The sequence below is a fragment of the Canis lupus genome, chromosome 12, assembly GCF_011100685.1.
Source record: "Canis lupus familiaris isolate Mischka breed German Shepherd chromosome 12, alternate assembly UU_Cfam_GSD_1.0, whole genome shotgun sequence".
Lineage (NCBI taxonomy): Eukaryota > Metazoa > Chordata > Mammalia > Carnivora > Canidae > Canis > Canis lupus.
Window position 1 is genome coordinate 72,748,045 of NC_049233.1, and position 140,182 is coordinate 72,888,226.

General features: G+C 52.5%; 2 protein-coding genes, 2 long non-coding RNA genes and 1 pseudogene across 17 annotated transcripts; 3 read left to right on the forward strand and 2 right to left on the reverse strand.

Moving 5' to 3' along the window:
• Positions 1–3,768: 3,768 nt before the first annotated feature.
• Positions 3,769–10,546, reverse strand: LOC119874240. Of its 2 annotated transcripts, none has more exons than XR_005368192.1 (3): positions 10,490–10,546; positions 9,648–9,901; positions 3,769–4,154 (listed from the first exon to the last, which is right to left on the reverse strand). It is a non-coding gene; the product is annotated as an uncharacterized LOC119874240 (long non-coding RNA). The 2 variants fall into 2 exon arrangements; XR_005368191.1 differs by lacking the exon at positions 10,490–10,546 and adding an exon at positions 9,998–10,337.
• A 197-nt stretch (positions 10,547–10,743) lies between these two features.
• Positions 10,744–101,146, forward strand: FAM120B (family with sequence similarity 120B). Of its 11 annotated transcripts, XR_005368189.1 has the most exons (15): positions 10,769–10,846; positions 16,689–16,852; positions 16,975–17,240; positions 29,558–31,408; positions 36,445–36,625; positions 46,147–46,248; positions 50,436–50,608; positions 54,191–54,283; positions 72,420–72,626; positions 73,722–73,830; positions 75,757–75,849; positions 80,742–80,793; positions 99,111–99,212; positions 99,677–99,845; positions 100,195–100,303. XR_005368189.1 is itself a non-coding variant. In XM_038555033.1 (13 exons), the coding sequence occupies exons 3-13, from the start codon at positions 17,088–17,090 to the stop codon at positions 100,205–100,207; spliced, it is 3,027 nt and encodes a 1,008-aa protein (XP_038410961.1). In that variant the 5' UTR covers positions 10,769–10,846; positions 16,689–16,852; positions 16,975–17,087; the 3' UTR covers positions 100,208–100,344. The 11 variants fall into 11 exon arrangements, 9 of the variants coding, with proteins under 9 accessions (XP_038410959.1, XP_038410958.1, XP_038410961.1 ...); XR_005368188.1 differs by lacking the exon at positions 99,677–99,845 and having other exon boundaries at positions 100,195–100,316; XM_038555033.1 differs by lacking the exons at positions 99,111–99,212; positions 99,677–99,845 and having other exon boundaries at positions 100,195–100,344.
• LOC111098415 lies at positions 13,599–15,246 on the reverse strand. Its single transcript, XR_005368190.1, has 2 exons — positions 15,081–15,246; positions 13,599–14,348 (listed from the first exon to the last, which is right to left on the reverse strand). It is a non-coding gene; the product is annotated as an uncharacterized LOC111098415 (long non-coding RNA).
• Positions 85,467–92,658, forward strand: LOC102156176 (annotated as a pseudogene).
• A 4,006-nt stretch (positions 101,147–105,152) lies between the features above and the next one.
• Positions 105,153–110,905, forward strand: LOC111098416 (collagen alpha-2(I) chain-like). 3 transcript variants are annotated; one of them, XR_005367512.1, is made up of 5 exons: positions 105,153–105,977; positions 106,283–106,447; positions 107,421–108,187; positions 109,045–109,184; positions 109,678–110,905. XR_005367512.1 is itself a non-coding variant. In XM_038553367.1 (2 exons), exons 1-2 carry the CDS (start codon positions 109,066–109,068, stop codon positions 110,220–110,222), a joined length of 891 nt encoding a protein of 296 aa, XP_038409295.1. In that variant the 5' UTR covers positions 108,935–109,065; the 3' UTR covers positions 110,223–110,905. The 3 variants fall into 3 exon arrangements, 1 of the variants encoding a protein (XP_038409295.1); XR_005367511.1 differs by lacking the exons at positions 109,045–109,184; positions 109,678–110,905 and adding an exon at positions 108,437–108,879; XM_038553367.1 differs by lacking the exons at positions 105,153–105,977; positions 106,283–106,447; positions 107,421–108,187 and having other exon boundaries at positions 108,935–109,184; positions 109,451–110,905.
• The last annotated feature ends 29,277 nt before the right edge of the window (positions 110,906–140,182 follow it).

Below are 140,182 nucleotides of genomic sequence, written 5' to 3' on the forward strand. Positions count from 1 at the left end.
TTGACGTGGCACAGATTTCTCGATTACAGCGGCAAAGCGGAACTGAAAGGCATCGTAAAATCCATCAGAATCCTGCCCAAAGCGTTCATTCTTTTCCAACTTAATTTATGCCACGCGATTCTGTATTGGGGAAATCAAGCAGAAAGCCCTTTTCTTCTCCTTCCTCCTCCTCCTGTTCTTTCCTCTTTTTTCTTCTTCCTCCTCTCTCCTCCTCCTCCCTCCTCCTCCTCCTCATCTTCTCCTCCTCTCCTCCTCCTCCTTCCCTCTCTCCCTCTCTCCCTCTCCCCCACCTCACGCTGGTCCCTCTCCCCCTCTCCCTTTCAAAGCTGAGCTAACGGGAGACTGTTTAACTTCTGTGTTTCTGTGGGGGCCTGTTGTAGTTTAACTCCTGCACACCAGTAGCTGAGATGAACAAAGGCGAGACTCGAGGTCCAACTATTCATCCTTTCTTTGCACTTTAATTTTCATTGATTGGGAAGACAAGGGGAGCCCTTAGGGATTCAGGCTGAAGGGGGATGACACGCCTTTAGACGCCATCAGCCCCCTAGCCAGCCATCTGCTCCGAACCAAATGGCGTTTTTTCACTCCCTAACTGCATGTCTCTATACTCCCGCAACCAAGCGCTCTGAACCCCCTAAATGCAGGAGGGAGCTTAAGCTAGAGTATGTTAAAAGGCTTGCCTCCACGTTGGCCCTAGCAGCCAGATTCCCTCCTCCCTGCACACCATAAATCCTCACCTTGCTCATTAGGAAAAAGGAGGAAACTTTCTTTTAAATACTTTTTGATTTCTCAGCAAATTTACTGTACAAAGTGAGGCTCATTAGGGCTTAGAAGGTGCCCAATCCATCAGGCGCAGGAGAGGACAGAGAGATTTGCCGCCTGGTGGTGGTGGTTTGTTTTTGCCAGGCACGCTCAGCTCGTAGCAGGAAGAACGCCAGTGGCCCAGGTAGGCTCAGGTTGTGTGATTGGGACCAGGGCCACGACAGCCACAGCTGAGCGCTGTTTACTGGGGACCCTGCCTATCTTCCCCGCCATTTCATTAGGCCACTTGGGAGTTAAAGCTCACAGCCATCAGTTTATAAAATTAAACACCCCAGTCCTCAGTGGTGGTGTGACCAAATACTGCGGTCACCCAAGCCTGTTTCAGTCCCCTTTCGCCCAGAGAAAGGTTCTGTGCCCAAGGTGTGAGTGTGCCCGTGGCGGTGGGTCGAGGGAGGAGGGTCTGGGCAGATTGCAAAACACAATGCCCAGAATAGGCTCCAGACTCCCAGCTAGCCACGGGTTCAGTTTTCTGTGTAAACAAGTCTGGAGACTGGAGTGGTGTTTGTGTTTTCTTAGACCCACTGAATACTGTATACCCAACAGAGAGGTTCCCTTATTGCTGAGAAGAATTAAGGTCCTTGTTCTGAACAACAAAATAAAAAATAAAAAAAAAAAAAACCTTCCAGGCAGCAAATCTGGTGTTGATCAAACATGCCAGGTTACCTGAAGAACAAGGGGCGGAGGCCGAAACCAGGGCGCCTAGTCAGTACCACGCCCCCACCTGCACATCCTACCTAGCACCCTGCTCCATAAGCCTCACTTGGGAAGCTTATTCTCGGTGCCCAGCAGGGCGATGAGGGCACCGCTGACTGTGCCCCTGGCCCCGGGCCCCTGTGCGAGTGGCTGCCCGCACCTCCCCGGGCAGTTCTGGAATCCTGGAGTGGCTAAGATGGGGGGGCTGGAGCAGCTGGCTGGGAGTCCCCGAGGCCCCTCGGGTGGAACCTCTGTGCCCGGGGTGGCTCCCACAGATGTTCCCGTCTTGGGTGACCGCACCCCGGAGGCGCCCGCAGGCCGCCCCGGCTCTGCAGACTGGTGGAGACCTTGGAGACCTGACGCAGCCATGGTGGGTGTCTAGCGGGGAGACACCTGTGACCCGAGCCAGCCTCCCGCCGCGGGCAAGCGGGCAGAGCCCACACCCAGAGCCGGGGCGCTGGCCTGTGGCCGCAGGGAAGCGACCCCGGGAGGCCCCCCGCGGCCTCCTCCCACCTCCTTGGCCGCGGCGCCCTCACCGGAGCTGGCCCCGGCCGGCGCGGGGCGCGGGGGGCGCGGGGGGCGCGCTCTGGCAGCTTCCCGAGGCCTCCCCTGCAGGCGCAGGCCCCGCCGCCCAGAGCGCACCCGCCGGACGGGCCCGGCCTTCCCGCGGGGCAGGGTCACGGCGTGTCGCGTGACCTTTGTGTCCTAACGGGGGCTGCGGCCGGGCGCGGAAGCGAGGGCTGCCCGGGCCCACGTGGCTGGTTGTCGGGGTGCGGCGCCCGGGGGACACCCCACCTCCGGGGCGGGGGCGGCGGCGGGGCGGGGGCGGCGGCGGAGGCCGCAGGTCTGCAGCGAGTTGCAAAGGCATGTGCTGATTTGCATGAGAAAGGGCGAGTCGCGTGCTCAGCTGGCGGCCCCGGCGCAGATGACGGGTCCCCACCCCCCGCGCGCGCCCCTCCCCCGGCCGGCCGCGGCCGCCGCGCCCGGACCCGCGGATCATCTGCTCGGCCGCCCCGCGCTCATCTCCATGACAAAGCGCGTGTTTACCTGGCGCGGCACCGGCGGGCGCGCCTTTGTCCGGGATCGGATGACCGCGCAGCTGCTCCGCCGCCGCGCGCCCGCCCCAGCCGCCCCTCGGAGCTCGGCCGCCGCTGAGCGCGCGGGGACCGGGCGGGGCGCAGCGCCCGAGGGCTTCCCGGAGGCGGCGGCGGCGGCGGCGGCGCGCGCGCGCGGGCCCGGACCTCACGGGGCCCAGGTGGGCGGCGGGGACGCGCCGGGGGCTGGGGGGGGCCCTGCGCGCCCTCGCACCCGGCGGCTCCGTCACCTGCACGAGCGCCCGCACCTGCACGCCGCGGCCCGGGGCTTCGCAGACAATGAGGAGGGAAGAAGAGGCGTCGAGGGGCGCCCCTCGGCCGGCCCCCCCGGACCTGCTCTCCAGGACGCGCCCCGCCCGGGGGAGGTCTCGGGCACCTGTCGCCGCGTGCCCGGGGCGGCCCGTCGATCACGCGCCGGCGGGGGCGGGGCCGGGGGCTTTGGGCTCCCCCCCCCCCGAAACCGAGTCCCCCGGAACCGCGGCCGCGCCCGCCCCACGGAGTCCCCGCCGGACCGCGCAGCCCTGGGCCAGCCGAGGCCTTCGAGGCCGCTGTCCTTCCCCGGCCTCCCACCTCCCCTTTTCTGTGAGCATCTGCCCGGGGAAGAACAGATGTGGGCACCTGCGGTGACAGGCCGCATATGTTCCATCCTATTCACAGGCATTCAGACGTGGCCACAATGAGCAGCCTTTGTGCGCACAGTCACTAAATATATTAATCTGCACTCCCCAGAGCACCGGGCTGTTTAATTTTTCACTAGCAATAACATCTGATCTAATCCTTAAATCGGCTCCCAAAAGCCTGCCCTCCCGCCCTCCCTTTTTTTCTCTCTTTCTCCCCACCCCCTCTCCCGAAAAACGTGTGAAGCTATTCAACCTTCCACCTGTTGCCTGCTGAACTGGGCGTGGGTTCTCGCAACATCTGATGTTGGTTCGGGCAGGGGGCGGGGGGTGGGTGGGAGCCACTGTGTGGGGGACGCTGTTGGGCCACATGGGCATAGCTCGGGCATGTTGATCAGGAGGAAAATAAACACAGAGTGCGGAGTGTGGCTCCCCAAATGTTGTGCAAACAAAGAACGATAATTATTAAACAGCGTCCAACCCAACCCAGCAAACCCACCCTTTCTGTGGAAGCGCCCTTAAAAATGTACATGAAGTCCCCATTTATCTTTTTGTTTATTAAACTCTAGTGGTTATTATAAACACCGGTCAATAGGCCACACAGCCAAAAGGTAACATAAATCTCAGATGTAAGACTTAGATTTTTTAAGCAATTTTGCTGCATGACTCTTTTATCTTAGCGTCCCTTATTCTGTTTTGATTTGTTTTCGGCCACAATGAGTCCTTTAGTGCCATTGTGGGTGTCACAATGCAGGCGGACATCAGGCTGTGAATGAAGACAGAGGCAGTTTAAACAGACCAGGCTCTTTCTTTCCTTCCCGTCCATTGTAATACGAATGGGCCTTCTGCACTCGGCTGCTAGGAGACCGGCTTTGCAAAGCCCTACTCCAGCAAATGGGCTGGAGAGAAAGGGACCCCAATAAACAGCCTAAGTATTGGAGGAAAAAAAGAGGGGACAAATTTAGGCAAATGTCTTTTCACCTTCAAATCAGCACATTTCTTAATTCAAAATGTAAGGCATGCTTTCTTGAGAGCATTCCTTGCTTTTCAACGCTTTCCCCCCTGCACACCATTAAATCATTAGTGGTTCTCCTGTGCCACCTTCCCAGGGCACAGAACGGGGACGGCACTGGCAGGCCATCAAGGTTCGCCTGAAAAATACAGTCTTCGTTTAGGCAAATGGGAACAGGGCCGTGGCTGTGTTTATCAGTCATTGTCACTAATATCTAATGGCTGGAGTGTTTTCAAAATGTACGCTGGTCACCGCTGGAAGGGATGTAGGGGCGTGTTGGTGAGTCTGGATTTTTTTAGGAACAGTCAAAACCTGGTGCTTCCTTTTAATGGTAATTGGAACTGTTCCTGTTTATGTTAGTGGGTTCCTTGAGGCAAGGAATACGGCTGATTGCAGGGCCCGGTGTGAGTGTGTTAGGAATGACCCACCACCACCTTCACTTCTCGGTGGCTCCAGCGAGGTGATAGGGTCACCACTGAGCCAGCCACAGTCAAGGCAAATGGGAAAACCGTGACTGGCTTATGGAAATCCCTGTTCACAGCTGGGGCCACCATCAGACCCACTTGCCCGAAGCACACAGCGGGCGTTTACTCCCTGATTCGTTCACGCACTCACCTGTCTTTGGGGCTGGAGGTCCAAAGTCAAGTTAGACCGGCCTCAGTGAGCAGAAAAGTCTATTATTTTCAGAAAGGGTTTGTATAGGATTCATAGGTCTTCCCTGAATGTTTGACAGAATTCACCGCTGAGGCTACGTGGGTCTGGAATTTTCTTTGTTGGAAGGTTTTCACTTGGACATTCAATTTAACAAATAAATATATGACTTAATAAATAGGGTTACTCAGATTTTCTATGTCTTCTCCAGTCAGCCCCGGTAATTTCTTTGGCTCAAGGAATCTGTCCGCGTCCTCTACCGTTGCTCGTTGCTCGGACAGTCTCCGGTTAACCCTCGAGCGTAAGTAAATCTGTGGTGGCACCTTCCGTCCAGGCTGGGTGATCTCTGCCTTTATTGTGGTCAATATGGCTACAGGCTCATCAGCTTCTTTGATCTTTTGTCTCACTGATTTTCTTTGCTGATCTCGGCAGAAAATCAGGGCAGTCACTGGGCTTGTTTTCCTTCCTTCAGGAACCTCCATCCTCCACTTCCTGCTGTCCACTGTCTGAAAATAGTCATTGCAAGTATTTTGTCTAGTTTTCTAGTTGTTTAAAGTGGAAGGACAAGTTCTGTAGGAATTACCCCTTCATGGGCAGGAGCTGAAACAGGATACTTCCAGCAGCAAGTAACAGGAAATCCGAATTCAGCCCTCTTGCCCACAAGGCAGGGACGTCATCCGAGTCGGGAGGTGGAGCAGCCCCGTTAGTAGGTTCTGGCTCAACCACGTTGTCCAGGCACCAGGTGCCCCGTCCTTCTGCTCCACTGTCCCCACACTGGTGGCTGAGACGTTGGGCTAGCGCCCTTCCACGACGGCATGGGGGCTGCCAGGCCCCGGAGTCGCCCCTAACCCCACGGCGGCCAGTGCAGGAAGAGGCACGTTCTCTTCCTATGGCCATTTGGTGTCTGCAGTAAACCCTCAGGTAGTATTTAGGGTGATCAACCACGCGGAGGTCAGCGTGTCGTTAGGGTTGTGGCTTTTTTCTTTCCCAATTTTTGGGTGGTGAACTCTTATTCAAATGGAACTGCACCAACCCATGTGGTCGTTGCATTCGAAGAAATTACAAATAGAATTAAAAGTAACTTCAAATAAATTTTGAAGGCTGTTTGTTATCAAGACCAAGGGGCCCTAATCCCATCATTCCCATACTCATCTCATGCTCCATGTTTCTTCTCTTTCTCACAGTTGATGTGAATGAAGTCTTTCTCTTCAACGTTTTACTCTCCCCCCTTCACTCCCTTCTCTGTATGTTCAGTTTTTTTTCTTCCTTCCCTTCCTGTTTTTCTCTTTTACCTAAATCTGCCCTCCCAGTTTTAGATTCTCCCCCAAACTGTTTTCTTCTTTCTCTTTTCCTCCCTCCCTTCCTTCCTTCCTTCCTTCCTTCCTTCCTTCCTTCCTTCCTTTTCTTTCTTTCTTCTTCTTTTCTTTCCTTCCTTTCTTTCTTTTTCTTTCTTTCTTTCTTTCTTTCTTTCTTTCTTTCTTTCTTTCTTTCTTTCTTTCTTTCTTTCTTTCTTTCTTTCTCTTTCTTTCTTCTTTCTTTCCCCTCTTTCTTTCCTTCTTCCATTACGGAGAGGGGCAGGACGGAGAGAGAATCTGGGCACTCAGCACCGAGCCCTACGCGGCTCCATCTCACAGGACCCTGAGAGCAGGACCTGAACCTAAACCAAGAGTTGGGTGCTTACTGACTGCACCCCCAGGCACCTCTGAAGCTGACGTGTGATGTGCACAATAGGGCAATAGGGCCTAGGAAAAGTGTGGTGTCAAGCAGGAGGTGGGGGAAAGGCCGCGAATAGTCCCACACAGCTCCTTCTCTGTACTCCGCTGGTATCTCCGCACGCCTTCTCTTCTAGTGTCCTGGGAAAGAGGCCTGCAGAGGAATCTTTGATTTCTCCTTCCCTTCACTTCGTGCGCTATAGTTGTAAAAAAAATTTTTTAGAGGCTTATAGAATTTAGACAGGTGTGAATTTGGGCAATAATTGTGCCACTTACTACCACTTGTACAGGTTACTTAACTTTTTAAAACTTGAAGTTAAAATTTTTTCCTTTTATCAAAGGAATACAGATTTTAAAATTCAAATGGTATTTCTAGATTTGTAAAAAGAAAAAAAAAAAAAAAAACAATTGCCCACACCAAACATTCCCACTTTTAATTCCTTCCTCTAACTTAACTCTTAGCTATTTTTTTGAAATTTACTCTCATATTTCTTTTTTTTTTAATTTTTATTTATTTATGATAGTCACAGAGAGAGAGAGAGGCAGAGACACAGGCAGAGGGAGAAGCAGGCTCCATGCACCGGGAGCCCGACGTGGGATTCGATCCTGGGTCTCCAGGATCGCGCCCTGGGCCAAAGGCAGGCGCCAAACCGCTGCGCCACCCAGGGATCCTCTCATATTTCTTTTTAAAGACTTTATTTATTTGACAGAAGAGAGAGAGAGAGAGAGAGAGAGAGAGATGGCAGGAGAAAGCACCAGTGGGGTGGGGACAGGTAGGGGGAGATGGAGAAGCCGAACTCCCCACTGAGCAGGGAGCCCAATCCCAGGACCATGGGATTAGGCCCTGAGCTGAAGGTGGATGCTTAACTGACTGAGCCACCCAGGCATCCTTACTCGTCTATTTATTTAAAAAGTCTCTAATGCTATGTCTCTTTTTCACTTGTGTATATTGTCTATGGACGTCCCAGATCCAGCGGATGAAGATTTAGCTCTTTCACTGGATTTCTATGAACTCATAGAAGTTCACCGCCCAGCCCCTTTTTTTTCCAAAAAGTAATTATGGCATCCTTTTATATTAAATTATCATTCCTTATTTACCTTATTAAAATATGTAATTATTCATTGCTGAGGCATATGCTGTGATTACATTTTCTTTTTTGTATAGTTTTTTTGTCTTTACTGGATTCAATAATTGCCTAATTTATTTGCTTATTGACTTTTCAGTGTACCTATTGCTTACCATCACCGAACTCCAAAGATCTTTTAAAATATTCAGACACATCAGGTGTTCCAAGGGCTCACCCTCCTGGCACTGCGTCTCTGGGAGGCCGGCCGCCTGCTCCAACATACACGGTCTCTAGCTAGGACTCTGCTCCTCTCTTCATGTGGGTTCTCCGCTACCCAAGTCCTAAATGTTACTCTTTCTTGACTTCTTAATTTTGAAGAGTATCCCTCAGCAGGTTTCTGAATAAAGTATTTGGGAGATAGTATTTTTAAGTCACATACCTCAATATGTCTTTATTCTATCCTCACACTTAATATTTTGATTGAGATTAGAATTCCATGTTAGAATTATTTTCTTCAGAATTTTGAAGTTAAATCTCCATTGAATTTCAGCTTCCTAAATTCCTTGAGGATTCCTATGCCCTTCTGATTTCCTAAACTTTACATGTGACCTTTTCATTTTTCCCAATGGAAATGTTTAAAGATCTTTTCTTTATCCCTGCTGTCTTGAAATTTCGTGATGTGCCTTGGTGTAGATCATTGCAGGTTCGTTGTGCTGGGAGAACATGTCTCTTAGGTACAGGAAGTTTTCTTGAATTACCTCTTGAGGAATTTCCTCTTCATTTTCTCTGTTCCTTTTCCTGTAATTGCCATTTTTCACATGTCAAATTTTTTCCCCAGATTTTATTTTTTCAAAGATTTTATTTACTTATTCATGAGAGACACAGAGAGAGAGGCAGAGACACAGGCAGAGTGAGAAGCAGGCTCCATGCAGGGAGCCCGACGCGGGACTCGATCCCAAGACCCCCCGGGGTCACGCCCTGGGCTGAAGACAGCGCTAAACCGCTGAGCCCCTCAGGTGTCCCCATGTCAAACTTTAATCTTCTAATTTTCTTGTTTTCTCTTTCTCCACTTCTTATTCTTTTTGTTCTAATATATGAGAGATATCAGATTTATATTCTAACTTTAAATATTGTAAATTTATCATTTCTTGTATAATTTTCAAGGGCTCTTCTGTTTGGGATGTTCTTTCATATACTCCTCTGTGTCTCTTTCATGGATCTATTATCTTCAGAGACTGCAGACAATAATGTTTCTTGTATTTTTCTTCTTCCTACTTTGTTTTCTCCTTTTTTTCTGTCTGTCTTTCTCAGATGCCTGTTGACCCTTGGTCATATGTGTACATTTAGGAAGGAGGCAGAGAAGCTTATTAGAAGCTCTATGAGGTGGATAAGACTGCCAAGCGGTGGGCCTTGCAGGAGCGCCCAGTGAGGGCTTTTGTTGGCCGCTGCCCCCTGCGTCCTGTCTGGCTCTGCACATGGAGAGGAGTCCCTGCTTGCCCTCTGCACCCCCTCAAATCCGACCCCGTCCCTTTCTGGGGTGCACCTCTGCCTGCAAGACCTTTCTCTTCCAGTTCTGAGATCCCACTTCCTTCCAGCTGTTTACATGTTAGCTCCTAGCTGCCTTCTTCATCCACATTACAGACCTTCACTGTCTCACTTGTTTCCTAGTATTAAATGTTGGTTTTCCTTCCCTGCCGCAATGTGTGCTCCTTGACTAGAGACTGTACCTCCTTCTTGGTGTGCCACCCAACCAGTAGCGGGTGCTGAGCACTGTTCATTTTACCTTTTTTTTTTTTTTTAAGATTTATTTATTTATTCATGATAGACATAGAGAGAGAGAGAGGCAGAGACACAGGAGGGAGAAGCAGGCTCCATGCAGGGAGCCCGACGTGGGATTCCATCCCGGGTCTCCGGGATCGCGCCCTGGGCCAAAGGCAGGCGCTAAACCACTGAGCCACCCAGGGATCCCCTCATTTTACCTTTTTTGAGAAAAGATCAACAGGAGAGGAAAGCTTTGTAGGCTGAGTGGAGAGACTCCTTCCGAAACTTCGTACGCGGATGTGCTGTCACTTCGGCTGGGTAATGGTTCTTGATGGCTTGATCTGTCCTGTTCTGTAAGGGATTCTGACGGGAACAGCGTTGGGTCGGTTCCCTTCAACGGAAGCCTCTGGGTCCGCAGGGCTTGCAGCAGCTCTGCTGAGATAGGCTACGTGGGGCAGGTCCTGAGATGCAGCTTAGATAAATTGGCATCATTAATAATTTTAGTTTGTCAGTGATTTACTTAAAAATAAGTTAGATTGGTTTAAAGGCTATTCTCCTGCCATCATACCTGGCTACCAAGACAGTGTCTCCACTGTAGGTAGAGCAAAGGGTGGCCCCCAGCTCGGGGAGGGGCTGCTGACATCGGGGCCTAAGGGTGCGTGTCCCGAGCGTGAGCCTTCCTGGTCTTATTATTATTATTTTTTAAGATTTTATTTATTTATTCATGAGACACAGAGGGAGAGAGAGAGGCAGAGACACAGGCCGAGGGAGAAGCAGGCCCATGCAGGGAGCCCGATGCTGACCCGGGGTCACGCCCTGAGCCCCCGGGCGCCCCCTTGCTGGTCCTAAGGTGGTCGCAGAGGTCAGGGCGGCGCGTGCAGGCAGGTGACCTGCTCGCCGGGCACTCGGGGCTGCAGGGCACCGGCCGGGCCCCCCTCCGCGCCCCCTGCGTCCGCAGGGCTGCAGCCCGAGCGCTCGGCGGTGCAGCCCGGGAGGCGGAGGGCGACACGCCCGGCCGGGGAGCAGGCCCAGGGGAGGCCGGGGGCGGGGGGGCTCGCACCAGAAGAGCCGCGGGCGCCGGGGGCTCCGGGGGCTCCGGGGGCTCCGGGGGCGCGGGGGCTCCGGGGGGCGGGCCCGGGCAGCCGGCCTCCAGCCGCCCGCCAGCAGGCAGCGCTGCCCCGCCGACGCCCGCGGGAGGCCCCGGGCCCGCGCGACCCCGACCTCGGAAGCACGCGCTGTTGCCGAGGCAACGGGCGCGGCGCCTGCGCAGCTCGCTGCCCCGCCCCCCGCGCAGGCCCCGCCCCCGCGGGGGCGGTCCCGCGAGCGGAAGCTGCCGGGCGGAAGCGGAAGTGCGCGGCGGGCTGCGGCTGGCCGAGGGCGGAGCGGCGCGTCCGTGGCTGTGCTGGCGCATCTCTAGGTAGGCCTGCGCCGCCCGCCCGGCTCCGCGACCCCGGGGCGCGCCGCGCTGTCCCTCCCGCCCCTTCCGCCCCTGTCCTCGCCTCGCTCCCCGGCCGCCCGGCCCCCCGCGGCGGCGCCCTCCCCTCCCCCGCCCCTCCCCCTCCGGGGCCGCGCCCCGGGCTGCCCCGCCGCGCAGCTGACCTCTGACCCCTGCGCCCGCGGCTCCGGCTCCGGCTTGGGCGCCTCCCCCCAGCCTCCCCTGGGCTTTCCTGAGAGAGGACGGGTTCGCTGGCGGCGTTGAGCTTGGACCAGGCGACGGTGGGGAGGGGGGAGTCGGCGTGCACGAGGGGCCCGAGCGGAATTGCAGAGAGGTGAGAGGTGAAGGCTGGAGGGGGGGAGGGGAGAGGCGGGGGGAGGGGGAGTCGGGGTGCAGGAGGGGCCTGAGCGGAATTGCAGAGAGGTGAGAGGTGAAGGCTGGAGGTGGGGGACGGGAGAGGCGCGGGGAGGGGGGAGTCGGGGTGCAGGAGGGGCCTGAGCGGAATTGCAGAGAGGTGAAGGCTGGAGGTGGGGGAGGGGAGAGGCGGGGGGAGGGGGGAGTCGGGGTGCACGAGGGGCCCGAGCGGAATTGCAGAGAGGTGAGAGGTGAAGGCTGGAGGTGGGGGACGGGAGAGGCGCGGGGAGGGGGGAGTCGGGGTGCAGGAGGGGCCTGAGCGGAATTGCAGAGAGGTGAGAGGTGAAGGCTGGAGGGGGGGGAGGGGAGAGGCGGGGGGAGGGGGAGGCGGGGTGCAGGAGGGGCCTGAGCGGAATTGCAGAGAGGTGAAGGCTGGAGGTGGGGGAGGGGAGAGGCAGGGGGAGGGGGGAGTCGGGGTGCAGGAGGGGCCTGAGCGGAATTGCAGAGAGGTGAGAGGTGAAGGCTGGAGGTGGGGGAGGGGAGAGGCAGGGGGAGGGGGGAGTCGGTGTGTAGGAGGGGCCTGAGCGGAATTGCAGAGAGGTGAGAGGTGAAGGCTGGAGGTGGGGGGAGGGGAGAGGCGGGGAGGGGGGAGTCGGGGTGCAGGTGGAGGCTTGGGTGCAGTTGTAGAGAGGCCCCTCGTTCCTGTGGGGTGTGGGGGGAGCTGGGAGAAGACATTGCTTGGAGATAGGACATGGCAGGAACCGTGGGGAATTTGGGAACAGGGTGATGTGGTCGGATCTCAGGGTTAGGGCCCATCTGGGGGGATGACGAGTGCTGAAGCTGTGGGTCAGGATAGTGGGGCTTTTGCAGTCGCGTGGGAAGAGGTTTTGGAGCTGAATACCTGGAAATGGTAGTGGAGAGAACTTGGGGGGAGTTTGATGGGAAAGACACAGGGGTCTGGAATTGGGAGGGTGGGAGATGCTTGGGAAGCGGCCTCGCCTGCAGCTGCATCCCACGGGGCAGCCTGCTGTTTGGTCTTTGCTCTCTGCCCGCCTCTGATCCGTGACCTGTCTCCTGGCACCCCTGCCACCCCAGGCTCCCCGACCTTGTCATTCCTGCGCTGTCACAACTCCACCTGTGCTGGGCCAGTGCTGGCGAGACGCGCTGACAGCACGGCAGCTGGCCAAGCCCGTCCAGGCCCCTCGCGAGGCCTCTCCGTACAGACTTTCTGGACCGTCTGACAGCTCACTCCTCCGTGTAGCCTCCACAGACACGCGGAGCTCTCTAATCGTCTTGCCCCGTGTTTTCTCCTCTGCAGACTGACAGGACTGCAGTAGGTGACACCTGAGCTCCTACCCTGTCCCTGAACTTCACTCTGAGCGTCATTTATGGGGTAGATTGACCATAAAGCTAACGAAGATCAGGCGTTGGGGTCCCTCCCTCTCCGGCCCCTTGCAGGGCCCTGGGAGAGACCTCAGGTCTGATGCGGAGGATTTTGTATTCTTCCTAAGGGCGTGGGTTGGAGGCCCCCCAGCTCGGACCACCTTTCCATCTTGACTCGTGTCCTTTGTGTGTGTGCTTGTGGTCAAGGCTCGGAGAGAAAGCCGGCGTGAGTGGGGCCGACCCCGTTCCCACTTAGCCTGGCTTTACTTCGCCCTCTGAGAGCATTTGGGGGGACCTTTGCCACAGGCGTGTATTGATTTATCCCACTGCTGGGCTGGAAAAAGTTAACGGTGAGAAGGAAAGCCTACTTAATTGAGGTCATGAAAGCAACTCCTATCTCCACAGAAGCTAGAGCCGAGCGTAGGAAGAGCATGCTTGCTTTATTAGTCTGAGGACGCGGCAACCCTGATACTGCCAATTACTTTTATGACTCTTTAGAAGTACGAATAACTTTTTACTTTAATTTGCTTTCAGATGTTTGTTTCTTTATAAGATGTTCTTTTGGAAAAATTTTCAGAGACTAAAAACATGTTATTTAAGGTCTAAGTTATTTAGATAAAGTATTTTTGAGGATTTCATAGTAGCAGTTTAAAATCTACCAAACCGAGAGGTAAATCATTATCTACATTTTGCCAGAAAGGGGATCAATGATATACAAAGGGATGAAATGATTTGTCTTCAGACAGTATATCAGAGCCGTTGGCAACCAAAAAAACTAGCTCCTGAGCACCCTTTTCCTTATAAACAGATATTACTCAGTAAGTGGGAACCCACTACTTTTACTGTAGCACGTGGACTTAGTGTGGACTAAGTTACCACACCCTTCGGCCTGCCTGGCTGCAGTGGCTACGTGGGCACGTGAGGTTCCCATCGTGCTTTAGCACATGGTAGTAAGTGATCGGACAGTCATTTGTAATAAAACCACTGCTCACCAGAATTAGAGGAAGTAAGTGTTTTTTGAAACAGCGGAGTTTTCTGGATAGTTTAGTTTTGGGTTTTTGCCCGTTAAGCACCAAAAATCTCCCTCCTCGACAGCAGTCTTTCTACAATATATTACTTCCACGCTTAATAGAACGTGCAGGATGTAGTGTACACATTCTTTAACGATTTCAGGTAAACATTTTAAACATAGTTTGTCATGTTGTGATGTAAACCATAGGACTTGTTGAGGCCTGGACAGCTGTTGCCCTGTTATCCGTTTAGATATTTCGTGTCTTTTGCTATCTCCTGGTCAGCCCTGGGCAGTTCCTACTGCTGTGGGCATACGTGTGCTGGCCTCAGATGGCCTTCCCATATTTTTCTCTATCGTAGATGTAGGAGCTCATTGTTAGTACTGAATAAAAAATAGTCCTATAGATGATAAATAAAAGCCCGAAGAAGCCTCTTATGAATGATCTGTGGTAGCTTAACTCATCATGAATGTATGTGGGATTCGGGATAAATGAAGCGTACATTTTTGCAGGCACACATACATCGTTGTCTCCGGTGGGTGACACTGGTTTTCAACTTTGTGCACTTGTCCTTGAAGGGTTCTGTCGAGCTGCCGTGGGTCCCGGGGTGGCCCTTCAATCCTCACGATTCTGGCCGTACTTTTGGGACCAGGAGAACCTTCAGGAAGGCCAGTCTTCCTGGCACTGGAGCCGGCAGGCGGATCACTCAGATGCAGCCGTTAGGTGGGGGTGTGGCCCTAGTGAAAGAGAGGCAGGTGGGGTCCAGTCCCGGCTTTGCTGTCCCTGTGTGACCTCACGCAGGTGCCGAGGGTAGCACACACGCGGGTGCTGCCCGGCGCCAGCTCTCTGGCTTCCCTTGCTGGCGCAGCAGGCATGCCTTCCATGAGTCTGAGCAAGCTCTCATGGCCCATGGGCCCGGAGAGGCTGCCGCGGGGTGTGTGCAGTATGGTGCGTTTTGACACGTGTACACACAGCCAGGCTTTCCTCCCTGACACACTCCGTGCCTTTCACGCCCGCTCTCAGGCGCATGTCTCAGCAGGACTTGGTCTTGGTGGTGGCTGTGTCCACAGCTGCCAGCACAGGGCCTGGAGCATGGAAGACGCTCGAGGAGTATTTACAGAGCAAAAATAGGCATTTTGAACTCTCCCCTTGGGTGGGTGGGTGGCGGCCACAAGAGGGTCCCTGCCTCCCTTGTCTTTGCTATGGGATTAGGTCTCCGCCCCCCTGGGGTTTTCCAGAGTAGTGCTGGCCAAGGTGCAGCCAGGACGAGCCAGGCCCCCCCAGCTGCACCCCCGAGCCGCCGCCCCCTCCAGTCCTGACACCATCCACCCTCCACGCGCAGTCAGGGCACCCTTCAGAGACGGCCGTGCGTGGGGCCTGGGCCCGACACGCTTCCCCGGGGTGAGGTGCATCGCGTGTGCGTGGCCCAGCCCTTCGCTCCTGGCCCTCCTGCAGCTTCCTCTCCTCACCCCTCTTCCCTGCGGCCGCCTTCCTGGCCGGACTGGGAGCTGGGCGGTTGCTCTGTCCCAGCTTGCGGGCGCGAGGAGCCCACTCCGGACGTAAATATGCTGCAGGTTAAAGGCCTTCGCGGAACAGGTGTCAAGCGCCTTCAAAACATCCGTTTACTGATGACGTCGGCACCTCCGCGCCTGAAGGAGCCTTCCTTCCCCGCGAGCCCTGTGCCCCCTCGTGGCCGCCGTCTCTCCGCCCTCCGCTGCGCCCACTCGGGACGCCCGCCGGCTCCTGGATCTGGCTGCACCCCGCGGCCTTGCCTCGGCCACGCTCCGCCCGAGGGGTCCCCGTGGGCTGGGTTCCGAGCTGGGCCCCTGCGAGAGGAGACCTCAGCACTCGGGGATGGTAGCTATAGGCCACACACGTCCTGTTGAAGGAAAAAGGACCGCCGTATGCTTTTGCTCTGACTCGGCAGCTTCCTCTCTGAGATTTGTCCCAAGGAAGAGCTCAGGACGTACTTAGAGATTTATGTACGCAGCTATGACACACGTTTATGGCGTTATGCATCCATGACAAATAACACCACAAGAGAGGATTAACACACATAAATTAAGACACAAAAGTATATTTCAAAAAAGTATCCTAACTTGATAAAGCGCTGAATCATAGTAAAGGCTAGAAATATATACTCTAAAATTGTAGATGTTTTATTTGGAAGATGAGACTATGGGTAGTTTTTTTTTTTTTTTTTTTCCATTTGTGTTGTCTCTGAATTTTCTGCAGAGTATGGCTACTTTTAAAATTAGAAACAAATTTTTACAAATAAATATATTCCTTATACTAAAGCAAACTAGCTTGTAAAAATCGTAATTACCATAAAACCTCACTAAAACTTATATGGCTTTGTTTTAGATTTTGAGGTAATCTAAGAATTTTGATTGGTCCTGGACTGATTTTACCAAACTCCAGGCAACCGATGGTATGTTTTATGAATAAATTTGTAATGTAAATGAAATTGTATCACAATTTATGAAGTAGGTCTTATAAACCTCATTTTACGGGTACAAAAAATGAAGTTTATAGAATAACTTGCTCACTATTTTACTGCTATTAAGTGGAGATTAGAATTTGACCTCCCTCAAGCCTTTCCTTTTATTAACAGTGTTGTACTGCCTAGCATTGTGTCCCTTCTCCCTAGGACACAGCTAAGAGATGTCCCCCTACTAACTACAGCGTGTCTGCACCAGCCAGGCACCAGTTTTCTGAATCTCGGTGCCAATGTCACGGCCTGACTGCTGGGGGGCCCTCCAGGACATCCCGAGTCGGGGCATCCGTACCTACACAACATCCATCACCACAGCTATAGGCTTTCCGTTTCTCACTTGAATAAGCCTAGAGCTGTAGTGTTGAAGAAGAAGTGTTCCCACGCTCGCTGAAACAGTAAGGAGACTTAAGTCTGTGGCACGAGGGGAGAGCACCAGGGCTCAGCTCTGAACACAGCAGACACTGCATGCGTAGCCTGCCAGCAGAAGCAAGGGGTCCATGAGAAACAAGGGGACGAGGCATTTGATCAGATCTTGAGGGGGAGGGAACATCCATCAGGAGTTGGGGTTTTCTCCAAACAGACTCAGCCAGGACGTACGTGGAAGCCCGAGGTTGGGCCTAGTCGAGAGGAGGGCCCAGAAGAGCCTGGTTGAAATCTGGTCCAGGAGAGCATCGTGGGTGGAGGTCCTCTGAAGCCTGGAGACCGAGCCAGGGGGCAGCCATGCCTGCTTCACATATTCACCTGGTGTGTGCATTCATACTCAGTACACACTGGGCCAACCCTGTCCTGTGTGCTGGGGTGGGGTCCGTATTCATTTCGTGGGGTTTGCTGTGTTGAAGGGGTTCCCGTATGTTTGTGTTTTGTAGGAAGGTGCGTGGGGAGGCAGAGATGCCGTGGAGGAGGCCACGGGAGGACCTCGCTGAGGGCCCAGGCCCCGCCAGCATGTTCCAGTGGAAGAGACATTATCTAAGATTTGGACATGAAGCCAGGGAAAAAGAGGACTGCATGTTTTTGTTTTGTCGCTGTCACATGGGCCACTGTTCAACAGAGTCACCACCAGCTGTTCAGTCTTCTCACCAAGTTAGCTCGCTGCCTTTGCTGGTTCCTCTTGATTAGAGCGCAGACGCTGATGGTACATGTTAATTTGTAGGTTTTTGTCTTGTAGAGATACAAATTATTTCTGTCTGATGAAAATAAACCCAAAGGTTTTAATTTCATTGCTCTGTAGGACTTTTTTTTTTTTTTTTTAAGATTTTATTTATTCATGAGACAGAGAGAGGCAGAGACACAGGCAGAGGGAGAAGCAGGCTCCCTGCAGGGAGCCCGAAGTGGGACTCGATCCCAGGACCCCAGGATCACACCCTGAGCTGAAGGCAGTCAGTCAACCACTGAGCCCTACAGCCACAGGGGCCCCTGCTCTGTAGGACTTTAATCTGATTTGTCTGCAACTGGAAATAGCTTATGTGAGTCAGCTTCAGCTCTTGAGTGCCCTTTGCCAGCTTCCCATCCTGGGGGTGCCCGCGTTCATTTACATTGCGTGGGTTGTCTGTTAGCCTTTGGAAATGAGGCTTTGACACTGTTGCGTGCTGGGCGTGCTTTCAGGGGGCCAGTGCTGTTGCTCCTGATTGTCCTGCGAACACTGCTCTCTGCCCAGGAACTGCCCTCCCCACGCCATCCGTGGGCTGTGAGTCCATTTGTCCCTGTCTCCAGAGGGACTGTGGCCCCTTCCCTAGGTGGCAGACAAGTTGAAATGTCTGTGCTGAGGCACAGCACTCTTCATCTCTCTGAGTGTTCATCAGGTGAAAGATTGTGAACCAAGGAACTTCTGGACTTCTCTTCCTCTTTTCTCTACTTTCTCATTTTCCGGTAGCCCAGTGTGTTGGGGTTGGTCCAGCTGTGCAGAGGAAGCTGTTCCTGGAGTCAGGGCCCTGGATGCTTTGTTTCCCAAGCCAGTCTGTCAGCTACCTGAGGGCAGTGACCCTCCTTCCTGCTCTTTCTTTGCTGCAATCAGAGTCTGTAAACTTGTTAGTTCCTGATTTTTCCTTATACCCCTGCCCATCAATGCCTTCGTGTATTCATTCATTCATTCATTCATTCATTCATTCATTCATTCATTCACAAGTACTTGCTGGGCCCCTGGCGTGCCCTACAGAGTGCTGGGTATTGGGGATGTGACGGATGGTGCCATTTGCCCCGAGGAGGCCCACACTAATGGAAGCCATTCCCACACTCCTCCCTAAGGGACATCTGTTTTCTTTCTATAAGCAACAACTATCTAAATAATGAAAATTGCATATATGCATTTATATGTATCTACATATTTGCAGTCATCTTTGAAACTACCTCTAAAGAATGAAAAACCTCAGTAAGGTTGACCCTTCAACAGCACAGAGGTTAGGAGACGCAGCCAGAAATCCACTAATAACTTCTGACCCCTCGAGAACTAACGGACTCCTAGCCTCCTGTTGACTGAAAGCATTACTGGTAACAGTCGGTTAAGTCCGTGTGTTACGTGTATTGTGTACCGTGTTCTTACGATAGAGTCAGCGGGGGAAAGGAAAACGCTGCCACCTCACAAGGAGGGGATAATACGCTGACAGTACTATACCCTGTGGAGGGAAATCCACATGTGAGGGGACCCAGAGTTCAAACCATCTTGTTTGAGGGTTAACTGTATATGTTCTTAGCAGTATTTTGGAGACCTTAAAATGATTCAAAAAGTTAATATCCACAGAACTTATTTTTTTAGGCGTTTCCTTTCACACCACACTGGGTGCATTGAGGGGTGGGTGCCGCGCGGGAGCGCCGGAAGGGGGAGGAAGGCGTCCCCCGGTGTCACAAGTTCCCAGGTCTTTGCTTATCCAAATTTTTCTTTGTAAATGCCATAGAAGAGCACATTGTAACGTAACATTCCTGAGGTAATTTGTGATTCAAAATGTGAGAAATTGGCAGTGTGAAAGAGGAAAAACCAGTACATGTTTAATTACAATAGTGAGCTTTTCACTGCTGGGTGGGAAAGGAGGAAAACATTTGAATAAAATCAAAGCAGAGGCTGAGCCTGACTTCTCCCAAAATAAAGAGGAGAGTGTTTTGAGCAACTCAATGTTGTCACTTGCAGTTTTAGTAGAAAAATGCTTGAAACAAAAATCCCTTTTTATCGGTGAGGGAAGGCAGCCAACCCAAATGTGGCGGAGCTGCCGCACAAATGGGAGCCCACGTCTGGGGGAGCTGCGGCTGGAGGCAGGTTTGTTTCGCTCCAGCTTTATCTTCACGTGTGACTCACCAGGAGGTCGCGCTGGCCAGGCGCTGGCACCCACGGGGCACCCCACGAAAGCCGCGGGGTCTCCTCCCCAGAGAGCTAGAGCCCAAGTCTGTAAGGTTTGCCTCTGGTCCGTTGGTCCGTGAAGCGCGAAGGCCGCGTGGGAGTGGCGGCCTGGAGTTGTGAAGCCTGAGCGGGGCTGCCTTTGCCGGTTGGACCCACCCTCGTTTGCGCCCCCGCGTCCTGTTTCCCGGCCTGTGCCACAGAAAACCCACCCGGCTTCAAACACAGTAACGTAGGGTCCACGCCGAGGCCCGGGCTGTAAAGCCACGTTGTGGTTGGGACGATCATGTTAGGAAGTCCAGTTTCTGCTTCAAAAACTCCTACTTGGTAGTGGTGCCAGGCTAAACGCTCTGCTCGTGATGCTCTACGGTGCTTTGGGGAATCTGGATTGTGTGTTCCCTTGTACTTAGTAACTTACCGACCAGGAGTTCTCTAAAGTTCAACATAAATGTGTGAAATTTATGTCCACTCCATGTTTATATATTTTTTAATATTAATGGCTATTAAACAGATAACTTCAGGTTTTTCAGGGGCCAGTTGTCCATTAACAGAGAGTCCTGTGTAAGGGTACCCTTCCTCAACAGTGTCTGCATTTGTGAGGTGGAGCTTATAGTTTTTGCCTGTCAAAGTTGTTTTAAAGACTGGAGACCAGGTGTTGAGTGCTGTATCGTAGGAAGCGAGCGCACCACGAAGCAGGAGCCCTCTGTGACGGATGCGTCCCCCGTCCCGAGCCTGGAGAGGCGTCCTGGGTTCTCCTGTAGCTGTCTAAGAGGGACTTTTTTGTTTGTTTTATCACTGGAAGCGAAGCCTGATGTGTCTTTCTGATTATTTACTCATTCATTCATTCATTCGAGACAGAGAGAGGCAGAGACCCAGGCAGAAGGAGAAGCAGGCTCCCTGCAGGGAGCCCGATGTGGGGACTCGATCCCAGGACCCGGGGTCATGCCCCGGGCCAAAGGCAAACACTCAACCACTGAGCCACCCAGGCGTCCCAAGCCTGATGAGTCTTACAGAAAACCAAAGGGAAAATCATAGGCCGTTAAGATCAAAGATGTCATCATGGAATTTTTTCTGACCAACAACAGATGTTATCAGCGACTAGAAAAATGTCTTGTATTACGCCTTTTATTATATATAGGATATCTTACTTATTGTATAAAGTACTTTGCTTAGGTTTCCCCCAGATTTTGAGTTCTCTTTCAACTATTTTGTATTTGCATTTCAGAGTGGGCAGTTATCCATTCAAAGTCAGTTACCAACTCACATGTCATAAAAATATGGCATTGTGAATGTTTATGTATTTTTCTTCTTGACACCTTTATTCAGGTGTACTTGATATACAGTAAACTGCAGTTTTTACAGTGTACCGTTTGACAAGGTTTTGCATATGTTCACCTGTCAGACTGCTGTAGGAAAGAGCATTACAGTTCAAAGCCAAGGACCAAGAAAGAATTCTTGAGATGTCTTTGGTGCAAAAAGGTAGTTTTATTAAGGCACGGGGGACAGGACTGTGGGCAGAAAGAGCTGCACTGGGGTCGTGAGGGGTGGCCCATTATTTATATACTTTCAAGTTGGGAGGGGTTAGGGAGAGCGTGAATCTCTAAGGAATTTGGAAGCAAGGTTTCCAGGACCATGGGGGGCTACTGTCTAATAAAACCTGAGTCATGAGACCCTTCAGATGTCTATCAGTGGGTCATATGCTTGGGGGGGGGGGTAGAGATAAAAGAAGTTTCTAAAGGAATTTATTTTTTATTTTTTTATTTTTTTTAAAGATTTTATTTATTCATGATAGACACACACACACACACACACACACACAGAGAGAGAGAGAGAGAGGGGCAGAGACATAGGCAGAGGGAAAAGCAGGCTCCATGCAGGGAGCCCAACGTGGGACTCGATCCCTGGTCTCCAGGATCACGCCCTGGGCCAAAGGCAGGCGCTAAACCGCTGCGCCACCCAGGGATCCCCTTCGAAAGGAATTTTTGTATGTTAGAGTAGACTCACAGGATCCTGGGGATCGGGCTAAGATTGCCAGTTGCCCTCAGCAGAGTACTAACATCCGGGCACCTGAGCTCCTAGAGGAAGGTCCCTCTGCCTGTTTCAAGGACGTGTCAATGGGCTGTGGTGGTAAGGACGTTTAATAATTTCTCTTCTACCTTTGTTTCCCTCATCATTCCCCTGTGAACAATTTTGACCCTTAAATCTTTAAGGTTGCTGAAGGGTGGAAGTTCTCATCTTTTGTAACCTCCTCCTGCTGAGTAGGGGTGTAGAGATGTCCCTGCCTGTGGGTCACCTTGGGTCAGTTGGGGCTTACCTACATAGGAGTTAGGACAGCAGAGGCAGCTGAGTCCACGGGAGACCGCACGTGTGGATCTTCCCCAGTGGAAAAGATCATTCTTTGGCTTGAAGTTAGGGCAGTGAAGGTGTCTTGGCACCAAGTGGAGACATGGAGAAAAGAGCAAAACGTGATTAGAATAACAAAGAGAAAAAGCAGCCCAAATAAGAGTCCTTTGATAGTTGACAAAAATCCTTTACCAGTCCAGGAGTTTAACCAATCATTAAAGGAAAGAAAGAGATTGTTTAAAGCACGAATTTGAGAATTCATGTCAGAAACCCAGAAATCTTTTGTGGTAATCTGGACCGTATATACAGCGCTCTGTTGTTAGGCCAGCACACACTCCACCTTGTGTAGCAGTTAACACATCTAATGCCATGCTGTTTTGTAGAGGATCACTTAGGGCCTTGACCATGGCCTCCTTGAACTGCAGTCAAGGTATTAAGGACAATTTGGTTTTGGAGGGCCATCTTTTGAATTTATGTAATAAAAGATGGTCTGTTGTCACTTTGTAGGGACCAAGAGAGTCCAAATCTAGGGACAATTTCTCTTAGCAAAGTTTTTTGTCACCTCCTGTGGCCTTTTTACCCAAATCACTACCCTGGTATAAACCCTGTATTACCTTCCATTGGGTACAGAGTTTTTTTCTCATTACTAACAAGCCAGTCTTGTGCATTTCTTGGTCCGACTAAACTGGACTTAGGGACTTCATTGGAGTTAAGACTGATAAAATACTTAATATTTGTTTATTTTGCTCTGACTGCTTGGCTGCACAGTCTACTGAATGGTTTCCTTTAGGTTCTAAGGTCTTATCCTCTGATGTCCTTTGAATTACAGCTACCTCCTTAGATAGGTATTGGGCCTCAAGAAGAGTAGTAATCTGGCTCATATTTGATTGGAGAGCTATGGCTTGATGTTAATTCCCTTTCTTCCAAATTGCTCTGTGGGCATGTAGGACTAGGAAAGCATATTTGGAGTCAGTACAAATATTAATTTTTAAGGCTTTGGCAATTGGCAAAGCACGAGTGAGCTCTATAGCATACCCAGCTTTTCTCGCTCCCTTTTCCATGACAACACTGTTGCCATCAGTAAACCAGCTGTCATCTGCAGTTTTGATAGGGGAAGCTTTTACATCTGGTCGACTAGAATGCACAAGATTAATAGAGCACTCTGAACAGTTGTGTTCTATGGAAGTATGATGCTCAGGTCCACACAGAAGGGTAGCTGGGTTAAAGTTTGACAGTTTTTTTTTTTTTTTTTTTTTTAAGATTTTATTTATTGAGTCATGACAGACACACACAGAGAGAGGCAGAGACACAGGCAGAGGGAGAAATAGGCTCCCTGCTGGGAGCCCGATGTGGGACCCAATCCCGGGACTCCAGGATCACGCCCTGGGCCAAAGGCAGATGCTCAACCGCTGAGCCACCCAGGAGTCCCTAAAGTTTGACAGATTTTAAGTATATTTCAGGCATATCTATAAGTATAGCCTGTTATTTAATAAGTCGGCCTCCTGTCATCTGTCATCTGTTGGTGGTCTTTGGTCTCTAAGACATGACACTTTGGACCTGATGTGAAGTCATTACAGTCAGGGATTGTTCCGGAGTGAGCTTTGAGGCTCTTTTTACCTGGAGGGCTGCTATGTGCTTGGCTAAATCCTTTGCCTGGAATTGTACATTAATAGAGGTGGCTTCTGGGATAAATAATCACTTTGAGGGCTGAAACCATCAGGAAGCCCTCTTTGTTTGAGGTCCAGCCATAACAATGTCCTAATTATAAGGAATCGCTGGCAAGTGAGAGATGACTGAGATGACTTGACTCAGGAGATAAGGACACTTGTCCCAAGTGCATCATCCAGTCCAATCATAAAGAAAGTGGGACCATCTGCTATCTCCATAAGCCCATAGTTTACCCCATAGACTGAAGTACGCCCTGGCTTTTTAGGAGTGATGGTGTCACCCCAGCCACAGGGAATCAGTTGGGGTGCTAGCTGGGTTATAGAATTGTGGGGGAATCAATCCCACTTTTCAGCTGTTCAAATAAGCCCGTGGGGTCCTCTTAGGATCCCAAAAGAATAACAAGCAGGGAGATTGTCTATATGAGCTATTGTAGCAGTTTTTCTGAAGTTTACCTCCAGTTGTGTGGCTCAGGCAAACATCATTCAAAGACAACTAGGATTTGATATCCACAAAGATGGGCTATTGAAACATAATTTTTCTCTCTAAAATAACCCTAATTTCCAGAGATAGCCAAATCAGGACTACTTTATTTGAAAAATAAATCCAGTTTTAACAAATTTGGCCTAATTATTTACATAAAGCTCAGCAAGAATAATGATTGATCATATAGATCCTTTAGAATCTGCTTTGCTGGAACTTTCATAAGGAATCTGTAGGCTGAACTTTTAGTAGCTTCTCCACGCCAGAAGCCAAGCCCAGTACTTGCCACCAGACCCTGCAGTACCTGCAGACGTGAGCAGATTGCTCTTCACGAGGTCCCCAAGGTATCCTGGGGTTCCTGTACCTGCCGGGAAGTGACATTCTCTACTCACCTGATGAGGCTTCAGGGAACTCTGTAACCAGGTATCAGGCCAATAGTTCCATGCGGCTTTATGGCTCCAGGTTTCATAAAGTCCACCTCAGTTCCTGATGGCCGTCTGGTCATATCCGAGTCTATGCTTGTCTCTCTCAGATACGATATTCCAGTCAAAGCCTTGGTAAAATAACCAGTGTTTCCGAGGGTGTCCTGTTACAAGGAGAACAGGTTCTTAGTAAAGTTATGCAGCTGACCATGGTCGCCATGGAAGAAGGAATGCTCACCGAGACCTGTTGAATTTCAGGGGGTCCAGGTAGAGAGAAAAGTTAAATGCTTCAATTTGTTCATAAATGCATGCTTTATCACATTTCTATAGTCATAGTAATCTTAAGAGAAGGTTTCCTTAACCCAGGAGAGCAAACATGAGAAAACCAGCGGTGTTTCAAATAAGAGTCATAACTCTTAATCATCTTTTAGGTCATTTAGTCCCATGTTATTGATTCTTGTTCAGGCTTTTGTTTTAATATTTTATTTATTTATTCATGAAAGACACAGAGGCAGAGACACAGGCAGAGGGAGAAGCAGGCTCCCTGCGGGGAGCCCTATGGACTCGATCCTAGGACCCTGGGGTCACGCCCTGAGCCAAAGGCAGATGCTCAACCATCCTGAGCACCCTGAGCACCCTGAGCCACCCGGGAGTCCCTGTTGTTCAGTTTGAATGCAGCTTTACTTAGTTCTGGAAATTCTTACCCATTTCAGTTTTATGATCTTAAAGATATTGAATACCTGTAATTTGTCCTAAAAATCCTTTTAGTGGATCTTCTTGAAGATGAAACTCATTTTGCAAGAGAATAAGAACAATTAGAAATGACAAAAACTCAGAAATGGGCCTTGTTAATGATCTGAGCTCATTATGATGCCGCTGACTAGGAAACAGTTATTTCTGTGACCCCTAACACTTCAATAGCCAGCCTATCAAGTGATCACCTTATACCTGAAGGTAGCATACCAAACACACAAGCCTGATTAGTAAACTGAAACTTTGTTTACGATTTAAATCTTGGAGAAGTCTGTTAAAACCTTGGAAAGTTTTAAAGCACATGCCTAAATAGGGTTAGTGATGTTAAAGACCCGATAAAGGCAAAATGTAGAAACTGGTTTTTCTGGGCAGGCAAAGAGAAAACAACTATTTACGTTTTCTTATCAAGAGTAGACCAACAATTCAAGAGAACTTGTCTTTTTGAGCAGAGAGAAAGCTGACTTTCAGTCTTCTAACCCTTATACTTTAAAATCCATTCACTTCAGCCTTAGCCCATCCTGACCACACCTAAAATTCCTTTCCACGGATTTCCCTTCACAAACCTTCCTCAACTTTCCTTTGCATTCAGAATTTATCCCACACCATCCCATACCCATTTCTTTCCAGTCAGTCTGATTTAGGACAAAATTGCTTTCTTTTACTTCAACAAAAATACATTCCCATTTCTTATATCTTTCTTATACACAGAGCTGCTTCCCTTATTCCCATCAGTCTTAATTACATTTAGCAGAATTTTAACTCTTAGAAACTTTGGTCTAGGGGATCCCTGGGTGGCTCAGCGGTTTAGTGCCTGTCTTGAGCCCAGGGCCTGATCCTGGAGACCCGGGATCGAGTCCCACATCGGGCTCCCTGCATGGAGCCTGCTTCTCCCTCTGCCTGTGTCTCTGCCCCCCTCTCTCTTTTTCTCTTTGTGTCTTTCATGAATAAATAAATAAAATCTTAAAAAAAAAAAAAAGAAAAAAGAAACCTTGGTCTCCAGTGAAAACTAAATAGTAACCAGTTGTGACCTGTTGTGAACTGTCACACCAGAACTCTCAGGCGCCAAATTTTATGAACAGGTTAAGCACAAAGCATGTTTACCAGCAGATTCCAGCATCCTTAGTTCCTTTGCAGTAAGACGTCAAAAGCACAAACTGACGTCCAGTAATCAATGCTCCAGCACCTTATCCCATTTGGAAAAGACCTAGATGTCCAAAGACTTTAATCCCACTTACCATCTAAGCAAAACTTTAAGGTTTCAGGTTACCAAAGACTTTGAAAGGTATCTTAATAATTACCCATGAAGACTTTGAGACAATTAACCATATTTTTAGTCATCTTTTTACTAACAAAATGCAACAGAGATCACATGAGCTTATTTGATCTTCAGCAAACCTCAGTAGAATAAGTTTCACATTTAGTGCTGATAACTTTAAAGACACGTCTATCTTGATTAAACCAACAGTTAGTTTAAAGACCAAATTATTTCCACCTGAATCCTCCCCATTGTCAGTTTTTACCTGAGACACTGGTGGGGAATTCTGACATGGGCAGTGTTAAGTCCGGGGGGTGCTCTTCTTGCTGCTGGACAGTGAGGGGCGAAGGACCGAGGATGGACTAGAAGCCAGCTATGCAGGCCACACCGGGGGCTGCTGCGGGAACGGGGGGTGAGGGGGAGGCAGAGGAGGCCCGGTGCTGCCAGAAGGCAGAGAAAGGGTTCCTGGTTCTAGAGCTCCTCAGCTCCGTACTTTCCTGCCGATAAGGGGGAGTAGGCAGTCCATGCCAGGCCAGAGAAGACCGGGAGTTTGGGCAGCTGCCGGAATATTCCTTACAGCCCCCATCCCGAGGTAGACCAACCACAGTTGGCTCCAGTTACAGCCCTGAACCTGGGACGTGAATGAGGGAGCAGCCCCCACATCTGTTAGGAGGAGAGACAGTGTGGGAGTCCCCTTCATCTGGAATGGAAACAGGATGGCCTGTTGCCTCCAGGAGTTTACTGGGAGGAGGCCTCCTGAGATAATTATCCAGTGTGTCGGGAGGGAGTTTAGCCAGACACGTTTGGGCAAACCCATTCTGCCCTGTTGCCCACAGAGATCTGACGACAGATCCTCCCGAGGCCAAGTCGTGTTACAGGTCATCGGTCCTTTCCTAAACTTGGCAATCCTAATTGTTTCCAGTGGTTAAAAGGCATCCCAAGGAAGAGTCCTGCTGAGGCCAAGCCCCCAGAGAAGGAGGGGGGGTCTATCACCACAATCCCTCGACTCCCAGGTGGCGTCCCTTGCAGGATATGTCAGAGTTTCCATGTGTCCAGAGTGACTGGAGCATCCCTCAGAATCCCAACGATCACCATCCTGCCTACCATGAAGGAGGATGTCGGCATCCCTCTCCCTCCCTGTCGCATCCTAGGCTGCCATGGTGCCTGGGGGATGGACTGACACACTGCTGTGTCGTCCCATGCCCTGAAGGCTGCGTTATTGCCCGTTTTAACCATGGAAAACACTAGGGAAGTTTTAAGACGGGAAATTACCCAATTTTGTAGCTTACGTAGTTAGCAGAGGACATCAACAGAAAACGGTAGAGAGAAATCCGTCATGGTCTAAGCGACATTCCAACACATGTAGTCTTTATAGCCAACTTCCCTAAGAATTGGTCCCTGGCTGGGTTTTAATTCCATCGGGTACTGGTTTCGGCTGGCTCCCAGTGGAGGTCCCGCGGCCTGAAGGAGCTAAACCGAGCATGTGGAGGGGGTCGCATTAGATCCGTCAGGAGGGAACCTCACACCATCCTGCTGGCTTGGTGGCTGTCCCGTGCCCAAGACAGACTACTCTGTAGAAGGACAGGAGTACAGAGAGAGCATCAAGTTTCTGGGTCTTATTACCATCCCGGCCGGGGAACTAACTTCTAGCCCAAAGGCAGGCTTTGTCCCCATAGAGGAGCCATGGCTAGAGGATCGCCGCACCATCAGCGTGAAAGTGTTCCAGTAAGACCATACTCCTCCTCGGGCCCCTGGTATGAGAGTAAAGGAAGAGGAGAGGAAGTACCCAGTTTGCACCACGGTGCAGAGTCCGGATGTGACTCTGGACTCAAAGCCCCACCTTGGGCGCCATATAGATTTAGTTAAGAACATTAGGGTTTGAAGCCAACAGCCAAGAAAGAATTCTTGAGACATCGTTGGTACAAAAAGGTGGTTTTATTAAAGCGCAGGGACAGGACCGTGGGCAGAAAGAGCTGTAGTGGGGCCATGAGAGGTGGCCCATTATACTTGAGAGGCGGTTAGGGAGAGTGTAAGTCTCTCAGTTTTGGAAGCAAGGTTTCCAGGACCTTGAGGGGCTAGCTGTTGTTGGGAAGAGGTCATTTATTACCACCTAATAAAACCTGAGTCCTGAGACCCTTCAAATCTTGGGGGGTTTAGAGATAAAGGAAGTTTCTTTTTTTTTTTTTAATTTTTTAAAATTTTTATTTATTTATGATAGTCACAGAGAGAGAGAGAGAGAGAGAGGCAGAGACATAGGCAGAGGGAAAAGCAGGCTCCATGCACCGGGAGCCTGATGTGGGACTTGATCCCGGGTCTCCAGGATCGCGCCCTGGGCCAAAGGCAGGCGCTAAACCGCTGCGCCACCCAGGGTTCCCATAAAGGAAGTTTCTAAAGGAATTTTTTTATGTTAGAGTAGACTCACCAGGGTCCTGGGGGTCGGGCTAGATTGCCAGTTGCCCTCAGCAGAGTATTAACATCCAGGCAGCTGAGCTCCGAGAGGAAGGTCCCTCTGCCTGTTTCAAGGACGTGTCCGTGGGCTGTAGGTGGTAAGGACGTTTAATAATTTCTCTTCTGCCTTTGTTTCCTCCATCAAAATCATTATCACAATTAAGTAGTGAACATATACATCACCCCAGAAGTTTCCATTGTGTAAGTCCCTCCTGCTGCCTGCCCCGCACCAGATCTCACTGCCCGCTCTCTGCTGCTACAGATTAGCCCTCCTCCGTGAACCAGAATTTCATACAAATGGGCTCTTTGGTGTGTATGCCTGTTTGGTCTGGCTTCTTTCACTCAGCAAAATTATTTTGAGAAACATAGACATTGCATGTATCTATATGGGTTTTAGGTTTTCAAAATTAATCCTACCTGAGTTCCTAGATGGGAAATATTACTTCTTTGAAAACTATTAGCCTTGTTTTTTAATTTGGTTGAGAAATCCTTGAATAATAGTCTAAATACAAATCTTAGCAGATTACTACACTGAGCGGCCCTCGTGAAGGCGGGCTCCAGTGACTCGCACTTTGGTAAAGTACCTCTTCGTCTTCAACACTGTTCAGGCTCCTAACCAGTAGGCCATGCTCCGTATCTTAGTTACCGGAGTGTTTTGAAAGTAGAGAGTGAATGTTGAATCTTGTCTTGTGTCTTCTTTAAGAGGTGTTGTATATCTAGTGGTCCTGCCATAATTACTAATTTATTTTTCTTTCCAGATCCTTTCCAGGAGTTCAGTTATGGGCGTGAGAGGTTTGCAGGGGTTCGTGGGCAGCACCTGCCCACATATATGTACAGTAGTGAACTTCAAAGAATTGGCGGAGCACCACCGAAACCAGCACCCCGGCTGTACGCCGACCATAGTGGTTGATGCCATGTGTTGTCTCAGATACTGGTATACTCCTGAATCTTGGATCTGCGGTGGCCAGTGGCGGGAATATTTTTCTTCTTTGCGGGATTTTGTTAAGACTTTTACCACTGTTGGCATCAAGTTGATATTCTTCTTTGATGGCATGGTAGAGCAGGAGAAGAGAGATGAATGGGTAAAACGAAGACTCAAGAACAATAGGGAAATTTCCAGGATTTTCCATTATATCAAATCGCACAAGGAGCAACCGGGCAGAAACATGTTCTTCATCCCATCGGGGCTGGCCATCTTTACACGATTTGCTTTGAAGGCCTTGGGTCAGGAAACTCTGTGTTCCTTACAGGAGGCCGACTATGAGGTGGCATCTTACGGCTTCCAGAATAACTGTCTTGGGATTCTTGGAGAAGACACTGACTACTTGATTTATGATACTTGTCCCTACTTTTCAATTGGTGATCTCTGCCTGGAGAGTCTCAGTACTGTCATGCTCTGTAGAAAGAAGCTCTGTGAGAGTCTGAATATCAACGTGGCAGACCTTCCTCTTCTGGCCTGCCTACTTGGCAATGACATAATCCCAGAGGGCATGTTTGAGAGCTTTCGGTACAAGTGCTTGTCTTCCTATACCTCTGTAAAGGAGAATTTTGACAAAAAAGGTAACATTATCTTAGCTGTTGCAGACCATATATCTAAAGTTCTTCACTCGCATCAAGGTGAGAAAAAGCTAGAAGACATGTTACCTTTGGGACCAAACAAAGCTCTTTTTTATAAGGGTGTGGCATCATATCTTTTGCCAGGACAGAAATCTCCATGGTTTTTCCAAAAACCCAAGAGTTTAATATCTTTGGGCAAGCAGGTGGTATCGATGAGTTCAGACCCTGAATGCAAGCAAGGAGTTCCAATGTGTATAGACTATGGATCCCAGCAAGGACTTCCCATGTGTACAGATCCTGAATCCAACCAGGGATTTACAGATCCTGAATCCAACCAGGGATTTCCCATGTGTACACCTCCTAAATCCAATCAAGGAATTCCCATGTGTACCCCTCCTGAATCCAAGCAAGCAGTTCCCATGTGCACCGACCCTGAATCCAAGCAAGAAGTTCCCATGTGCACAGACCCTGAATCCAAGCAAGAAGTTCCCATGTGCACAGACCCTGAATCCAAGCAAGAAGTTCCCATGTGCACAGAACCTGAATCCAAGCAAGAAGTCCCCATGTGTACACCTCCTGAATCCAGGCAAGGAGTTCCTATGTGCACAGACCCTGAATCTAGGCAAGGAGTTCCTGTGTGCACAGACCCTGAATCCAGGCAAGGAGTTCCTATGTGCACAGACCCTGAATCCAGGCAAGGAGTCTCCATGTGCACAGACCCTGAATCCAAGCAAGGAGTCCCCATGTATACAGACCCTGAATTTAAGCAAGGAATCCCCATGTATACAGATCCTGAATTTAAGCAAGGAGTCCCCATGTGTACAGATTCTAAATCCAAGCAAGGAATTCCCATTTATATAGATCCTGAATCCAAGCAAGGAGTTCCCATGTGCACAGACCCTGAAATCAAGCAAAAATTACCTCCAGGGGCAGACCCTGAATTTAAGCTAGAAGCACTCATGTGTACAAACCCTGCAATTAAAGAAGACCTCGTGAATATGGAGCCTGAAGTCAAACAAGTAACCCTGGTTTCAGACCCTGACATACTAAAGGTATGTAGATGTGCCCACCCCAACCTGGGTATCATGATTGAAAATCTACCCATTATGGATTTGCCAGTGAATATTTATTGACTGTCGCAGTTAAGGCACCGTGGGGACACAATAGGACCCCTGGCAGTGTGTTAGGAAGTATGACCTAGTGCCCTGGGAGTTCACATTATAAAGTGTGTTTGATACTCTGCATGCCTGTTGTGGAAGAGAGCTCTCAGAATTGGAAGAGAGTGAGCAGTGAGGGTTACACACAGGGAGGAGTTCCTGGAGAGCTAAAGTCCGCCAGACCTTCACGGGAGCTGCAGTTTGTAACAGGCAAATTGTTGTTGCTTGGGGCTTGTGGTAGAGCAGGAGGCTGAAGCATGGGGTCTGAGGGGAGACCTGGGAGAGAGGTTGGAAAATGTGGAGTGAGGCAGACTGCAAAGATTTCTGTGCCCCAGCAGCAGGGGGGCCTTCATCCTGAAAGAGATGCAGAGCCTTGGGAGGTTTTTATGGAGGGCTCCTGTTTATAAGCCCCGTTACGTGTGAGGTTCTGTGCTGGGTGGGTCCCCACACGCCTCAGGTGCTCCTGACAGTGTCCCCATCTTCCATCCAGTCATGCAAGGTACAAACCTGGGAATTCTCTCTCCGTGTTTTATGACTGTCCTCTCCTTGTCTTATTATTTGTACCTGTTCAGTTAGTCCCACCGCCCTAGTGTAAGCTCTTTTCTGGATTACTCAGGAATCTCTGACCACTCTTCTGCATAGACTTTTTGCCCCTTCCAATCCACTTGTCATGTTGCGTGCAGAACTAATGCCCTTTGTTGTGTTCCATAGCTCTCCCAGGAATAGAGACAGTCGCCTTAGGCAGGCTGTGGCCTGCCATGCCCTCACCACTGCCACCTCTCCAGGTGGCCAGTCCCTTGTCTGTCATGGCCCCAGAGGTACTCTCCTGCCCCCTGGAAGCCTCCCCTGCCCCTATGCGAGTCTTTTCTGTCACAGTTGGCTGGTCACCCGCTCAGAGATGGCCCCTGACCATCCATGGTGTAGTGCCTGTGGTGGCGCACGTCTCACGGGGATGTCCTGCTGGGGACGGTGCTGTGAGGACACAATCTTATTTGTTTTGGTCACTGCTGAGCCCCTTTTTCCTGCACACTGTGTCTCACAATAGTTGCTCACCGAATCTTGAAGGTGGTATTCCCTTTCTCGTGTATCTTTGGGGCCTCTTCTTTAGCGACTTCTTCCTCCCTCCTGCACGATGACATGGGTTCTCCTGTCTTGAAAAGTCTTTCGCCTCTTTCTCTATTGCATACATGATAACAGATAAGCTAATTTACTAACATAAGAAATTACAGTTAAAAGTAGGATGTGATATATAGATTAAGAGAGTTACAGGTGAAAAAATATTAAGGGGTTAAAATTATCCTACCTGGAAGCATCTTTAAGTGCTTCATAGAAGAAAAAGAACATGAGCTTGGAGGAATTTGTCAGGAGCCACCCCACTCCCAGACCGTGTGCCTGGCTCCAGAGGTGGTGCGTGATGTGGACCCTGGAGGCCCCGTAACAGCTTGCTGAGGGACAGGACGGGGAAAGGCGCACAGAGCAAAAGTGGAGCATGCAGGGTGCCTCACTGCCTCCGGGGGGCGGGGGGGGGGAGGTTCTGCTTTCAGCTGCCTAGGACTGCTGATAAGCACCAGGCAGCATCAGCCACCACCGTGCACAGCACCACTCTGGGCCCTCTGCTTTTTCTGTCGTGACCTGGCCCCTGCCGGTTCCCAGCTCACACCCATTTCCCGGCTGTGTGTGGCCTTGCCCACGTCCACTCTGGGCTTGGGCCCTTCACAGCCCTGACTTGCATTCGCCACACCAACAGGGCCCGTCCTTGGCCTTCCCTCCTGTGCTGGACACCCTGACCATCTCCTCCAGTTTCCTGCAGAGGTTCTGACAGATTGGTCAGGTCACAGAGGGCAGCAGCGTGTGTATCATGAAAGAATTTAGGACTTAGTTTTTATTATTTATTTTTAATTTTTAAATTTTTAAAAAAGTTATTTATTTATTTGACAGAGAGAGGGCACAAGAAAACAGAGTTGTAGGCAGAGGGAGAGGGAGAAGCAGACTCCTCGCTGAGCAGGGAGCCTGATGTGGGACTCAGTCCCTGGACCCTGAGACCATGGCCTGAACCAGAGGCAGATGCCCAACCAACTGAGCCCCCCAGGTGGCCAGGACTTGGTTTTTATACACAGTGAGGAGGTATTGGATATCTTTAAGCAGGGGTGGGATGTGATCAGGTATTTCTTGAACATTGGTTATCCTGCAGAGAATGGACTCATGTGGCTGTTGCAGGAGCCAAGGTGGGGGGACAAAAGAGCTAGAATTAGGACAGTGGCAGTGCAAGTGGGGAGGAAGAAACGTCCAAAAGTAAGTCTTGCTACGGAGGTAAAGGTCCTGCTATCTGGGGTGGATGTTGCCTTGACCTAAGGATGGGCGGGGAATGGTTTGACAGCAGATAGCTAGGGAAGACCCATGTGATGCTTAGAAAATGAGCCTTGGTTTCCATTACTGGGCAGGAGACCGTCCTCTGGAAGTCATCCTACTGTACGTGGTGATGGAAACCCTCCAAGGAGAAGACTGTGTAGGAGGGAGCTTTAGGAAAAATGCACTGAGAGGGAGGGGAATGAGGCACCGTGACCCCCCGCAGAAACCCAAGGAGGCAAGTTTCAAGAATGAGGAGAGTAATAACCAGGAGTGTCAGGTGCTGCAGAGTAAAGTAGAATTGGGGCTAGGAGGCACTTAGTAGGGTTTGGTTCCTGAGAGAGCCATTGTCCACAGGGGCCTGGTGGAGGTCAGATGGCCAGGGTTTGAGGAGTACCTCAGGGGCAAAGGCCGGAGTGGGGAGTGATTGCTCCTTCAGGGAGTTTGGCAGTGGAAGAGCCATGGGTGAGGAAGAGGGAGGAGTGTGGTGGGAGGCCTGTCTGCAGGGGAGGTCGGCCATCTGGAAGGGGTAGATCGCATGTCGTCTACACGACAGCTCTCCCGTTGACTAGAGTTGATGATGGCTCTGAAAACAATTGTGAAGTGTCTTCAGTTCCCTTTCCATTTTTCCTTAAAATTTGTTTGCAGTGAAGTCTTCTAGTCCTATCAGATGGGTAACCCCAATTCCAACATGTATTTCAACCCCACACCGTCCCAGAAACCCTTAGGTAGAAGGCTGTAGTGCACAGCAGTTATCCTGGGCACATACCACAGCCAGATATCTATGTTTTGTCCATAGCAGGATATTTTAGAAAATCAGTTACATTTTGAGAGTAAATTCTATATGGTTTCCATAATGTTGAATAAGCAGAATTATTACATTAGAATGTTTGGATGAGGTGACTGTGTTAAGGTTTTCCAAGTGTGGAGTGCTGTATAGATCTGCAGTTAAGGGCAGAGGTAGAAGGTACTTATTAGATGATTCTGATCTAATTAGTGAATTAAAATTGCAATTGTAGAAAACTTATCTGAAAAACCCCATATACACCCAGGAAGGAATGTTACATCTTAAATTCTGTACAGTTGCCAGAACTGAAGTTTTCTTGGTAGGGTGAATATAATTTATTACAACTTCCTAGATATATTTGTTAAAACACCATCTCTCTTAAAATGAAAAAAAGACTCAGAAATGGAAGAGGGAATAGGAAAATAAGTCAGAAGCTATTTTGGCTCAAAAGGATCATAGAAGTTGTAACTATAGTGTTTCTGATAGATTTAGTATCAAAAGGGGCACATGGAGAAGTAGGTCGTTGCCAGTGGTCTTCCATTAGAGTATCAAATGACAACCCTTTAAGATCTTTTTACAAGTATTTTTTAACCTTCCTGACCTTAAAGTTGCCGGCTTGTCTGCCAGCTTGATTTCAAGAAATTTCAGCAAGGAGATAGACAACTTATATGTGTGTAGCCTCGTGACAGTGGTGACCCTGGATCATGTGCCGAGCTCTCGTTAACCATTTGCATCGACCCATGTAGTCCTCAGGATAGTTCTGTGAGGGTAGACCTGGTGTATATCTGGAGAGAGGGAGGAATGGAGACAGGAAGACTCAATTCTACAAAAATGAGTCAAAGTAACTAGAACTACTTAAAAGTAAACACAAATAGAACAACGGTTCTCAGAGTTTTCGGCATTCCAGGTTGTCCTAACACCACATTTTAATATATGCCTTTTGTGCAGACTGTTTGGATTTGAATTTTGAGTGGTGATCTAGGTAAATCGATTCCTGCAGTAATAAGAATGTTCAGGGAAAAGACTTGTATGTAGGCTGTTACAGGCCTTCTGATCTTAGCTCCTTTTTTAATGGGAAAGTGGGATGCAGCTGAGTCTCATCGGGGGGTGTGCAGCACACAGTTTTGGTCCGATAGGAATTACTGAACAGGTGAGTGACTGTGACACAGTTTCTGATCCCAGGGAGTTTGGCTTACTGGGGGAGATGAGACAAGAGAACTGCTATAGGGTAGATGAGGGATGAGCCCCATAGGCCGGGGGAGGTGAGTGGGATTGGGAGCAGAAGACAGGGTGACACTTGAAGTGGAGCCCACGTGAGGATGGAGAAGAGTCAGGTGTTCTTGAGAAAGCACGAAGGTGCTCCACTGTGACTGGTTTCTAGGAGGTGGACTGGTGTAATGGGAGGAGGCCACTGGAGCCTTGAATGTTAGGGTCGTCATTCAGGTGGTCTGAGGAGGGTAGTGACCTGACGGGATGTCAGGGAGAGGGCAGACTCGGGCTAGATTCAGTTAGAGCCTTTGCTAGTGGTGCTTGTCATCCGTTGGCAAGAGGCTGAGATGCCGTGGAGGTCCACACGGTAAGTCTGGGCGAGGTGGCGGCGGAGGAATGGATGGGGTGGCGCCTGGAAGCGAGGAGAGGGGGCAGATGCCAACCCAGTGTCGGGAGTCTGAGGGGCAGTCACCCCATTTCTGAGAGCCTGGAAACACTGGCTTGGGAGAGAAAGGTGTTGATTTTTTTCTCTTTGAAGGTAACTGTTTTGTTGTCACGGAGAAAGCATCTGTGTTTGAATTTTGAACAGGTTGCTAGAGCAGATCACGTCCAGGCCGAGAGCTACCTGGTGTACAACATCATGAGCAGCGGGGAGATTGAATGCAGTAACACGCTGGAGGACGCCCTCGACCAAGCCCTGCCCAGCCAGGCTTTCGTCTACCGCCCGGTGCGGCAGCGCGTTTACTCCCTCCTGCTGGGGGACGGCGGAGGTGAGCGGGCTGCTCTCTCAGCAGCAGTGCTGTTTGGACTGGGATTCTGAGAAACAGGCCAAATGAAGGAGAATGCATTCTTTTAGGACATGGATACAATTAAAAAGGGTTGTGTTTCTCCGTAAAATCTGTAATTGAGAAGACCACTCACATCTGTAGGACGTTAAGGGTAAACGCCGTGGGACATCTCTAATTAGCAAACAGTTGATCAGTATTCATTACAAGAAGAGTGCATTGTTTTTATAAAATGTTATATTTTATTCCCTAAAAGGATTTGTGTTTTTAAAAAATTTGAAAATGCTTTCCTCCTGCAGGGGTGTAGGGCATGTTTATTATTAGAAGACAATGTCTACTTATTCTTCAAAATGTGATTTTCATAAAATAATTCCATAAAATCTAGTACATCGTATTTTAAAGTATAAACAGTTTTCCTTTAGAGTATTTAGGTTTTTCCCATCTCTGTTTTACTGGTACAGTAGTAGCAAGAGTGTAGGGAGAGGACTGTCAGTGGTGAGAGCAGGACAGTTGCGGCGGCCTTGGTGCCAGGTAGACAATTAATTAGCCCCCTATTGCTTCTTTTCAGAGGCGTTGGGGGCATTGGGCGTGGGAAGGAGCACTTCATAGTAGGGACTAGTGACGTGTCACCCAGGTAGTTCCCTCCTCTGAGGTCTTGCTCACCCGAGACAGGCCTCCCAGGACACTGTTCTCACTGGAGATGGAAGCAGTAAGGTCCTGGGGATTGGGTGTGTGTGGTCCTTCGGCCTAAACTCCATCCCTGTGACTGCATTAGTCTGGAGAGTGGGCACGTCTGTAGCCCTGCGGGGGCTGAGGGATCGTCGGGTTACCGTGCTGCCTTTACTCTGTGCTGGCAGGGTTCTTGGAACCCAGGTTCTGTGAGATCCCCGCCTGCCCGCTCGTCCTGCCTTTCCCGCGTGTGCTGTCAGCCCAGGGGTGTACGTGCCCCGAGGAAGACAGGAGGAAGGTGTTTACACTAAATGAAATGCAGAAACCAAAGGACCTATGGAATAAACTTTGCGACCAGATATTGTTTAAATTTTTTTCTATTTTCTTGTGTGTTTTCTCTTCATATTCTTTCTTAACATGAGTGTTTTATTTTTTTTTTAAGATTTTATTTATTTTCTCATGAGAGACAGAGACACAGGCAGAGGGAGAAGCAGGCTCCCTGCGGGGAGCCCAGTGGGGACTGGATCCCAGGGCCCCGAGTCACTTGCTGGGCTGAAGGCAGACGCTGAACCGCTGAGCCCCCCAGGCGTCCCAGCATAAGTGATTTCACATTGATTCTAATGATTAAAAAAGATCTCTTACTCATGAAAACATTTTCACGTTGTAGAATATTTGCCTGGAATTGTTTTTAGAGTACTTTATTAAATGAGATTCAAATATATAAACTTTACTATCTTAAGTTGCATACTTTGTTAATGCAATTTATCTGCAACCCCGTTGGTAACCTGATTACTTAACCACCGTAACAGGAAAAATTACTGAAATTGAACTTGTCTTCATGATTGATCTTTACTTTTCTCTTTTTCAATTTTTTGGCTTTCTGTGTGACGTTTACATTCTTAGGGTGTAAGAAGAGAAAATGCTGCTGTTGCAGGTTTGCTTGTGGTGGTGAGGAGGCATACTCCGCGCTGCTTGCGTGCCTCAGCTCGTGATCCCGCATGTCCCTGAATCTGATGGACGTTTACAGCTGCTGCTGACTCCAGCACGGCGGCAGGGTACATAGGGCTGTCAGGTTTTCCCCCGATTTCCATTTGACGCGGCCTGAGTTCCAGAGAGAGGAATGTGGGAATCTGCAGGCGCTGTGCTGGACGCTTTCATTTATTCCCTCAGCTCTGTGAGCTTTGCTGCATGTGTGTCTGAAGTTCCACCGTTAGGTGCGTACACAGTGAAGTGGTTCTGTCTCGTAATGAATTGACCCTTTTCATGTGATGAAATTTCTCTTTAAAGAGAAAGCTGATGATAGTCCTCATCTAGAAGTTTGGCATTAATATATGCACTCTGGTTTTCTTTCTTTCTTTCTTTTTTTTTTTTTTTTTAAAGATTTTATTTATTTACTCAGAGAGAGAGAGGCAGAGGGAGAAGCAGGCTCCATGCAGGGAGCCCGACTTGGGACTTGACCCCGGGTCTCCAGGATCAGGCCCTGGGCCGAAGGCGGCGCTAAACCGCTGGGCCACCAGGGCTGCCCACACTTTGGTTTTCTTAGGATCATGGTGTGCATGGCATATCTTTTCTGTCCTTTAGCTTTTAAACTGTTTCTTTATACTTCATGTACATCTCTTTTAAGTAGCATATCTGGTTTGACAGTCTTTCTTTTCTTTCTTTCATTTATCTTTTAATTTTTCTCCCCCTCAAGCCTCCACTGTGGGGCTTGAACTCACAACCTTGAGATCAAGACTGGAGCTGACACCCAGAGTCAGACACTTAACTGGCTGAGCCACCCAGGGCCTCTGGTAATTTTTCTTTTTAATGAGAGTCTTTAGATCATTTATATTCAGTGTAATTATTGACATGATTGGGTTTAAGTCTTGCATTTTGCCCTTTGCTGTCTTTTTCCCTTATTTTCTCCCTTTCTGACTTCTTCTGGACTAATCAAATAATTTTTAGTATTTTGTTTTATGTCCTCTTTTGGATTATTAGATTTACCTGTTTTGCTGTGGTTTTCTTAGTGGTTACTTGACGGTTAATAACGTACATTTAAGCTTCACAGTTTGCCTTCTCTTACAACCACATTGTGTGTGATGTGAAAACCTCACAGCTGCCAACTTTTGTCTTCCCATCATTTTTGCTATTGTTGCTTTATGTCTCCTGTATATTTTAAAACTTATTTTGAAATAATCATACACTCAAGGGGGTTGGCAAAAATAGTAACAGACTTTGATGTACCCTTGTCCCAGGTTCCCTCACAGATGGTATCAGAGCCAGGAGATTAACATTGCTGCAGCCTTATTAACTAGACTGCAGGCCTTGAGTTGTGTGTGTTCTGTTCTGTGTCCAGATGCAGAAGTGGTCCATCCCTGGAAGGCGTTCTCTCATGCGGCCCCTTTCTGCTGCCCTCTGGCCCCGTCTCCTATTTGCACTAGTTCATCCTTGGTCTCTTGAATCTTGTTTTTTTTTTTTAATTTATTTATGATAGTCACACAGAGAGAAAGAGAGAGGCAGAGACACAGGCAGAGGGAGAAGCAGGCTCCATGCACTGGGAGCCTGACGTGGGATTCGATCCCGGGTCTCCAGGATCGCGCCCTGGGCCAAAGGCAGGCGCCAAACCGCTGCGCCATCCAGGGATCCCCTTGAATCTTGGTTTTTGCAGGAATGTTATATAAATGTTTGGTCGTTACACGTAGTGTGCAGTCTTTTGAGATTATGCATACCTTTAAAACCCTATAATATGATTCTTGTGTTTGCTTTAAACCAGTGGCTGGCAAACGTTTTCTGTGAAGGGCCAGGTGTGATAAATATTTTAGGCTTTGAGAGCCCCCTCTAGTCCTGTAACAGACACAGCTTTGCTGCTGTGTGCAGACGTGACCGTCTGTCCCCTGAGAAGTACAGCTGTGTTTCAATAAAGATTAATCTACTTTTCCTATGTCACAAAATTTGAATTTTATATATTCTTCCTGTGTCACAATATTCTTTGTTTAATAATTTTCCAGTCATTTAATGTGAAAAGCATTACAGCTTTCGGACTGAAAGAACCCAAGTCAGATGTGGCCCATTGGCTATCTTACCATTGTCCAACCCTTATCCTAAACAGTCAGTGGCTTTTAGAGGAGGTTACAGATGAGAAGTCTTTCAAGTGCATCAATTTGAAGAGACGGCGCTCTCCATCCCTTTGTGGAGATCCACGTGTCCTTTAGTATCATCTTTCTTTAGAGAACTTGCTTTTACATCTCTTAGGGTGCTTATTTTATTTCCTGACAATATCTTTATTCAGATGTGTAATTCTGCTGTATATGGAATCTCAGGTGCTATGAAGATGCTGTTACTTGTCTCTGGTGTCGTGGCCCCTCTAACTGTTGTTCTCCGCCTGCAACAAGGATGCTACCCTCTGGCTGGCCATCAGGTTTTGCGAAGCACTGGTTTTCAGCAGTTTGTTGAAGCCAAGCTTGGGAATGATACACTGCGTTTAATCTGCTTGGGATTCTTGAGCTTCTTGGATCAGTGGGTTTACATTTCCTCTCAAATTTGGGGAAAACAAGGAATGTGATTTCACCAAGCGCTGTCTCCTGGGTCTCTTGCTTCTGCTCTCACTCTGGACCCCCAGCTGCAGGCTTGATTTGTTGTTCACGATGCCCATTACACTCCAAGTCTTTTCCGCCTCTTTTCTCTGCTGCAATTTGGGTAGTTCCTGTTGCTCTTATTTCAAGTTTACTGAGCCTTTCTTCTGCAGCATCTAATCTGCTACTAACCCATCCAGTGAAATGTCCATTTCACATACTGTGTTTTTCAGCTGTTTTTTTTTTTTTTTTTTTTGTCTTCCTCCCCCGGCCCCAGGTCTTCATGCTTGCCTTTAGGTCCTTGAATTTCTGCACAGCACAGTCCTAGCCCACTCAGTCCATCAGCTCATCACTGCTGGGCCTGGGGCTGCTGGTGGACTTCTGAAGGGCCTTGCCTTGTGTTCTGTCAGGCAGTCAACGTACATGATCCCTTCAGGGCTTGCCTCAAGCTTCATTAGACTGCGTCCATGGGGCCTCTAACTGTAGCGGCTGCGCCCCTGCCCCTCAGGGCTCAGACACCGGAGGTCTAAGGCAGAAGGCATAAGCACTGACTTGAACGCTGGTGCTTCAGTCCCTGATGATGGGTGCAATGGAGAGCTGGTCTGGCTGGCAATGTTGGCGGGTTGGCCGGCAGCACCCCTACACATACTTTGTCTAGTTGAATGTGTGCTATTTGGAAGGCCCCGAAATGGGGAGAGACCCTGCGGTCGTGCTACCCACAGCCCACTCTGCCTTCATGACGATTAATTTACTTCAGATTCTAACTTTGTCTCCTAGTGATTCTAACTTTGTCTCCTAGTGAAAGTCTTAGCTTAGGTCACTGTGAAGCCTTGTAAATTTCAGGAAATAGAAAAGAAACTAGGAGGATGCCAAAGGCAGAGCCTGCCCTGTTCTCCTTTACGTCTGTGCAGTCAGCAGGGCAGGGGAAGGGCCGTGCACACAGGCGGCTGTCCGCGGCTGGGCCAGGGCATGCTGTCCTCCTGCTGCCCCAGTGACACTGTGGGAACACGCGGCTGCAGGAGGCTGGTGGGTGGCATGGGGCGGTCCAGGTGGATGGCGCCTTCACAAAGCACCGACGGGCCATCAGCTCATGAAAATCCTAGGTATGTGTAAAAAAGTATGTGTGGGGAATTTTTAAATTTTTTTCAGGACTAAGGCCACATATAAATTATACCAGCAGCATAAAAATATTACAGACCTGTAAGGACAGATATTTTTCTAGAAAAGCCTGAGGTTGGTTGTTCACCTTGAAAATCCCAGTAATTGAGAGGTGGTGATTGACTGCTTCTCGTCATTCCCCCTTGCCTGCTGCCGCCCCTGCAGGCCAGGTGACAGTGGCCAGCATGAGCTACGTGGCGTCTCCGTGGGCAAGGGCCTGCACGTGTGCACATTTCACAGCTCTGCTCGCAGGGAAAGTGTCCTCGTTACACGTAGAAGACTGTACAGAGTGGGTCGGTGTGTCTGTGTGTGTCCTCTGGGAATAGCAGAAGACCACGTTTGATTATGTCCGTTTTCCATTTTCTGTATAAAATGTCACCGCTTGAAGGGAGTTAAACTAGCAAAGCACTTTTCTTAACTTCTTTACCCCTTTGAACATAGAGCCTAACAAACTGAAAGTTTGAGTGAGAAAATCAGCCTTTCCTTTTAGGCATTGCCAACTCAATTTTCCTCTTCTCTTTTTCTTGATTTTTAGGCACTTAAGAAGATTATTTCATTCTAATTCAGTCAGACCAAATTGTTGCAAACATTTCTGCTATAGTTTCAAAGTGCATGCCAGATTAAAACCTCTGAAATTTTGTTTTTCTTATTTAGGCAGAGTTTTATTTTTAATTTTTTAAAGTTTTAATTGAATTATGCTTGACATGCAATATTATATTCGTTTTAGGTGTACAACACGGTGACTCAACATTTGTATGAATTACAAAATACTCAGCCTATTAAGTGTGGTCACCGTCTATCATCATACAAAATTAGTCCAGTATTACTGTGCTCCGTATGCTGTACTTTCATCCCCGTTTCCTCTTAATCCCCTTCCCTGATTTCATCCGTCACCCCATCCCCCTGTCTCTGGCAACCACCACTTTCTTCTCTGTATTTATGAGTCTGTTTCTGTTTGTTCACTTGTTTTGTTTTTAGATTCTACATATAAGTGAAATTATAAGGTATTTGTCTTTGTCTTGATTATTTTACTTAGCATGGGGCCCTCTAGGTCCATCCACGTTGTTGCAAAATTTTGTTCTTTTTTATGGCCGTGTGTGTATGTGTGTGTGTATGTGTGTGTATACACCAGCTCTATCCATTCATCAGTCGATGGACACGGGCTGCTTCCACATCGTGGCTATTGTAGGTAGAGCTGCAACAAACCTAAGGGTGCGTATGTCTTTTCAAATTTGTGTTTTCATTTTCTTTGGGTAAATGCCCAGAAATGAAATTACTGTATCACATGGTAGTTGTATTTTTAACTTCTTGAGGAACCTCCATACTGTTTTCCAGAGTGGCTGCACCAGCTTGCGTTCCCACCAGCAGCGCACAGGGCTCCCTTTTCTCTGCATCCAGTTGTCCTGTGTTGATTTTAGGCATTCTGACTGGTGTGAGGTGACCTCTCATGGTGGCTTGGTTTGCATTTCCCTGGTGATGACTGATGATGAGCATATTTTCATGTGTCTGTTGAACATGTGTAAGTCTTCTTTGGAAAAAATCTCCATTCAGTTCCTCTGCCCACTTTTAAATCAGATTGTTTGGTTTTTTAGTGTTGAGTTGCATAAATTCTTTATATATTTTGGATACTGACGCCTTGTTGGATACATCACTTATAAATATTTTCTTTCATTCAGTAGGTTGCCTTTTGGCTTTGTTGACTGTTGCCTTCACTGGGGAGAGGCTTTTTAGTTTGATGAAGTCCCAGTGGTTCATTTTTGCTTTTGTTGCCTTTGCTTTTGTTGCCTCAGGAGACAAATCCAAAAAAACTTGCTCAGTCCAATGTCTAAAGAGTTTATTGCCTCTGTTTTCTTTAAGGAGGTTTATAGAAAAACCTTTGAAATTATGTGGTACCCCAGAGAATAGGCCGAACTCTAGGATTTTTCAGTAATACCTGTTTAAGATCTCAGGTAACAGGTTGCGTCTAGCCCTGGATTTTGGAAGGACTGGGGAGTTTAACTGTGTCTGTAGGAGCAGTAATTTGGATTAAAAGTGAAAATGCTATCATCTGAATAGTTACGTTTGGAAAAGTCATTATCCAGACTGTAAAGCTTATTAATCTTTGTAGATGTTGACACATCCCCACCTGCCCGCTCGCTCGTCCTGCCTTTCCCGCCTGTGCTGTCAGCCCAGAGGCATACGTGCCCCGAGGAAGACAGGAGGAAGATGTTTACACTAATTGAAAAGCAGAAACAAAAGGACCTATGGAATAAACTTTGCAACTAGATATTGTTTAAATAATTTTTTTCTTTTTCTTATGTGTTTTCTCTTCATATTCTTTCTTTTTTTTTTTTTAAGATTTTATTTATTTTCTCATGAGAGACACAGAGAGAGGCAGAGACATAGGCAGAGGGAGAAGCAGGCTCCATGCTGGGGGCCCAGTGGGGACACGATCCCGGGACCCCGGGGTCACGCCCTGGGCCTGAGGCAGGTGCCGCACCGCTGACCCCCAGGCGTCCACTCTCTAGGTCTTATTGGAGATCCACCTGCTGTCTAATAAACGGTACCGGTGCCTATCATGACGCTGCCACCTTCCTACATGACTGAGAAGTAAAGCTCTGAGAAGCCAGCCCTAAGCTCCGGTGTTTGAAGGATTAGAACAGTTCCAGATGAAAGATGGGATAAAGTGTGGTTTTATAAACGTTTCAGTAATCTCCCAAGGAGATGGCTGGCTGACTGGAGTGAGGTACTGAACCTCACGAGGTCTGACTTCGGGTGAGAGAGGTCTTTCCTTTCAGAATGAGCAACTTAAAATACCATTCACTCCGTTGACTTTTTTAGTGTAATGAATACCTAGGCCAAGAGGATTACATCCGGCGGGGAGGGGGGGGGGGGGCTGGTGAACAGCTATAAGAATACTGCTCAGAATTTTCTTTTTTTCCTTTTTCTTTTTGTATGTGTGAAATTTGGGTAAGTTGAATGTATTTGTTAAGCTTAGAGTTAGCCGGCCTTGTGCTGGGGACTGAGGCCGTGAAGAGGTCTCCGTTCTGGACCAGGAGCTCAGTCAGGGGGCCAGTGAGGGGAGCAAGTAGGCAGGTGTGGTGTCGGCCAGAGAGCCGCGGTCGATGGCACAGACGTCTGGGTTGGGGGGCGCGGGCCAGGGTGGGTAGAGGGAAGCAGGTCTGGGCCAAGGAGGTGAGAGAAGGCATGGGGAGTTTCAGGATGCACGGAATTCCTGCTGAGGAGCAGGGCGTGAGCCACAAGCCAGGTTCCCGGGGGGGGCCAGCCGCAGACTCAGGAGCCCTCCAGGTCCCTGCGCAGGTCTCGGGGAGAGTCCTGGGGCAAATGGTGTGCGGCAGTGGGGGGCTAGGGAGCTCTGTGGGCTCCCAGTCTGAACTCACATGCTGGCGCCATGGGCTGCTCTTGCGGGATCTCAATTAGGACCAGCAGCCTGGTCAAATTTTCATTGTCAAAAAGCAAAAACTACACAGCCTGCATTGACACGGAGAGGGCGTGGGATGGGGTGAGTGAAGATGGTCTGAGCAGGGCTGGGCCCAGGTGAGGTAGGAAGCCAGGTCCCCAGGGGCCAGGGGACAGCCTTGAGGGCCCTGGGGGAGGGGAGGCAGGGGTTGGGGTCCTGCAGAGACAACAGCCTGGTGGCCCCGAGCTAGGTGAGCACATCGTGCAGGAAAGCCACCTTCCACCTTCGCTTATGGGAGAACAGAAGACAGACTGAATTTTCAATAGCAATTAACCTATAGAAGTGGCTTTGTTGTAGATGATTGCTACTAGCTTTTTGAATTACCTAATGTAATAATAGTCTTGAGAGTCACACAGAGGAGTGGATTGAAGACGAGAAAGGGCTGTCCTTCTCCCTAGATGCTGTGTGGAGCAGTGTGGGGCCCCAGGAGGGGAGGACTTCGTAGGAGCCATCTGGGTGGTGATCTCTGCCCCAGGTGTATTTCCCAGGTCATCCTGCCAGCTCCCCCACCCCAGAGGTCATTGCTCTTGTTGAAGTGAGACCGGAGGGTAGGGGGCCCACTCCCGGATGCCCGAGGTCCCTGTTGGTGGCCTTGGATGTTATCCTGTAAGCCTGGTGACGAATGTTGGTACTCGCGTGCATCCACTAATCCAGCTGTCTTTACTCAGATGGCGCCGGCACCTGCCCCACCGTCAAGGAGTGGTTCGTGTACTCTGGGAACCCACTGAGGCACCCGGACCTCGTCAGGCCTCTGCAGATGAACATTCCAGGTACAGACAGCTTTGGTTTAAATAAGTCACTGATTTGTGCAGCATGTGATGCAAGCCCAATAATGGGGCCTCTGTGGAAACATTTTTCCAGAATTGCACATATGCAATTCATCCCTGGGCCCACAGGGGGGTATTTGTGTGATGACGTTCTAAAGCGGCAGAGGGATGAGTGTTGCATGGATGGACCGGTCTCCTGGTCGGGGTCTGACAGCAGGACACCCAGAGCGGCCTGGCCCTGGGGCCACGGGGGGCTGAGTGCTTGTGGCCTGATCCCCAGGTCCCAGTACCCGGGCGCGCTCAGCAAGTATCTGCCGCATTAACAGGGTTGGATGCTCGATATTCTGCTTGAAATCAGCTCTTGCCTTCCTCCTACTACGGAAAGTATGTTTTGATGGAAAGGAAGATAAAGATAAAGGAAGGTTATTTCAGCTGGAAAAATAAGGTGTCTCTTCATGAGTGTTACCTTAAAACCTGTAATGGGAGGGAAGGAAAAACAAGGCTCACCTGAAGACCAGCTGAAGTCCTTTCTTCCTGCGAGCTCTTAGTACCGGAGGAAAGTCGAGAATCCATGGGTGGGGGGTAGTGTCCTACAGGCAGGCAGGTTAAAGAAGGTGACCGTGCTGAGGGTTTATTTTTAGGGTTCCCTGCCATTGTTTCACAGAACAAGTGTTTTTCCAAAACTTTGATATTCCATTTTTGTGTCAGATGCTCTTGTGCCACTGCCGTTCCCATCATGGAGGCCTGTAGTTTTCCTAATAAGGGCGTGAGCGCTGCTAAATAATTTTCTTAAAAATGGAATTGTATTGGGAGGGAAGGTGAGGAGAGTTACTATAGGGAATATTTCCCTATTTCCTCAGCCAGTAACATATTCAAACCTAAAAAGGTATTTATCAAAAAAGAAAAAAAACAAAGATAAATTGACATCTGTTTTTAGAGCAAGAGCTATTTTTAAAGGATACCCGGAATAATTTTTCAGAAATGTTTTATTATGTATGTAATTTCCATCTTATTGTATCTTTCCAAAAATAATATGAAGAGGGATTATTCCAGTTTTCTTCATGGTTTGAATTAAGAGAACATGTGACTATCCATCATCATTTTAGTTGGTTTTAAAGGCCGCTCCCTAAAATGCTCTAATAAGCTCTGGAAGCACGCAGCGATCGCAGAGACAGGTTCTGGGCTCCGGCGGGCGTTGTCCTTGGCGCTGCTTTGGTTACAGACCCCTTACACGAGTGGCTCACTCCGTGTGTGCTTACATGCATCGTGATGCAAAAATGCCAAGAGTTTGACTTAATAAAAACCCTTCTGATCCATGAGGAAAACGCCAAATGGTTTTGAGCTAAAGTGGAGGCTGGAGAAGAGAACTAATCTAAATGATCCTTCAAACAAATTCACACCCTGTGGCTTAAGATGATGAAATCTGCCAACTGAGAAGTGGATCTCTGTGGACGGTACTTAGGAAGGCCATTAGGTGGGATCCTCAGAGGTCCCTGTGCAGCCAGCAAGTCCTGCATGTGACATAAATTGACAGCACCCCAGAGTCTGTTGGCTTGCACTGAAGACCAGGATCCTCGGTCTCTGGAGAGGATCTTGTCTTGTCTCCTATGTTAATATGCAAACGGGTGTTCAGTACCTAGTTCTCGACTAAATAAATTCTTGATTGAATTTAGGATTAAAATTCTCTGATAGTAGATTTATGAGGACATGGTTTTTCAAACTGGTGGTTTTCTGTAATCTATTTTATCATTAGACCTCAAGAACCAATTTGTTTTTGCTGAATTATTCTTGTCTGTGTAAATGATTCCTAGCTGTTTTGCAGAAGGATACTGAGTGGTATTCAGACCTGTTTCTAGACCACCTGGAGGGGGTTCCCACAGGTGCTGCTTCCTGACCCCTGCAATTAGAGTAGTAAGCCTGGTGTGGGGACCAGGAATTTGCAATTCTTTTTTTGTTTTGTTTTGTTTTTAAAGATTTTATTTATTTGAGAGAGAGGGAGGGTGCATGTAAACACACACACCTGAGCGTGAGCAGTGGGGGCAGGGAGGACAGAGGGAGAGAATGTTGGAGCTCTCCATGCAGAGCTCGGTCCCACAACCCATGAAGCCATGACCTGAGCTAGAACCAAGAGTGAGATGCCCAGCCCACTGGGTCTGAGCCACCCAGGTCCTCCTAGAATGTGCAATTCTAACAAATCCCCAGATGACACCAAGACTGGGAGTAATGTCCACCGGAGAGTCACCAGTCGGGACCTCTCGTGCTTCTTGCTGCCACCGTACTTGGCCTTCAGTACACCTCTTGGGTCTCGTTCTTTTCGTATTAGCCTCTGTGTGTGAGCGAATGAAATGCAAGGTGCAGCTTCACTGTCCATCCCCCACTCTCATGGGGACTTGGCCTCTCAGCTGTGTGCACAAATGTTTTATATGCATTGAGAAAAGGACTGGAAGCTGTACTTTAAAATACGGCTGTATCGGGTGGTGGGCTTATGAATGTTTTTCTTTTCTTACGCTTTCTTTTCCTGGGGTTTTTGTTTGTTTGTTTTACGGTGACTGACTTTTAGAATCAGAAAAAATGTTTTTCGACTACTTGAGTAAATGGAAATAACTGTGATAATGTGACATTCATCACTTACCTTTGATCAGGTCTTGGCCGACTTCTCTATTTTTGGCTTTGGGGGCAGCGTGGTCTCTGCTGCAGCGGCTCAGCCCTGTGCTCAGACTGCGCGGGCAGCCACAGACGAAACACGATGAGTGTTGTGCCATTGTGGGGACATTCTATTTAGGGACATTGAAATTAGCCTTTCACATAATTTTCCCATGTTGTGAAATACTATTTTTCTTTAGATTTTTTTTTTCAATCATTTAAACATATAAAAACCATTCTTAGTGTATGGGCCAGAAGAGCAGGCAGTGAGCTGGACTTGGCCCATGGGCTATAGTTTGCTGACCCTGCAAGATGATTATTTTTCTGAAAAGTATGTTTTGAAGAAGTCATGGCTGACCCTTGTGATTATATTGGAATGAAATCTCTGTCTTATGAACTGGAGCCATAGATTGTTTTTTGCCGGTTGTCTTCACTATATTCTTTCTTTCAAGAGAAAAGTGATGTTTATTTCTCTCCAAAATAAATAATGAAGAAGTTTTTTGATGAAGAAAACACTTCATACGTTTCAGAAAGCAGGTGACTTTTGCTGGGTTGTTTCATCTTCGGTGGTGAGAGATAACCTGGCCGAGAATATTACATGGCACTGTGAGAAATGTAAGGGAAACGAGGAGAGCCACTTCTTTGAGTCCTTTAGTTCTGACACCATTTGGTTATAGGTTTGTTTCTGTAGTAGACCTGTGGGACATTTAGGCCTCAGCCATTCCGGCTCTCAAGGCGTGGTGTTGAATGTTCGTGACCCTGCTGCCCGGAGCAGGACCCGGCTCGGCCCAGGACCTGTGCCCGTCTCTGCAGGGACCAGCAGGGCCTCTGTTGTTCCTCCTCCAGACTCACGGGGCATGTGTTGTGATTTTAAGTAAATGAGTAAGGTTTGCTTTGTGTGTTTTTTAAACTTTAATAATTTTAGCATATATATATAGAAGACAGAAATGAATCGTATTTTAGGAATTTCTTTTAAGTCTTCTGGACGTGCTTTCCAAAGCATGGGCGCACAGATGCCCTGCATCCAAGCCGCCGGGCTGTTGAGTGCAGACCACTGGCATCACACCTGGCACAGCAGACTTTGTGCTTGCAGAACCCGGGAAAATGCCTTTTTCACAGTCTCTGCACCAAGGTGTGAACCTGCTGGTTGCGGGGAAGAAGGGGGCAAGCAAAGAGGGTACATTGGTGTGTGCACCAGTGTTCCCTGGTGGCTGAGTGCTTTCCCACAGTCACACAGGACCTTGTACACGTGCTCTGAAGAGCGTTGTTAACACCGCAGGATGCTGCACCCGTAGGAGAAAAGTCCCAGTTTCCCTCAAAACACAGCCCTTCAAGAAAGGACATATGCTGGCCTTGGGAGGTGTGTTTCTGTTCACCAGAAGGGCTGTTCGTGTGAACTCTCCATCCTTTTACCCTTAAAGCCCAGGGGTGTTGGGAAGAAAAGACAGCAGTGTCTTTCATCCTTTTACCATATTCCTCCAAGAAGCATGTTTGACGTCACTGCTGCAAGGGATCATGGTAAATGGGCTGTGTGTGTTTTCGTTTAGGAGGAACACCTAATTTGAAATTACTGTGGCTGAACCAAGAGCCAGGGACACAAGCCCGGCGCGTGGAGGCCCTGCTCGGCTGTTTCGACCTTTCGTCGTCCAGAGAAGAGCTGCAGGCGGTGGAGAACCCATTTAGGGCACTGTGCTGCCTGCTGACCTACCTGTTCGTGCAGGTAACCCCGGCCCTCACTCCCGTCCACTTCCCATGATTCTGTGGGCTGCAGGGCTCTGGGCTGGCCGCGGCGCATCCCCATGTCACCTCGTCCCTTGCTGTCATCTCATGAGAACACGGCTTCCCTGTGGGCGCACGTGCCCGAGGCCCTGGCGGAGGCTGGTGATGCACACAAGGGTCAAGGCATGGGAGGCCCTGCAGGTAGGGGAGCCTGCACTCACTTTGCTCTTGCTTCCCAGCACCTGGGCACAACGTGCCTCTCCTGCAGCTGTCACCGTGAGGGAGACTGGGCCTGTCGGCGGCCCCGTGTCATGGCAAGAAGGCAGGCAGCCCTGGGCTGAAGGCAGCGCTAAACCGCTGAGCCACTGGGCTGCCCTGAAGTCATTAATCTTATATTTACAAATTTATCCAGAGAAGCAGGCTCCCTGCAGGGGGGCCTGATGCAGGACTCGATCCCAGGACCCCGGGGTCATGCCCTGAGCCAGAGGCAGATGCTCAACGCCTGAGCCACCCGGGTGTCCCTGGCTGTATTATTTTGAAATGATTTTGTCTCACAATTTGTCACAACCACAATGAAAACAAAGTCCTTTGCCATCACGGCTTTCTTTATCCACTTAGACCTCTTGTCCTCGATGCCGTTGAGCTGTCTTGGCTTCTACTCTGGCCTCCACACATGCTTGACCTGGGTCTTCTCTGACACAAACATCACATTTTCATTTGCCTGGATTAGAGAGACTTATGTGACTGTTTCTCAGACCCGAATTTACTTTATGAATTATTGATTGTCTTTAAGAATCTCACTCTTGGGGGATCCCTGGGTGGCTTAGCTGTTAAGCTCCTGCCTTCAGCCCAGGATGTGATCCTGGAGTCCTGGGATCAAGTCCCATATCGGGCTCCCTGCATGGAGGCTGCTTCTCCCTCTGCCTGTGTCTCTCATGAAATAAATAAATAAAATCTTAAAAAAAAAAAAAAAAAAAAAGAATCTCACTCTTGTTCCAGAGTCCACTTCAAGGGAGCTCAATACTGATTTTCCTTTTTCTTTCCTAGATTGTTGTTTTCTTTTGGCTCTGCCAGTGTGTCGCTAGTTGTGGATTTTGCATTCTGTGACAATGTGGTATGGTTCAACAACTCCGAGATTTCACTGCTTCATTATTGGTGTCACATGCACCAATGTAAACTTTAGTTTTTGCTCTACTGTTTTGAGGAGGTTTTGGTACCAGACTTAGCAATATAAATGAGTAGAGGGTGGATTTTTAAGTGTAAAACCACTTTTTAAAAAATCTTATTTGCTAAATAATGCAAGCACATACGAATTAATGTTTTCTGTCCGGCATGTCTTAGTCCACAGCCGAGGTGGGGCTGTGTGGGGAGCTGAGCTCTCTCATCCAGAAACATAAGTGTCTTTGCTTGTTGATTCCGTCTGTGTGCGTGTGGACGGTCACTCCGTGGACACACATTTGACTTCCTCTTTCTCGTAAGAGACGTGGGTGGTTGAACCTGTTCATACTCGTGCAGGTGACCGTCATGGAAATCCGTGTCCAGCAGGAAAAGTCCACCGCACAGAACAGGAGCTTCACATCTCCTGTATCTCTGTGACCCTTAAGCAGAGACGCGTCAGGAGGGAAATTTCCACCTTTACCTTCTTTCTGAAAGTACTAATGATGACCTTTATTTTTTTTGATGACCTTTAAATACAGATCTCTCTAGTGTGGGTCAGCGTGAGGCAGACATATGATGTTACTTTGACTTAAAGAGCATATTTAAATTGGAGCTTCTTGAAACCAAAAAATAACGAATCGCCACATCAGTGGCAGCTCTGAGATTAAGATGGAACTGTAGCATTATTCACCGGGTTAATCTCGTAGGGTTTCATAAGGCTTAAAAGATAAATTTATAAAAATACTGTCTTTCCATGGATAAGATGTTTGTGTGACGTGGGATTCAGAACCCGTAGAGAAACGAAATGCTCTCGTACCCTCCAAGTCCGCGACACCACCACCACTTTGTATTTAAAGGCTTACCTGAGAGCCTTGTCTGGAAGGGTGAGTTTACATTGTAGCAAGGGTACGTGGTCTCCCTAACCTGGAGTAGAGCAAGTGCTTTAAGTGGTCATATGCATTATGTGAAATCCTAAAACGTCTGGTGTTACCAAGACTCTGGTGGTCGAGATCTGTTAACTACCTTGGTTACCAGGGAAAGCTGTGGCACACGGCATACTTCTCTTTTCTCCTAAGTTGGTGTTTTAAGATCAGCCTTCTTCAAAAGCTGCTCATGGGGAGAAGCAGAATTACATTCCAGCCCAGTCTCAGTGGAGAGCGATGGGGGTTTATGGAGTAAAAACCTGTGTTCTCTGCTTGGTCTTGCTTCCGTAGACTGGGAGCTTTCTTCTTGGTCCCAAGCACTACACGTCTGTGGATTTTTTGTTAGCCACAGCTGTCATTTACACAGAGGCAACAAGTCCTGGAGGATGGAGCAGGGCAGGGTAGTGACGGGGCCGGTGCCTTCCGTGGGGCCAAGGTGAGTGACTCCCGGAATATTGGCTTCTCCAGGAGAGGCCAGTGGGAGAGTAGGAGTCCCCAGGAACTGTCTTTCTGGTTTATGGTGGGGTCGTTTCTATCAGGAATAAACACTAGCCTTTTTATCACGAGGAAGAATTGACATTCTCACCAGTGGGTCTGTGGTCGTCATCCTGATTTGCTCCCTTCAAGCCTTTACTTGCCGCAGAACACATTCCTGTCTGGAAAGAAGTTCTCATATTGTTACTTTGGCGGTGGGCCCGTGAGCAGGAGCGCTGTGCTGCTTCCCTCTGGTTGAGAGAGTGGTGGCTGAGCTGGCGAGGTCACCGCCCCAGAACCCGGGGGCAGGTGGTGCCTAGGCCCTGCCCTCATTGCCGTCGATTCTTTTTTTTTTTTTTTTTTTAATTTATGATAGTCACACAGAGAGAGAGAGAGAGAGGCAGAGACACAGGCAGAGGGAGAAGCAGGCTCCATGCACCGGGAGCCCGATGTGGGATTCGATCCCGGGTCTCCAGGATCACGCCCTGGGCCAAAGGCAGGCGCTAAACCGCTGCGCCACCCAGGGATCCCTGATTCTTGAGACCAGAGTTTCCTCATCTGTCTCCCAATCCCTGCCCTCCTCATTCTTGCTCACATTTTGGTGGGACCCCTTGACTCCATGGAAGATTGGAGGGGTTCATATGTAGGGTCCTGTTTCCATTAAACTGGGATCTGAGTATGCAGGAGTTGCCAGGGCTGGCGGGGTGGTTGATCCCGGCCTTGGTCACCCCAGCTCATGCTGCAAACCCCTACATCGCCAGCTCTGGGACCTGGTGGCTGGAACCATCCCCTGTGTTGCTCTAAGACTCCGGCTTGGCGGTGGCTCGTGGCCCCTCCGAGGCGTTGCAGAACTTCTGCCTTGCTGCGGAGTGCCTCTGCCACTCTGCAGCGTGGCCCCGGGCATTGTGTACCGTGGGCTGTGCGTGAAGAGTCCCTGCCGACCCCGGCATCTACCCGCTGCAGGGCCTCGTGCAGAGTGTCCGTTCTCCCCGGAGCTGACACTGCCTCTCCTTTTCTCTCCCTCTCAGGTGGACACTCTTTGCCTGGAGGATCTGCATGCTTTCATTGCTCAGGCCTTGTGCCTCCAAGGAAAGTCCACGGTGCAGCTCGTCGACCTACAGGTACGGGCCTGATTGTCCGTTCTGGAGACCCCCTGCCTGACCAGAGGGTCCGTGCTCTTGCCCGCCTTTTCTTCTGTTGTGTTTTTTAAAGTTTTGGTTGGTGTTCCACAGACGAGATCAAAAGGCGTATTTAATCACGCTGCTTTTATGATGCCGAGTCCTGCGGGGTTAGGGACGTTCAAGCAGAGCTGTGAACAGACGGCGTCCTGCGTCCGTGGAGGCGGCCTCTAGACCTTGGTCACACTGGGTCACTGCTCACAAGAGCCACCTCATTCCAGCGCTGAGAAATGTGTCGTTGTTAATCCCGTGTCAGTATTGTGGCAACATGAAGGCCGTCGTTGGTTTGATCCCTTAGTACCTTGCTGATGTTAGGAAACTAGGACGCCTTTCTCTGGTGTTAGTGTCTGGGCCCGTACGCGCCCTGTCCTGTCTGCCGTCTGTAGGCCTGGTCCCCCAGACTCCAGTCACCGCGCCCGCCTGTGTCCTCTCCCGGCGCTGCTGTGGAGTGTTGCGTAGTGCAGGTCACGCACCTGTGCTGCTTTTATTTGCATGTTGCCACGAGGGGGGGGAAGGTGGAGGGTATTCCTTTCATTTCACAACCTGGCCGTTGGCAGCCAACCCCACCTGCTCTTCTGCGGCCACAGCCTGTGAGATCCAGCAGATGTTTCTTAGGGGAAAACCCAAGGTCAGGTCAGTCGTTGGTGGAAACTTAAGACTTTGCTTTATAAATGCCATTGGGTAACAGTAAGGAGTTTTATCCATAGATTCTAGTTAATTGAATTAGTTTTCACTTGTCTTTCCAGGGGATAAAAACTAATACATTTCATTTACAAATAACTTCTGACCTAATGTCCCAACTCCTGCATGCGGGTTTACCCCATAAACTGCTCCTCCCAGTTGTCCAACTAAAGGGATGGTGCCAGGTTTTGTGTGTTAGCAGTTTTGTTACATTGTATTCAAGAAAGTTATTTTTAAAAGTGGATATTTTTTCCTCCTTTTGGCAAGACACAATTTTAACAAGTGAATTTTGGGTTATTAGAAGCTTTATGTATTCTTTTTCTCTGAGCTGTAATTGACACGTTATGTGCAGCCGGTGTTTGTGTACGTTGTGCAGTGGTCACGCAGCAAGTCTGCTTAGTATACGTCAGCATGGAGTTACAGAATTTTTTCTTGTGATGAGAACTTTTTATATTTATGCTCTCAGCAATGTTCAGATACGCAGCACAGTATTGCTAACCGTGGTCTGCACGCTGGACGTGATGCCCGCCGCTTACTAGTGCCGTCACTGGACGTCCCTTTTGACCTTCACCCACTTTAGCCGTCCCTGCCCCCAGTGACCACCGTTCTCTGTGTAGAAGATTGCACAGAGACGTGAAATCACAGTATTTGTCTTTCTCGGACTTATTTTACTTAGCATAATGTCCTAAAGGTCCATCCACGTTCCCACTAATGGCAAGATTTTGCTTTTTTTTTTTTTTTTAAGATTTCACTTTTTTTATAGCTGAATAATGCCGCGTCGGGAATATACGCCACACCGCCTTAGTGTACTCACCAGGTGACGGACATCGGGTTGTCTGCATAGCCTGTCGTCTGCTGTGAGTGATGCTGCAGTGAGCATGGGCTGCACGTACCTCCTCACGACAGTGATTTATCCCGGGAAGCTGCGTGCTGGAATGTGGGGAAGTTCCATGTTGGGTTTTTGAGGAGCCTCCACGCTGTTCGCCAGAGAGGCTGCACCAGCCTGCATTGCCACCAGCAGTGCACACGGGTTCCCCTTTCTCCACATCCTCGCCAGCACTTACCTTTTGTCTTTTTAGCGATGGCCCTTCGTAATAAGTGTGAGAGGTAAGTGGCCACGTATGCATAGGCTTACTTTTGACCTCTCTACTCCGTTCCGTTGATTTGTGTCTGTTGTTATGCCAGTACCTACTGCTTTGGTGGCCGTAGCCCTGTAATACGGCGTGGAATTGGGGACATGACACCTCCAGCTCTGTGATCGTAGCGCACCTGCTCGTGGGGCGTTTTGTTGGATAGTATGAACATTTTATCAGTATTTGTTCTTCCAACCCATGAGCGCGACTGTCTTTCCATTTGTTCACATCATCTTCATGTTCTTTGATCAGTGGTTTATAGTTTTCAGAGAGCAGGTTTTCACCTCCCTGGTTGTATTTATTCCCGGGGATCTTATTCTTTTTGATGCGGTTGTAAATAGGACTATTCTCCTAATTTTTCTTTCTGATAGCTCCTTATTACTGTATAGAAATGGCACAGATGTCGTGTATTGACGTCGTATCCTGCAGCTTTATTGAATACATTGATTAGTTCTAACCATCTTTTGGTGGCGTCTTAAGGATTTCCTATGTATAGTATCTTGTTATTTGAAGATAGTGAGTTTTACTCGTTCCTTTCCATGTGGATGCTTGTGTTGCTTTCCCTGGGCTGGTTGCTGTGGCTGGGACTTGCAGTCCTGTGTTGAATAAAGGCGGCGAGAGTGGACATCCTCGTCTTGTTTCCAGTCTCAGAGGAAAAGCTCTCAGCTTTTCACCACTGGGGATGATGTTAGCTGATGGCTGTCCCTCCTTTTGGCAAAACACAATTTTAAAAAGTGAACTTTCAGTTATTAGTAGGTTAATACGATTCTTAACACTAGATTGTAGCCCCAGCTGCGTGGCCTTCCTCCCAGACGGCTGTCCTGCTGCCACTGGCCTGCTGCTTTCATCTCCCCTCCTGGTAGAATTAAACAGGCAGCCAAGCAGGCAGAAGGGAAGGGGACTTGGAGGTCGTGCCATCTGCCTGGTGCGTGTGGGCGGTAGGACAAACTGGAGTCGATGCTGATTCTGGCTCCCTCCCTGCTAGTTGCATGACCTTGAACAAGTTCTTAGGAACAAACAGCAGAGCCTGACTTCCCCCTTGTAAATACCGTGTGGGTGCTCTCGGTTGGACTCGCGTGCGTGGTCCCACCACTGCCTTGTCTTGGGCAGAGCCGAGGTGGAGTCGGCTCTCAACACCCACCAGGGGGTCTTTTCTGGGCGGGGGCACCTGCGGGAGAGTGCCCGCTGCGTGGGGTCCTCTCCCCCAGGCCCTGCGCTTGCCAGGCTGGCCGGAACCTTCCCCGTTGTTTGAGCTTCTCCAGCAGAAGCGAGATCTGCGGCAGCTGTGACTGACATGGGTTCCCTGGAGGGACTGTAACTGGGCAGCTCCAGGGAGGGACCCCCGGAGGGCCCCTGCGGCGAGTGTCCCAGGAGGAGGGGTGGGTCGGGTTTGTTTTACCAGCGGTGAGCCTGGAAACACGGATTTCAGAGGCCTCGTGGCTGCCCTGGGATTGGGTTGGTTGTGGAGCTGCCGTGAGGTGGCGGGGCACGGCCCCCCGGGTCTCACTCCGCTCCCACTGCCCAGGGGCAGTCGTCAGGGGCTTAGCTGTGCCTTTGGTCCCCCACCCTTGTCTTCACCACAGGCTGTGGACCTACACGGCTGCAGGGCCTGGTGCCCCTGCCCACTGGTGCTCATGGGAATCTTCAAATGCCCTGTTAGGTTCGCACCAGCATTATTTTTCTTGTCCCAGCAGGTCAAATAGAGCTTTAAAATGGTGTACAGAGTGACATTCATTAATAATCCGCGTGATGGGATTTTCCGCGTGGAGACGGCAGCTGGTGTTACGTGCACACACGCGTTCATTCACAGACACGAGGCTGCTCTCGGGGTGAGGAGTACAGGAACTGAACCTGTGGCAGTCACGGGAGAGAAGAAGGGAAGAAGGGAAGTGGTATCACCTGTAATTAGGAAGGTGCAGGGGCATTTGCTGTGCCCACGCACAGAGGGCAGGCCTGCCGGGGACCTGCTGTGACCGTCCCCTGCCGGTGCCCGGGACCCGGCGTGTGCACCGTACTGTACACACTTGGCTAGTGCAGCCCCGTGGGCACCCGGGGTTAAGGATGTGGACAGGACGAGGTTGGGGTGTCCGCAGAGTGAGGAGGGACACTCTGCTAGGCAGTAGGCAGAGTCTCGCCGAGCAAGCGACCTGGGAAGCCCCTCGCTCAGCAGCTTGGGGTGGGTTCTTGGGGTCTTAGCAGAGGGTGCTGTGTTGTCAGTGTCTCTTCCAGTGCCACAGGGAGGACTTGAGATCTGCTATGGGCGCACCTGCTGTGCTGGTGTCAGCGCGCCGTGCCCCTCGTCCCAGTGCCAGCGGCACCGCGCACACACAGGGCACGGCTGGGTCCTTGTGGACACGGCGTCTCAGATGGGTGAACTGCATGCGTGCTCCGGGCCACGGCGCCCATGCCGGCAGCAGCTCCTGGGTGACATATCCCCCGGGGGCCTTGGGCAGGACCTGACTTTAGGACGACCTCGCTTGTTCTGGACACTCAGCCCCCTGGGCACCTGCACTGAGCGCAACGTTCTCCTGATGTCCTGTCGTTGCTGCTCCTCACCACACTCTGCGTCCCTCCCCTGCTGGGGCCTCGGTGGTATCAGCTGGAACAGCCACCCTTCACCTCCAAGACTCATCTAGCGCTTCTGCGGGCTTTCCTTTGAGGAGGAAGGTAACTGCATGGCGTTTCTTGAGGACTGAGAGCACGCTGCTGGTCTCTGTGCTGGGCCCAGAACACACTCAGGCATGAGGACGGCACTATACCTTGCAAAGTAGGCTGTTGGTTTTTTTAGAAAGATTATAAATATTTTACAGTAATTTTTTTAAAGATAGTATTTATTCATGAGAGACACAGAGAGGCAGAGACATGGGCAGAGGGAAAAGCAGGCTCCCTGCGGGGAGCCCGATGCAGGACTCGATTCCGGGACCCTGGGGTCACGCCCTGGGCTGAAGGCAGATGCTCAGCTGCTGAGCCCCCCGGGCATCCCTGCAGTAATTTTTATACCATTCTTTAGAGAGAAAGAAAAGTTCTGTTACGTTGTGAGAGAGATGAAGGTGGGTGTCGTGGCTGAGGCCCCCTGACGGGGCTGGTGAGGATGCATTCTGCTCTGGAGTCTGCTCTGGAGTCCAGCCCACCTGTGCTGAAGTCTGGGTTTGGGGTTTGGGAGCTGGGGCGTCAGCGATGGAGGCTTGTTCATTGTTGGTCCTCCGCGTCACAGCTGGATGCTGTAGAAGTGTCAGATGCTCGGTACGTTTGAGGTCTGAAGACACTGTCGTCTGCTGGAGGCAGGACGAGCGGGACCTTGGAGGCGGTGCAGGCAGGCTGCGGACTCAGGCTGTGCTCAGGGCGTTGGCCTGGGCCGGGGCGCTGCTGCGTGGTCATGCTTCCTGTTGTCTCCCCAAACAACCTCCTGGGTAAAAGCAACTGTAGAAATCTTCCATTAAAAGATCTTTAGTCAGGGGTCCCTGCGGGGCTCAGCAGTTGAGCATCCACCCTCGGCTCAGGACATGACCCCAGGGTCCCGGGATCAAGTGCCACATCGGGCTCCCCGCAGGGAGCCTGCTTCTCCCTCTGCCTGGGTCTCTGCCTCTCTCTCTCCGTGTCTCTCGTGAATAAATAAATACCATCTTAAGAAAAAAAAGTAGAATCTATTGAAGCTTTTACTTTTTATTTATTTTTTTAAAGATTGTATTTATTTATTCATGAGAGACAGAGAGGCAGAGACTCAGGCAGAGGGAAAAGCAGGCTCCATGCAGGGAACCCGACGTGGGACTCGATCCCGGGTCCCCAGGGTCACTCCCTGGGCCGAGGCGGTGCTAAGCCACATGGGCCGCCCAAATCTATTGAAACTTAAAGTTGACGCAAGTACAGAAGGTGAAGACTCCCTGGACAGATTAGATACGTGGCGGCAAGCAGGTACCCTCGTGCCCACAGGACCCAGATGGGCTCCTCCGAGGGTCGGCTGACCAGGTCTTGGGGGCTGCGGGGAGGTGCCCTCCCAGCTCCGGCAGCCGGTCACGGGGAGCTGACCTGTCACCTCCTGGGCCCTCGGCCCCTTGGCCCTGCGGTCACACTGCATGTCCCCCGGGCACACTTTGGAGGCTGTGAGCTCCGGGACGCAGGCACGTTTGTGGAGGAGCAGGAGGGGGCTCTCGTGATGCTGGCCAACCCGGTGCCTTTCCTGCACTGCCGTCCCGGCCGGAGATGAGCCGTTTCTCTGGTCTGCGGAGCCCCGAGGGAAGCACAGATCCTCAGTGGCCACAGCCGTCCTTCCAGGCGTCGTTCGAGTGAGGACATGTGCGTCGCTCGGGACATCTCTGGCTCCCGGTGTCACGGTGCAAAAGGGCCCAAATGATCCACCTGGCTGCATGGATGCCCCACAGCTAAGCTGCCGCTGAGGGGGCGGACGCAGGAGTCCCCTGCAGAGACGCTGCTTGCTGCACAGCCTCGCGTGCCCCCCTCGCAGCGTCTGTCGGCGCCGCAGGACCCTGGCAGCCGCAGCAGCCGCAGGTGGGACGGCCTCGGTGTAGAGGCCCCGTGTGTGCATCCCGGGGCCCCGCACGGCACTGGAGCTTCAGAACTGAAGCTGTTGGCAGACAGGCGCCCCACTCTGCTGTCCTCACTGTCCGCTTGCCCCTGGCCGCACTGTCGTGGCACTTCTCCTGGGAACCCCTCCCCGGGATGTTGAGACTGGCCTCTGGCCTCCCCTCTGCAGGTCGCTTGCACCTGGGGCAGTGGCCCAGGACAGATGCTCAGGGGTGTCACACTGGGCCATGGCCTGGCCTTCCGTGTCCTCCGTCCCTCCCGAAGCCCCCCGACAGGCTGGCGCTGCCCAGACCTGGCCTCCCGGCTTCCTGCACACCCTGTGCCGAGGGATTCCTTTCCTGCTGGAAGGACCTGTGCTCACCTGCGATACCTGCGCGGGGCGGCTGTCTGTGTGCCCGGTGACGCCTCACCAATGTCACCAGATCTGCTGCAGGGCCTGTCGCTTCCTTCTGCCTGAGGGTCCCTGTCCTGGTCCTGGGGTTCGCGCTATCCTCGCACCCCTGGGCCGCAGCCCCTCAGGACTGCACACTCGGCTTCACTCCACCCGGGTCTTCTCTGTTTTCAGTTCAGCGGGTGCTCAGTGAGTTTTGTTTCCATGAATTGAAATATCTTCTCACTTATTTGGGGTGGAAGCTGAGTCCTTTATTACTTTTATGGAATCTGTGCATTGACGGTATTTGGATGCTGATTTGCTTAGTACTTGCACCCGTCGCTGTACTTCTGTGTCGGCTTGTAGGAGTGCTTTGTCTTCATGAATCAGTCTTCAAATAAAATGTATTTTTCTACAATGGAAACAAATCTTAGGATATACTTTGTGTCCTTTTTTTTTTTTTTTTAAATTTTATTTATTCCTGAGAGGCAGAGACACAGGCAGAGGGAGAAGCAGGCTCCCTGCGGGGAGCCCAACTCAGGACTCGATCTCAGGACCCTGGGGTCACGCCCTGAGCTGAAAGCAGATGCTCAACCCCTGAGCCACCAGGGGCCCGACATACTTTGCATCTTAACCTTCCTTTTCCAAACCGCATTGCACAGCTTGGCAGCAGTGTGCCGGGGTGGAGGGATGGGGTCCCTGAGACGTGCTTGTCCTGTTGCCTGTCTCCTGCTGCCCCTGCTGCCCCCACAGGACAGGGGTGCCCCGCAGTGTGTCCCCCGGGCCGTGGCGTGCCCTCAGCTACAGCTCACGCTGCCTGGGTGGGGGCGGTCTGTGCCTTCTCCCTCCTGACCCAGGGCCTACCCCTCGCTCTTGCTCCGACACGTGCTGCCTGTGGCACATCTGAGCCTGAAGTTCTCAGGGGCAGGATGTCAGAAAGTCAGAACCCAGAACTGACTGTAGCCCCTGTTGCTGGTGTGTGCTGATGGGGGATGTCCTGGGTGAGCAGAGGTGCAGCCGGTGAAGGAGAGCAGTGGAAGTACAGCTGATCCTCCAGTGTTGCCTCCTCTTGTTTCTCGCAAACACTAGTCTGTTACGGTTCTTGTGAACCTGGTTCTTTCTGTAATTGTACAGTTGTGAGTAGATTGTATCCTCTCAGGTGGTTGCGGGTCTGACCATGTCGCTGCAGAGGTGGATGTGCCACCGTGATGTGCAATGATGTAGGAGTGGAGGCGGGGGAGCAGTTCCCTGGGGTGGGTGCCCCGGGGCTCAGTGCGGGGGGTGAGGACGTGGGGGTCTGCAGGGGTCCCTGGGGTGGGTGCCTGTGGCTCAGTGGGGGGGGGGGGTGAAGATGTGCAGGGTCTGCAGGGGTCCCTGGGGGGGGGTGCCTGTGGCTCAGTGGCGGGGGTGAGGACGTGGAGGGTCTGCAGGGGTTCCTGGGGTGGGTGCCCTGTGGCTCATTGGGGGGTGAGGACGTGGAGGGTCTGCAGGGGTCCCTGGGTTGGGTGCCTGTGGCTCAGTGGGGGGGTGAGGATGTGCAGGGTCTGCAGGGGTCCCTGGGGTGGGTGCCCCATGGCTCAGTGGGGGGTGAAGACGTGGGGGGTCTGCAGGGGTCCCTGGGGTGGGTGCGGGGAGCCGTGCCCTGGGGACCCTCGCAGGCTGTGCTCTTCCCGTCCTGGTTCCTCAGGCTCCTGAGTTCCCAGCAGGCTGGCCCGGCCTTCAGTCAGCTGTGCTTCTCTGCTGTGGGGCCTTCATGTGAGACCTCAGGAGAAATAGAGAAATTGTCTTCTTGTTAGTGTGAGCGGGTGTCAGGACGGCTGCAAACAAGCCGGAGCCCCAGGCCCGCCGACGCCAACTCCCCTGGGGTAGCACGTCCATGTGGCCGGGTGGCCGTTGTGTTTGTCTGCAGGGGCGTCCGGCGTGGGCCTTCAGTGCTGTTTGCGGGGCGCTGCCATAGTCAGGGCCCGTGCCCGGAGCCCCACGTGTACGAGTCTGTGCACTGTGGCCTGGATACAGATGTGACCCAGTGTAAGGAGAAGCCCGACTCAGTTCAGCACATCCTAATCTCTGGAGCGAACGCTGTCACCTGAGGTTGGTTATTTCACAGGAGCAGACTCTGGTTCCCCACGCAGTGCCCGGGGACGTGCGGACGCTGCCGTGTTACCATCCTTCCTCTGCCCCTGGCGTGGCACAGGGCGACACGGCCTCTAGGCTGATGGAGGAGGGCTTTGGGGGGACCGCAGTCGGTCATGTCGGGGCAGAGAAGCCGCCTTCGTCCTGTTAGGCTGGAGCTCCTGGAGGGCGGGGCCCGCACGGTAGCCTCGCTCGGGCAGCTCGTCCACTGCCCTGACTCCCTGGGCCCAGACAACCATGGAGGCCTCAGGAGGCGGGTGATCTCCCCCCGACCCTTGGCTGGCACGGGGACACCCGCTCTGGCTCTCCTGCGGCGGCTGTGGCATAGGGCCCTCCTGAGCTGTGCTGCAGCGTTAGCTGTGCTGGGGCCTGCGTCCTGGCTTGGACCAGCGAGCACCCCGGGCCAAGGTTGTGCCCAGGCTGGGCTGCCGTGGCCTCTGGCCCGCGTGGGGTCACAGCTCGCCCGTGTCACAGACACGCGCACGGGAGGGCAGTGATCCTGTCCTTGCCCATAAGCACCGTGTTCTGGAGTGGAGTCAAGCCGTTTCCTAATACAGAGCCCTCCACCCATCCATCTGCAGGGCAGCAGCAGCGTCTAGCACGTTCTGGTATTGGAGCAGCAATCTCATGCACTCACTGCCAGACCGGGCCTGGGGGTGCAGGAGAGGAAGGCGGCCATCCCGGGAGGGTGGGTCCAGCAGGCACGGGACAGGTGAGCAGCGGCCTGGGGCGGGAGGGCCTGTGCCTCCGGGCTGGAATTTGATGGATCGGAGGGGAGAGTAGGGTCAGGACAGGAAGGCCTTGGGGGGAGCAAAGAAATTGGTTGGGTTCATTGTGCAGCTTAGAGACTGAAAAGGTGGCTCTGCTCACAGCTGGGGCTCCCCGGGGGTGTGGTCAGGGCTTCGGGCAGCAAAGGGACAGGAAGCCCTGGGTCCTCATGTGCGGTCTCAACAGGTAGAGGCGAGGGGCCAAGCATGGGGTGCGGCTAGACAGGACCGTGAGAAGCGTCCGGGAGGCGGGCTGGGCAGGGCCCAGGGAAGGACCCAGGCGCGAGCATGCTGTGTCCTGGTCGGGGGTCCCAGGGAGACACGAGGGCCTTGGTCGGCACACGGTCACATATGAGGTGTGTGTGGGTCATGGGGCCTGCACGTCTGAGCATGGGGAGTGTTGGCGCTGGAGATGGATGTGGGAGACGTGCCCACGTTGGGAGGAGGACGTTAGCGTCAGGCTGTCCATGGGGGCCCCTGAGAACAGCCCCCTCAGGACGGCAGGGAGCTAGCCGGGAACACGGCCCCAGGGGCAGGGCGCCCGGGCGGGGGGCAGGCAGGAGGACAAGGATGAGGGCGGGCGAGCTGGACTTGCACTGGAGCAGGTTCTGGAGAGTGGGGCCTCCTCACGGCGGGGCCTGGGTGGGGGGGCGAGGCGGGAGGGCTGCCCCTGGGCTGAGGGCCGGCCGGGTGCAGGCACGGGCACTCGGACACCCGAGGGGGGACAAGGACGTGTCCCCCTGGAGTATGGCCCACGGGGTGCACATCTCTCGGGGCTCATGTGGCCTTCCCTGACCCTGCACGCCCCCAAGGGCTGCGGAGAAGCCCCAAGAATGGAGCAGTTGACCGCAAAGTGGGGGGTCCAAAGGGAAGTGATTGAGAAATTATCAGCACCCCCAGCCCTTCAGGACTGTGACTTTATTTCTGATTTAATGTGTTTTTCTTGGTTTAGAATTTATTTTTAGTGCCTGATAATGAAAACTGTAGTAGAGGTTCCAAAAATGCCCACGTCTGTCGGTGGAATTATCCTCAGCACGCTTTGCCAGCCTTCCGGCAAAGACGGCGTTAACATAAGGACTCGTGGCCCATCTATTTAAAGTGCTCACCTGGCGCCGCGTGTTTATTTTCGTCATGCCCAGAATTGCTGTTGTGCATGGGATAGCAGGAAAAAAATACATCTTTATTTTCACCAACTTCTAACTGAAATTCCTCATTTCCTTTAAGACAGAGTCAACAAATCACAGTAATAATAGCAGCAGCTGCATCGGTGTCACCCGTAGGAATCTTGGAGGATCCCATGTCTCGTTATAGTTGTAGAAACCAGTGTGTGTCCTTTGCCGTCGTCCTTGTGCCCAGATTAGTCACTATACCCGCTGCTCTCTCTTATTATCTAGAGATAATACAGAGGGGCGCCGGGGGGCTCCTTGGTGAAGCATCTGCCTTCAGCTCAGGTCGCAATCCCAGCCAGGGTCCTGGGATCGAGTTCCACGAGGGGCTCCCTGCTCCGCCGGGGAGTCTGCTTCTCCCTCTCCCTCTGCCCCCACTGCTTGTGCGCACTCGCTCACTGTCTCCCTCCAAGTGATTGGATAAAATCTTAATAAATAAATAAAAATAAAGATATACAAAGAAATGGGTAAATTCTTACATTGTAAATTTATGTTATTTTTAAAACTATAGTTCTTTATGATTAATTGTCTTATAAGCTTATTATTTTATTGTTTGTATCTAATGTTACTCTGGGACAGATCTGTAGGTTTTTTTTTCCAGGCTGCCAAAATTGTTCATGATAATGAAAGTATTGAGAATCCTGGTAGAGACCAAGTGCTGGAGCTGCCTTCCAGAGTGGGAGATGGAGGTAGTCTGGATGCATTTTCCTGCTAAAGACAAATAGAAAACCTAAAAAAATTTTTTTTTTAATAAATCTTAAAGTATCAGATGGCTAAAAGAGTCATAAAGAATAACTAAGTCAAGATTATAGAAAACAAGCCCAGGAAGATCAGCCGAGCGTTGGGAGTCACCTTTGCTCCAGACTCTGCCTGGTAAGAAAGGAGAAAACATAACTGGCCACGGTCAGGAGTAGACCAGGTGTCACACAGGCCGTCGCGAGCAGAAGGGTTAGCGGAATGCCCCAGGCAGCCTTGCACACAGATCGAGCAGGGGAGCCTTAGTGGACCAGAGCCCCCAGAGCACAACGGCTGCAGTCCACCCATTATCTAATAGTCTACACAGCCAGATGACCGCTCAGGGGATCTCGTTCATAGTTTTTAAAACTCTCTCCAAAATACATCTGTAGCCCAGTTGGTTTCACTGGATCCACCTATCAGCATTCAAAGAATTTTTAAAAATTATTTTAAATTTTTTTTAGCATTCAAAGAATTAATACCAGTTCTATGCCTTGTCTTCCAGAAAGTATGAGAAGATGGAATACTTCCCAGCGAGGCCAGTACTACCCTGATTCCAAAACCAGATAAATGAATTAAAAAAAAAAAAAAAAAAAAAAAAAAACACGTCAGGCCAGTGTCCCTCACGAACATACAGAAATCCTTCACAAAACGTTAGTAGGTCATACCAAGCAATGTGTAAAGAGAAGTATATACCATGAGCAAGTGGGGTGGTTTATTGCCGGGATGCATGGCTGATTCAGAATTCAAATATCTGTGTAATTCTGTCCTCGGCTACTGAGGAAAATCACATGATCATATCAAGTATTCAGAAAAACCATTTCACAGAATTCAAGAGCCATTTGTGATAAAACCCCAGCAGAGTAGGAAGAGGGGAGGGGACCCTTTCCAGCTCGACGGAGAATATCTACAGTTCCCTGCAGCCGACATGACGCACGCCAGTCAGCACCGCGGGCGGCCCCCCGGGACTAAGGCCCGATGTGCCCTCGCGCCGCCCGTGGAGCATAAGCACGGAGCCCGCGCGTGTGGCCTGTGCCCTGAGGTGGGAAAGGGATAAGAGGCATCCAGATCACCTGGGACAGAATGGTCCCACTTTGCAGACGGCACGACTCTGCACACAGAATCCCAAGGAATCTATCAGAACACTTGGTGAGTTCAGCAAGATCTCAGGCTGAAGATCGGCACAGAACAGACAGACCACGCTTGCGTCTCTGTATACTAAAATGTAAAGGGTAACAGCACTTAGCTTGTTCCTCACAGACGTGGACAGTGTCTGTGTGCTGAGAAGCACGAAATGCTGGCGGAAGCAGTCAGAGGCGGCTTACGTTCCCAGCCAGGCGGACACGCCGTCCTCACGGACGTCGGTCCCGCGGGGCGTCCCTTCTACCCGAGCTGGTGGACAGTTCCTAGCAAAATCCCAGCAAGGCTTTTGTTGTTATTGATACGACAAGATTATTCTAAGACTTCTATGGAAGAGCAAAAGAACTAAGATGCAGCCAAAACGGTTCTGAAAAGAATAACAACGCGGGAGGAACATAGCTGGTAACAGAGCTTGTTCCGGGACTACACCCGTCAAGACCTGGAGTGGCTGCGCGTCGGAGACCCAAGCGGGCCACACAGGCCCTGCCACCCGCCTGGCGTTGGCGAAGCACAGACGTCTTGTGAACAGGTGGTGCTGGGGCAGTTGCACAACCACGGACAAAATAGGAGTCATGACCTTCACCTCCCCACTCGTGCAAAAGATTAAGTCGAGTAGAAGACTGAGCTACATGCAGAATGTGTCATACAGAACTCGGGCAAAACACAGAAAACTTAGGAATCTGGGCCTGGGTAAAGAATTCTTAGGTTTCACATCAAAAGCATGATACATAAAAGAAAATTATTAAGTTGGACTTCATCAAAATTAAAAACCTTTGGTCTGTAAAAATAAGGAATGACAAGCTTCGGAATGGGAGGAAATATTTGTCAACACACGTCTGACAAAGGTCCTGTGAGGAGAAAACACGAGGAGCCTCAAAACTCAGTAGTGAAAACCAAACCGTCCGCTCAGAACGTGGGCAACAGACAGACATTTCACTGGGAAAGGTGTTGGCCTGGAAGCAGGTGGGCAGCCCTGCGGCGTTCACTGGCGCCACCACGAGGGGCGAGGGGCCAGCGTGCGGGTGTCAGAGCAGCCAGACGGCGCACGGCGTCCTCGCAGCCCGTCTCCTCCGCGAGGGGGACCGCTCCGGGTGGGTGCGCAGGTCTTGAGCGGCTGAGTGCGCCCTTACCCCGTGCCCCGGCACCCCAGCCCCCTCTTGGCATTTGTCCCACAGAAACGAAGACCTACCTGCTCCCCCCGAACCCGGAGGTGAGCATTCTCAGCAGCTGCACATGTGACGGCAAGAGCCGGAAACAAGAAAAATGTCCTTAAATAGGCAAACGCTCAAACCAGCTGGCCCATCCACACTGCAGGGTGGGGGGGCTTGACACACGCAGCCGCGTGAGCGCACCTCGGGGTTGTGCGGAGGGAGGAAGCCGCTCCCCCCGCGGCCTTGCTCTCGGAATGCCACGGCTGGAGGGTGGGAGCTGGGGCGGGGCAGATGACTCCAGTCTGCACGAGGAAAGGCTTTGCGGTGGTGGAGCAGCTCTGTATGGGACGGTGCTGCCCACAACTGCACGTGCCGCAGGCGTCGCATAGCACACACCCCACCACGTCTGCCCCTGTGGAAGGGCCTGTTGCCCGTCCTGTGCCGTCCTTTGGAAGGGAGGGGGTTAGCACTACGGGGAACGACGCTGCGTCCGTGGGGCCTTCCATACGATCTCAGCAGCTTCCTGTGACCTGTCCTCACTGCAAAGCGAAAATCCCAAACCAGCCGTGTAGTGCCCAGCAGATAGACAGCTGAGATGGAGGGACGGACACCCAGACGCTGGTAGGTGAGGGCACGGGTGAGCTGTGCCGTCAGCCGGAGAGACTGGTGTGGTGAGCGGGGACTTAGCTGCTCGGTACCAGGAGCGCGTCGTGACTCAGCATGGGCAGCTCCAAAACCACTCGAGACGAAGACTGGCGGGACCACGAAGAGAAACACCTCGGAGGCAGACCCGAAAACAGGGCTCAGCACCCTGGCCCCGTGGGCCAGATCGGCCTGCAGCCAAGAACGGTTTTTACATCTTTAAAGTGTTGTTTCTAACAGAAGAACGTTCAACAGAGATAGTACGAGGCAGCAGAGCCTAGAGCGATCCCGTCTTGGCCCTTTACGGAGACCGTGTTGAGTCCTGCTGCAACCCATCTGGGCGCTGCAGAGCATGGAGCAAGCGGAGGGGCATCCTAAGGGCCAGCGTCGGGGCAGACCTCGTGGGCAGAGAGCTGCTCCCAGAGTTGCCGGACGGCGTGCGCACGCGGATGGCTGGCCTGCACCCTGCGGTGCTCGTGGTGTCCCAGCCGCACGCTCAGGCCGTCCCTCTGCCTTCGGACCACAGTACAAATGAGCTGGAAACCAGCAACAACAAAAACCAACTCTCCCAATTACTTGAAAGTTAAATAGTATATTTGTGACTCATGGGTGCAAATAGAAAGTCACAGTCGACGTTATGAGACAATTCAAATGACAGTGAAAATAGTAATATTGAAATTAACAGATGAAGCCAAAGGTCATTTTTAGAAGTAAATTTATAGCATTAAATGAATGTGTTTGAAAAGAAGAGACGTCGAGAGCCTGTGAGTGGATGTCTCTCAACCTGAAATGAGCAGATCAGATCCAAAGGGGGTTCGATAGCTGAGCAAGAATCCATAAAGGGGAGGAGAAAACACAAGTGGCCCCTATGAGGAATGAAAGGGGGCGTCCTTGTAGTCACGTGGGCACTAAAGGGGTCGTCAGTGGAGCCGCTACTCTTGGATTTGGCCCAGGTCCTGATCTCAGGGTGGTGGGATCGAGCCCCACGTCGCACCCTGCGCTCCGCGTGGAGTCCGCTTGGGATTCTATGCCCTCCCCACCCCCGTTCTCTCTCTTGCAAATCCATAAAAATCTTTAAAAAAAAAAAAAAAAGATATGAGAGGATATTAGGAACACACTATACCAATACATTTAGGATATTAGGTAAAATAAATATATTCCTTGAAAACTATAACATAACATGACTGAACTGAGAGGGTAGAGAATCTAAATGGTTCTGAATCTACTGAAGACGTCGCCTCTGAGGGAAGCCACAGACCCCGATAGCTCCCGGCGAGCACCCCCAGACCTGGGGAAGAGGCAGCGTCAGGGCTGTCGATCCAGCAGAGCCTGGTACCAAAGACTGAGGCCACGTGAAAGTTACAGGCCATCCTGTTGCATGAGAATAAATTCAGAACTTCCAGACGAAATATTAGCAGATCGAATGTGGCAATATGTAAACTTGGTACAAAGTCGATTCAGCCTCTGAAAACCAGTGTGATTACCCATAACAATAAGAAAAAGCGTATGTTTTTGTTAATGGATGCAGAAAAAGTACGTGGTTTAATTCACTACCTGCTCATGATGAAAACTCAGTAAACTCAGGCTGGAAGGCGCTTCCTTCACGTCGGAAAGATTAAGATCTCCAGCAGAGAGCGTAGGTAATGGCGAGGTCCTGAGAGCTTCGCCTCTAGAGGGAGTGAGTCGGGGTACCTCCGTCCAGCACCCCGGTGAGGCTGGGAGCTCTGGCCAGAAGGGCAGGCCGAGGAAGAAAGTAGAAGGTACAGGGTCTGGAAGAAATCAATGAACTTTATCATCTCTGACGGAGGGCATGACTGTGGACGGAAGGTCGTATCTACAGAGCAGGCCTTCGCACTGGTGACCAAACTCAGCGGGTGCTACACACGGTCAGTACGCACAACCCACACATATTCGATAAAACGGTAGCAAATAAAAGTAACCCCTGATATTTTATGTTTACACTAACGTCAAAGAAAAGGCATGAAATAGCGAAAAATAAGTCGTACAAAATCTCCACATTGACAGGCAGAAGATCTCTGAAAGGACCTAACTTGAGCAGACTCCCTGTGTAAAGGTGCCCGGAGTCCCCCAAGCCATGCGCGGGATCCCAGCATTGCCCGCGCAGCCCGCACGGCGGCCCCAGGGTCGGGCAGCGCTCGGGGCACGAGCAGCCTCACCCGGGGCGTCACCCGCAGGAGCCAGAGCCGGCGGCGTCCTGGGGAGCTCCCCGGCCTGGAGAGTGTGGGGGCCTGGGTGGTGCTTGCCTTCCGGGGGAGGCCGGCGGGGGCACTGGTTGCACGGTTGGCACGTGGGGCCCTGGCACCTCATCCATGACTTACTGTAAGGCAGGTCCGGGAGGACGAACGCCAACACGAGCAAGAGCTGACGCCATCGGGGACGATCCGCGCCCTCAGAGACGCCCGGGTGCGGGGAGGAAAGCCGCCCCTTCCGTGTCAGGGCCCCTGTCCCACTGGCTGGTCTGACTGAGCCGTCCCTGGGCCCGGGAGGCAGGGCGCCGGCCCACAGTGGGGCAGGGGAGGGGGCTGCTCGCAGTGTGCAAGGACGAGGACGTTCTGGAGCGTGCCTGCCCGGTGCCGTGTGCCCAGGGCATCTGACAAACAGTGTTTGATTGCAGTTCAGTTAAACTCCGCTGCCACTCACAGCTCCTGGCTCCTGGCGGGGGCAGCGTGGCCCTCGACGGCCCCACGGCGTGTGCCCTGAACACGGGACGGCAGCCTGTCCCTGTTGCTGCCCCTGCTGGAGGCGCCCGCCGAGCACAGGGCCCAGCACGTCCGCCGTGACCAGACCCCTCCGTGCTCGCTCTTTTTAGGACAGTTTAAAAAGTTGTAGTTTTACACTTTAGTTAAACCTTAGGTTAACTCTGGGGTAATCGCAGTTCATGGAAACTTTCTTCAGACGATGATCAGTTTCCCTTCGGTGACCTGTGAGGGGTAGGACGTCCGTGACTTTGGTCACGGTTTAGGTTGGCTGTGACCTGTACTGGACGCGCAGTGACGTCCGGGTAGCCACGGTGTATCTGAGCAGCCCGGGTCAGCCAGACGCGGATGCACAGCAGCTGACCTCATTGACCCAGGCCTGTGGCCACTTGCTGGGTACGAGTCTGTGCGTGCGGTTGCCGGCGAGGACCCCGGGAGCGCGAGCGGCCGCTGGCACTCACCACGGCACAGCGAGAGTGTGCGTTTGACAACAAATATTCTACATCCGTACGACCTTAATTCATAGAAAGTCATCCGTTCAGCAACCCTCCGAGGGATCAGTGCTTGTAATTGAACGGCTGAGCGTGGTTTTGTAGAACGCAGTGTGACCCACCACTGTCTCCGATGGCACCTTGGATCCTCTTCCTCTGCTGCGCTGTTAGGTTTTCAGAGGTGCGCACACCCGCAGCACGCGCCTTGCGGCTTGCCCTGGCCGTGCCGCGCTGACCTGCTGTGACTGTGGCTCGGGGCCCGTGTGTGTCCACAGGCCTGGCGGGTGTCCGGGTGTGCACGTGCTGCTCCCGTGACCCGCGGGGCTCCCAGGGGCTGCTGGGCACAGCGCCGAGGCGCAGGGTGTGCGTCCCCACGTGTGTGACTCCCCGTTCTCTGTCTGCGCCCCGCAGCTTGACTACATTGACTCCCGAGCGGTGCAGCTGGGCTCCCTGCTGGTGCGCGGCCTCACCACCCTGGTCCTGGTCAACAGCGCGTGCGGCTTCCCCTGGAGGACGAGTGACTTCATGCCCTGGAACGTATTCGACGGGAAGCTCTTTCATCAGAAGTACCTGCAGTCGGAGAAGGGGTACGCGGTGGAGGCTCTCGTGGAGCACAACGTGAGTGCACAGCGTTTTCCTGCTCGGGAACCAGGGGTTTGAGGTGCCCAGAGCCCGCGGCCACGCGTGGGGCTGGCTGTCGCAGCGCAGGGCGCACGTGTCCCCAGGCTTTGGAATTTAGCACAGTTAACGCTGACAGCTGGCGACGTGGCTGAGGTCACCACAGTTCCGAGGGAGGGCTGCAGTACCTGCAGGGAGGCAGAGGCACGGACGGGGAGGCCTAGCGTATCTCCTGGCGTCCCCCAAGTCCTGCCACCCGGCTCGAGTGCCCAGCTGCTGAGCGATGGCGAGGAGCACCGTCCAGTCCCCCCGGCCCTCTCCACCCTTCTCGAATTGAGGGGACTGCGGCCCCAGAGCTGCCTTGGCAGACGTCAGACCAACTCAGTAGGAGTCACGGCCGCTTTTACTTGACAATACTCCCTACAGGCTCCAGTCTGCAGGGGCCGTGGCTGCCGTCGTGACCCTGGGAGGTCTCCGGGGGCTTGTGCCCGGCTCTGGGAGCGTGTGGGGACAGCTGCAGGTGTGCGAGAGACCCTGCGGCCCGAGGGCACCCACCAGGTGGGGACAGAGCACAGGAGCGTCACGTCGGATGCAAACCTTCAGAGGCGTGCTGCAATCCCTGCTCCTCGGCCCAGCACATCCCGGGGTGTCCCGGGGATTCAGGAGCAGCTGGTGCCGTGTGCAGGTGGCCGCAGGGTCACGAGGGAGGGTGGTGCTCAGGTGGCGCTCATGCCCAGGCATGGAATAGTAAAGGGTCAGCGGTGCACACCCCACGCGGTGGTCCCATGTCTCAGTCACAGCCACATGCAAGGTGACCGCGGGCTCACAGGTGCGGCTTGAAAGGGGTGAGGCCGATGGGGCCACGTGTCAGCCGTGAGCTCGCACCGAGGCAGGCCGTCCCTCGCCCACAGCTGCTTCTCCCAAGGGGTCACGCCCAGGAAGGGCTGTGGTGGCCTGGGCGTTGCCAGGGAACCACGCCCTTTTGGGGCGAGCGCTGAACCCAGGGAAGGGCTGGGGCGGGGCGCGGAGGCCGTGCGCGGCCGGGGCTCCATGTCCCCACGGCCCGCGCTGCTCACGCGTCTGCTCTGCTTGCAGAGGTCCCGGCTCACCAGGTTCCACGCGCTCAAGTCGGTCGTGTGCAAGGCGTGCGCAAAGGAGAACAGGCGCATCGTGAGCCGGCAGCACTGGCGCTCGCACCAGCCAGGTGGGCACCACGGGGCGCAGGCGCGGGGGCGGGAGGTGCTCGGCCCGCAGGTGAGCGGCAGGTGGAGGCGCGGTCCCCGTCCCCGACCCCGACCCCGGGAGAGGCCGCGGAGGGCCGAGCGGGCCGGGCCCTGCACCGTGAACCACCGCGGCCACGGGGAGCTGCCCTGTCCCGGATGCACGCAGCCCCATGGAAGCCGGCGGAGGCCGCGGGGACCGGCCTCGGGCCACGGAGGCCACAGACGCCGCAGGCGCGGGCAGGAGGGGCGCTCCCGGTGTTTCCAGGCTTTCATCCTCGGGAAGGGGCCGCCGTGGGCCGGGGCTCCCATGGGCCAGGGCTGCCATGGGATGGGGCTCCCAGGTGACCGTCTCCCGTGGGGCGGGGCTCCCGTGGGCCGTGTACCCTGGTGGCCCAGGCCTGCCCCACCGCCGTGTGCGGGGGCCTAGTTAGTTGAGCTCGGAAGTGCTTCTGTTCTCATTTCACGCACGTTGCTCCTTAAGGTAGAGCAGCTAGCGTGGGGGCTGCAGGCGGCTGTGGTCACCTCCAGGGAAGTGTCCCCAACGGGTCACCTGAGCCCCCGCAGCAGGGACGGGGAGCTATGCTGCTGGCTCCCTCGACTGTGCCGCCGGCCGGTGTGGGCAGCAGCGTGTCTCACCCACCGGCGGCAGAGAAGCTGGCTGGGTCCGTCCTCATGCTGATGAGTCCAGTTCTTTCACGTCCCCCTCCCTTAGGGCCTGTGCCTGTCACCCGCAGCCCCTCCTCCCTGGGAGAGAGAGAGCCCTCCTGGTTCCTGCCCCCGGCCACCCGCGGGGGCTCGTTCTGAGGGCTGCCGGGTCGCGAGGTCACCACCAGGTGCTGGAAGGAGAGTGTGGGGTCAGAGAGGGGCTTCCTTCCGTTTCCCGGGAGTCACAGACCCCCCTTGTCCTGCCCACTTGTCAGCCCGTTCCCTTTGTCCTGCCAGCTGTGCGGGGTCAGGACTGGGGACCTTGCAGCTCAGATGTGCAGCGTTCTGGTCGCGGCCTGTGGTAGGAGGTGTCGGAGCTCGGGAACGCTGGGTGGTCGGGTGTTTGGACAGTGCGGGGAGGCCGAGCCCCGGGACCCACCACCTGCCCGGAGCCCCCTGCACCCCCTTCCCCCTGAACCACTGGGACCCCTACCTGACCCCCTGAGCCCCCTTGCACCCCCTGAGATCCTCCTATGCACCCAGAGCCCCCGGCACCCCCCTGAGCCCCTGGAACTCCCCACCTGCCCAGAGCCCCTGGGACCCCCTGCCTGCCCAGAGCCCCCTGCACCCCCTGCCCCCCTAAGCCACTGGGACCCCCACCTGCCCCCTGAACCCCTGCACCCCCTGCCACCTGAGCCACTGGGACCCCCACCTGAACCCCTGAACCCCCTGCACCCCCCGCCACCTGAGCCACTGGGACCCCCACCTGAACCCCCTGCACCCCCTGCCACCTGAGCCACTGGGACCCCCACCTGCCCCCCCTGAGCCCCCTGCAGCCCCTGGGACACCCCACCCACTGGAGCCCCTGGCACCCCCCTGAGCCCCTGAGCCCCTGGGACCCCCTGCCCGCCCGGAGCCTGAGCACTGCTGGTGATGAACCGATGACCGACCAAGGGCCCTGCTTTGGGGTGGCCTAGAGCACCCTAGTTCTGGCCCAGCGTCGGCCAGTCTCCTGGTCTGTCGCCTACACAGGGTCTCCTGGGGGATGGGGTCTTCTGGAGGACATGCTCAAATGCACACAGCCCCCGCCCCCATCCCAGCCGGGGCCCCTCAGTCCACATTTTTCAAGGGTTTCCCCTGTGCTTTAAGGACCAGAATTTTGAGAAGCGCAGACCTGGTGCCGCCTCGCTGCTCTGAGAGATCACGTGTCATCTGGGGTGAGGCCTATGGCCACCTCCTAACGTGCCGACGTGTCCCCACAGGCCGCTGGGGGAGGCAGGGATCTGGCTCCCACAGGACGAGCTCTGGCTGCAGCCGGGCAGACCCAGGACAGCACTGGAGGGACTCGGGACCAGGTAAGAGGCCACGGGGTGCTCCTGGGGGGCTGGCGACGGGCTGCTGCTGGGGCAGCGAGTCACCTTGACACGTAAGCAAACACTGAACATCCTGATACTCCCACGTGGTTGCTTTGTGAAGGAGACCAGCGATCTCCAAGCCCGGTGCTGGTGTCCCTCTGCTCCTGCCGCCTGGTTTATGCGTCAGGACTCTGTTCTTTATCATCTCAGAGCAGGGCTCTTGTGACCGTTGCGGGCACACGCGTCTTTCCAGTGAAGACAGAGCATTGTGACGTCTTCTACATTCTGGTTTATAAACAAGACCCTCCTGGGTGATTGAGGAAGTAAAACGCGTCCTTGGCTTGCTCCCTGGGTAGCACAGGTGTCTGGTTTCCGTGTGTGAAGCGGAGTTTCATACGCAGCAACTTACATTTTAAATACACAGGAACACCTCACTGGTATTTAGGTTCAGAGTTCCTTAGGGTGTTCAACGCGTAGCTGTGGGGACTTCGTATTACCTGAGGCGTACGGTTTTATCCTTGCAACAGACTTCACTGAAGGTGGCTTCTAGCGAGCTCCAAAGTGGACCCTCCCATCCTAGTCTGCGTCGTCTCCTGCCTGCTGTGCGGCGGGCCCTGCACCTCTGCCCTCATGAGGCCGCTCAGGGGAATCGGAGACTGTCTCCGGGGGTTGCCTCTTCTTCTGGCAGAAATTGGGGGTCCGCCATTAGCTCAGGGTAGACCAAAGCTCACACTGAGCACCCCTGAAACGCTCATCCCTGGGGACAGAGAAGTCGAGTAAGGGTCACAGCTGCTGTGCTTTGCCCTGGTGTGACGTGCAGAGCCCACCTCGCCCGTCCTGCCACCTGCTAACACATGGGGCTCTGAGATAGTCGGCCCAGTGAGGGCGGCAGCGCCCCACGCTCCCCCCATCTCCTCCGGGATGGCCATGCGGGACCCCACCCAGACCGCCGGGTGTGGCTGCCAGCGCAGCGTGAGTGCCATCGGGGATGCTGTCTCCGTGTCAGGCGTGTTTGAGGTTGCTTTTAATTTAGAAGGTAGTGCAGTCGATTGAGCTGACCTGCAGACAGGGGCCCCCAGGAACACGAGGCTCTCGTCAGGTTGCCTAGACTCCGACCGTGACGCCCCTGCCGTGGGCTCGCGTCCACATGGGGGGCGTTCGGCCTGCTTGGTGCTGACCCTCGTGGACAGCAGCCCGCTGAGCCCTGGGGGTACATCCGTGCAGCAGGTACAGCCCTGGCCTGGGGGCTCCGCGCTGTGGGGTCCTGCCTGTGGGGCCTGTGCACCTCTGCGTAGAGCTGTGTGGGAAGGGGCAGGAGCCTTCCTCCCGCACGGGGCCTGAGCATCCCCCCGACCACCCTGCTCCCACACACCCTGCAGTCTTCACAGAGGGATCCAGAGGGTCCTCCTGAAACAGGGCGTGTAGGCTGAGGCCTGAGGAGGGAGGCTCACAGGAAGGGAGTTGGGCAGGCGGCGGAGGGCAGGCGGCGGAGGGCAGGCGCTCCAGGGCCGCGCAGCACTGCTCAGAGCCCTGGGGTTGGCTCCAGGTCCTTCCTGGACAGACGTCCCTTGGTCACCAGACTGCCCCCCGGGGCCCGAGTCTGCCCCCCTTAGCGCTAGGCTCCTCTCTGCAATAGTGACAAGGTTTGAATTCAGGCACAAGACTGCGTGGGGCGTAAGTGCCTGGCGGGTTTGGAGCGGACTGGGGGCGCGGCCCTGTCTGTCCGTCCTGTCCCAGGCAGGCTCACGGAGCTGGCCCAGCCCCTCCTAGCGTGGGAGAGCGGGGCGAGCGGAGGTGTGCTGGGCATGTTTGGGCGGCTTGGGCTGCCGGGCGTCCCCAGAGCCACCTGTCCCTGCTCCGTGTTCCCCCCACGTGGCCTCCGTCCTGGCTTGTTTCCAGGAAGTCAGGGAAGATGCAACAGCACCAAGTCAGGGCGATGGGGCTGTAGGCAAAGGCTGGGCACAGGTGCAAAGCGACTGTGTGTCTGCGGCGACGTGAGCACGTTCACCCCTGGCCCGTGGCAGTGACGTGTGCCGTGCGACACGCAGCCCCCACGCGTGTACGCTTCCAGGCTGCCCTCTGATGAGCGGCGTCCCTGCAGACGCTCTTTGCGTGGTGCTCCCCGCCATGTCCTCAGCATCCAGCCTGGGCAGCAAGGCGTGAGGTTGCAGGAAGCCGGGTGAGTGGCCTTCCTGGGCCCCTGAAGTCGAGCCGCTCAGAGCAGTAGTTGTTGGAGGGTGTCTTCACGATTGTCCTCTTCCCTGGACGGAAGGAGGGAGGGAGGGAGGGAGGGAGCCTGCTGCCCCGGGTTCCCCTCTTAGGGCCTGAGCGGATCCCACGGCCTCCGGGGTGCCGTTGTGAACGCCACGCAGATGGGGCTTCCCCCTCCCGGCATCCCCCACGCACGTGACCATCCTGAACTTCAGGGAACATTTGGAAGGCTCAGGGATGTTTGTCCGACCGGGTGCTAGGCCCAGACGAGCACATTGTACCGCTTCTGTTCTGGTTCTGTAGAAACCAGGGAATCAGACGCAGCAGCCAGAGCCTGAGGCTGCCTCGCGGGGGCCGGGGTTTGCAGGGAATCCCTGCTCAGGGCTGGGACCACGGTGGTCACACGGAAGCCAGGGGATGGTGGTGCCGGGGGTGGGCGGGGGCTGAAACCATGCCCTGGGAGGCCTCAGGTCGAAGGTGAGACGGTCGAGTGAGGGCTGAGCCAGCAGCAGACTGGAGAACCTGGGGACGAGGATGCTTCAGGAGCACAGTCACTGGGGCTCCGGGGCACTGCGGCGGGCACAGCGGAACACACCGGCCTGCTGAGCCACTGTGTCGCCCACCTGAGCTGACATAACGTCCCCTCCTGTGCTCAGAAAACTAAAAAAAGAAGAGTCCGGGCATGAGGCGTGAGAGATCAGGTCTCTGGCAGGACAGTAGTTGAGCAAGGACAGCGTGTCTTAGCTCACGTGGAGAAACGTCCACAGGAATTGCACTGGTGGTACCAGGGTGTTTGGATTCCAGATGGTTCTGGGTAGATGCGTGTTCACACACATATAACGTCCTTTATTGGACGGGGCACTGGTTAAGGTCAGGTGGTCACTTCCTCGGTTTCACCACTGAGAGAATGACGGCGTCTCCAGTCAGCCACAGACTGTTTGCTGGGGGGTGTCTGCCTTTGACCTGCCCTTTGGTACTTTTTAGAGACACATAAGTCGTCTAGAGAGAACATTGTCAGGACTTCCTGGGCGCAGTTGACAGACAAGACTCTTTTCTTTCTTTCTTTCTTTCTTTCTTTCTTTCTTTCTTTCTTTCTTTCTTTCTTTCTTTCTTTCTTTCTTTTCTTTTCTTTCTTTTCTTTCTTTCTTTCTTTTCTTTCTTTCTTTTTCTTTCTTTCTTTCTTTCTTTCTTTCTTTCTTTCTTTCTTTTCTTTTCTTTCTTTTCTTTCTTTCTTTCTTTTTCTTTCTTTCTTCTTCTTTCTTTCTTTCTTTCTTTCTTTCTTTCTCTTTCTTTCTTTCTTTCTTTCTTTCTTTCTTTCTTTTTCTTAAGGTAAAAATTGTACTTAAGGTACAATTAAGTTGTAATATTTTTATTGTTTAAAACAGTGCTAAGCAGCATATGAGCTTTCAGCGAGTTGTAACTGTCTTGCTGGTGGAGGGTCTTGCCTCGACGCCGAAGGCTGTGATGACTGTGACAATTTCTTAAAATAAGGCAACAATGACGTTTGCTGCATCCATTGACTCCTCTTTCAGGGCGATTTCTCTGCACCATGTGATGCTATTTGGTAGCATTTTACCCACAGTAAAACTTCTTTTAAAACGAAGTCCACCCTCTCGCACCCTGCTGCTTCTGCTGCTTTATCAGCTGAGTTCGTGTGATATTCTGGATCCTGTTGGGCAGACCAGACGCTGAAGTAAAACTACAACTGCCTCAGAATGAGTGTGCTGAACCCCTGTGAGGGGAGGGGAGGGGGGAGCAGGGGCCCCGCTGGCTGGGAGAGCCCGAGGCCCCCACTCTGTGAAGCTTTTGCTTCCTGGCCTGGGAGTTGGGAGGGGACCCCTGGAGCAGAGGTGAGACCTCCTGGCCTCCCGGCAGGGGCCGGGGAGGGCGGGGACTTCAAAGCAGCTGAAGTGAGAGCACTTTAACCTCTTCCTTGCTGTTGGTGAGAAGTGATGTGTTAAATTCCACAGGCAGTAGCAAATCGCATTTGCTTGTGATTTCTTCAGATTTCCACTGTTGGTGTAACCCTGATGAGGCCGGGCTGTTGTAAAAGTGTCTCTGATCATCTGTGATAACACGGTGGGGCTGCAAACCCCATGGTGGCCTTGCTGTGACCGGCTCCTCCCAGCGCTGGCCAGAGCCCCTGCCCTCCTCCCACCTCCCGCCTCCCGCAGGGCATGGGAAGCGTTGTAGGAAAAGTGTTACCCTGGGAATGTGAAGTCACCACCGCCTTGTTTCCTGGCGGGCTGGCTCCCTTTGGCTCTTCCCAACACTCCTGATGGTGGAAGGTGACGTGTGGCCAGGGCCCCGGGCCGGGCGCTCTGCCCTGAGCTGTGGAAGAGCCACACGGGGTGGGGTGGGGGGCGCCCTCGGGAGCCGTCTGCACTGGCAGCAGACACTGGGCACCCGGCGGGGTTGCACTGGCGTCAGAGCAGCAGTTTGGACGCTGCTTCCTCGTACCGGAAGAGCCACCTCGTAATTAATTGCTTCCTACTCTAATGGAAATAATTGTGCAACAGGCTTCTGTGACAGTGGCCACAGCAGAAAAGAAAATACAGTGCTGCCCCCCAAATACAACTCAGCATGTCGTTTTACACGACTGAGAAAGTGCGGTGTTTTCTGTTCGAGTGTTACAGAAACATGATTGACTTAGTTTTGGTTTTCATATGTGTTTGGTGCAGGAAGTAGACAGTATGAGCCTGACCACTGGAGAAGATACTCCTCCTCCTCTGGGTAAGTGCACACCTCTGTCCTCAGAATAAATCGGCTTTATCGAACATGGAAGTAGAGCATCTGCCTTTATAACATAAATCTTTCATATCAGTTGCTAAACTTTAAAAGAATTCAGATGTTGACTCCTGGCATGGGGCCCGGCTCACTTGGTGTGCAGGCGAGTTTGCCTCCTTCAGAGCAAGCGTGGAGAGCAGGAGGTGCGCAGTCCAGCCTGACCGCCCCGTACGCCCCTCTTAGGAGCGAGGCACCCAGAGCAGCATTGCAGCCTCGTCCCTGTGAGGTCCAGACCTCGCCTCGTGAAAAAGAAGAACATCCTTTCTGGTGACTTCTCCCTCATACCATATAGAATGCTCTGTTGACTTATTTTCAGAGGTTGTCCTTGATTCTGTGCCCCGAACGCTTGTAAGCATCTTCCCCCTAATCTCTTCATCTGTGTTTATGAGGGACAGTTGATTTTTCTTCAGTGAGTTGGAATCTTACTACATCCTGCTTTTGAAAAAACTTAACACTGGATTGCAAAGATTGTAAGGATTGCAGACGTGGTGCCCCGTGGCTGTATGATAGTCCAAGAATTGTTTCTAGTTACAAACACAGAAAAAGAGGTAACAGCCTTCTTGTGGCCTTCCTGGCGGGAGAGCCAGCTCTGCGTGGGGGGCCTGGCCCTGCCTGGGAGTCCTCGAGGCGTGCGTGTGGCCCACGGGCTGTTCCTGCCCGACCTTCCTTTCCGTTTTACTTTTGCCGAGCTCCCGCTCCGAGCTCCTGACAGCAGAGCGTGAGAGGCAGGCCTGGGTCCCAGCCCACAGACAGCCTCAGGCCGGCCTGCAGGGGCGTGCGGGGCAGAGGCCGTAGCTCAGTGGCAGGAAGCTCAGTTTATGATGCCACTAACGGTGAGCACTGAACGGCTCTTGTCTTTAAAAAATGTTCCGGATACATCCAAGCTCTTGGAAGAATTCTTAGACAATTGAAATTTCAAGAATTGTAATTGTACTGAGCTCAACTTCTGGGGTATTGACTATGGAAAGAAATCTATATTTAGAGGGTAGAAGGCAGACCCTGCGTTAGCGGCCTGTTCGCACCACACGCCCTGGCTCTGGAGGCTCCGCACACGCTCAGAGAGGGCTCACACGTGTGCCTGGAAGACACGCCCATTGTTGCTGTCTGTAAAAACCAAACGAGCCCTGAGCGTATTCGCAGTCCAGTCCGTATACTGCGTTTGATGAATTACCCTGACAGCTCAAGTGTGCGGAGCTCCTGGCTTTGTCTGACCTTAGAATCCCATCTAGTATTTGCCAAAACAGGGATACGGTCTCCAGCTGCTCTACTTGCAGGTCTTAATTTGAAACATCCTCACCACTTCCTACAAGTCCTTCTGAAGGACATTTGCATATCTCGTTCCTTCCCCCTGTGAGTCTTGTAGGACCTCAACCTGATTTCCCATCGTTAGAAATAGATTTGTCTCCTTCCACTTACGGAGTTTCCTGTCTGAATATTAACATTCTCTTCCTTTCGTTTCTGGTCATTTGAGACCACGGTTGCTTCTAGAAATTTCATTTCTTTACTGCTTATTTTTATAACTTTGAAATAAATTTCTCATCCCTTAGACTAAAAGAGCAGACCCCCATGAAAATTGTTTTCCCCCTTTATAATATCTGAACTCTAACTTGTCAGTAAAGTGTTTGTGGTCATTAGCAAGCTTCAGCACATCATTGGGTTTGTACGGTCTCTCTCATGTTTGGAAAGCCAGTGCAGGAAGTTCCTGTGATCTTGTTGTCATGTAAGTTAGTTACCCTGCAGCCTAGTCTGCTGATAAAATGTCCATGAATTAATTTAAAAATGAAAATAAAACTATATTTATCACTCATAATTAAATATAATTTCACATTTCTTTATTTGGAGGACACTTCACGATCTAATATAGTGGGATCTTTGGGAAGAAAAAGGATGTTGAATTTTGTCAAATGCCATTTCTGCATCGATTGATATGGTCATGTGATTTTTTTTTTTTTTATCCTTCATTCTGTTAACATGTGTATCATGTTGATTGACTTGCATATGCTGAACCATCCTTGCTTCCGAGGGATAATACCACTGATTGTGCTGTATGATCCTTTTAATGTTCTATTGAATTTGGTTTGGTAGTATTTTGTAGTTTTTGCATCATTGTTCATCAGGGTGTTTGGCCTGTAGTTTTCTTATAGTGTCCTTGACTGGTTTTGATGTCAGCGTGTGCTGGCCTCATAAAATGAGTTTGGAAGTGTTCCTTCTAGTTCGTTTTTTTGGAAGAGTTTGAGGATTGGCATTAATTCTTTTTTAAATGTTTGGTAGAATTCTCTAGTGAAACCATCTGGTCCTGGATTTTCATTTGTTGGAAGGTTTTTCATTACTGATTCAATCTCCTTTCTCATTGATCTGTTCAGATTATCTGTCTCATATTTATTCAGTCTTGGTAGGTTGTACTTCTCTGGGAATTTGTCCATTTCTCTTAGGTTGTCCAGTTGTTGGCATGTAAGTGTCTATAGTAGTCACTTCTTTAGTATCAGTTTTAATTTCTTCTGCTTTGTTTTATTTGAGCCATCTGTCTTTTTCTCTTGGGCAGTCTCTAAAGGTTTGTCAATTTTGTATATGTTTTCAAAAACCAGTTTAGTTTCATTTATCTTTTTTATTGTCATTCTTGTCTCATTTTTTATTTTTCTTTTAAGCTTTGTTATTTCCTTCTTTCTGCTATCTTTGGGCTTAGTATGTTCTTTTTCTAGTTCTTTGAGGTGTAAAGTTAGGTTGTTTATTTGAGATGTTTCTTTTTTCTAACAGGCATTTACTGTTATAAACATCTCTCTTAGAACTGCTTTGGTTGCAACATATTATTTTTGCATCCATTAGTTTTTGTAGGTTGTATTCTGTTTTTGTCTGTATCAAGATACCTTCTGATATCTTCCTTGGCCTCTTGGTTGTTCACAAATGTGTTGTTCAATTTCTGTAGATTTGTGAATTTTCCACTTGTCTCCCTCTTATTGGTTTCTAGTTTCACACCATTGTGATCAGAAACTATACCTGACATGATTCCAATCTTGTTAAATTGGAGGGGGGATGGTCAGAGGGAAAAAGAGAGTGAATCTTAAGCAGGTTCCACACCCAATGCAGAGCCCAATGTGGGGCTCCATGTCAACCCTGAGATCATGACCTGGGTCAAAATCAAGAGTTGGACACTTAACCAACTGAACCACCCAGGGTTCACTCTAACTCTCAATCTTGTTAAATTTTTAAGACTTGTTTTTATAGCCTAATATATTATCTATCCTGAGGAATATTCTTGTATGCTTGAGAAGAGTGTATATTTTTCTCTTATTACAGATGTGTGTCAGGTCCATCTGGTCTAAAGTGCAATTCAAGTTCAGTCTGTCTTTATTAATTTGCTGTTTGGATGATACACCCATTGTTGAAAGTAGGGTATTAGATTCCTCTGCTATTGTCATACTGCTGTCTACTTCTCCCTTCAGTTGTATTGTTTTCTTTATAGGTTTACAAACTTTTTCATCCTTTCATGTAAAAGCTCTCAACAAAGTAAGTGTAAAGAGAGTGTATCTCAACAAAGGCTGCATATGACCAACCCATAACTAGCCTCATATACAGTGGTGAAATGTTGAAAGCTCTTTCTCTAGGATCAGGGACAAGAGCAAGATGTCCATTCTCAGGACACCTGGATGGGTCAGTGGTTGAGTGTCTGCCTTTGGCCCAGGGCGTGACCCCGGGGTCCTGGGAACGAGTCCCACATGGGGCTCCCCGCAGGGAGCCTGCTTCTCCCTCTGCCTGTGTCTCTGCACCTCTCTCTCTGTGTCTCTCATGAATAAATAAACAAATCTTAAAAGCAACGCCAAAAAAAAGATGTCCACTCTCACTGCTTCTGTGCAGCCTAGTACTGGAAATTCTATCCAGAACAATTAGGCAAGAAAAAGAAATAAAAGACATCCAAATTAAAAAGGAGGCAGTTAGATCTGTTTGATGATGTCATCTATATAGAAAATCCTAGACTCCATCAAAGAATTGTTGAGACTATTAAATTAATTCAGTAAAGTTGTAAGATACAAGATTGATATGAAAAAATCTGTTGCATTTCTATACACTAACAACAGACTATCCAAAAGAGAAATTAAGGAAAGAATTATAGTAGCCTTAAAACAAAATTTTTAGAAATAAATTTAACCAAAGAGGTGAAAGAGCCATCTAATGAAAACTACGAAACTGATGAAAGAAACTGAAGATACAAATGAATGGAAAGATATTTTGTGTTCATAGATTGGAAGAATTAATATTGTTAAAATGTCCATATTACCCAAAGCAGTCCACAGACTCAGTACAATCCCTATTAAAATGTTAATGGCATTTTTCACAGAAATGAAACAATCCTAAAATTTGTATAGAACCACAGAATATCCCACCAAAAAGCCAAAACAATCTTAAGAACAACAAAGCTAAAGCCGTCACATTTCTTGATTTCAAACTGTATTATAAAGCTCAAGTAATCACAATAATGTGACATTTGCCTCAAAATAGACTCATAGGTCAATGGAACAGAATAGAGAGCCCAGAAATAAAATCTCATATGTATGGTCAACTAATCTTCGACAGGAATTCCAAGAATACACAATGGAGAAAGGAACAGTCTCTTCAATAAATGATGTTGGGAAACTGAACATCCACATGCATAAGAATGAAATTGGACCCTTACCTTACACGAAAATGGATTAAAAACATAAACATAAGACCTAAGATTGTAAAACTCCTGGAAGAAAATATAGGGAATAACCTCCTTGACATCGGTCTTGTAAATAATTTTTTGGATGACATCAAAAGCATAGGCAAGAAAAACAAATATATAAGTGGGACTACATCAAACTTAAAAAGCTTCTGCATAGGAAGAGAAACACTGAACAAAATGAAAAGGCAATCTATAGAACGGGAGAAAATATTTGTAAACCATATATCTGATAAGAGGTTAATATCTAAAATATATAAGGAGCTATTATAACTCAACTATTATAACTACTACTCAATAGTAAAAAAAAAAAAAAAAAAAAAAAAAACCCAATTGAAAAAGAGGCAAAGGAACTGAATACACATTTCTCCAAAGAAGGCATACAGATAGCCAACAGGTACATGAAAAGATGCTCAACATTACTCATCATCAGGGAAATGCAAATCAAAACCACAGTGAGATATTACTTCATACCTGTTAGAATGGCCATCATCAAAGAGACAAGAGACAAGGAGCATTGGTAAAGATGTGGAGAACAAGGAACCCTCGTGTACCATGGATGGAAAGTAAATGGTTAGAGCCACTGTCGAAAACAGTATGGCGGTTCCTCAAAAATTAAAAATGAAATATCGTATGGTCCAGCAGGCCTACTTCTGATATATGTATCCAAAGGAAAGGAAATCGGTATCTCAAAGAAATGCTGCTGTTCACTGCAGCATTATTCACAGTAGCCAATGTAGAAACAACCTAAGTGTCATGAACAGATGAACAGATAAATTGTGGTACATATACACAGATTGTAGCCATAAAAAAGAAGGAAATCCTGCCATTTGTGACTATGTGGATGGTCTTAGAGGACGCTATGCTAAGTGAAACAAGCCAGACACAGACAAATATTGAATGATACCACTTGTATGTGAAATCTAAAGCAGTTGAACTTAAAGAAATATATAAATATATTCAGGTTTTTGTTTGTCAATCATACCTCAATAAAGCTGGTCAAAGAACAACAATAACAACAACAAAAGCGAGCCTAGAATTGAGATGTGTATGAAACAGATATGTAAGCATCAGACTGAGTAACAGTGGTTATCTTTGAGGTGGGGAAGAAATTTAAAAAGACTGGTCATTTCCTGCATTTCTGTTTTGTTAGAAAATATGTTTTTATAATCAAGGGAAAAAGTAATTTGAGAGGGGTCCAGTGTGGTAATTGGATACCCAAGAGCTAATTCTTTTGACCAGAAGTCCTGATGGGCTCCATAGACAACGTATAAGATTGGAACTGCCTGCTTGTGCAGACTGAGAGCTGTGGAGTTGCTGGGTGTTGTCACATCGCCTTCTAACCTGGAGTCGCCATCTCCTCTACTCCTCTCACTGGTTAGCTCTCACTACGCACAAGAGAGCCGGCCAATCCACTTCCTCGGTGTATGCAGGTTTTTGGTCCTTTTAATTTTTGCCATCTGTGGTCAGAAAAAACACAATACAAATTTAGTATGCATTTCTGAGTATCCGTGAAGCTTATTTTTTTTCATATACTTCTTGGTCATTTGTAATTCTCTTTGTTAATAACTACTTATTTATATCCTTGGCCAAATTTTTCTTTGATGATTTTTTATATTGATTTGGCCTTTTTTCATTTTGTGGGTATTAAATCTTTGATGTTCATGTACATGGCAGGTATTTTTACCATTTCCTTCTTCCTGGCTTCCTCATTTTGGAAATCATTATTCACATAGAACTAGGCATCGGGACCCCTGGGTGACTCAGCGGTTGAGCATCTGCCTTCAGCTCAGGGTGTGATCCTGGAGTCCTGGGATCAAGTCCCACGTCGGGCTCCCTGCATGGAGCCTGCTTCTCCCTCTGCCTGTGTCTCTGCCTCTCTCTCTCTCTCTCTCTCTCATAAATAAAATATTAAAAAAAAAAAAAGAAAGAAAGAAACCTAGGCATCATCCTTGATTTCTCCATTTCCCCAAGTCCTGACAAAAGTCTGTTGGGAACAACGATGTATGGAGCCACAAAAAAAAACACACAAAAATATCTGGAATTCACACTCTTCCTAATATGGCCACTGCTGCCATCATAGTCTCCCTCTCACTGTGACTTCTGAAGCTGCATATGTATGGACAGTGAAGCCCCCTCTGCCTTCAACAGCTCTTGTCTGGCTGTTTACCTTTCTCTGGCAGACCTGGCAGTCCCTTAACGTAGCTGTTACTCCTATACGTTCGCGTTCCTCATTCGTGCTTCCAGTTTGTTCTAGTAGTAAGCAGCACGACCTGGTGAACCATCACAAGCCTTGGTGGAATGAAACATCCATCTTGTATGCTCACAGCTTGGCTCTGCTCCACTGTGCCTGGGCCCCAGCTGGGAAACACAAAGTCCTACAAAGTTCTATTCATTCACATCTTTGGCTTATGCTATACCTCTTAGCCTGGGGCCTCAGTTTCTCTCCACATGAGCCTCTCCATTGGTCCCCAGGGACTAGTTTGGGCTTCTTTCCAGTGTGGTAATTGGATACCCAAGAGCTAAAGACCCAGGCAGAAGCCATGTCACCATTTGTAACCGAGCTTCATGAGTCATTCATGAGCTCTGCTGCTCTATTCTGTTCATCAAGGCAGCCAAAAAGGCCTGTCCAAATTCAGGTGAACATGAAGGAGGGGGCCTCCACAAGAGCATAGGAGACTAAATGTATTGCTCTGGCCATTTTGGGAAAATACTAAAACCACAAACTTTAAATCTCCTGTCATCTGACGCTACCACCACCTACCCTGCCATTGTCCTTCAGATTCTTCAAGATTTTGGCTCCTGGCTCCCTAGCACTCTTCCCACCATGAATCTTATAATTTTGGTGATTTTAATCGGTTGTAGATAGTCCTTCCCTGATACCAAATCCTTGACCTGCTGTCCCAGCAATGTGGTCTTCCACCTTGACCTTATCATTCCCAGTGGCTCAACTGCTCCACAACTTCAGTTTCAAACACTCCAACCACACAGCTCAGTACAGGTCCAGGTGATCCTTTGATCTGATCAGGAACTCCCAGTCCATTGGTCCAACGTCGTTCATTGAACCCCATACCCCTTCTTGTCCTCCCTTAACTATCTTCCATGGTCACTATCAAAGTGACTTCATTTATATACTCTTGACTACTCTGCCTTTCTCATTTTATTATGTTTATGAGGTAAAACCACAAGCCCAAGTTAAACTCAATCCTATGCATTTGGGATATGGCTAGAGAAAGACCCACAGTCAAGCTTACTAGTTTCAACTTAAATTCATGCTCCCTGACCTCGGTGAGTGCTTGGTCATCTTCCATTGTTTCCTGCTGTCCAGGTGCTGCATACCCCCACCATCACTAGCCTTCCAGCACTTCCTCTTCATCATACTCACAGCTGACAGCTTTGCTTTCTGTACATTCCTGTAGCCACATTTGTTCTCCCCCCCCAAGCATCTATGCACCATCTAGATTCATAACCAAATACCAGGAGAAGTGGACAAATCCATAATAACAGAGGTAGTATCTATTTTCTCACCTACTCATATGGACAGACAGGCCATGCTCTCAGCCTGAGACAAGGCGCAGCTGTACTCAGCCCCCCATCACTGCTTCAAGATACAGGCCCCCCTTACTGTTGAGCATCAGCTACATTCTCCCACCTCACAGAACCCTCTCCAGAAATCACATTATTCCTTTGTTTTCCTTTGTAGAAAAATAATTTTGAGTCCAGAAACCTATAGTCAGCCAAATTAGCATTCTAGCATAAGAGGAAAAATTAACACATTTTCACGAATCCGAAAAGTCTGACTCACAGATCCTTTACAAAAGAAAATAGGTATACTCTAGCAAAAGGAACACTTCATCAAACATGAATTCGTGGGCTATAAGAAACAGTATTGAACAAAGAAATTAATAAAATGTGGTTATTGCTAAACAGTTATTAACTGTAAGAAAGCAAATATGCAAACACAATTGACTAAAATCCCAGATCATCACAAGGAAAGTGAGGACTGGTTCTGGGGAATAAGTTAAAAAGAAAAGAAAAGGCAAACTTTGCCTAAAATAAGATAAAAAGAAAAAGTAAACTTAAAAGTTTTGTATCTTGTTATAAAGAGGGGATAGAATTGAAATAAATCTTGATGTTTTTAGAATAATAAGTTTATATGTGTGTAAAATATAGGGATATATGCTGGATGAAGGTAGATTTGATGATGGATGGGTGGGTGGATGGTTGGATGAATAAATGATAGATATGTAAACGTCTGTCATACTCTTTGTGCACCGATGTCATTAGGCAAAATGCAAGGAGAAATAGACCCAGGGATAGGGACTGTTCAGAAATGAGCAGATCAAATAGACCAGAAATAGTGACATATACTTGAACAAGTCCACTAACAAGTTTATTCTGATAGAAATATACAGAGCAGTATATGTAATTTTGTTTACCTTATTTTCCACAAATGGACAGTTCAAAAATCTAACCATGTATTTGGCTCCAAAGTAAATCCCAACCAATTTAGTGAAAAGTAGAAATCACAATGCTATATTTTCAATACACAAGAAAATAACCAGAAATCAACAACAGAAAAAATAAAAAGCAAAAATATTTCACTTGGAATTTAATCCACTATTCTAAATATTTATTAAGGTAATCAAAATCACTTCTAGAAAGCATAATAACAGTACTACATTAAAAAATTAGTGAGAGGGCAGCCATCAGTGTAGATAGGGCATAGTAAGCACTAGAAATCCATCTCTCCACCTGCACAACAATTGTACTGCCAGAAGCTGTCTAAAGGAGCCTTTTTGGAACAGTCTGGAGCCTGAAGGCTTGCAGTTCCCTGGGGATAGTGTGGCTGGTAAATTGTGGTTAATTTCCATCATTTTTGGCTGCCCATCCTCCAGCCCCATGGCAGACAGCCATGCACACATTCCGAGGGTACCTTGCTGGAGCCAGGGTGAACAATGAGGACCTTGTCTAAATACCAGGCTTCTGTGTAGTGGTTGCTGTTTTTGATTGCTGAGATGCAAGCAGAGAGTCTGGCCACCATTGTTCCAACCTCCACTGGTTGACATATCTTTCATAGCATTGAATGGGGCAGCACATGTGAATGGGCATCCTTCCCCCAACTTCTTGCTTTTTTGGGAGCCAGACACTTAAGAATCAGGACATTCAAAAACAACTGCACATGCAGGGGACTTTAAAAAACCACCATGCTTGGCCAGGGAATGGTGGAGGCTCAGAAAAGATGTGAGAAGACCTGAGGCTTTCCCCTCAGGCTGATCTCCAGCAGAGACAACAATAAACCGCAAACACTAGGAGATGGGGAGAATCTGATTTCCAGAGGTAGAACAGTATGATTCAATTTTTATAATGTCCAGTTTGCAGCAACAACAAAAATCATAAGGCATACAAAGAAATATGTAAGCATGGCCCATTCAGAGGGACAAAGTAAGAGGACAGAAACTGTCCCTGAGGAAGCCCAGATGTCATATTTAATAGATAAGACTTAAAGATGCTCAAAGATCTAAAGACATAAACAGAAGAAAACAAGGAACAAACTGAGAAAATCAAGAGATACAAAGATTATAAAAATTGAAAAGGTTTCTGGAGCTGAAAGGTATAATGACTGAAATGAAATATTTTCTAGAGGGGTTCAAAAGCAGCTTTGAGTGGGCAGAGAAAGAATCGTGAACTAGAAGATGGGGCAATTGAAGTTATTAAGCCTGAGAAACAAAAAGAATGGTGAACCGAGAAAAGTGAACAGAGTTTTAGGGACTTGCATAGTACCAGCAAGCAAACCAACATATGCATTGTGAGTCTCAGAATGAGAAGATAAAGGTAAAAAGAATATCTGAGGAAATGATGGCTGAATACTTGCTGAATTTGATGAGAGACATGAACCTACAAATCCAGGAAGCTCAACAAACTAAATAGAAAAAATTCAACCCACACCAAAATACATCATAATCAAACTATCAAGGGCCAGAGATAAAGACAGAATCTTGAAAGCAGCAAGAGAGAAGTTACTCGAGATACAACAGATCTTCAATAAACTTATTATCCAAAACCTCATTGGCCAGAAGGCAGTGGGTTGATACAAAGTGCTGAAAGAAAAAAAACTTCCTACTGAAAGTTCAATATCTGGCCAAACTGTCCTTCAAAAATGAGGGAGACAGTTTGTGGATCACTCAGAGTTGGTGCTACAGCCCTGTACCTTACCTCCTGTGACTGCCCTGGGGAATGCCCAACTCAGCCCCATGATGCTGGTGGACCTCAGCAAGTGGTCGGGCCTTTGAGCCTGCAGGAAATGAACGAGCAGTCACAGCATCTGCTGCAGAGCAAATACACTGGGGCAGAGGTCAATGAACTGGGCAAAGTGCTGCTGCCCACCCAGGTTAAGAACCAGCCCACCAGTGTTGCATGGGATGGCCTTGATCCAGGTCACGGCAGATCTGGATGCTCCCAGCAGGCAGGACCCCAAATACAGGGAATGGCCTCATTTCCTGGTGGTCAACATGAAGGTCAACGATAGCAGCAGCAGCACAGTTCTCTCCAGTTATGTTGGCCCTGGGCCTCCCAAGGTTGCTTTATGAGCAGAATGGGTCACTGAAGCATGAGAGTGCATTCTCAGCAACTGACCTGGAGACCACCATGGCAAATTCAAAATGGCTTCTTTCTGCAAAAAGTACAAGCTCAGGTCCCTGGTGACTGGCATGTGTTATCAGGCTGAATGGGACGACTGTGTGCCCAAACTCTGAGCAGCTATCTGGGCAGAAGGTGAATGCCAGGAGACAGAGGCTGTCCCAGAAATCTCAAGCAGTGTCCTCAACTGATACCCATTCTCACAGGCGAGGCCTGAGCATTAATGAGATAATGAGATAAGACTTTTCCTTATGCCTGTTCTTTACAACCCTAGATGGTCACACCCCAGTTTATGTTTTGATAAAATTTGAACTCCATTTGGGGGTATATTTTGGTACTAGGATGTGGTCATCAAATTGTTAACATAAGAATAGCGACCAAGAATTTAAAGAAAAAATTCAGGTAAAAAGACTAGATCTGCAGTAATGGAGCAGGACATCAAAGGATCTTTAAGGGCCATTAAAAAAAAAAAAAAAGATTAATTGCCTCTGCCCTTGTGAGCTTGAGACCAGAATTGTGCATGTGACAGCACTTGTGCATCGTGTTTTCATGGCTATGTCTCTTCCCGAGACCACTGTAGAGAGCTGGTACCTCTCAGACTGGTTACAGGCAGGTGGGGGGCGGGGTCTCGTCAGTACTGGTAAAAGCAATAGGGAGTCACTTTGTGGGTAAGGTGTGGCCTTCTAGATGAGCTGCAGGGCTGGGTGAGAAGGGGTCAGAAATCCTGAAGTCTGTGCCTCTTAACCTGGTCACTCTTCATCTGTGTAAGAAAAGCCAATCTGAAATGGAATGTTGTGTTAGTTTTGCTGTTTGCTTATAGTTGAATAAAAATAAAAACTTGTGGATGAAAAAAATGAAGGGGAAATAAGGACATTCTCTGATAAACATAAAGTAAAGGAAGTCATTACCATAAGACCTGCCATGCAAAAGGTACTAAAGGGTAACCTTCAGGATAAAATGAAAGGACACACAAGATAAATGCATGTGTACTTACAAAGCCAATATTGCAATTTTGGTCTATTATTACACCTTTTATTTTCTACATGATTTGAAAGACAAACACATAAAAATTCAATTTTTATTATATGTTATTGGGCATACAGTGTATAAAAAATGCAAATTGTGACTTCAGTAACAGGTCAGCATGGAGCTGAAGACTTAAGAGCAGAGTTTTGGGACTTTTTAAATTTTTTTATTTAAATTCAATTTAATTAACATAGAATGTATTATTAGTTTCAGAGGTAAAATTCAGTGATTCAACAGTTACATATAACACCCAGTGCTCATTACATCAAGTGCCCACCTTAATGCCCATCACCCAGTTAACCCATCCACCATCCCCTCTCCGCTCCAGGGACCTTCAGTTTGTCAATGGACATGTGGGCTTCTCCACAGTTTGGCTATTATGGACACTGCTGCTATGAACATTGGGGTGCAAGTGCCCCTTCAAATCGCTATGTTTATATCCTTTGGATAAACATCTAGTAGTGTAGTGCTGGGTCATAAGGTAGCTTTATTTTAAATTTTTTGAGAAACCTCAGAGCAGAGTTTGTGTATGCTATTGAATTTTAAATTTATTAAACTCTCTAGTCAAAAGAGTTTGGCAGAAGAGATTTTTTAAAAATCTGACATAGGTTCTCTATGAGAGATTCACTTTAGATTCACAGACATAAGTAGATTGCACATGTAAAGAGATAAGCAATATACCCAATAAAGAGTTCAGAGTAATGGCTTAAAGATGCTCACTGGACTGTACAAAACAGTGGATGAACTCAGTGAGAACTTCAACAAGAGATAGAAAAAAAAAAAACAGTTGAAGAATACAGTAACTGAAATGAAAAACATACTAGTGGGAATCGGCTGCAGATTGGAAGATGCAGAACAGATCAGCAATCTGGAAGATAAGGGAAATGGAAAGCACCCAAGTTGAACAGAAAGAAAATTTTTAAATGAGGATAGCTTAAAAGATCTTTTGGAACAACATCAAACAAATATTTTCATTATAGGAGTCTAGAAGGAAAGACAGTAAGAAAGGGTCAGAGAACAATAGCCAAACTATTGGAAGGAGCCTCAGTGTCCATCGAAAGACGAATGGATAAAGAAGCTGTGGTCTATGTGTACAATATTAGTCATTAGAAATGACAAATACCCACCATTTGCTTCGACGTGGATGGAACTGGAGGGTATTATGCTGAGTGAAATAAGTCAATCGGAGAAGGACAAACATTTTATGGTCTCTTTCATTTGGGGAATATAAAAAATAGTGAAAGGGAATAAAAGGGAAAGGAGAAAAAAATGAGTGGGAAATATCAGAAAGGGAGATGGAACATGAGAGACTCCTAACTCTGGGAAACGAACTAGGGGTGATAGGGAGGGAGGTGGGCAGGGGGTGGGAGTGACTGGGTGATGGGCACTGAGGGGGGCACTTGATGGGATGAGCACTGGGTGTTATGCTATATGTGGGCAAATTGAACACCAATAAAAAATAAATTTATTTTTTAAAACAAGGGTCAGAGAAGTTAAAGAAATAATTGAAAACTGCCCTAACCTGGGGAAGGAAGCAGACATCAAGGTTCAGGAATCACAGAGTTCCAAATAGAATGTATCCAAAGAGGCCCACTACAACACACAATAAATAATATGGTAAAGGTTAAAAATAAGGGGAGTTTTAAAAGCAGCAATGGAAGAAACTAGTTACATACTAGGGAAACCCCATAAGACTGTTGGCTGATTTTAAGTAGAAACTTTGCAAACCAGAAGGGAGTGGCATGCTATAGTCAAAGTGTTAAAAGTTAAAAAAAAAAAAAAAAAAAAAAAAACTGCAACCAAAAATACTTTATCCAACAAGACTGTCATTCAGAATAGAAGAAGAGAGAGAGTTTCCCAGACAAACAAGTTAAAGGAGTCCATCACTACTAAACTGGCCTTACAGGAAATGTTAAAGGGACTTCTTTAAGTGGAAAAGAAACAGTTCTGATTAGAAGTGAGAAAATTATGAAAGGAAAGGGGACTCACAAAGAGATATAAAATATGACAACATACACATAAAGCCTGGAGGAGGAGTAAAAATAAAGTTCTTTTAGAATGTATTTGGATATAAGTAACCAATGTAATATAAACTCCTATATACTGAGGATGGTATATGTGAACCTTGTGGTAACTACAAACCAAAAATTTATAATAGATATACAAAAAGTGAAGATAAAAACAAGACTAACAGTAAAGAAAGTCATCAGTCACAAGTAGAGCAAGAGAAGAACCAGGAAAACACTGCAAAAACAACCTGAAAACAACAAAATGGCAATGAGTACATAATGTATAAATAAGTTTTTAATGTAAATGGTCTAAATTCTCCTATTAAAAGACACAAAGTGATGGAATGGATAAAAACAAGACCCATCTATATGCTGCCTACAAGGACTCCCTTCCATCTAAAGACACATGCAGACTGAAAGTGAAGAGACGGATAAAGATATTCCATGAGAATGAAAGTGAAAAAAAAAATTGAGGTAGCAGTACTTGGGAAAAATTAACTTTAAAACAAGGACTGTAACAAACAAAGGAAGGGCATTACATAACGATAAAGGGATCAATTCAACAAGAGGGTATAACAATTGTAAATAGTTATATGGTGAACATTAGAGCACCTAAATACATAAACCACATACTAACACGTGAGAGGAGAAGTGGACAGTACTACAATAATGGTAGGGGGCTTTAACACCCCACTCACATCATGGATAGATCATCCAGGCAGAAAATCAATAAGGAAACCTTTCTTTGAATGGCACATTAGACCAGATGGACTTCACAGATAAAACAGAACATTTCATCCAAAAGCAAAATACACATTATTTTCAAGTGCCAATGGAACATTCTCCAGGATAAATCGCATGTTAGGCCATAGAACAAGTCTCAATAAATTTTAAAAGATTAAAAATCATGTCAAGCATCTTTTCCACCCACAGTGGTATGAAACTAGATGTCGATGACAAGGGGAAAAAACTGGACAAAAACAAACATGTGGAGGTTAAACAATATGATACTAAGCAACCAGTGGGTCAACAAAAAATCAAAAAGGAAATAAAAAAATACATGGAGACAAATGAAAATGAAACATAATGGTCCTAAGTTTTTGGGATGTTGCACAAGCAATTCTGAGAGGGGAACTTATAGCAATACAGACCCACATCAAGAAACAAGGAAAATCAGGCTAACCTAACACCTAAAGGAACTAGAAAAAGAAGAAATTCTGGACTTAGGAGAAGGAAAGAAATAATAAAGATCAGAGTGAAAATAAATAGAGACTAAAAATAAACTCCAGAAAAGATCAGTGAAACTGAGAGCTGGTTCTTAAGAGATAACCTTTGGCCAGATTTATCAAGAAAAGGAGAGGATCCAAATAAAATCAGAAATGAAGTAGAAGTAATAACTGACACCACAAAAATACGAGTTATAAGAGAATAGTATTAAAATTTTTTATGCCAACATATTGAACAACCTACAAGAAATGGTTACATTCCTAGAAACATAAATCTTCCAAATTGAATCAGTAAGAAAGAAAATCTGAACAGACCAGTTACTAGTAACAAAATTGAATTGGTAATCAAAAAACCCCCTTTAAACAAAAGTGCAGGACCAGGTGAATTGACGGAATCCAGAGATGCATTCTATCACTCATTTAAAGAAGAGTTAATGACTATTTTTCTCAAACTATTCGAAAAATAAAATAAAAGGTTTCAAATACATTTTTATGAGTCCAGCATTATCCTTATACCATTATCCTTATACCAAAACCAGACAAAGACATTACAAAAAAAGAAAACTGTAGGCCAGTATTCCTGATGAACTGTAAACTGTAGGCCAGTTTTCCTAGATGAAAAAATTCTCAACAAGATATTAGCAAACTGAACTTAACAATATGTTAAAAGGATCATTTAGGGACAGCTGGGGGGCTCAGTGGTTGAGCGTCCGCCCTCGGCCCAGGGCGTGATCCCGGGGTCCTGGGATCGAGTCCTGCATTGGGCTCCCTGCAGGGAGCCTGATGCCTGTGTCTCTGCCTCTCTCTCTCTCTCTCTCTCTCTCTCTGTGTCTCATGAATAAATAAAATCTTTAAAAAAAAAAGTATCATTCAGCACAGTCAAATGGGATTTATTTCAGGGATGCAAAGATGGTTCAATATCCACAAATCAGTAAACACACAATGTATCACATTAACAAAACAAAAATCATATGATCTTCTCACTAGATGCAGAGAAAAACTTTTGACAACATTCAACATCTCTTCATGATAAAAACTCAACAAAGTGAGTCTTTAGGGAACATCACCATAATAAAGTCCATATGTGACAAACCCACTGCTAACGTCATACTCAGTGGTGAAAACAGAGCTTTTCTCCTAACATCAAGACAGGATGTCTGGTTTTGCAACTTTTATTCAACAAAGTACTAGAAATCCTAGCCACAACAATTAGACAACAGAAAGAAATAAAAGGCATACACTTTGGTAAGGAAGTAGTAAAACTGTCAGTATTTGCAGACCACGTGTTCTACATAGAAAAACCTAAAGATTCCACCAAAAACTTTCTGACCTAGTAAGTAAATTCAGTAAAGTTGCAGAACACAAAATGAACGTACAAAATTCTGTTGCATACAGTAATAATGAAATAGAAAAAAAGAGAAATCAAGAAAAAAGTTCTATTTACAATTGCATCCAGAAGAATAAAATGTCTAGGAATAAATGGTTTTAATGAAGGGGTTGAAAGACCTACACTCTGAAAACTATAAAACACTAATGAAAGAAATTGAAGAAGATACAAACAAATGGAATGATATGCTGTGCTCATGGATTGGAAGAATTAATACCGCTTTAAGGTCTACAGGTTCAATTTTCCCTATTAAAATACCAATAGCATTTTTTTACACAACTAGAAAAAATAGTATTAAAATTTGTACAGAACCACAAAAGATCCTGAATAGCCAAAGCAATCTTGAGAAAGAGGTGCAATGTTGGAGGTATCACAACCCCAGATTTCCAGATATACTACAAAGGTATAATAATCAGAATAGTATGACCGTGGCACAAAAATGGACAGATGGATCGATGGAACAAAATAGCCCAGAAATAAACGCACAGTTATATGGCCAGTTAATCTATGACAAAGGGAAAAATACAATGAGAAAAAGTCTTTTCAATAAATGGCATTAGGAAAACTGGTCACTTGTAAAAGGATGAAACTGGACCACTTTCTTACACCATACACAAAAATAAACTGAAAATGGACTAAAGACCTGTGAGACCTGAAACCATCAAACTTATAGAAGAAAACCTAGGCAGTAATCTCTTCAATATCAGCCATAGAAATGTTTTTCTAAATAGGTGTCCTCAGGCAAGGGAAATAAAAGCAAAAATAAACAATTGAGACTACACCAAAATAAGATTTTGTACAGTGAAGAAAACCATCAACAAAACAAAAAGGCAACCTATTGAGTAGAAGATATTTGCAAATGATCTATCTGATACTCATATCCAAAATGTACAAAGAACTTACACAACTCAACACCAAAAAACCTCCAAATAATCTAATTTAAAACTGAGCAGAGGACCTGAATTAGACACTTTCCCAAAGAAGACATACAAATGGCCAACAGATACATGAACAGATGCTCAGCATCACCAATCATCTGGAAATACAATCAGAACCACGATGAGGTATCACCTTGTATCTGTTAGAATGGGTAAAATCCAAAAGGCAAGAGGTAACAAGTGATGGCACGGATGGGAATTAGAAGGAACCCTCGTGCGGTGTTGGGGGGATGTGATTTGGTGCAGCCACTGTGGGAAACAGTATGGAGGTCCCCCCAAAAAATAAAAATAGGAATGTCATATGATCCAGTAGTTCTCTTCCTGGGTGCTTACACAAAACAGGAACACTATTTGAGAAAGACGTGTGCATCCCCATGGTCACCGCAGTACGGACAGTAGCCAAGTTCTGGAAAGAACCCAAGTGCTGCCCGCCACAGATGAACGGTGAGGAGGGTGTGGTACGTGTTCGCAGGGAGGATGCTCAGCCGTAACACAAAGGGTCTCCACTGGCAGCAGCAGGGGTGGACCCAGGGGTATTATGGTAAATGAAATAAGACAGCGTGGGGGGTGGAGCCGCCCCCGAGGGCTCCCGAGGGGCACGGTGACCCAGCTCCTTACTCGGAGGAGTACGCCTGGAGAAGGGGGCAGGGGCCTGGCCGGCGACGGGCCAAGGCCAGTGTCCTCAGCAGGGATGGCCACAACCCGAGGGACGAGGCGGGGGCGGGGGGGGACGGGCGCCACCCAGGCCCCTGCCTGCCCGTGTCTGCACCTTGGGGTGTGACGTCATGGAGCCAGTGCTCGCCATGGCTCTGCTCCTGCCCCGCGGCCTGTGGGACGGCACCCCTGAGGGTTGTGTCAGTCCCCCCGGGTCAGGGAGGGGTGCACATGCAGCATCCTGCACCGTGCAGGCCCACAGGGAGCACATGCTGCCGTGCTGAGGCCCTGCACACCACTTGTGAGAAGGGGCGATCTCGGCAAGACCACGCAGCAGGCCTGGAGAGGCCAGGAGCACGGTGCCCTGGGTCCTGGGAGCGGGAACGACCCCAGAATGTGGAGGGCGCCAGCACTCGGGGCCACGTGAGTGAGTGCATGGGGGGGGGGCACACGGTCGGTCGGTGGCGTCAGGACAGGGCTTCGTGGCTGCACCTGTGACGATCAGCAGCGACCCACCATCCTCCATTCAGTTCAGGGTGTGCCCTCAGCTCATTGTGGAATCAGGCGGGGGACACCCATGGGACACACAGTCTCCTCTCCCACAAATGGGCCGCACATGCGCACAGGCACGCACACCCCGGCCGCTCCTGCCCTCCTGGGGATGGGAGACTGGTCCACCCCCGCCCCCTGACCCCCCCCCCCCCCCCCCCCGCTGTGAGCTGGCGTGCAGGAGGCACTTGGCAGGGACGCTCACACGACACTTGTGTTGCAGGTGGTCCAACTGATGCCCGCCTGCGGGAGGAGGACACAGCAGCGGGGCAGGGACGGCCCCGGAAAGCAGGCCGCCAGGCGGAGCCCAGGGCGAGCAAGACAGTGCCTGCCCTGCCCAGACGCACGGCTGTGTGGACCATCCCACCTTCTGACCGTCAGCTAACGTGGACACCTGTGCAGAGAGCGAGAAACGATGGCCCAGTGTCAGCCGGGCCGCGGCAGCTCCTGGGGGCCGCAGCCTGGCCTGGGCTTGCCCGCCTGCCCTCAGACCCCGTGTCTTCGAGCCGCTGCCCTTGTGTCCCTTGTGCAAGTTTTAGCAAGTTATTTTCTGGGCGGTCCAGGCAGGCCCTTGGGAAAGTTCTCGGGGCTGTCGGGGCGCAGCACAGGGGCCTGTTCCTCGTTCAGGTGGCTCGGAAGTGCCGCCTGGGGAACGGGCACGATGGGTGGCATACTGTTTGTGCCAGGGACGGAGTGAGATCTGGAGCAAGCGGCGCCGGCCTGGTGGCTTGTGCAAGACTGGGACGCGCGGCCCCATCTCCCGTGCTCACGTCTGTGCACGAAGGAGGCGGCCAGCATGCCGACAGTGTCCTCGGCTCTGCTCCCCTTTTGTGTTGATGCTGACCTGTGACTCACGCTTGTGGTCTCTGCCACGTATCAGTGGCTCGTCTGCTGTGGCCGCGACAGTGGAGACCCGCTCCTTTGTCCTGCCCTCTGCTTGCACCTCCGTCAGCGTCCTGCCCCGGGAGAGGCCTCCGGCGGCCCGCGAAGGCCAGCCCCCGCTCCCTGGGCCCGGCACCAGGGTCTCCACATAGGGGCCTCACTGAGTCCCCTGGGAACCCAAGTCGCCGCCGCTGCTCCTGCACGGCTCCGTAGCTGCCCGCACATGCGTCAGGCTCCTCAGTGCAGCTTTCATCCCCCGATGTCCTGTAAATAAAATGGAAGTAGATGATGAAGCAGGTAGTGGTGTTTCCACTGTCCCCAGCAGCTCCCGGTGGGCTGGCCAGCCCTGTGCCCGGGGACAGGGCCCCCCACAAGCCGGGCAGGCGGACACCCTCCCCGTGCCCATCACCACGGGCCCATGGCAGCCCCTAGAGCACGCCCGGTCCCTGACCCTGCGGCGCATTGGGTGTGGCTCCCCGGGCACCCCACTGGAGACCAGACGCAGCCGCGGGAAACAGATTGGTCTTCACTTGCGTGTGGTGTCCCCAGGAGCCCCTTCCGGAGGCCTGGAGAGGCAGAGGTCAGAGGCCCTGTGGCACCTGATGCTCCTGACCGTGTCTCGGTCCCCACGACCCTGCGGGACCCCCAAGGGCACACTGGCCTCAGCTTCACGTTCAGGCACATACGTCTCTGTGCCCTCAGTGCCCTTCGCCCTCCAGTGGAGGGTCCGTGTGGGGGGCAACAACCCTACAAGCTTTTATTTTTTTATTTTTTATTTTTAATTTTTATTTATTTATGATAGTCACACAGAGAGAGAGAGAGAGAGAGGCAGAGACACAGGCAGAGGGAGAAGCAGGCTCCATGCACCGGGAGCCCGACGTGGGATTCGATCCTGGGTCTCCAGGATCACGCCCTGGGCCGAAGACAGACGCTAAACCGCTGCGCCACCCAGGGATCCCCCTACAAGCTTTTAATAGAACCCAACAGGGACCAGGAATGTCTTCTAGGAACACATGGGGACTCTGTTTTCTCGCTAGCAGTTGGTGCACCTTGTCTTCTTGCCCCATTCTGCATGACACGGACCTGAGCTCTGCTCCTGGTGCCCAGGCGGCCCCTGGCATCCGGTGTCCCGTGTCCGGTCAGCCTTCAATCCCCAAGTTCCCGCAAAATGGCTTGAGACACACGCTCCCTTGTCTCGGTGCCTGTAGCTTTAAAATATGGGAAAAGCAAAATAATTCTAGTACATTAAGCCGCCGATCTATTTATTGGACCGAGTGCTTCAAGCCACAGCCCCCCGCGTACCCACATTGGGAAAGCCCGGCACTTGTTGAGGGGACGTTAGGAGAGTCAGCCACGGAAATAAGCTCCACCCGCCCTCGCAGAGCAGGTGACGAGCCCCAGCGCACTGCACCCCGATCCCAGGAACACCCCCTGTCCCGGGAACACACACACCCCCTCCCGGGAACACCCCAGATCCCTTGCCGAGGGCAGTGAGGGGTGGCCGCGTGTCCCGCACCCCGAAGTGGGGTGGGAGAGGTCACCCCCCGCGGTGCTCAGCTAACAGCCCTGGGGCCCCAGGAACTGGGCGCTGGGACGCTCACTGGCCGCTGGGCCCCTTGTCCGTCAGGACTTGTGCGGGGGCGACGGGGGAGGCCGGGGGCTCTGTGTGGCCCGGGGCTCCCAGTAGCCTGGAGGCCATGGGGAGCCCTAGCACCCTGGGCTCTTGCACGGCGGCCCCCAGCAGCAGCACCCCAGCTGTGCGGCCTTCCCGCGGGCAGCACCCACACGGGTGGCCGGCGATCGCCCAGAGGGAGACTCCCAGGGGGATCGTGTGCAGGGCCCGCGGGGGCCGAGGGAGAGGCGGCCTCCTGGGGCGCCAGGATCTGGGGCGGCACAGACCGGGAGCGGGCGTGGGCCCCCCCGGAGGCCCTGCGCATCGCGGGAAGGAGCGTGTGGCCCGGGGCGCGGCGCGACCAGGGGCACCCAGGGACCGTCCCTCGTGGCCGCCAGACCCGGGCCCGCCAGCACTTGGCCTCCTGCGAAGACTCCTGCAGCCGGGAGGGACGTGCCCAGCGGCCGCCAACCTGCGCCCCAGGAGGGCCCGGCGGTGTCTGGCCAGCGGGGCGGGCGCAGACCATCCCTCCCGGCGGCCACGTCCCGCCCGATGCCCTTACGCAGGAATCTGTGCCCGTGTTGTGTGGTCTGACCCCCCTCGAGCTTAGCCTTTCCAACGCCGGGGCCCCCAGTAGTCGGGCCGTCTTCCCGGGGCTCCTGGGACCCCTGAGTCGTGGCTCCGCTCACTCGCGCTGATTGAGCAACGACTGCGCGCCACGTGGGGGCCGCGTGGGGGCCTCGTGGGGCAGGCCCTGGCTCGTCACAGCCACGGTGACCGGTTCGGGCACCTGCAGTCAGGGCTGTGGCGTTTGCTAGGAAACCAAAGAAAAATGTGTGGTTGCTCTGGCGCAAAGAAAGGCCCCCCCACCTTCTGGTCTTACGTGATCAGCACCAAGGACGGAATTTGGTCATTGTTTCCTGAGCACCTACTGTATGCTCCTGACTCACCCCAGACCTATAATAGTCACTGAAAATTCCAAAGCCCAAAAGAGAGAACAAAGATTACAACATAAAGGTGTTCTGAGCCGCGGGAAGGCGGTTAGCCAGCCAGGTGCCATCCCCAGACCTGGGAGCGGAAGCCCCACGGCGCCTCCACAGACCCCGGGCACAGCAGCCTTCTGTCCGTTCGCACGGTCATCCAGACGACTTGGACGGTGGGGGGGCGCTCAGGGTGTCCTGTGCCAGCAGCCTCTGTGACCGCCCAGTTCTGGGCCTCACGCCTGGGTCCTGCTTCCCTGGAGGGCTCCCAGGCGGTGGTGGCGCAGCTTGGAGGGGAGGGGTGTCTGGGACACTCAGCTCTTAAGTGACAGAAGGGCTCCTCAGAGGCCATCGCCCCAGGCCCACCCTGCCTGGCCCTCAAGACCGAGAGCAGTGGAGACGAGCAGAAATACAAACGTCCTCCACACACACCTTGGAACCCGTAGCCCTTCCTGTAGGGCCTCAGAAGGCCCGTCAGCCCGGGACACAGTTGACTCGCTTGGCACGCGTAGGGCCAGGGAGTTCCTGCCTTTGATTCTCAAAGTGCACGTGGAGAGAAGCGGTGTTCTGTGCCCTCCGTCCCCACCGCGGTGGTCCCCGAGTGCCGTCCACACTGTCACCCTGCCCGTGGGTGCAGGAGGTGGGCTTCCTGCAGACCACAGAGGGCGGGAGACCCCCGGAAGCCCCACCCATCGTCCTGCCCTCGTGGTGTCGCAGCGAGGCCCCAGGGTCATGGGGCGTCCCAGCCCGCTCGCCACCACCCACCGAATGCCACAGCCGCTGCTTTCATCCAGACGATTTCCTGGGGCACACCCGCTTCCTCGAAGACCCCTGCAGACCCGCGGAGAGTCGAGGCCTGTTCCCTGGACTGTTCCTCTGGTTCTGGCTTAACCAGGAGGGATGCGGACGTGGACGTTATAACGTAAGTAGCCTCAGGGACAACACCCAGAGGGACTGTCGGCTCCTGTGAGCTGTTCCGTGCTGGTAAATCCAGGGGAGCACAGACGTGGCCTCTGCCCCCAGCACCTTGTGCACACCTGGCAGGTGGCCCGGGGCAGCCTCCGGAGGAGGCCGGCCTTTGTTTTTGCTTTGTTTTGTAAGATTTTATTTATTTATCCATGAGAAACACAGAGAGAGAGGCAGAGACCCAGGCAGAGGGGGAAGCAGGCTCCACGCAGGGAGCCCGACATGGGACTCGATCCCGGGTCTCCAGGATCCCACCTGGGACGAAGGCAGGCGCTAAACCGCTGAGCCACCGGGGCTGCCCATTGGCCTTTGTTTTTAAACAGACTGAGGTTGTCTCCCAATTTGCCCTGGAAAGGACAACTACCCTGACCTTTCTGATCACTTCCTGCTGGCAGGTCGCTGGCGGTGTCTGACCTGGAAGCAGCTTGGGGGCATCGCCGGGGCCTCCCCGGGCCACTCGGGAGGAAGCTGCCCAGGACGTCCCCTCCAGGGACAGGCCCTGAGAGCCACGCCAGCGAACAGTGAGTTAGCGAGCCCTGGACCATCGGGCACACCCAGCAGCCGGGCGGCCGGGCCGGTGGGCGCTGCTCTGCGCACACTCGCAGCGGGTGAGACATGTGCCCAACCTGCAGACCCGCAGAGATGAGCCACAGGCCCGGCTCCGCGCCTGTGCACGGGGGGGGGGGGGGGGGGGGGGGGGGGGGGGGGGTGGGGGGGGAGTGTGCCCGCCTGCCTGGTGGTGGGGCTCCCCGCCCAGGCCACACACGGTGCCTCCCTGTGCCCAGTGACCGTGCGACCCCAGCCCTCAACCCGGTGGCCGGCCGGGAACCCAGGGTGTCTCTGGGACCTTCAGTTGCGCGGCTGCGGACTGTGCACCAGCGTGGGCTGGTCTGTGCGCCTCGGCGGAGCCTGAGATCCGACCTCACTTCACGGGGCCAAGCCAGATGCAGGGACTAAAATGGGCTTGTGGGCGCGGGAGGAGCATCACTGGGCCCCGTGCGAGCCGGTGGCCCTGGTGTGAGTCGCATTTCAGCCCTCGCCTCTCCTCCCTGGGCCCATCTCTGCCCCCGCCTGGAAAATGCTCCACATGTTGGATTTCTTCTGGAAAAGCCACGGAAACGAGGTGGGAGCCGCAGACAGCCCGATGGCGGCAGGGCTGCTCATTGGGGGCCCCAGGAGCTGTGGCCTGTGCCCCCCCTCCGGGCGGACCCTGAGGAGCAAACAGCCTGTGCGCCCCCCGGGTGGGGCCCCCGAGGAGCAGTGGCCCATGCACCCCCCACCCCGTGGGGACCCCGAGGAGCAGCGGCATGTGCGCCCCCCGGGTGCAGCCCTGAGCCAGGCCCCGCGCCCCACCACCGCTGGCGGCCTGCACAGAGCCAGCGAGAGGCAGAGGGGACACGTCGCCGAGAGCCCTGCCCACCCTCCATCTGTGCCCGTGTCAGGGCTTACGGAGCATATGCTGCCTGTTGCTCACTGACCATCTGCTCCCGAGCTGATGAAGTGTCCCCGTTACCGTGGCAACAGAGTCCTTGATTGGCGGTGGCACCACAAACATTCCCTGCTCAGGTTTCTCTTTTATCTGTGCTCCGGAATGGTGGTGGGGGAGGGGGCCTGGGGGAGGGGAGGGGATGGGAGGGAAGGGGAGGGAGGCCTGGGAAGGGGCGGGGCGGGGCTGGAGAGGAGGGGGGTGGGCAGGGCGGGGGCGGGACTGAGAGGCAGGTTCCCCTCTTCCCTTCTCCCGCTCTCCTGCCGCTTCCCGCCCCTCCCTCGCCCCTTCCTGCCCCTTCTTGCCCTCCCCCGCCCCTCCTCCCTCTCCCCCCCCACCCCCCCCACCCCCCCCCCCGCCCGGTCTTCTCCTGTCCTGTGAGCAGGTGCCCCAGGGAGTTGAGCTGACCAGGCAGGGCCCGTCGGGCTTTCCCTGCACCTGGAGGCTCCCGGGGCAGGCGCCCTCCTGAGTCCTCCGCTTCCTGCCTGGGTGACCGTCCGCAAAGCAGGCAGGTGTCCCCTCCACTGAGGCATCGGTCACCTGCCGAGGGGTGAGAGGTCTGGGGCGAGACAAAACCTTTGTTGCGTCCTGGGAACTGGACCCAGCGCAGGGGCAGCCCACTTGTCCCCTGGGCCCGGCAGCAGCTTCCGTGGGGCTGTGACTCGGGGCCTTCCCTCTGGGCCAGGGCGGCGCGTGTGTCTGGGGGCGCCGCTGCACCCCTGCAGGCTCTGGAGCCCCCTGCCCTCTGGGCCTCAGGCGCGGATTCCTGGGGTCCCTGGGGATCTCGTGGCTGAGGGGGAGCTGCCCTTTGGGTCACAGTGAGCAGCTCACCACGCCCTCCCACGGCCCTTCCTGCCTGGAAGCAAGAAGGCCCCGAGTCACCACTGCTCCCCCCGCCCCCGGACTTCATGGAGTCCCCTTTAAGGGTCTTAAGGGCTCATTTGTGGCTAATTTTAGAAAGTCCCTTCAGTCACGGAGGCCAGTGTCACTGCTGTGGTCTCAGTGTCCCCCACTCCCCCCGTACGGTCACTTTACCCTGAGCTCTGCAGTGGCCCTCACCCCTCCCCACACCTGGGGTGACCTGCGGTCTGTCCTCCCAAACCCTCCTGCAAACTCCAATCGCACCAGCTTCTCTGGGGCCCCATTCATATGCACCTGCATGTCCATCTGGGCATGGACACGTGCACGTGTGTGTCCGCCTGCGTTCCCTCTGGGTGTCCACATGCACGCGTGTGTGTCCATGTGCAGTGCCCTCCTGGTGCTTGTCCAGCAGGGAGTCCTTCCTTGTCTTGTAGGAACCTGAGCTTCATACAGCAAACTCTTTGTTGTTTATTAAATTACATTTTATGAGCATAAAATAATGCTTTTTAAATAGAATTAAAATCTGGCCTCCAAACAACTTCCAAATTAACCAACAAACGTGCCGGGAGCCAATCAAACTTGGAATTTTACCAAAAACACAACTCCTGCTATTAAAATATAAATTTCTCCCTCAGTATCATTTATCTTTTCATTTCCAACAGACACACATCAAAGACCCATTTCCAGCTCACGTGGGTACGGTTCTGGCTGCGCCGCTTCCCCGTCTGTTCCAAGCACGGAAGCAGAAAGCTCCCCTCGGTTATTTTTGGGGTGTAACTGACACTCCGTGTCCCGCGTGTCAGGGTGCAACATACTGATTCAACTTCCAGTGTGTTTCAGTGAAGCAAGCAGAACTTTGACAACAAAGAAATCAGTAAATAGAAGAGCATCGATTGATCTAATATATAAGTAATGGTGGAAATCTAACCTGGCAGTGTGCGGAAAGGAGCATATACTGTGACCAAGCGTTTTTTTCCAGTGGAGCAGGACTAGCCCAATATCAGACCTACTGATGTAAACCACCGTTTAATAGAACAAAAAGGAAGAACACGATCATCTCCACAGATGCTGACAAAACACTGGATGGATTCAACGTTCATTCTCTTTTTAAAATGCCCCCAGTGAAACAGTGATTGATAAACACGTCCTTAATGGCACGACGGTGTGTCCCAACCTGAAAGCCACGCGGTGCCACTGCCTCCCCGGGGGGTTGAGGCCCCGGAGCTGACTTGGTGTCAGTGTCAGAACCACACGAAACCCCTAGGGACACAGCTGAAGGAAATGTGCAAACATGTAAGAGAATTTGGGGGGCTGTATAAAATCAGAAATAAGGCCCGCTAGGAATCCCCTGGAAGGAGAGACTCCATTTATCAGGACCCAACAGCCACGAGTGTGCCAGAAGGGATCGGGGTGCTCCACTGCAAGAAAGGTGGGCAGTGCCTCTGGGGGGCCCCTTGCCCTCCACCACCCAAGCCCCGGGCTTCCCCTCCTTCTGCACCCTGCGGCCCTGACACATGGTCCCCAGGGTCCCTGCGGAGGGCGAGGGGCACCCAGACCCCGGCGTCCTGTGGGCCCGGGAGGGGACCCCCCGCCCCTGGGCGCTGGACGCTCCTGGGCCTGTGGGGGCAACACGGACGGCCCCTCGCCCGCCACGCAGGCCCCACTTTGTCCTTCACAGAATCACACCCGAAGGCCCCGGACCGCAGACCCCTGCTTGCTCGTGCCCTGGGGCAGCCCCTCCCGCGCCCCCCACGCACCCCCAGGGCAGGACCTGTGGGCCCGGGCCTGGTTGGTTCATTGGAGATTGAACCGAACCGTGGGCGGCTTCCTGGGCCTGTGCAGTGGCTCCTCCCCGCGGACCCGCTGCCCGGCCGCCCTGCGTGGGGGACACTGGGCGGGGGCTGCGCCTTGGAGGTGGCAGCCTTGTCTCCCTGAGGGTCAGTTCCCGGGGAGATGCCGCTCGGAACCCCAGCCTTGGGTCCCTCCTCCTTACGACGTAAACCTCCTCAGGCCTCGGTGCACCTGCTGCTCAGCTGTTCAGCGCCACTGAGCTCTCGCAGGTGGCATCGGGGTCTGACTGGGCCTAGGACCTGGAGCAGGACGGGCCCCCTGGTGCGGGGATCTGAGGGCGGGAGGGGGTGGGAGGGGGAAGTAAGGGGCGGGGCGGGGAGCAGCCCAGGCCACCCATCCCAGCCTTGCCCTGTGCCAAGGCTGACGGCCTCTGTGCCTTCATGGGGGAGCCCGGGACCCCACGGTGTGACCTGGGCATCCTCCGTGCCCCTGCAGCACGCACAGGTGTGCACAGAGATGCACACACGTGCACGCACACGCATCAAGCAGCCGCACAGGTGCCCACAGCCGGGCAGCCTCCCAGGACAGGCTCCAGCCCTTCCCTCCTGTGGCTTCCTGGACTCCATGGCTGAGGGGTAGGGATGCCGCGGTGGTTCCCTCCCCCTCATGTCCTCCCCCGCATGTCCTCCCCCGCGTGTCCTCCCCACTGAGCCCTGCCGGGAGCCCCCCGGCCGCCTGGTCCCTGCACCAGCAGGCTCCATGGCCCCAGCCCCGGCGGTGGGCCCTGCCGCCTTCCAAGCACAGACCCGCTGACCATCTAGCGCCGGGCGCTGTGTCCGGGCCCCCAGACCTTGCACGCCCGTGCCCTGTGCCCCATGCCCCCACCCATTTCTGTGTTCAGTTGCCGGCAGGCAGCCTGCTTGTGCCACGTCACGGTCCCAGGGAGACAAGGCCTCGCCACCTTGCACGACCCCCCAGCTGTGCTCCGTCCAGGGCGATGGACTCGGCTGCTGGCCGCGGGGGGGCACAGCTGTTCACACGCGCGCTGGGAAGCAGGTCGGCCCCTGCGGGGGGCAAACACACTGCGATGTTGCAGCGCGTGCTGGGGCCCCCCTGCCTCGCCCGCAGGACCCCGTGCCCTCCGCCCAGCCCCACATGCTGACGGGTGCGGCCGGCCCGGAGGTGCAGGGAACACAAACCGGGCATCTGGAAGAGACTCAGGAGAGCGAAGAATGGGACCAACCAGGAGGAATGGCCCGCAGACCCCAGCTCCCGCCGGGAGGTGCCCCCTGAAGGGGGCGGGCGACTCGGCCGGACTGCGCAGGGCGGGTGGCAGGGCTGGCCTTGGGCACAGGAGCCACGGCCTGGTGGCCCTGCATACACGCTCTGCAGCCTCGTCCCACCGGCCTGGCTGTGGCCCCATTAGCCCTGCTGGCCACGTGCTGGGTCCTTCCTGGCCGGGCGCCCTCCCACCACTCCTCTCACCCACGTCCTCCCTCCGTTCTTGGTGCCGGGCCGTCGAGGCCACCGCAGGGACGTCTCCCAGGGCGGCAGGGTTCCCTCGGATGGCCCAGGCCCCGGGGCTGCACTGCCCCCTCCCCGGGCCCCAGCCACTGCGGCTTTCTGAGCAGTCTTCCCGCCAGGGCCCGGGTGGGGGAGCAGCCTGGCGCTGACCCGCCGGGATGAGCACAGTCAGGACGTGGAAGGCCAGCGACAGGACCGCTGCACAGGCCGGCTTGCAGACTGGCTGTGTGACCGTCGGCCAGGAACTCGTCCTCCCTGGGCCTGTCTCCTCGGCTCGGAAGGAGGACCCAAGCCACGGGAGGCCCGTGCGAGGACGTCCGTGCAGCGGGTTAACAGTCCCTCAAGCAGCACGAGGCTCTTCCTTCCCCAGGGAGCCCCGCGTGGAGCCCCCAGTGCAGGAGCACAGCTCAGTGGCACCGGGAACCACAGGCGAGTCGCAGTCCTTGCTTTGTCAGCTGAGCTGCTGCCCCGAGGACAGGAGCAGGGCCCTCTGCAGGCCGCGGCCGCTCCGGGGTGCAAAAACAGCTGGGGGATAAAAAAAAAAAAAAAAAAAAAAAAACAGCTGGGGGCCCCAGGAGCCGGCCCCGCGGGCCGGCGTCCACCTCGGTCACCTCGCTGACTCCGGCAGAGGCGCGGCTACTGCTCTCGTGCCCAAAGCACCGTATTGCACCAGAGGTTCGGTGTGTTGCCGCGATCTCGGGATGAGGGCGGTGCGGCCCCTCGACGGGGGCCTCGGTGTTCTCTGCTCGCCTCCCACCCTTCCGGCAGATCCTCAAACTCAGGAATTGTGAGAATGCTTTAGGCTGTTAAAGTGCCAATTCAGTGAGCTTAATGTGCGTGTGAACCTGTGCCTGTGCGCCCGTGGCTGTGTGCCGTACGCGTGCACTAATGGCATCTCTGGACAGCTGCTGCTGACGCCAAGTGTGCATTCGGGGCTTGTGCAGGAGGCACCGGGGCTGCCCAGCGGCTGCCACATCACCTGCCTCCCCTTCTCTGCTCAGCTCAGGCTGAGCCCAGCCCCTCGGAACCACCGCGATCCCCCGTCCGCTGCAGGAGACCCCGTTACTTTAGGGGACACGGGGTCCCCCCCTCTTCCGGAGGGGGCGGGGGCGGGGGGCCTGGAGGAGGCAGAGAGGACACGGGGCTCTGCACGGAGCAGGTGCCCCTCCTGCGGGCACCACCCCCAGCCCTGCTTGCCCTGAGGGAAGACGGAGCAGGGCAGGGCCCAGTGTCCCTCGTCGCCTCCCACCAGGGCCTCCAACGTCCTTCCCCAGGTGACGTCCTCACTGCCCACCTCTGGGTCCTCTGGGCACCACAAACAGCCCCCACTCTGGGAAGCGAGGTGCCCCCGAGGCTCCTCAGGCCAAGCCGGGGGGCTTCGGGCCTCGGGCGGGGGGTCAGGCTCTCAGCAGAGGGGGGGTGACGGAGAACGCGAGCGCCGGGCCCCTGGCCGCCTGGGCCGCTTGCTTTCTGACAAGACCTGGCTGGTGCCTTCGGCTCAGAGCAAGGGGACTGTCTGTGACCCGAACCTGTGTTTCAGCGATTGCTGACTTCAGCCCTCCTTCGGCCACGTTTTCTTTCCTTCCAAGAGGGGCGGGTAAGATGCCGAGACCCTGCTGGCGGATCTCAGACCGTGCACAGGACCGTGGGCGCCGGGCCCCGCCCGGGGTTCAGGACCAGGTGGGCCCGGGAAGCTGCATTTCTAGAACCCGCAGGTGCTGTGTCCAGGGGCCCCATCTGAGAACCCCAGACGACGTGCAGCGGCGGCGGCTTTCACCCTGGCTCGTGAAAGACGCGGTGCAAACCCCAGGCGGCAGGACAACATGCGGCACCGGGGAGACCAGTACCGGCCCCCCTGCATCTGCAGCCGCGGACCCCGCTGGGGAGGTTGGGTCCTGCTGGCGCCGCGCCCCTAGCACAGCGGGACGTCTCGGGGGGCCCGCCCTCCCTCACACCTGCCCCGTTCCCTATGCCGCCCCCCATGCCGCCCCCCGGGCCACGAGGCCCGCTCTAGGGGAGTCCGGCCCCTTGCCCATCCCACTGGCCTCTGGGAGAAACCGCAAAGGCTTGAGGTCTCTGTCCTCGCAGCTCTCAGCGGCCGACGGGCAAGTGGACGAGGTGGGACAGGCCGGGCGCACGGTCGTGAACTTGCCTCGGGCTCGCCGGCCTCCTCCGGGCGCCAGGCCCTGCACACCTGCGTGGCCGCGGAGCCCCAGGCCAGCCCCCAGCCACCACAGGGCAGTGCCCCCGCTGGGCAGACGGGGTTCCCTCCGTCCCCACCTCCACAGCCCGGGCGTCTCCTCCCCGCCTCCCCCTGCCTCCCCCTGCCAGGCCGGCAGTCACAGCGGCGATGTGGGCGTCCACGTGCGCGGGGGGCCCAGGACCCCCAGGCGGTGGCGATGGGTCGCACAGAAAACCCAGCCCACCTGCTGGCTCTTCTCTGGGCCTCTCCACGGGCAATTTGCACCGACCGCGGCCGCGGACACAGCAGGCCCCTGGCCCCAGAGCACGGGGTCCCTCCCGCCCCCCAGGGCCGCCAGCTCCGACCCGGGTCCCTGGCGCCTCCCGGATGAGGCTGTGGCATGAGCTACGGAGCCCCACCCCCGGGGTGCAGCCGGCAGACGCCCCCGGCCACGGAGCAGAGACCCCGGGCTCTCAGGCCGAATAACCAGACAGGCCGTGAGGCCGCGGCCTAGCAGCAGAGGCGCCTGCAAACGGCTGCACCCCAGGACTCGCCGCTCAGGGAGGCCGGGCTGTGCGGCAGAGGCGTCGGGGTGCCGCCCCCGCTGCGGGCCCTCGGCTTTGAAGCAGCCCGGCCTGGCCTCCGGAGCCGCACAGGTGGGAGTGGCTGCGAGTCACACCTTTCCTCAATTGTCCGCGGACTGCGTGGGGCCCCTTCAAAGGAAAGGGCCTGTGTTGCTGCGGGAGTCGGGGGCCGCATAGCCCGGAGGGCGAGGAGGGGCTGGCGGCCTTCGGGGCTGGGAAAGGGCAGCCGTGGCCGGGCCGGGTCAGCAGGCTCAAGACCAAACCGGGGGTGTCCCCGGGGCCCAGCCTGTTCCCTGAGGAACCTCCGCGAAGCCTCTCGGCTTGCTGGGAAACTGCGGAGGAACAGGCCCCCAACCCCAGCCAGGGTCTGACCCCCAGGACCCGGAGTCCCTCCGGCCTTTCGCTGGGCTCACGGGGCTAGACCCGGAGACCCTCAGGCCGAAGGCTGCACCCGGCCCGTTGCTCCCCGGGAGCTCGGGGGTGCAGTCGACCCCCCGGGAAGGCGAAGCACATGTGGCTCCCCGTCGTGTGGGGCCTCTGCCCTGGCCCGGCTCTGGGCTCCAGGCAGCTCCCAGGGCTGGGGCTGCGGCCTGGACCCAGCAGGGCTTGGCGGGGAGGCAGCGGGCACTGCCACGGGCTTCAGAGTGGGACGGGGACCACGGAGCGGGGCGCCGTGTACAAGCCGCTGCAGCCCCATCGCTTGTGGGGTCGGCGCGGGAGCAGCGGTGGCCCTGTGTCATCTCTGGGTACCAGCCCGGGGGCCCCGGGACCTTCCAGGGCGGCTGCTCTGGGCCTTGGAGGCCAGTCTGGGCTCCCTCTGCGTGTCGGCTGCGCCAGGCCTCAGCCCAGGGGGACCGAGGCACCCGCCCGGTCTCTGTCCCCGCTGCCAGGACCCCATCCACTCACGAGGCCACTGGTCAGGGCGACGCCTCGGCTGCCCATGCAGAGCCCCACGCCCAGCCGAGGGAGCGGGTGCGAGTCAGGGTGTCCAGCACGGCCCGGCCCACCTGGAGCCCCGCACAGAGGTCCGCACGGGTGCCGGCGCCTTGGAGGCATGGCCGGGTGGGCAGTGGCCGCCCGGGCTTCCTCGAGGTGCAGGGGGGCCCTCTGCTGGGCCAGGTTCTCTGGCCTGTGTCCCCGGGCTCCCCCGAGTCCCCACGAGCTCCCGCGCCTCCCTGGAGCGGAGGAGATGGCTCTGTGCTCCCGGGGGCAGGGGTCGTGAAGTGTCCGGACCCCATGGGAGGGGGTCAGAGGCGACGCTCCTCACTGCCCAGGGCCAGGCCGCGCACGGCCTCCCAGCCCTTCTCCCCGTGGCCGTTCTGGGGCGAGGGCCGGCCTGCCTCCTTCCTGAGGCCAGGTGTCTGCGTGCACGACCCGGGCCTGGGGCCTCTGGAGCAGGAACTGCCCACAGCTGTGAGCCTCCACCTGGCGCCTGGGCCCTCCCGGCCGGGCCCCACCCCGCCGCCCAGGAGCCACACGAGGGCTGCACCCGGACTGGGGCGGCGTGGTAGCAGCGACACGGGAACCCGGGGTGAACCGCGGCTGGAGCGCGAGCGTCCCGACTGCTAAGGCGTCTGCCTGGGGCTGAGCGGGGTCACCAGCCGCAGGAGTGGAGACCGCGGGGGCTCCTGGCGGGGGGGTCAGGTGGGAGGTCATGTGGGGGGTCAGGAGGGGGGTCAGGTGGGTCCTGCAGGAGCGGGGGCCTCGGTGGCAGCGTCCCCGGAGCTCTGGGCGGAGTCACTCCATCACAGCCAGTCACGGGGCACGAGGGAAACCGTGAGCCAGACACAGAAGATGAAGTCAGAGCAGGTCACGCCACCCAGGAGCTGGGGACGCAAACGTGTCCGCAGATTCGTGTGGGGCCGAGAAGCAGAGTGGAGAGGCCTGGGCCAGGGCAGCACCCAGAGGGGAGCCCAGGAGCCTGCGGGGTCCCTGACCTACCCCGGGAGCAGCCGGGGGCCACAGACGCCCCTGGACGCTGGGAGCCGCAGGGGCACCTGCTCGGGTCGGACACTGTCGTGAGTGTCCGACAGGCAAGGTGCTGGGGGCCTGAGCCCCTCGGGGCTGTGGGTCCTGCTCAGACCCGGGCGGGCCCTGGGGCCGGGGAAGCTGGCACGGTCCGCGAGGCCGGGATGCACCAGAAGCACCCAGTCAGGGAACCACTCCACCAAGGGCTCCAGGCCTCCGGGGACAGTGAGACCCACACGGCTGTGGACACGCAAGAGGGACACGGTGAGGCTGCTCTCGCAGGGTAGCCCTGCCGGCAGTGCCCCGTGGGACGCGGACACTGCCCGGAAGGACCCCTCAGGCTCAGGCGGAGTCGAACAGCCTCGGGCAGGTGAGTGTGTTCACGGCCAGCAGAGCCGCAGGGTCTGTGTGCACCGTCCAAGGAGCAGAGGAGGGGGGTCCCTGGCCCACCTGGAGGCCCCACCCAGCAGCCCCGCCGCTCTCCTGCCTCGGGGCCCTGGCGCTTGCCCGCTCCGTCTCTCCTGCGAGGACAGTTGCCCGCAGCCGCTGCAGGAGCGTGCAGGGCTCCCATATCCCCGAACAAGGCAGGAATCCAGGTGGGACACGCAGGGGAGACGCCAGGCAACAGTCCGCGGCTGGGGGCCCGCGGGAAGTCTGTGCGGGACGTGTCCCTGGAGCATCCAGGGGCTTCCTGACCGGGATTTGAGGCGGTTTTACCATGCAGACCCCTTGTGTGGAGCGGTAGTGGCGGCACTGGGGCAGCACGCAGAGCCGTGAGGACAGATGCCCTCCGGCTCGCAGAGGGGACGCCTCTCTGAGTTCTGCCTCTGGGCCTCGGCTTCAACAGACAGAGCGGGAGCTGGGAGCAGGCGTCCCAGAGGAGGGAAGCCAGTGCTGAAGTCTGGGGACGCGCGTGAAACAAAGGTACGTGAGTGCACCTGCCCCATGAGGCCGCTCCCGGGGGCACCTGTCATGCGCACCTGTCATGCGCCAGGGGCCATGGAAGCGCCAGGCACAGTCTGAATAGCCCCCAAGGTCCCTGTTCTGGTGACAGCACCGAGCATTGCCATCATCAGAGGGTCCTGGGTGTTCCTACTCACCTGTCTGCTCCCCAGGAGTCTGGGCCTTCCCTCTCACTCCCATAACGTGTTGGGCACCGTGGCCCTGAGCCCGGAGCCACAGAATGTGCCAGAACCTAATCCTCTACTTGTTCCATCATCGCAGAGGGGGGTGTGGCTCTCTCCACGCTACCCTTGCCCTGAAACCCTCCCACTAATGAGAATATATTTGGAGACACCATGTCCCAGGAGAGTGGAGCTCTCCGGGGCTGCTCGGGATTCCTCGTGCACGGGAAGAAATGGAGAGCGGCTGGAGGCTAATTTTCTCCCAACTGTCAGCCTCTGGATGGAGATGGAGGAAGACGGTTCTGTTTTCATACACACCACACACGAAAAAAGGGAGAAACAGTCACCCCGTCTTTTCCTGAGCTCAGGGCCGAGGACCTGCGTGCCCACGGGCCTGAGGACGTCCTATTCCAGGGCCCTCACTACGTGTGGTTTGTGGAGCCCCAGGGAAATGCTGACTTCACCCGGCTCCAAACTGGTGCCAGTCGGGTGTTGAAGCTGGTGTCCTTTCTCCCACCTGCGTCTGGGGAAAGAACGAGTTGGCCTGGAAACACTGAGTCCCAGCTGCCTCCCAGGCTCCTGGGAGCCTCCCAGGGACTCAGGGCCTGGGGTGGATGGAGACGGGTGTCGAGAGGCTGCAAATCCGAGGAGAGTAAGGAGGGAGCACGGAGCTGGCTACGCGTCGTCGTGCTGAGCTCTTACACACATAGCTATTTATACGAAGCCGTCGAGTCCCTTATACCAAGAGGCAGGCAACGAGGAGAAGCTGGCGTGTCCCTGCACGAACGGCACGTGGCTTCTTCAGGCAGTAGGCACTGCGCCCGCTGCCCTAACCACAACCCGGGGGTGCGCGTGTCCGAGCCCCCGCAGCTGAGGGGCCCTGGGGTGTGTGGCCAAATGCTAAGACCGAAAGCAAAGCCCCCGGGAGGCCTGGGAGGTGACGAATGGGATGGTCGGGCAGCCTAAGAAATGCTCAAGTGTTTTCTAAAACGACAACGTGTAACACCTAACACGTAGTAGGTGCTCAACAAATGTCCGCGGGGGGCCTGGAAGGAGGACGGGGCATTGGCATATTCGTCATTGAATAATCAGACAAATCCAAAATTCACAGCCACGGCTGCCCAGCCACGAGGCCCACGGCCTCCCCAGGGCCTGGCCCTCCGGTGTACCCACCGCGGCCGCTCCCGCCACGTTCCCGCAGTGGCCACGGGGGCCGTCCCCCTCTCCCCTGCGGTGGCTGCAAGACGCAGAGGTGGGAGAGGGGTCCTCGCGGTGCTGAAGCACCCGGCTCCCACCCACCCGGTGGGCCGCGGTGCACGTGCCCCTCCCCCGCCGCTGTCTGCAGCTCAGCGCCCGCCTCGGGCCCACGAGGAGATGGGGGCCCACGAGGAGATGGGGGCCCACGAGGAGCCAGTCCGCCTTCTCCCTGAGCTTCGTGTCCCTTCGTCGTCCCCGTGCTGGCAGGAGGCAAGCTGTGTGGGCGACCGCAGTGGACGTCTCCGGGCCTGGCTCGTGACCCGGGGGGAACCAGGAACTGTCCCGGGGTCTCCGAGGAAGAAGAGCTTTGCAGCAACAGTGCATCTGCAAAGCAAAGAGCCCAGTAAGCAGATGTGGCCAAGGAGCATGGGACCGGGGGCGAGCCAGGGGGACACAGGTGGCACAGGAGGAGCCCCAGAGATGGGAGTGGAGGGGGGCTCCAGGCTGAGGGGAGGCCTAGCGCCCTGAGAGAAGCAGCCTTGGCCCCTTGGGGAGTTTGGAGGACGGTGGAGCGGTCCCCTGGCCCGACGGAAGGGCGGGGGCCCAAGGCCATCGTTCGTCCCGGGTCATCTGCAGAGCGACCTGCCGGGCTCCCCACTCAAGCTCACGCCGCCCCCCTCCCGAGCCCAGGGCCTGTCCCTGACCCTGTCCCGGGGTGCCCGGCACTGGGCAGCGAGGGCCTGGCGGGGTAGCTGGTCTCCCAGGCCTGCCCGCGGCTCCAAGAGGCTGGCATGGGGCCTGCAGGGAGCTGGGACCGGGGAGGTGGGTGCCGCGGGCCAGGGCCAGGGCGACGCAGGACCGTCCCGGGGGTGGGAGCCACAGCAGGCCGGGGCGCTGGGCGGGGGGTGCCGGGTCAGCGTGGCCTGTGTGGCGGTGTCCTCACGGGTGTCCTCTCCCCGGGCCCGCCGCTCTGTGGGCTGCCACCCCCGGGGAGCCCCCTCGGCGCCTGGCGCAGCGCAGCCCTCAGAAATCCTGCAAGAAAAAAGAAACAAAAAGGTGAACTCCAAAGTAAGGCCATTTACGTGTCACAGAGAATTCGACGACAGAGCTCGACGCAGCCGGTAATGAGCTCGCCCGCCGCCCTGCTGAGAGGCCGTGAGCTGAGGAACACACCACGGGGGACAGACGTCACGGCGGCGTGCTTTTAGAATAACATAGGCCCTTGGCTTTGTTTTGGGGGTGACTCTGTGCGTCCTGTATAAGTGCTGTCGGTCATGGTCAATTGCCCGGTGATGAACGCGGCCGGCTTGGACCGTCACACGCGTGTGCCACGTCACCTCCCCTGAAATGCCGATACTCCCCTCAGCGCCCAGAACGCTCGTCACTTTTTTTTAACTGAAGCAGAAAAATGTAAGTGAGCAAAGGAACGTAAGGGAGTTTAAGGGACCGTCACGTCATGTCGGCACAAGCGTTGGGAGCCGCAGGCGGTGCACAGGTGGGAGGGGAGTGGGTCACACATGGGCCAACCTGTGGGCACATGTGTGTGCATGCTCACCTGGTGCCTGTGGCCCGGTGGCACACGCACGGCCTGCATGCTGGGCAGCACCGGGCCTTGTCCACCCGCGCAGCACAAGTGGCGGCTCCTGGCCCACACTCCACGCCAGGCGGGGAACACGGGGAGGACATGCTGGTCGGCCCGGTGGCTGCAGGTGAACCTGTGTCACTGTGCTCCCGCCCGCAGCCGCTGGGTGCTCGGGGGCCTCGCAGGCCAGGGCTCCTGGAACCTTCTAGGTGTGGCCGGCCAGGAGGCAGGGAGCTGCGTCAATGAGCTTTTGAGGCCCTTTCCCTCAATCCCTGAAGCCTTTCAGGGGTGCCCACAGGAGGTTAAAAACCAAAGCTGTAGCGTCAGGTTTCCACACCAAACCAGTGTGACCGTGGACGTGTCAGATGTGAGAACTGGGCCCTGGCGGCTCCCTGACGCCCCGTGGGCTCAGTGCCTGCAGCCCCCGCCTGCTTGCCCGGGAGAAGCCACCACCGGGGGCTGACGACTCTCGCCTGCAGCCCCGCGGCCCGAGCAGCCTGTGCCTCCCTGCACCTGTGGGTCCCGTGGCCCCGGGGCAGGAGCGCTCATGAGCGGCCCCACGGCGAGTGTGGCCCCGGGTGACCGTCCAGGGGCCTTTCCAGCTGGGACATGGCTTCCCCAGAGCCCGGCCGGGTCCTCCCCCCGTGGCTGCAGGTGCCCCAGGGCCTTGCATGTTGTCGGGCTCCACGGCCGAGCGGCGGGCACAGCGGCCATGTGGGTGGCAAGGTCAGCAGCGCTCGGAGCCGCCGGAGGGTGCCCGTGGCCGCGGGGCACGACAGCCTGCACGACAGCCTGCACACCGGCGCCCGGGAGATGGTTCGTGGATGATTTGATGCTTGACGTGATTCTTGCGGTTTGGCCTCTTCATGGAACAATGACTCATGGGAAAGTCTTGAAAGGAGGTCCTACTTGGTGTCCCTGCTCATTCCGGTCACCACCTGAGGGAGTAGTGGGGGAAGTAGCTGCACGTGGGAGTAGCTGGGTGCAGGAGCAGCTGGGTGCGGGAGCAGCTGGGTGTGGGAGCAGCCATGTGCAGGAGTAGCTGGGTGCAGGAGCAGCTGGGTGTGGGAGCAGCCATGTGCAGGAGTAGCTGGGTGCAGGAGCAGCTGGGTGCGGGAGAAGCTGGGTGCGGGAGCAGCCATGTGCAGGAGTAGCTGGGTGCAGGAGTAGCTGTGCATGGGAGTAGCTGCCTGTGGGAGTAGCTGGGCGCGAGAGCAGCTGGGCGCCGGAGTAGCCGTGGGCGGGAGTAGCCGTGGGCGGGAGTAGCCGTGGGCGGGAGCACGTGGAAAGTCAGCCCCGGCCTCAAGCCCCTCCGCAGGCCCAGCCGGGGTCACCCCAGCTCCGCCCGCACCAAGCGCCCCGGACAGTTCCCACAGCAAACCCTTCTCTGTTCACTGTGCTGCGGGGGCGGGAGCCGGGGGCGGGGTAGGGCCGAACCCCGGGCCGGGGACACCAGCCTGTGGCGGTGGCGGTGGCAGCCGCGAGGGCTCGGGGGTCGGGGGGGGGGGGGCGCAGGGACCGGGCCGCGGGGACGGGGGCGCGGCGGAGCCACCTCGGACGTCCCCGGGGCCCTGCTCGGCGAGGGTCTGGCGGGACCCGAGGGGCTGCCGCGCATCGCAGGGGGGCGGGGGGCGCAGCTGCAAGCCGCCAGCCGGGAGCGCCCCCGCCCCCCCACACCCCGCCCCCTCCGCCCTCCCCCTCCTCCCCCACCCCTCCCTCCGCGGGGCCCTTCGGGGGCGCCCTTGCCCCCAGGAGCGGTGACCCAGGGGCCGGTGCGCCCTGCAGGGTTTGGAGGCCCGACGGTCCCGCGCCCGTTCCCCCACTTCTTCCAATTTTAATATTTTCCTCTTTCCTCTTTCAACCAAGTTCCTATTTTACCGACTTTTTTTTAGAATCTTTTTTAAGTTTTATTTTTATAGTTACATTCCATCCTTCCATTGTATCACTTTCATGTTTGTATATACATGAATTGTTCTTCCTTTACAGTTTCCAGATGTGGTTTCTTCTAACAAACTGACCAAACTACGCTCAAGACACAGTGTATTGCTCTGTTCTATGCACCTGTTTGTACTCTTTCTTTCAATTTTCATTTTTACGTTTACATTTTATGCTTTTACTGTGTTTAATTTTATTTTTGTACATATAGAAGTTTTTCTTTCTTTGTAATGTTGGGATCTTGTTTTCTAACAAACAGACTAAAATCCACACAGGTTCCAGTGTATTGCTCTATTCTGTTAACCTGTCTGATTATATTTTTTTTTCTCCCAGTTTTGGGTCTCTTCTGATTGTTTTATTTTGTATATTTCTCTGAGGTGGCTGTTGCCATTTTAGCATTCTATTCTTCTATGCACAGAATGACAAGACAGAAAAATTGACCTCAAAAAAAAAGAACTTGAGGTAATACTGACTGCCAGGAACTTAGTATGGGTATAAGTAAGATATCAGAACTAGAGTTCAGAACAGTAAGTATAAAGATAGTAGCTGAGCTTGAAAAAGTGTAGAAGACATTAGAGAATCCCTTTCTGGAGAAATTAAAGAACTAAAATCTAATCAAGTTGAAATTAAAAAGGCTGTTACTGACATGCAATAAAAAATGGAGGCTCTAACTGCTAGGATAAATGAGACAGAAGAGAGAATTAATGCTATGGAAGACAGAATGATGGATAATAAAAAGCTGAGAAAAAGAGAGATAAACAGCCACTGGATCACCAGGGGAGGATTTGAGAGGTAAGTGATACCAAACACAAAACAATATTAGAATAATTGGGATCCAAGAAGAAGGAGGCAGAAGATATGTTGGAGTAAATTATAGCTGAGAACTTGCCGAATCTGGGGAAGGAAGCGGGCATCCAACTCCAGGAGGCTCAGAGAACCTCCCTCAAAATCAATAAAAATAGGTCAACACCCCGACATATAATAGTGAAACTTCCTAATCTCAGAGACAAAGAGAAAATCCTAAAAGCAGCTCGGGACAAGAGGTCCATAACCTACAGGGATAGAAACCTTAGACTGGCAGCAGATCCATCCACAGAAACCTGGCAGGTCAGAAAAGGCTGACGTGGTATATTCCGGGTGCTACACGAGGAAATACACAGCCAAGTGTACTTTATCCAACTAGGATGTCTTTCAGAATAGGAGGAGAGATAAAAAGTTTCCAGGACGAACAGAAACTAAAAGAATTTGTGATCACCAAACCAGCCCTACAAGAAGTGTTAAGAAGGATCCTTTAAGCGAACAGAGAGCCCAAAAGTAAGATAGACCAGACAGGGACAGGGACGATGCACAGAAACAGTGACTTTACAGGTGATGCAGTGGTGCTGAATTCCTATCTTTTAATCAGTACTCTGAGTGTAAATGGGCTAAATGCTCATTTACACACAGGGTATCAGATTAGATTAAAAAAAAAAGCAAGACCTGTCGATATGCTGTCTGCAAGAGACTCATTTTAGATGCAAAGACACCTCCAGATTGAAAGTGAGAGGGTGCGAAAGCATGTATCATGCTAACAGACATCAAAAGAAAGCTGGGGTGGCAATCCTTACACCAGAAAAATTAGGTTTTAAACCAAAGAGATGACGAGAGACACTATATCATACTAAAGGGTCTATCCAACAAGAAGACCTAACAATTATACATATTTATGCCCCTAACATGGGAGCAGCCAAATATATAAGCCAATTAATAACAAAATTAAAGAAATACATCAGTAATAACATAATGGTAGTAGAGGCCCACAGCAAAGGACAGGTCATCTAGACCGAAGGTCAACAAGGAGAAACAAGGCTCTGGATGCCACCCTGGACCACACGGACTTCACAGATATACACAGGACATTCCATCCTAAAGCAACAGAATACACGTTCTTCTCTAGTGCACACGGAACATTCTCCAGAAGAGACCACATACTTGGTCACAAATCAGGTCTCAACTGACACCAAAAGATTGGGATCATCCCCTGTGTATTTTCAGACCGCAGGCTTTGAAACTGGAACTCAGTTACATGAGGAAATTTGGAAAGAACTCAAATACATGGAAGCTAAAGAGCATCCTGCTAAAGAATGAGTGGGTCAACCAGGAAATTAAAGAAGAATTTTAAAAGTTCATGGAAACAAATGAAAATGAAAACACAACTGTTCAAAACCTTCAGGACACAAAAAGACAGACCTTAGAGGGAAGTACACCACAGCACAAGCCTTTCTCAAGAAACAAGAAAAGTCTCAAATACATGAGCTAAACTCACCCCTAAAGGAGCTGGAGAAAGAACATCAAATAAAGCTTAAACCCAGTGGGAGGAGAGAAATAATAAAGATTCGAGCAGAAATCAATGAAACGGAAACCAGAACAACAGTAGAACAGATCCATGAGACTAGATGCTGGTTCTGTGAAAGAATTAAAAACGTCGATAAACTCCTGGCCCAGACTTACCAAAAAGAAAAGAAGAAGGACCCAAATAAATAAAATCATGAATGAAAGAGGAGGAATCACAACCAACATAGAAGAAATAAAAGCAGTTCCAAGAACACGTTACGAGTAACCACCTGACAACAGGTTATGCCTCCGGGAAGCGCTGGACGTCTTCCTGGAGACGCATAAACTACCAAAATTGGAACCGGAAGAAATAGAAAATGTGAACAGACCCCACAACCAGCAAGGAGATTGAAGCAGAAAAAAAAAACAAAAAACAAAAAACAAAACAAAACAAAACAAAAACCCGAAAACCTCCCAACAAACAAGAGTCCAGGGCCGGACGGCTTCGCAGGGGAGCTCTAGCAAACACAGAGGAAGTAACACCTGTTCCGCTGAAGCTGTTTCAAAAAACAGAAATGGAAGGAAAACTTCGAGACTAGTTCTCGGAGCCCAGCGTCACCTTGCTCCCCAGCCCGGCCAGGACCCCGCCAGAGGGGAGGGTTGCAGACCAGTCGCCCTGATGAACACGGACGCAAACATTCTCACCAGGGGACCAGCCACCAGGACCCAACGGCACCTTGAGAGGATTGTCCCCCCGACCGGGTGGGATTTGTTCCTGGGCTTCGGGGCTGGTCCGACCTCCGGCAGCCGGTCCGGGTGGGCTGGAAGTCGCCTCCTGTGGTGCCCGCGCCCGGACGCCCGGAGCTTATGGCCGTTTTGAGGTCATCGCCTGACGGGCCTGTTTGTGTCCCGCCCTGTGGCCGCTGCGGGGCCTGCTGCCGAGCTCGGGGCTCCGAAGCCTGGGCCCCAGACGAGGCCCTGCAAGTGCCCTCGGTGACAAGGGGCGTGGGCGCGTGAGCAGCCTGCTGGCCGAGGGTTTCAGGGAGCCGAGCGAGAACGTGCGTAGGAGCCCTCGGTGCCCACGCTGGGCCTCGGAGTCACGGCGGACTTCACGTATCAAATAGGGATTTTGCCCCAAATCCTTGTAATTCAGGGAAGTCCTTCTCATGGTTTTTCAAAAGACGGTCGGGAAAAGAACTTCGTCTGACAACTTGGGAGGAAGAACAGCAGATACTTGGCCCTGGAGTTTCCCATCACCTCCCCACGGTTTGCCTCATCTGTTTTGTTTTTCTCCTCCGTCATGACCATGTCTGAGTGAATTCTGCAATCTGCAGCGACAGGAGGGCAGGGCAGCCCCAGGGGAGCCGGTTCCCTCGTCTGGGGGGATGGTGCCCGCGTGAAGGCCGCCCCTTCCCCAGCCGCAGCACCGGCCCAGCACCCCTCGTCGTTCTTGGAAACCCCGCGGGGGGCTGAGCAGGCCCACGTGCCTCCCACAGAAAAAAAGAACTAGGGGTGGCTGCGCCCCGACATGGTCGTCCCCTCCTCCACGGTTAGCGACCCTCCGAGGGGCGCTGGGAAAGCCACGTGCGCTTGGCACCTTCCTACTGTTATGTCGTTTGTTCTTCACAACAAGCCCCTCGAATGAGGGTGTCGGTTAAGACCCGGGTTCGGCAGCCTGCAGGGGGAAGCCGCGGAAACGCGGGGGCTCGTGTCCTCCTGCACGAGGAGGAGGTTCCCAGAGACGTTGCACGCGGTGGCCCAGGGACCAGACAGGGTCTCATCTCCTTGAAGGTCCCAGCAGGGAGGAGGGTGCTGCTTACGGGGGCCCCTGGAAGGCTCCCGAGCGTCTTCCCGCGTCCACAGAGCGCCTCAGATCTGCGTGCAGTGGGCCTGAGCAGGGCGAGCTTGCAAACCCTTTCACGGGTTTGAGAAGCTGCCACTTGGCCCCAAACGATGCAGCTAACGAGAAGTGAGTCTAGGGTTCCAAGCCACAGTTCACACCCACGTCTGTCAGACCCCAAGTCTGCTCTTTCATTGTCCGGATGTGGACACACGCGTGTGCTCACTCGGGCACAGCACGGCCCACACAGACGAAGTCACTGCCCAAGACTCTGGACGGCCCCACAGAGCATCACGCGTGGCACAGCCACCCGGAGAGTCTCCATTTCCAGACTTTGCTCACCATTGGGCCAGGCAGATGCTCCGCTTCTGGCTGCTACATGCAGAGGAGCTCGTAAGTCCTCTAAGATCCCCCTCGTGGCTGAACAAGCGCCGGGGCCCGCCCAGAGAGTCCTGGGAGGCTGGTTCCGGGGCTGCTTGCCCGCATGACGTCTATACCCGCAGACCAGGCCACCCCACCTAGTGCTGCGCCTTGGCCGGGCCAGCTGAGGGGGCAACCCCCCGCCCCCGTCAAACCCCGCGGCCTGCTGGGTGCCCATCCGGCCCAAGAGTACCTGCAGGGACAGGAAGGCTCTGGTAACTTCTGTGAGATCACCCAAAGTATATTCTTTCTCTCCTTTTCCTGGAACCTCTGGAAATAATTGCAGTGCAGCAAACTCCTTTCCACAAAGTCATTTTAAGAAGTAAAACTCATAGAAAAATCTTATGTAACACGCCCCCCAAACATTGTAAGTGTGGGTGACCTAGTGACTTCCCCCTGCAGGGCCATTCACCTCCCCTGCTCTGCTTCCTGCCATGCTAGCGGGTGATCCCCAGGGTTGCACCTGCTTCTCCATCCAGGGATCCAGTTTTCTGAGACCCCACTTCAGGTCCCACCGTGTCCCGGAGCTCGTCCTTGCTAGGCTGGGGGGCTCCCTCCGTCCCACAGCTTCCGCAAAGCTTAGCAGGCCTTTTCGAACTTGATTAAAGCCACACTCCCCTCCTCTCCGCTAGCGACCTTGCCTGCACCCTCAGTGCTGGGTCCAGGAGTCACGCGTCACCTGCAGCTGCTGCTTCCCCTGCACCCCTCCCCCACACCAGGCGGCAGCTCCAAGGCAGACGAGGGCGAAGACACTGGCTCCTCTGCTGGCTGCCCAGCCCCAGCTCCCCTCCTCTCGCCATTGAATGTGGCAACATCCTTTTCAGTCTCAATGGAGTTTTTACATCTAATTTCCAGTGTCCCTTTCCTATAGGGGCAACCACAGCCGGAGCATGGGCCACAGGTGCTCAGGAAGGGGGGGTTTAGCTAGAGAATGAATGGGTGTCACGTGCCAGGATTCAGCCGAGGGCAGGGAAGGTGCTCCCAGGCCATGAGACTTCCTAAATCCTACAGAACAGCATGAAATAAAGCTTTTTGTGTAAAAGTTTTTAAAAGATTTTTTAAAATTGTGAACCCCTTCACAATTTTAAATTGTGGGGCACCTGGGTGCTCAGTCGGTGAAGCATCTGACTTCAGCTCAGGTCATGACCTCAGGGTCCTGGGATCGAGTCCTCATCAGACTCCCCACTTAAATAAATTCCTTTTAAAAAAAAGTTTACACTTAAAAATTTTCTGGTCTATGGTAAAAACTTACATTTAGAAGTAAAACTGTTGTATCACTATTTTAAACGGATCTAATGGATTCTAAAGAAAATATTTGAAATCCAGGAGAATGTCCCATTGCTTTTCTCTATGCTTGAATTCATATTCTCAATCCCTCCCTAATACCGTTTTATCCTAAAGTAATAAACTTTCAGGGCTTACAAGTTTATTTGTTTTATTGATCACCCCCTCCTATTTTCTGTGATGAAAAAAAAAGTATAAAATAAAAGTTGATGTTTGAGAAAAGTCGGTGTTATCCAGGGACTTTTGGGAGGTGATGAGAACATTTTGGAAATGGAACTGGCGGTTGCACAACAGTGTAGATGTGCAAAATGCTGCCAGAGACAGGGGAAGGGGTGAAGCAGGGAGGGGATCAAGAAGCACAAACTTCGGGGACCCTTGGGTGGCTCAGCGCTTTAGCACCTGCCTTTGGACCAGGGAGCGATCCTGGAGTCCCGGGATCGAGTCCCACATCGGGCCCCCGGCATGGAGCCTGCTTCTCCCTCCTCCTGTGTCTCTGCCTCTCTCTCTCTCTCTCTCTCTCTCTCTGTGACTATCATAAATAAATAAATAAAATATTTTTTAAAAAAAAGAAACACAAACTTCCAGGTGGAAGATGAAAGCACAGTGTAGGGAATATAGTCAGTAACGCTGTAGCAGGTGGCGAGCGCGGAGTCGCGCACAGATCCGTCAGGTCCCCGCGTTGTACACCCGAAACTAATACGACCTTGTGTGTAAACCATACTTCAGCTTAAAAAGTGAATTCACTCTGGATGAAGTCATCGTCATATTTACTAGTACTACATAATTGATCCAAATAGCATAAATGTCATACATTTTGATGAATACCATCAAAAAGAACTTCTATTAAAATGCCTTCCTTAGTACCGTGCTTGAGGCTGGGGTTTTCCAGTTGGTTTGTCCTTGGGGGCCTGATACTTCTTTCTAAAGCAATAGGGGGTTCCCAGCATCAGTTCTCTTCCTAGCTCTCATTTTTAGAGATGGAATTTTTGAGGAAACTGTTCATATACAGAGTGTTTCTGTAGCAACAGTACTCAACGATTCGGGCTCCTCCAGAGTTATGTGTCAAAAACCACATGATAATGTATCATCAAAAATTGTGATGCTGTGTCCGTCAGCATCAGCTCGAACCCCCTTCAATTTGATGGAAGAGTAGGAAGCCAACTTTTCTCTGAAAGGTTGGTATTTAGACATTAAATACCCAAGGATGTAGCAAATGTCTCTTCCTTCCACCTGTTAGTCTTCACTAAAGGCACCTGGTCTTCCCCCCGTGGCTCCAGGGGTGGAAAGTGGAGCCCAGACGTCTGTTTTGCTGGTGCAGATTGTGGGCAACGCCAGGCAATCTTGGAGGCGCAGGCTGGAGACAAGGTGCTGAGCTCTGAGTCAGTACTTCCGGAAGTGCCCCTGCCCTGTGTTCAACTTCTGCTTAAACTGGCTCAGGGTCATATGACGCGTATCTGCAACTGAACAGACCAAGAAATCCTATATTTGCCCCCTGCCCGCCATTGGGCCTACGGTGCTCCTACTGGAGGTGACTCACCACAGGGGCAAGAGAGCTGCTGATGAACGAATCCACCCTGAGCCCCGTGTTTTCTTACCTGTAAGACGAGGTGCTCAGTGAACGCTCACACCCAGGGCTCCCGTGGTGGGAGGGGCACACTCCACGTCCGCTAATGTTGGGTTGCCTGCCCACGGGCTTGCAGCGGCGGGAGGCAGCCAGGAAAGCACCGCGTGTCTCTGCTCTGAGCTCCCTCGCCGCTGCCCTCACCCCATCGGAAGCGCTTGCTTCGTCCCCAGATGAGACGCAGTCTAGCCACGGCCCGAACCAGGGCTGGCCTAGGGAACCACAGACCCGGTGGGACGACGCGATCGCTGCGAGGCAGCAAGCACGGGGGCGACTTGTTACGTGGCGTTACTGTAGCAGGCTGGTGAGCAGCTCTGAGGGCTGTTTGCAGAGCAAACCAGGAGAGCCCGCAGCGCGCCTTCCCTGCGCCACAGGGCAAGGCCTCAGCGCTCCTACTGGAAGCCCCCGGTCTCCGCCACGGAGCTGCGGGCCTGCGCCCCCCTCTTCCCTTACAGTGTCAGAACTGGAAGCGGCATCTGACGGCAGGACCCCCTGTGCGGCTCTCCTGCCTCCGTCCTCCTCTGACCCCTGACCAGCGGGCACACCCAGCTCAGCAGCTCCTCCGAGGCCTCACTCGTCCACTGGCATGTCTCTTGCCCCGATGGGGCAGCCAGTCCCGGTGCTGATGGGCCCGAGCCCTGCCCACAGCCCTGCTGATGAAGCCCCTGTTGCTCCTGTTGCCCCCTCCGCCCTCCCAGCTTCCCCGAGGGGGGGATGCCTCCTCCCCGGGCCCCTGTCGCCCATTTCGGTTCCCTGTGTGCTCGCGGAGCTCGGCCTGCCCGCTGCCTGCGCTGCTCAGGCTGGGGTCCTGGCCAGGCCTCCATGACGCACTCTGGGGGACTCTCTTCCACCCCAGCAAGCCCTGCTGTGCCCTCCGTCCCCCTCCAGACCCCGCTGCGCGACCCGATACACACAGACACGGAGCTCTTTCCACCGCACCCAAGCCGCCTTCTCCCCTCCCTCCCAGGGAAGTCAATATACTTGCCCCCGTGGCCTAAGTCACACGTGCCCGTCGACTTATTCTAGTTAATTTAGGGACACACAGCCTCTCTGCACCTTCTGCACGGCTGCGTCCGTCTTTGGAAAACTGTGTCGTAGGTCTTTGCCTCTCACTCTCCTCCTTTTAAGTTTCTCCTGCAACTTCTCCAAGAATAAGGAATTAGCGGTTTGGAGCCAGACAAGCCCCTGAACCACCCTGAGCATCCGCGTCCTCATCCATAAAATGAGAGAAGTCTTACATCCGCTTCAGCAGGACAGTGCGGACCGACTCACAGAGGCGGTGAAAGGGGGAAGGTTGCTCTTCAGCAAACATTGTCGCCTCTCCTCTTCCTTCGCCTTCCTCCCTGCACCCCTCTGCCTCCACCTCTCCCGAGATGGGCGTCTGTCTCTGTCTCTCTGTGTCTCTGTCTCTGTCTCTGTCTCTGTGTCTGTCTCTCTGTGTCTGTCTCTGTGTCTCTCTGTGTCTCTGTGTCTGTCTCTGTGTCTCTCTTTCTGTCTCTGTCTCTGTGTCCATCTCTCTGTCTCTGTCTCTCTGTCTTTATCTCTGTGTCTGTTTCTGTCTCTCTGTGTCCATCTCTCTGTCTCTGTCTCTGTGTCTCTGTCTCTGTCTGTCTCTGTGTCTGTCTCTCTGTCTCTCTGTCTCTGTCTCTGTGTCTGTCTCTGTGTCTGTCTGTGTCTGTTTCTCTGTGTCTCTGTGTCTGTCTCTGTGTCTCTCTTTCTGTCTCTGTCTCTGTGTCCATCTCTCTGTCTCTGTCTCTCTGTCTTTATCTCTGTGTCTGTTTCTGTCTCTCTGTGTCCATCTCTCTGTCTCTGTCTCTGTGTCTCTGTCTCTGTCTGTCTCTGTGTCTGTCTCTCTGTCTCTCTGTCTCTGTCTCTGTGTCTGTCTCTGTGTCTGTCTGTGTCTGTTTCTCTGTCTCTCTGTGTCTGTCTCTGTGTCTCTCTGTCTCTGTCTCTGTGTCTCTCCCCAGCCCTGGCAGTCACTCCCTAGCCCCCCGCTCCCCGTGCTACGGTCTGGACACCCCGAAGACCACGCAGAGGAGCCCCTGCAGGGCCCGATGCTCTCCTGTCTCCGGCCCCTGCAGGCCCTTGAGCCTGAAAGCCAGAGGCCGGGGTTGGCCAGAGGCCGGCGACAGCCAGTTCCCTGCATGGGCTGGACCACGCGACACACGGAGCTGGCCGCCGAGAACAGGAAGGGAAGCAAATGACAACAGAGAGAACAGGTCGCCGGAAGCGGGAAGGGCACAGGACGCAGCATGGGAGCTGCTGCTGAGGCTTCTGGGTCACCACCTCCCCCCGAGGGTCACCTGGCTGCAGGGCTGAGGCTGACCCCTCCCGCTCCCGGGCGACCGTTGTCCTGCTTCCCCGGGACCCGCACACCTGAAGGCTGCCTCTTTGCCTGTGACCTGCATGACCCCGGCGGCGCAGGGGACACCATCCTGCTGTATTTTCTCTTCCACCAGGCTTTCGGGGGTCCGGCCTCATGTTGGTCTGCGACCCGCTCCCCGACACTTGGGTCTCCCCGGAGTGACTGTCCTCCGAAGCAGCCACACATCAGCTGGATGAAAGACGGCAAAACTCGGAAGAAAGGAGATGCCGCTGAGAGGCGGTGAGGGAGGCTGGACTTAGATGGTTTGCCCTTTCTCCTGCCCTCAGAGGCTCGTGCGTGGAGACCTCAGAAACGTCAGGGCCACCAGCACTGATTCGTGGGACCCACCGTCAGAGCACTTCCTCCTCGCGACTTCTCATCTGGAGCAGAATTAGAGACGGTATCGAGAAGCCCCTCTTACCCCGACAGCAAGGGCAATGTAATCATGGCACCTCCATCTTCCCGAGGTCACCGTCTTTCTAAGTGGAGGGTCCCCAAGTGGACATGCACTGCTAGGAACTGTACGTCCTTTGCTAGGATGTGACATTGGGTAGTTGTCTTTCACTAACACAGTAAATTAATAATCTTTGGACAGCCTGCCCGCCCTCAGGGGGAGGACGGGGCCATCAGAGCCCTCCAGCGTCAGAGGGGGACAGTGGCTAAGCAGGCGTCCTTCAGCTCTCTCTGTCCCTTGGTCCCCGACTTACAGGAATGCTGGAAGGGCCCCTGCGCAAATGCCCCGATCCTGCCCCTCCTGCTGCTGCCTGTGCCTGCGGCTCCTGGCTTCCCCCACGGCGGTCTTGCTTCTTGCTATTTTCAAAACCTCCCATGAATTCCTGGAGCTCCTCGCAGCCTTACCATATATCTTGGTGTAAATTGCCAGAATTGGTTTCTTTGTTCACAAACTAAAGAACAGAATCCCATCCCCCTCCCCTTTCCCCACCCTTTTGGTCAGGGCATCGCGTGTGTTGTTTATCAGCCTCATTTTCTCGAGTCTTGAGAAGGGTGTTCTCTGACGGCACCGCCGGACGAGGTGCTGCTGGCCAACGCTCAGTGGCGCTTGCAGCCACCAGCCCTCTGAGCGGGGTCTCCAGCCGTCGTCTCCCCTGCTGCTTGCCGCCATCAAAGGCCACGTGCTCAGGACTTTTGCCTGGGCTGGCCTGGGGAGGTCTCGTATCATTGGTGAAAGTTGTCTGGGCTCCTCTTCTGCGGTGCTCCCTACATCCTTCAACGGGGATGGGCACCCGTAGGGCCAGAGCTTTAACTAGGAGGCACCCTATAAAGTTAAAACCAATCTCTCTTTCTGAGAAGTTGTAAGATTAGAGAAGAAACTGGAGAAATTGAATCCTGACTGGGCTTGGGAATGAAAGCACATTTGGTCGTCCCTTTTCCACCAGCTCCCTCTCCGTCCTATGAGGTGCAGGGGCAGGACATGGCAGGGCAAGGTGGCCGGGAGCAAGGAACATGACCTCTGTGTGTGTGTGTGTGTGTGCACATATGTGTACATGCTTGTGCGTGTGTTTGTATGTGAGCACGTGTGCCTGAGTGTGCGTGCTGCATGTGTGCACGTGCACATGTGTTTGTGTGTTGTGTGCATGTGTGCATGTGCGTCCTCATATGACTATTCACACACGTGGCCAGGAGCCGTAGACACAGTACAGCCTGCAAGCAAATTAATAATCTAACTGCAGGGGCCCCTGGGGGGCTCAGCGGTTGAGCACCTGCCTTCAGCCCAGGGCATGACCCTGGAGTCCCAAGATCGAGTCCCGCGTCGGGCTCCTTGCGTGGAGCCTGCTTCTCTTTCCGCCTGTGTCTGCCTCTCTGTGTGTCTCTCTCATGAATAAATAAATAAGATCTTTTAAAAAAAATAATACTCCTACTGCAAAACCACTGAGAGCTTTCGTAGCTGCATCAATTGATTGTTTTCTAGTTGAGAAATCTCACGGCAAACTGACAGGAAGAGGCCTTTAGGCTTGAGGCAAAAGGGGGGGACAGAGTGAGACCTGGAGGAAACGTCTCCGATGTGAAATGAATCTATGGCTTCAGCACAGTGTCCCGGAGTGGCTCAGGGAACGGAACCCTGCCATCGGCCAGCCGGCCAGTGCCTGCTCTCCCGGCAGACCCTCCAGGCAGGGCTGTTGGCTAGAGGAGCCACAGAAGACCCCTGGGGAAGCTTTGAGCATCTCCTCCTGTGCTGCCTGCCACTGCCAAACCTGTCATCACCTTAAAACTGAGGAGCTCTTTGTTTGGGAAAGACCTCCAAGCAGTCCCGAAGGCGGCCCAGGGCCAGGGGCCTTGGAGTGCCCAGGGAAGCTGGAGCTGGCTGGAATCTGGCCAGGACGTGGTCTCTTTACTTGTGAAGCTTGGACACACACGGGGAGCCCAGGTACCACGCTCGTGTCGCCCACGGCACCCAGCGCGCAGAAGCACCTGCTGTGTTAGATGATGGCCTGACTCACTTACAACCCTATTCAGTTTAAAACACCCACTAATGGGGATCCCTGGGTGGCTCAGTGGTTTAGTGCCACCCTCAGCCCAGGGCATGATCCTGGGGTCCTGGGATCGAGTCCCACGTCAGCCTCCCTGCAGAGAGCCTGCTTCTCCCTCTGCCTGTGTCTCTGCCTCTTTCTCTCTCTGTGTCTCTCATGGATAAATAAATAAAATCTTAAAAAAAAACCACCCACTAAGTGTTTTAATCTGAGTAGTCTCCTACAGGATACAGCACATCCTTTGAACGAGCAGCCAATACTCTCCCTGCCATAACCAGAGTCCAGGAATCAAAAGATCGACGGGAACCATGGTCTCTGTCACCAATGTCCTAATGACTCATGTGAGTCCTTCTGCTTTGTGTCCCCGTAATTTTGTTCTGTGCTGGTTTAAATGTTTTAGTTCTCAAGAGAAGATATATTAATTATAATGAATTGGAAATTGAAGCTGCCACCTGGTCCTTTTGTGCTCCTCCTGCCATTGAATCACTAGGCAGAGAAAGGGGCAGGTCGTGGTCTGGTGAGACTCCAGCTACAAGAGGGAAACCCGACTGCTGCTGTGGAGCCGCAGAGGTGATGTCTGGATCCAAAGGTTAGTGGAAAACCGAGTAATGCAAGGAAGACAGACTCACCGGAGATCTGGACTCCTTGGAAATGAATGTTCGGGTCACCTCATCATGGAAAGAAACCCATCAAGAGTTGAGGGCAAATGGAACATGAAAAAATATAGAAAAAGAAAATTATTCTGAAAAAATAAATCTGGACACAGACATTAGACTTTCACAAAATTAACTCAAAATGAGTTGAAGAATAAATGTAAAACATTGAACTATATAGCTTCTAGAAGATGATGCGGAGTAAATCCAAGTGGCTTTGAGGTTAGCAGTGGGTTTTTAGATATTTCACTGAAATTGTGACCAATGAAAGAAAAAAATGGATGAGTAAGACCTTATTAAAAATAAAAACTCCTACTCTTTGAAAAACACTATCAAAAGAATAAAAAATCAGGTTATGGATTGGAAAAAAGTGTTTGCAAAACACACATCTGATAAAGGGCTTGTATCTGAAACATTCAAAGAACCTGATTTAAAAATAGGCAAAAGTTTTGAAAACACACTTTACCAAAGTAGATATATATAGATGTCAACTAAGTATATGAGAAGATGTTCAACATCATACGTTTTGGGGATTGCAATCCTAAAATGACAGTACACACCTATGAGAATAGCTAAAAAAATTTTTTGACAATACCAAATGCTGGTGAGGGTATAGAACAAGAACTGTCATTTTTGGCGGTGGGAGTGCAAAATGGATTAGCCACTTTGGAAGTTTCTTACAAAGCTAAACAGAGTCTTTCCATATACTCTCACATATGAACTCCTGGGTATTTACCCAATTGAGTTGAAAACTACGTCCATACAAACACCTGCACACAAATCTTTATGGCCCCTTATCCGTATTACCTTAAACTGGAGGCACCCAGGATGCCCTTCAGTCGGTGGATGGTGAACCCGCTGGGACACACCCAGGCCCGGAATAGTGCTTGGTGCTGACAAGAAATGAGCTGTCACGGGACAAAAAGACACGGAGAAGCATTAACTGAGTGAAAGAAGCCAAACTGAAGCCCGTGTGCCCTGTGATGCCAGCCATGGGATATTCTGGGAAATGTGAAACCAGAGACCCTGAAAAGATGTGGTTGCCACGCTCCCAGGGGACGGAGACACCAGGCAGGGCCCGGAGCGCAGGATTTCAGGGCGTCGAAGCTACTCTGCATGATCTCGGAATGGAAGACACGTGACCGTTACGAACTTGTCAAAACCCCAGTCCAGGGGACTCGGCCGTTTAGCGCCGCCTTCAGCCCAGGCCGTGACCCCGGGGTCCCAGGATCGAGTCCCACGTCGGCCTCCCCGCAGGGAGCCTGCTTCTCCCTCTGCCTGGGTCTCTGCCTTTCTCTCTGTGTCTCTCATAAATAAATAAATAAAATCTTAAAAAAAAAAAACAGAATGTGCAACACAAAGAGCTAACCTTAATGTAAATTATGGACTTTAGTTAATGATAATATATCAATATTGCTTCATTAACTGTAACAAATACGCACACTAATTCCAAATGTTAATAATAGGGGAAACTGAGTGGGTGGTGGTGGCAGGGGGAGGGGAAGTAATGCGGGAGCTTTCTGTACTATCTGCTCAGTTTTTCTGCAAATCTAATATTGTTCTAAAAAATAAAGTCTGTTAATTTTTTAAATGAGTAGTGTATCGATGAGCTATAGAAAACTTTCCCAAATCTGATGAAAACTATAGGCCACAAATGCATGCAACTCGACAAATCCCAGACTGGAAGTATGAACCGCACCACGGCTCCATCATAAATTGCTTAAAACCGATTATAAAGAGGTAATCTTTTTTTATACTTTTTTATTTTATTTTATTTTATTTTATTTTATTTTATTTTATTTTATTTTATTTTTTAAAGAGGTAATCTTAAAGACGGTCAAGAATGACCCATCATGTACAGAGGAAGAAAGGATGGCAGGCGGCTTCCTATCAGGAACAATGTGAGCCAGAAGACGGTTGGCCAACATCTTTAAAGTTTTGCAATATCATTGTCAACCTCGGGATACTTGGGGGGCTCCGTGGTTGAGTGTCGGCTTTCCCGGGGTCCTGGGATCGAGTCCTGCATCGGGCTCCCTGCTCAATGGGGAGCCTGCTTCTCCCTCAGCCTCTACCCCTCCCCCTGCATATGCATGTTCTCTCTCTACCTCTCTCTCTCAAACGAATAGATAAAACCTTAAAAATAATTTTAAGAATTTCAAATAAAACATTGTCGACCTAGAATCCTTTGCCTCATGAGAACATTTTTCAGAAGCAAAGGCAAAATAAATACATTTTTAGACCTATAAATGATGAAAGAATTCATCAGCAGGGGACGTGCGTGTGTGAAACCTTGTGAACCCCTTATTCTTCTGCGTGTTTCCATGCTCATATGATCTCACACAAATATGAGAACGGCTCTATGCATGGCCTGTTGTGTGCACAACCATTTTATCTCTCTCCTGAACCCTGCTTTGCTCGCTCAGTAGTACCCAGTGGACATCCTTCATTGTCAGCTTTTTCATGGATACACAATACTTCATGAGACATGTTTTCCATCAATTATTCAATGCCTCTTAAAAAAGGAAATCACTAAAGTTAAGTGTGTCCTAAAGATAAATCACAGAAGAAGAAGAACTATCAAAGCTTTGCATTTTCTTCCTTCTGGTCTATACATATGCTTGCACGTATTAATTATTTTTTCCCCTTCTCTTCCCCTCTAGTTATTTTAAAAGTTTTTCTAAAAAAAAATAAATAAATAAATAAAAGTTTTTCTCAGGTTGCAGACTATTTGGATGGGATTTTGCTCGCACTCATTGAGACTCAGCGTTGCCCCGACAGGTGAGTGACTAATGGACTCTTTGTCCACCTTCCCGGGAAGAGGCTGAGGACAGCGGTCTTGGTACAGGTGTTGCAGTCCTCGCCCAGGGAGTGGGTGGAAGCTTGTGGAAAGCTGACCTGTGACTCGAAACTCATTCTGGGCCGTTCCGCTCTGTGATGCTGTGGCCTGAGCTCTGCCCGCCACGCCCTGGCAGCTGGCCCAGCTCCGTGGACGGGAGCTCCTCGAGGTGACAGGTGGTTGGTGCGGCCGGGCCTCCCGGGGCCTCCAGGCCCTGTGCCGCTGCCCCCCCGCCACCAGCGGCAGGCGCCTCCTCCAGCTCCCCGACACCTGCACCGTCAGGTCATCCCAGTTCCGTGTTTGAGTCACCTGGGGATTCAGGGACCCTGGGGCACAGGTCCGCCTGGCCGCGAGGAGCAGGTGGGTCCTGGCGGGTGGCTAACACCGGCATCTGACGTCCCGACCTCAGTCAGCACCAAAGGCTCCTTGGCAGTGCCCTTCTGGCCCCGGGACAACGGACACGTTCACAGGCCCCCCAGCGTGGGCCCGGCGTGGCCCGGGGGGGACAACCCAGGGGTGCACCAGGAGGAGGACTAGGAGAACCTCTGCTCTCGCACTCGCTTCCCCTGCCTCGTCCACGCTCTCCTGGCACTTGGCACCCTGACACACCTACCTCATCGCTTGTCACCACCAGTTAAAACATAAAGCGTATGAAGGGACAATCTTGCCTCTTTCACTCACTAGTGAATCCCCAGCGCCCAGAAGAGAGACTGACCCGTGGTAGGTGCAGAACAAAACTTTATAAAATCAGTAAATGGAAGCTCCCAGCAGGAGTGCCCAGAGGCTCACTTCAGCGTCTTACACCAACGGGTGTAACAACGGGAATGATCTGATGCGGTTCACTGAACGGCCTTGGTAATAGGCGGAGCCGCCGCGCACCCATAAAACACAAATCTCTGAGCCTCGGTGGCTTAGTCGGCCAAGCGGCTGACTCGATTCGGGCTCAGGTCGTGATCTTGGGCTTAGGCGCTACAGCCTCCGTCCGGCTCCATGCTCGGGGGTGCGGCGAGGGGGGATCCTGCTGGAGACTCCCTCCCCCTGCTCCTCCCCAGTCACACTCTCTCTAAGAAATAAATACAATCTTTTTAAAAATATGCTGGACGTTCACTTGTTCACACAAAGTGAGTAGTTCATGATGTAGCATTCAATAAAATTTAGAAATTTAAAAGAAAGTATAAAAGAAAATGTTTGCTATCCGTGATTTATTCTTTTTTTATCTAGGAATATCATCCAAATTTGCTTTTGAGAACCATCCCTTTTCCATTTGAGCTGTGTTTGGATGGCTTGACTCATCATCTGGACTGGCCCCTTGAACCAGGAGGCACGGCCCTGCCAACCAGCCGCAAGGGTGGGCACCACACCCAGTCACAGGAAATAAGAAAGTGTCCCAAGGCTTCTGTGAAAGGGCCTTCTTATCTCCTCAGAAGGACCCCTTATTCAGATCTGTCTAGTACCCCAGATGGTATCTGTGCTGATGTGGCCACTTTGCCGGCACCCTCAGGGGAGGAGGCGGGCAGTGGGGCCTGCCGTCCAGGCGGCAGCATGGAGAAATGACTAGGAGCCAATTCATTCCAACCACTCGGTGAAGGGACCCCTACCTCTGGATGTTTAGCTAATAAATCCTATTACTGCTTGGGTCCAGTTGAATTAGGATTTTGGTCACTTGGAATCAAAAAAGTCTCAAATGGTGTGTAGGGCTTGATCCCACTTTGGTTTTCTAAATATATTAAAAAATATTCAGTCATATAAACACAATATCGTCCCTTTCAACCCACCTCAACGTCTTCCAACGGGCATCTGGCTTCATCCCTCCAAGAACCAGTTCCAGCTCGGGGAGCAGGAGGTTCATCCGTACACGGCTGGAAAGGCACTGTACCCTCCGGAAAATGGCGATGCGTGTTGCCAGAAGCCGTGTGTGTGCACGCACATGTGTGCGTGTGTGTATGTGCATGTGCGTGTGTGTAGAAAATGTCGAGAGGAACCTATAAGAAAAGGTTAAAAGTGGTTCTCTTTGGTTAGTATATTGCATGGCTTTTTTTCTTACTACATGCATTTTCCTTTTTCTTTTTAAAGATTTTATTTTTTTATTATTTATTCATGAGAAACACACATAGAGAGAGAGAGGCAGAGACCCAGGCAGAGGGAGAAGCAGGCTCCATGATGGGACCCCGATGGGGACTCGATCCTGGGACCCTGGGGTCATGCCGCTGAGCCCCCCTGGGATCCCCCTACATGTATTTTCTAGCCTTTCTAGATAAACTTGTATTTTCCAGGTCATATTTTTTTCTCAAAAAATATCACTGGGCAGATATCAATATTGACATCAATATATATCAAAAGTTTAACGAGACACACACTGTCTGTACTTTGGCCTCAGCAGGTTGGGGTAGTACTTTCAGTTTCCAAGTCTGTTTGCTCGGAGTGCAGGTGCATGGAGGCCGCCCCCTGACTCCCGGGCGCTTGTCTGAGCACACGCGCAAGAAGCCAGACTCTGCTTCCAGGTTTTATAGGTCGCGTTAGCCTCAGATTTTATGCCTAAATTTTATTATTGTGAACAATCCGAGAACCAGAGAGAGAGCCTTCGCTGCTTAGAGGGGCGACAGTATCTTCTGATCAGAAATAGGGACACACTGTCTCCCCGGTTCTGTTACACTTGCTAAAATCCTGGGGAAAGAGTGGCCACCGCGGCCGGTTTCCACTGAGCTCCCCGCGGCCCCCCGTCCGGAGCCCTGGCCCAGGGTGGGGGCTCCCGGGGGGCCCGGGCCCGGCGCTCAGGCCACGCGGACGTGCAGAGATCAATCAGCCGAGCAGGTCTCTTCCAGTAAGAGGAGCCGGCGGGGCCGACACAGGCTGGACATCTGTCAGGCAAACAGCCACCGAGCAGAACAAAGCTGGGGATTATATTCGCTGCAGCTCGTCCCGAGGCCCAGCAGGCGACACCCAGGCTGCTGGCCTCCTTCCCCGCACACGGCGCCCCGGGAGGGCGCACTGCCGCCAGGGCCCGCATGTAAGCGGGAAATTCAGGTGGGTCCTTGCCGTCGGGATGTCGCCGCCTGCCACGTGCACGCTGAGGGGTCACGTCCACAGAACGCTTGCTTTTGCAAGTGGTGACCACTGACCCCGAGGACCTGACGGTGCAGTTGGTCACACTTGACCCCCCACCTCCATCTGGGGGGGAGCTCCGCTGCGTGGACATACCTCGGAGGCCCTGCGGGGCCCGGGCCGGAGGCTGACTCTGCTCCGGGTCCCGCCACCCACGGGCCAGGCCGGGGCCCTGATTCCACGGCTGACACCGCGTGGTCACAGTTGGCCCAAGTCCCTACAGTCGGGTGGCCGCCCACCCTGCCTCTCAGACCCCCCACGGGCCGCACGGCTGCCGGCGGGCTGCTTGTCCTCGCTGCGTGGGCCCCACAGCAGTGGGAGGGGAAGGAGGCCCGAGGCCATTGCCGGGAGGCCTTGCACCAGGGGCTCAGGCATGAGCGTCCACGCACGTTGCGGCAGTGGTACAGGTGCAGAGGCTCCTGGCCTCCCCGCTGTGAGGGCCAAGGCCATCCCTCTCCCGGAAGGAGACGGACTGTGTGACCCGTTCATGACTCGGACGAGCAGCCCTGTCCCCTCGGGGTCGCCGTCTTCCTCCCCCGGGAGCCTGTGCCTGAGGGCCCCACGCGGACGGAGGAGCAGCCCACACGTGAGGAGCTGCGTCTCGCCCCCACTCA

Bases quoted from the DNA above. Each gene is read 5' to 3' on its own strand.
- FAM120B (XM_038555030.1), top strand. From the start codon at position 17,088: ATGAAGCCAGGGAAAAAGAGGACTGCATGTTTTTGTTTTGTCGCTGTC. The intron at 46,249-50,435 runs GTACAGACAGCT...GTTTTCGTTTAG, and splicing joins TCTGCAGATGAACATTCCAG to GAGGAACACCTAATTTGAAA. The intron at 73,831-75,756 runs GTGGGCACCACG...GTGTCCCCACAG, and splicing joins CTGGCGCTCGCACCAGCCAG to GCCGCTGGGGGAGGCAGGGA.
- LOC111098416 (XM_038553367.1), top strand. From the start codon at position 109,066: ATGCACACACGTGCACGCACACGCATCAAGCAGCCGCACAGGTGCCCA. The intron at 109,185-109,450 runs GTAGGGATGCCG...TTCTGTGTTCAG, and splicing joins CTGGACTCCATGGCTGAGGG to TTGCCGGCAGGCAGCCTGCT.